This window comes from Enhydra lutris, unplaced genomic scaffold (assembly GCF_002288905.1).
Source record: "Enhydra lutris kenyoni isolate GAN:26980312 unplaced genomic scaffold, ASM228890v2 scaffoldscaffold46, whole genome shotgun sequence".
NCBI classification, from domain to species: domain Eukaryota; kingdom Metazoa; phylum Chordata; class Mammalia; order Carnivora; family Mustelidae; genus Enhydra; species Enhydra lutris.
The window spans coordinates 425,812-538,985 of NW_019154130.1; the positions used below are offsets into that span (position 1 = coordinate 425,812).

At 55.8% G+C, this 113,174-nt stretch overlaps 1 protein-coding gene across 4 annotated transcripts; it reads left to right on the top strand.

Annotated features, from left to right (window-relative positions):
* Positions 1–19,388: 19,388 nt before the first annotated feature.
* On the top strand, positions 19,389–108,138 carry LOC111156398 (RIMS binding protein 2). 4 transcript variants are annotated; one of them, XM_022517253.1, is made up of 22 exons: positions 19,389–19,478; positions 28,463–28,585; positions 43,485–43,589; positions 51,487–51,537; positions 52,695–52,715; positions 61,932–62,133; positions 65,791–65,936; positions 66,497–66,573; positions 70,090–70,199; positions 72,073–72,885; positions 81,231–81,382; positions 82,590–83,051; positions 84,881–85,024; positions 87,317–87,475; positions 89,976–90,632; positions 92,215–92,332; positions 95,535–95,719; positions 96,190–96,358; positions 99,850–99,950; positions 101,322–101,393; positions 104,664–104,798; positions 106,733–108,138. In XM_022517253.1, exons 3-22 carry the CDS (start codon positions 43,488–43,490, stop codon positions 106,919–106,921), a joined length of 4,065 nt encoding a protein of 1,354 aa, XP_022372961.1. In that variant the 5' UTR covers positions 19,389–19,478; positions 28,463–28,585; positions 43,485–43,487; the 3' UTR covers positions 106,922–108,138. The 4 variants fall into 4 exon arrangements, with proteins under 4 accessions (XP_022372961.1, XP_022372962.1, XP_022372963.1 ...); XM_022517254.1 differs by lacking the exons at positions 19,389–19,478; positions 52,695–52,715; positions 89,976–90,632 and having other exon boundaries at positions 28,528–28,585; XM_022517255.1 differs by lacking the exons at positions 19,389–19,478; positions 52,695–52,715; positions 89,976–90,632 and having other exon boundaries at positions 28,528–28,585; positions 105,262–106,792.
* The last annotated feature ends 5,036 nt before the right edge of the window (positions 108,139–113,174 follow it).

A 113,174-nucleotide genomic window follows, 5' to 3' on the forward strand; every position in this document is an offset into this window, starting at 1 on the left:
GGTTATAGGGAAATATGTTCATAATCCGAGAAACATGGCAACACAATGTGGTAGCAGTGGTGTCCTCAGTGTTGGGGGGACAGTGGGCACGTGCAGTGGACCCCAGGGGTGGGGCGGGGGTCCCATGCTGCAGTCTTGGTCCAGCAGGTATGATTGTGGGGGGATCGGACCGCTGTAGTCAGCACTTCCAGATTTTTAGCAGAAGTCAGTAACTCAGATTTTTTTTTAATGTGAATTATTTTGATTTTGAAATTTTGGCAAATAACTCCAATTAAAAAAACAAACAACCAATTACAAAAAGCACGATGTGGACTAAGATATCCACAGGCCACGTTCAGCTGATGGGTTGCCAGTCTTGGCAAATTAGTTTTGCCCAAAAAGGAGGTTGCCTGAGGAAATAATAAAAAAAATGTTCATGTTTTCTTAATCTTTGGCTGAAGAAAGACAGTTGACAGGAGGAAACAAGGAGTGATTGTCTGAGTGCTCAGCAAGATGTTTCCAGGAGGAGACTGTGTCCTGCCAAAGCCCGTTGCTTACATGCTTCTTATTTATTTCTCTACATAAGCTTTGTTCATTTTTTTTTCCTACCGTGATGCTGTGCTAAAGAATGAAACTAAGTCCTTTTTGATGAACCCTAAATCCTGCAGCTTTTTGTTTTTTTCACAATATCATAAACTAGGGAAGAAGGATGATGGCACGGTGTATTTTTAACACCTGTGGGGGAAAAATTAAGGCATCACATCCTCACCTGTCTACGCTGGTGATAGGGTGACATCGACTGCTAGTACGAGATGGGGGGGCATGTCTCGTAGAAGCAGGCTTGCTCACAGGGGCTGCAAAGTGGCACTTTCCTTTCCTCCCATTGATGTGAAATTGTACGACTGTTTTGAATCAGGCTGGCTCGGCTCCCACACCTTCCCAGCCTGGGTCTGGAGGAGCGCTGTCTGAGAGCAAAACAGCCACAGATAAAATTTTAAACGTACTTGTAGCTGCGTGACAGAATGTAAGGACAAACAGGTGAAATTAATTTGAATAATACATTTTTATTTAACTGAACCTAACTTGCATATTATCACTTCATTAATGAAATCAACATAAAATAGTTAATACTTTATTTCACTTTTTTTTTTTTTTTGCAGTAAATCTTGAAAATCTGGTGTGTCCTTTACACTTACAGCACATCTCAGTCAAGACTAGCCACAGTGCTCGTGCTCAGTGGTAGGGACAGTGCTAGTGCTCAGTAGTAGGGACTAATGCTCAGTAGGGACAGTGCTAGTGCTCAGTAGCCACAGTTCTTGGGCTCAGTAGGGACAGTGCTAGGGCTCAGTAGGGACAGGGCCCTAGCAACTGCCATGCTGGACAGCAGAGATTTGTGTGGGACTCAAAAAGGCGTGCTGGACCAAGCTTGACATTGTGCTGGATCCTAGAGAGTCTGTAAGAGAAAGTTTTGCTGTTAAGGACTTTGTAGTCTTATGGGTTGTTTTGGTTGTTTTCTTTTAATTACAAATGAAAGAGTCAGAAACAAAGCAAAGTACATACAGCTCAGTGCCAAGAATCCCTTCCTGCCAAACCTGCTTCTCCCAGTTGCTCCGGAGGCAAATGCACCTCCAGAAGCCTGAAAACATGCTCTGGGTGGCCGTGTGGTCACTGCCCCAAGTCACGGCTCTGAGGTTCGGGGCCTTTTGGGGGCCAGACGGTCACTCTGTCTCTGCTGTCACCAGGTAAACCAAGGACTTGACGGCAGAGTGAGCCTGGCACAGACTGCAGATCAGACGGATTTATTTTAGGACAATAGTTTATGACCAAAGGAAATGCTTCTGGTATTTTAAGTTTTAGAACAGTGACTTACAATATGATCTTAATTTTGTACAAAAAATGAGCATTACTATGTAGGCACCTGGAGAGAAAAAAGACGCGGCGATAAGTACAGCTTAATGTTAAGAATGATGTCACCAAGTGGGAGAAGTACAGCTGATGTTTCTTTTCTATTATTTTTCTAGACTTCATTATTGTTTTTAATGAAATTTATCATTTTTTAGGATTTATTTATTTATTTATTTGACAGAGATCACAAGTATGTAGAGAGGCAGGCAGAGAGAGAGGGGGAAGCAGGCTCCCTACTGAGCAGAGAGCCCGATGTGGGGCTCGATCCCAGGACCCTGAGATCATGACCTGAGCCGAAGGCAGAGGCTTAACCCACTGAACCATGCAGGCATTGCTGAAATTTATCATTTTCAAAAAGAAAATTGTTATATATACTTTAGTGCCCTTGCTCTGGCTTACTATCTACAGGTCTCCAAAGAAAAAAGAAGTAATTTCTTCATTTACAAGCACATGGAACTTTCTCTAAATCACTCTTTAGTGTGTATGTCAAATTTTCTAATTTTCAGAATGGCTTCATATACATTGTGTCATTGAGGACCCAAGACCAAGAAGGATTTCAAACACAGGAAATGGACTTGGCCGGCAGGCACTCTGTGGGGTTAGCAGGCAGGTCCTGGCCTGCTTCTAGGGGCTGGTTCCAAGGACAGTTTGTTGCATCAGAAACTTTGCCATGCTTCTGTGGGCTGCGTGGTTTATCTGATAGCCCTTGGGCCATGCTGTTGGTGCACTTGCTGGGTGGAAGGACCTTCCCTGGCTGGGCTGCCTGGTGTTGAATGGTGTTCTTGGCCAGGGGTGCTGGGCTGAATGGTGTCCTCCAAAAATTCATGTCCACCAGAACTGGTGAATGGGAACTTATTTGGAAATAGGGTCTTTGCAGATCCAATTAGTTATGATGGTCATGTTGGAGTGCGAATCCACCTGACACTTGAATCCCTGGTGTCCTTGTGAGAAGAGATGCAGGGACACGCAGGGGACGATGTCAGGTGAGGGCACAGCCAGAGGTCTGAGCGAATCAGCTGCAAGCCAAGGGTTGCTGAGAGCCACTAGGAAGAGACAAGGAGGGATTCTTGCGTAGAACCTTTGGAGGGAGCAGGACCCTGACACACTTTGACTTGTACTTGCAACCTCTGCAACTGATTGGATATGCTTCTGTTTGAGGCTGCCCAGCTGTTCCAGCTGTTGTGCCTTATGTTCGGAGATGCGGCACCTCCTGGGCTGGGCTGCGGACTGGGCTGCGTTCTCTGCTGGTGCTGCCAGACCACCCAGTGCCTCTAGGGGTCTAGCACAGGAGACTTAACCAGGATATTGATGATACAGTGTTGCAAAACTAGAAGAACCAAAAAGGAGAGTGGAGGGACCCCATACATTAGCGATCGCAGGAAGCAGCCACCACCCTGGGACCAGAGGGCAAAGGAAAGCTGGGCATCACTGGAACCGAGGAGCATGGAGAGTGGGCTGTCTCAGCATCTGGCCCCCCTAAGAAAATGGGGTTGTTCTATGGTGACCTCCAGGCTGTGAGTGTGGAGCCTGTGCACAGGCTTTCTGGGGAGTGTTGCTCCGGTGAGGCTCTGGGCTGCCTGAGCTGGAGGGCAAGAAGGAACCTGGAGAGTGGAGGCTCCACCTGCCACTTCCTGCCAGAGCCCACCACCCCCACAGCCAGGGGAGTCTGGGAAATGTAGTTCTTAGTCTTCCAGTCTGAGCCTTGCGGCCTGACGCCTGGCAGAGCCTTGAAGGATAAGCATGGGGTGCAGAGACTGGAGGCAGACAAGCCACGTTATATTCTCATGTCGTCATCCAAGCCCTGAGGGATGGAAAGGTGAACACATCAGCTCCATTCTGTGTCTGAAAAAACTGTGCACCTGTCTCCTGAGCCCTCCCCACAGACTGGTCACCGACCAAGGTCTGAAGACTAGATTGCTGGCTTCACGGGGATGTTGTTTCGGTGAATTAATGGACAACAACGACAGTGCAGACCATGATTTTCTCTCTCTCTCTGTGTGTGTGTGTGTGTGTGTGTGTGTGAGAGAGAGAGAGAGAGATAGAGAGCGAAGCATCCTTTTAAACCAGTTTTGCTCCTACTTAAAATAGAAAGGCTGTTTTCCCCTTTTGCAATTTAAAAAGTCCCCTTGGAGGCCTGGGGTCTCATCAGATGAAATTCATCATCTCTGACATGAAAGAGCATTCAAGTCCGGTCACGTTCTGGAGCCCCAGGGAAGCTGGAGGACGCATGCGCCTCACGCAGGCTGCGGCTTCGTGGTGCTCACCTCTGCATGTGGGTATTAGGATATTCTTGTCCTGCAGAGGAAATCCTTTTTGATAAGAACGGGATCATTCCTTTTGTAATTCTTTGAAACTGTGTAGTTCAGGGACCCCTCCTCATCCACCACCCTCTTTCCTCAAATTCAATTTGCCAGTTTCTTTTTCTGCAACAGGATTCTCTGTGTTTACAAAAACAAGGGATTAAGCAGATACTCTGCGATTAAAAATTCACGTGATAAAAAATTCACGTCGGGCCCAAAGAGCACCCAAGAATTGAGGGAGTTAGCTAGGAATTTAGCGGGGTCCTCAGGCTGGAGACCTGCTCTGGAGGGCATGTGCATATGCTGGAAGCCTCTTCCCTAGGTCCTAGTCCCCTCCCCTCTCTCCATCCCCTAATCCTGTCAACCGGTGAGGCTGCCCACACCGTCCCTGCTCTTCCACATCCATTTCCCCCTTCTCCTCTTCATCTCAGGGTCCTTTGTTAGGTCCCACCTTTCCCTTCTCTTAACCCTTCACTGCTTTCCACCTTTGGAATCTTTGACCTTTGAATAACACCCCAGCTCCGCCAGAGCGCACACCTGGCCCCCTTGCCTAGCGTGTGCTCTTCACTTTTTCTGTCCTGGTTTGCTCCGTTTTCAGCCTTTGCTGTGCTGTCCCTCCACCTGGCGTGCCTTCCATGAGATCTGCACATGGCTTGTTACTTCTCCTCGTTCAGTCTCTGCTTAGATGACCTCATTTTCTAGAAATCACCGTTTCTGGCTCTGCTGCTCCACATATACCATGCTATGTAGGAAAAAATAAAGAAACAAAAAATATGCAAATAATATATATCCAGAATATAGTAGAAATATAGTAGAATACATATGTTCTCCCAAAAGCTCTGTAATGATCAGGCTCTTTATACATGAATTCACATGGCTGTGTTCCAGTAAAACGTTATTTACAAAAACAGGAGGCAGGCTGCATTTGGCATGTGGGCCGTGGTGTGCCGGCACCTGCTGTCAAAAGCCAAAGAAGATCATTGATGTCCTTCCCCATAGGGGCTGCAGAGCCTCAGGCACGTCCTGGGATTATCACCCTCAGGTCTCAGCCCGCCCAGCACCCTGCCCCGATTTCCTCCCACTTCCCATGGTGCTACATCCACACAGCAGTGGCCACCCCCCTTCCCCCGTCAACAGATCCAAGAAGAATGGGAGGGAGAAGCGGCGTCAGAGAGCCTAGCCAGGATGGCACAGGGAGCCAGTGGGACACACGCCTTGCTGGGTGCTCAGGGCCCAGCCCTGCAGCGGATCTGCAAAGCTCGTGACTCACTGTATCAGTGCGAATCCTGCAACATCTATTTTGCTACTTCAGAAAACATGCTTGCTTATTATAGCTCAGACATCGGGGAGCTATAGGCTGGACGCTTGGACATGCAGGACAGCGCGGAGGGGTGTGGTGTGGCGTGCAGCAGCCTACCGATGAAGGGCCGGGGCCAGCCTTCTGCCCAGGGCTGGGGGCTGGGGGCAGTGTGTAGGAGGGAGAGCACTGAATGCGTGGGTGAAAGTCGGGGCTCTGAAAAGGGTCAGCTGTGTGAGTTTCCTTACCCAGAAATGGGGACGGACAGTTGGGGGTCAAAGACGAAGCCGTGTGTGTTTATTGTTTATTGTGACCAAATGGAAATGCAGATCCACGCTGCCACATTGTCCAACTTTTTTTCACCAGAAAGTATCAATTGTTGTTTTTATATAAAATTTCCTATTCTTAGGGGCGCCTGGGGGCTCACTTGGTTAAGTGTCCGACTGTTGGTCTCAGCCCAGGTCTTGGTCTCAGGGCTGTGAGTTCAAGCCCAGTATTGGTGCCATGCTGGGTGTGGAGCCTATGTAAAAAAATTTTTTTTTTTTTAAATCACAAGTAGGCAGAAAGGCAGGCAGAGAGAGAGGAGGAAGCAGGCTCCCTGCTGAGCAGAGAGCTGGATGTGGGGCTGGATCCCAGGACCCTGGGATCATGACCTGAGCTGAAGGCAGAGGCTTTAACCCGCGGAGCCACCCAGGCGCCCCATAGACTTTCCTATATTTAAATGTTGATAACCACTTAGATATTTTGGGGCCACATAAAACATTGTGGTTCCAGTCCTCTCCCAGGCCCCCATTCTGAGTTATCTCCCTCATACAAGACCGTGAGAGATAGAAAAGTCTAAACTTGTTTCACTTTGAGGGATGCTACAGGCATTGATTTTGCTTTTGTCAGCTTTTGGGCTGGAGACCTCCTGCATGAGTGAAAGCAGCAAATTTGTTGACAGTTCCATCCGGAGAGAGACAGAGCATTAACGAGCTCGCTTTTAACTAGCAAAGCTTTTGCCTTGAGTCCAACCTGAGCAAGAGGAGCAATTTTTAAAAAATGACCTGGGCTTAGTTCTAAGTCCTGGTGCAGCCCCTAATGACTTCTGTGTGCTAGACAGAAAGGCAATCTCCTTTTCTCCCATCAGAAAAGATCGGCATGCTTGCTCCAGTTCCCGTGGCTGATGAATTGAAGAGAGGGAAAGATTTTCTTTTGCAGTTTGAGATGCAGCCTGTGTCCAGCCTGGGTGGAGAATTCTGCACGGGGAGATTAGAAACTTACATTTATTTTCTCCCTAATATGTGCCAGGATCTTTTGTGTGGACTGGTTATTTCAATCTTCCCAACAACCCCGCAAGGGTATGGGTCACGGTGCTCATTTCTCCTGGTGAGATTAAGTAAGCTGCTGACAGCACACAGCTAGGCAGTGGGAGGGAGAGCCGAGGGCCTCCAAACTGAGTCTCAACCTGCATTTTCTAGAGCTTTGCTGACCTGGTACTTTGGGCCTGATCCAAGTGCCTTCTTCCCAGCCCCATGCCCTGTGTTGGGCACTGCCAGGGGCAGAATGGGACTCGGGCAATGTAAGTTCTGCTCAGAATGTCAGTGATAGAGGCAGGAAGGAAAACTTCTGGGGCAAATCATGGCCTGATCCCAACATTTGCAGACCCATAGCCCTGTTCACACTGCATGTAGCTACAGCCAGGACCAGGATGCCTGATGGCACTGGTGTCCATCTCAGGATCCCGTCAGGACACGACCCTGTACTCAGTCACCCTGCCAACTCAGTCCATCCGAATTTGCCAGACTTTTTCAGTGTCCCCTTGTTTATTGTAACCTGGACACTTCCAAACAGTGTTGGCCAAAGCTCTGATGATGTCTCCCCCAGTTTGGGGTTGTCTGACTCTTCTCATGATTAGACTGGGGTTATGGGTTCGGGGTGGGGGGAATCACAGAGAAGAGTGCCATGTCTCCTTGGGGAGGTTGGCCTTGCTCATGTGGTCGACCCAGTGTCTGCCGGGTTTCTCCACGACAGATATCCTCCTCCCCCGTTCTGGTCTTTGAAAGCAGCTCAGAGTCCAGCCCACTGCAAGAGGAGGGGAATTAAGCTCTGTGTCCTGCAATTTTATTTGATTTAAAGTAACTTAAATTGAAAACGCAACAGCCGATATGGCACCTGCCCGGCTCTTCGGCACAGACCTGATGCATCTTGTGAGTTAGGGCCCTGTCCTGGGGCTGACCTGGGGGCCACCACTGTGCAAGCCAGTCAGCCTAAGTGCCCCAAATAAAGTCCAGACACTGTCATGTCATTGTGGTGTGATGGAGACCTTTTTTTTTTTTTTTTTTTAATGGTTAACTAAGACTTCCAAGCCCTTCTGGAAACTGTTCCCAGGGGATTCATAAAACCAAGCAAGAGCTTGGTCCTCCTTCTGGAGCTTCTATTTTGGGATCTATTGAGCCAATCATTGTCACATATAGGCAGGAAAAGTGTCAGCTTGTTCTGGACTGCTCTGCATTTCAGAAAGCGGTAACCACAGGATGATACTGTTTTGACCCAAAATAATATGAAAGTAGGTGACAATGTCCCCTCCCCGCCACAGCCAGTCTGTCTTTATCTGTCCCATTCTCCCACACACCCCTGGTTCTGTCACATAACTGTCCCATGCCTCAGTTTCCCTATCTGCAAAATGGATACAAACATAATGACCCATCTATGGGCTTGCTGCAAGGAATCAATGGATTTGTCTGTGTGACGGTGGCTGGCTCAGTGCCTGGTGGGACGTTAGTCATGATTCCTGTCATCCCAGAGTCACTGTCACTGCTGGCCTCCCAAGATATGCTATTGATTAATACATTCAAACCATTTCACTTATACACTAAATGTCATTTTTAAAAGGATCTTTATATCACTATTATGACATGAACCCGTATTGCCTATTATATATTTAATCCAACTGGAGGGATGTAAAATAGAAGGCCGTCCCTGAAGTTCTGGGTGCGGGGCCTGCCCACGGCTCAGAGCCTGCGGCCCACTTTCTGTTTGCAGATGAGCTGACCCGGGAACTTGTCTCAGGACCTGCTGAGACACTCTGCAGGGGGACTTCCAGGGCTGAGGCCGGGGGCAAGTTTGTCAGGATATGAGACAGTTATTTCAAAGGCCAGGTCCAGGCACCACCTAAAATTATCAGAGAAACACAGTCCGTTTGGGAAAAGCTTAGCTAAGTGACTCTGCGGGTGGTTTGGCCAACTCGTTTGCAGCCTTTCCCTGAGTCAGAGACCGTGGGAGACACGGCCAGGCTCAGACACTTGCCGAGCAGAGACCCTCAGAGAGCCGTCTGGACTCCACGCTCTGCTTCCACGCTCCCGAGCCCCAGAGCGTGCGGAGTGACAGCTGTCTGTCTATATCCACAGGGGGTGTGTTGCTGGCAGTGGATCCTTGCTGGAGCGGGATGTGGTTCACTCAAGAGGGAGAAGCAGGGTGTCGCTTTACTCTTCTAAAAATAACCCTTGAGTTAAAGGAACTCGGGGACGCAAAGTTCAGAGAAGCAAAACGAGTAGCATCTACTCTTTGATCCAGAGACCATCTGCCCGCAGGTGGGACAGTCCCCTTTGAGAGCTGGGCACTGGCCGTCATGACGGAGGGGACTGGGAAGCTCAGAGTCCCCCGTGGAGGGGAGCCTGCCTGAGGTCTGCTCGACAGAGGGGTGAGCGTGACTTGGCCCAGCTGTGGAGCGGAGCCGGTGAGGGGTGGCCCATAACCCAAACGGGTCTCAGACAGGCTGTCTTTAGTTCCCAGCTTTCTAAATTGGGGAAGTTTCAGCTCAAACTCGTTTCTCTTAAAAAGTAGAAGAGGTGGTGATGCTTGCCCACGTTCACTGGGGCTGGGGCTGAGTAATGGGGCCTTTCCTCAGAGGGCAGACACCCTTCTCTTTGCCCCAGTCCCAACCACCTCTGACCATCAGCCCCGGAATGCTGCATGTGCCCATGTGACCCCAAGGCTTTTGGGGGCAGCTCTTTTTTTTTTTTTTTTGAAGAGTTTGAAGTCTTCTCTGTAGGGTCTTCTCTGCCAGAACTTCTGAAACCACCATCCCTTGACTTCTAGAAGAAGGGAGCTATGACATTGGTGAGGTTTGCTATCTTGGTACATCTGAAGGGCGCCACTATGTCCCACTGGCATGGCCAGCATGGCAGGTGGGGAACCGTGGGTGCCACAGGTCGCTGAGGACATGGGGATACCGGACTCCCAACACTTCTTGCTGCCCCAAACTCTCTGGCAATTTCTACAAAACCTAGATGCACGCATAGGTCATGGTCCAGCGGCTGCATCCCTAAACAAATCCTGGGCACCGAGAGGTATGTTCAGGAGTGTTCTTTGCAGCATTATTTTTAAAGGCTCCAGACTGGAGTCAGCCTTGGTGTCCAACAACAGCTGAAGAAGAATGAGCGGATTTTGGAATATTTATGCACGAGATGAAGGGGTGAAGTCGAGCAAGGCTGCTGTTTCACACCCATGGATGAGTCGTGGACAAAATACTGATGAAAATATCTAGAACCCAGAAAGATGTTTCCATTCCGTCCCCATCAAGCTAACGAAGGGGCATAACGACTTTGTGAAGCTAGACGTCTCAGTGGTGGTTACCTTTTGGGAGCGTCTTGACTGGGAGGAGACAGGAGAGAAATTCGGGGCAGCTATAAATGGTCTATTTCTCGATCTGGGCTGTTATTATGCTGATGTGAGCACTTTGTAAAAACCAGCAGAATTGTATGTCTAGGATTTGTGCCCTTTTGTGTATGATGCTCTGTTTTCATCAAAAAAGTTAATTTTAAAATATCCAAAAATGGTGCAAAAAGAATTTGGTCCATTTTCTGTGGCGTCGGATGTACCACATGGAAGACAGGTGTGGCTCTATAACTAAGGACATATTTTCTAACACCTGGGGGACCCCGAGTCATAAAGCAAAGTCTGTCGCTATTAATGGAAGTGGTCTGTCTTTGGGGAGAGGAAAGTCTGCCTTACCAAGTCAATGTCTGGGAAATGTGGAGAGCTCCTTGTCTGAATTTGCAGCCTAACCCTGCCTCATTGGGACAGATTGTAGAAGGACCATTTTCATTTGCTTGTATAGCTCAAGGGTTTTGTGGTAAAGAATCTGAGATTTAGTGGCTGGAGAGAGAGTATGGCTGGAGAGAAAGTATGGTTGGAGAGAGAGTATGGAGCTCAGAATCTCTCTAGGAAGTAGCACCATATTGTGACAATACTGATAAGTCATCCCTTTTAAAAGCAGAATGCTTTTTTTAAAAAAGGCACTTAAATATTTTACGTTGCTGTGTTACTTGTAGAAGGATCCTAGGAGGCCCATCCTTTACATTAACTAAGTTATAATTGATAGGTTTTCTTTCTCATATTGGCAGCTGGCAAGCTCAGTACTTAAATGTGATATTCAGTCCATGGGTAAAAATCTTCTTTATGTGACTTCCTGGGCATACATTTTTCTACATATTGTTCTTTTTATTAAAAAAAAATCACTATTCTTCACTGCCTTATTGCATATTTTTATTTATAAATATTATTTATTGATTTGAGATAGAGCAAGAGAGAGAGAGAGCATAAGCAGGGGAGCAGCAGGCAGATGGAAAAGTAGGCTCTCCACTGAGGAAGGAGCCCAACCAGAGGCTTGATCCCAGAACTCTGGGATCATGACCTGAGCTGAAGGCAGCTGCTTAACCGCCTGAGCCACTCAGGCGCCCCGGTATAAATATCTTTATTACAGGCATCTTTGAATCCTTTTTTTTTTCTTTTTTGAGATTAGGTAAAATGCAGTTTATAAAATAATTTGCATTGTATATGCTGAACAAGCATAGGGTAGAGACGTGTTCTATGCAGGGATTCAATTCTAAAGTCAGCATGTTATGTTGAAATCACATATAGGAAAAATGACCCTGAGAGTCCCCTTGGCAGGAGCTGTATTGGAGATAGATCTAGCAAGGGCTGGCCTTTCCCACTGGAATTGGAGAAGACTGCTCTCTGTTGGTTGAGGACAAGACGTGGTGGTGGTTTACTTCTGGGGACTGGTTGTCCCAAGAACCCTCAGGGAAGATGCTTGTGGACACATGGCTGGGGACATATTTGCCTCACTTCAGGCTCTGTCCCAGGAGGCATGGGGGACACCCTTTGCAACATAAAACTCACCGTGTTATGGTGAATGATTCAGTGGTGTTTAGTACCTTTATGATGTGGTACAATTACTACTTCTACCTCGTTCCAAAACCCTCTCATCACCCCAAAGCAGAACCCGTGCTCATTAACCACCACTGTGTACCCTCTCCTCACCCAGCCCCTGACCACCGTCAGGGGGCCTTTTCGGTCTCATTTACCTGTTTTTGACATTTCATATTAAATGTATACAATACAGGATATTTTATGACTGGCTTCTTTCATCCAGCGTGTCTTTGAGGTTCATTCATGTTGTAGCAGGTGTCTCAATTCATTCCTTTTTATGGCTGAATAGTATTCTGTTGAGTGCCTAAACTGCATTTTGCTTATCTGTCTATAGAGGGTGGATATCTCGGTTGTTTCCACCTTTTGGCTATTGAGAATAGTGTTGCTCTGAACATTCATATATGAGTATTTGTTTGAACACCCATTTTCAATTCTTTGGGGTGTATACCAGGAGTGGGATTACTCTGGTAATTCGGTTCCACTTTTCTGAGGAATCATCAAACTTTTCCATAACAGGTACAACATTTTACATCTGTACCAACAGTGTAGGAGAGTCCCAGCTTTTCTGCCTCCTGGGACAGGTGGCATGTTAACGGTTTACCCTTCCTCTCCCCTTGCTCCACAACCTCGAGAATCCTACGTGGACGAATTCTCATAGGTTCAACCGCATTGTTTTTGGTGGAGAAGAGCTGTCTTTGGGGGAGCCTGTGTTCTGATGAGAGTGACCAATGGGAAAAAAGCAAATTTTTGACTGTGACTTATTTTCATAAATAAGTGACTGTGTTTATTTTCCATTAGTAGGACGGAGCATAGGTTCCAAGTACATGCAAGTTGATGAAATACATTTATGGAGAGAAGCTTTATTTAAAATTCAGATGTTTCTCTGGTTCATAAGCTTACGTTAGAACCTGCTTAGCATGTTATATTTTTCCACTTGAGCTTGTCTCTAACCCATGTTAGAAAAATAGCTTTTAAATAGCACAGTGCTTCTCTGTAATTGCATTATTGGCATATGTAGTATGCCTGAATGTCACACAGGTCTGGAAGTGCGTATGTCTGTCGTAGTTAAGGCAAGTGCACGTTTATAGATCTTCCTGAATAAAGAAAAGAATTCAGAGGCTTGTCTCTCTCCTCCCTAGACCTGAGCATTATAGGAAACCAGACTGTTTCAGTAACAGTCTGTTTATTGGCATAACAATCTCTCACATTCAAATGGCCCTTCCCAGTTTTCAAAGTGCGGGTCTATGCATTCTGTCTTTCAAATTGACACTCAGTAGGTGTTAGAATTAGGCCTCAAACCCATGTCCTCCAGGTCCCAGTGATTTCTCCATATCACGTGATGATTAGCCAATAGTCCTGGCGTTGAGCTTAAGGGGCAAGAGTTGGGTCAGGACCCCAGACAGCGTCCTGGAGCGCCCCATGGACAGCACCATGGACAGCACCCTGGACAGGGGCAAAGGACTCCTTCCATTCTTCTCCTGCTTACTTTGTTTCAAACGCTGTCACCCCCAAAACCCCCTTACACATGCGTACACACATGTGCACACACACACACGCATGCACTCATACACACAAACACATGCAACACACATGCAATCCCTTCTTCTTCCAAACCTCCATCCTCCTAGCTGTGCCTCTAGGCAAGAACCACTTGTGAAGACTTTTCAGAAAGAAAAACACATCCCAGTGTTGACTTAAATTATTTTTAGTATCTGTTATTATAATTGATAGTCATTACAACCTGATTTTACTAGACTTGCATATTATAACTACATAGTTTCTATATTATACTCAAACTTATTACAGTGGTATATTTATAATTCGTAACATAATTACATGTGCCCAGTGATAAAACTGGTTTATAAAATTTTTACAGCTTCCCTAAACCATTAAAACCAAAATGAATGAACATATTTGAGAGAAACAAATGCATGAGGCTGATAAATTCCAAATTTAAACTTTCTGTAATTTAATATGTCAGGTATTATTTTTCTTAAATATTCCTTTATAGTAAAGATAGTGCCATTTGGCAGTTGGCTGAATGTTGATTCACTGTTCCTGCCACTGATCTTTCAGTGTCCTGCAAACTCTTTGATTCTTTTTTTCCCAAAGATTTATTTATTTGTTAGAGAGAGAGAGAGACAGAGAGAGAGCAGGGGGAAGAAGCAGACTCCCCACTGAATGTGGAGCCTGACGCAGGGCTCAGTCCCACAACCCTGATATCATGACCTGAGCCTATGGCAGATGCTTAACTGACTGAGCCATCCTGGTGTCCCTCAGGTCTTTGATTCTTAAGCACATACGAAATCTTTTGTCTCTGTCTGTGTGACCTTTGTTAACTTTTCATTATCTCAGGTCGGCAATTTTATTTCCCACCATGACAACCTGCCTTTCTGCTGTCATAGCATACATGACCCTGCACCATGGGGCCTGGGTCCCTGTTGGCCACACCTGTGAGGAGGGGCTGTCTCTCACTTGCTGTTTCCGGAGTGCCCAGGGAGCCCCGTGCTTGACACGTACACACTGAGGGATGTCACTGAAGTGAAGGGGACTGATAAGTCATGACAGAGTGCTTCCCACGTCTTGGTTTCCCTCCGGGGAAAGTGGTCATCTTACCATCGGAATGTGGCTTTAATTACAGCTCATGGTGCAGGGAGGCGGCCTTCTGAAGATCCGGTGCCCCTCGCCTAGCCCTAGAGCTGCTCTCGGGAACCTGGGGCACGCTCCAGCCGCACCTCCCCGTTTGAGGCAGGCGCCGCATCTTAGCTTGTGGCACTGTAAAAAGCCTCCACAGACTGGGCAGCAGAAGCTTTATCTTCTCCCGGTCCAGGCGCTGGGATTCAGGGTGCTGCCGTCTGGCGAGAGCTTTGCTCCTGGTTCCTGGGTGGCCCCCTTCGAGGTGTGTCCTCACGTGGCCTTTCCTCGACGCACGTGCAGAGAGCGCTCTCCTGCCTCTTCTCATGAGGGCATGGATTCTGCTGGATTAAAGCCCCACCTTGTGACCTCATTTAATTACTTACCTAAAGGCTCCGTCTCTGTAAGGTGAGATTAGGGCTTCAGTATCTGAATCTGGGGGCACAGAGTTCAGGCCTTAGTGGGTGGCCAAGGCAACAGAGGAGGTAAGCACAAGTGCGCAAACTTATCTTTGGTGACCCTGTATCTTCTTTCTCTTCTCACACACAGGGAATGCACCCCGCCCCATCCTGCCTACACCTAGCACCCCCCGACCTCACCCCACAGATCTTTTATTTTCATCAGGTCTGACTTTTTTTTTAACAAAATGCCCAATTTATAAGCTAACTCAACCTGTAGACATATCTATTATGGGAAGGAGTGCACAGTGTATGTTTTATCTGAATTAAGAGCCAACATTTAAAAACAGGGATGTTTCAGATAGAAACCCAGACTTCCGGCTCCCAAGAACCAGGACCAGCTGGGTTCCCTTCCCACTTGCTGGAGCCGGGTTGCCATTGACCTCTTTAGATGGGCATGAGCATCTCCAATCACTGCATTTCTTATCACTCTAGAATATCCTTCTTTTTGGGCCAGCCTACCCCGTTATGTTGCCTGCTCACTCCCTGGGGTGTTTGAATTCGTATGCTTGGGTCCTTCTCTTTCTCTCTTATCGTTATCAGAATTTATTCTTTTCTCCCATATTTTTGCTTAAGAGGAGATAAAAAATGAAATAAGCCTATTCCAGATTAATGCATTAATGGATATTAATAGATCAAAACACTCGGTGTAACTGGCTCTTCCTGCAGTTGCCATTTGAGGGAGGTTCTAGGGGTACAGGGTCCCTGTGGTCCTCAAATCAGATCCCAGAACTCTGATTGGGCCGGCTGGAGCTGGTCCTAACTTCTGTGTATTCCTCTAAGAAGTGGAGTGGAGACTTTTGCTCCTCTTCCCTTGTGTGCTTGAAGACAGTCGGATTCAACAAAGCACCCGTGCGTCGTGGTTCTTACAGGGCAGGCCCTGTCTCACCATGCACCTCCCGTTCGGTAAACCCGAAACCCTCTGACTCTGTTTGACTTCACACACTTTAAAGGGCTTAAGGCTCCCCCTGTTCCCATGGCGATGCTCAGACCCTCCCGCAGAAAGCAAATCCATGAAACCCTTGCAGAGCGAGCAAATACACTGGTGCTGGCCGTGCTCTCTTCACGCCGCTATTTCAGGTCAGGAGCACAGAGCTAGGGGGTGATTTCATGCAGTGGTGTTTGGAAAGTTCTTCATTATCTCCGTCCTGGTGATGTGTGAGTCACCAGATCCTCGTCTTCAGGCCGTGGGTGTGTGTCATCAAACTCAGATCCCGGCTCTCAGATGCGGTCCCAAGTCACCAGTGCTGCACCTGCACAGCCGGGGACGGCAATGGGGGCATGACTTACGCTGTGGCACAGAATGGTGCTTGTGCACCTGGCGTCCGAGGGGCCGATGTGGCTGGCCGCTCACCATGGGCTGTGGAAAGCCTTGCTACTCAGACAAGAGTGTCAGATTATATTAAATCCACCCTGTCCTCCTCCTCCTCCCTCTCCTGAGAATTGTCATAGCCAGTGCCACCCGCGCCTGCTGGGAGACTCATTTTGTCGTGTTGCGACCACAAGCCCACATCTTTTGGGGGCCTGCTGGTCTCAAGCATGCGACCAATACACAAGGTGATCTGTATTTTGCTTGGTGGCATTTCTTTGGTGGTGCTGATTAATTCAGAAAGGAGCCCTTTAATTGGAGCGGGAACAGCATCCCCGGGTGGGCAGCTCTGGTCCTGCACGGTGTCAATGATGAGAGCTTCCAGGGTAAGTCTTCTCACTTCTCAGCATCTTAATAGGATCAGAAGCATGAACAGCAGGCATTTTCTGAATCTTCCCCTAAGTTCTGCAAATACATGCATGTCAGGGTGGCCTCGGGCCCATTATGACAAGGGGTACCGTCTGCGGTGACTGTAGTACGCAGGACAAGACCACAGGAACACCCCCCCACACACAGCAACCGGCCCCATGGCCCCCCACCCCCAGCTATCTCTAGGCTTTCTCAGGGGGTAAACAGCAAGTGCGGATAAAGCGAGGTGTCCATAAAGTGGGCAGTGAGTCCCAGTCTTTGCAGGCTCACATTGGTATCTTCTCTCTCTTCCTCAGGCCTTTGCTGGGTGTTTCTGTCAGTGAACGGGCTTCTTTTGGCGTCATTACCCAAAGCGCTTTGGCACCTAGCTTGGGTCTTTTGTGATGATTTCAGTGTAGGTTGGAGGATTGTTTTGGGATGGTTTTGTTTATAGCAGCTGCCTCTGTGCGGTGGCTTCTTCCAGGGAGTGAGGGAGGGGCAGTAAACTAAGTGGTGCCCGAAGTGCCCGTTCATGCTTGGACCGGTGTGGAGAAATGCCGTCCTCCAGACAGGGGGGTGGGTCTTTCCCTTGGCGTGGGGACACCATGGATCGGTGCTTCCTGGACAGGATTTAGGTCCTGAGCTTGTTTTCTTGGGAAGATTGATTTCATCAGGTTAAGCTGCTGCCCACGAGTCACTGAGAAGGACTATAAACAAAACAAGTGGACGAACCATTTCTATAGCCCCCAGATAACTGGGTGAGAGGGCCAGTACCATTCCCCTTCCCGATGTCCCTTTCCTGCAGCCCACTCTCCTAGGTGTGATGCAGAGAGAGGAGATGTCGTTTGGTGGTGGAACGTGGGAGATGGGGAGATGTAGGCAAATGTGTTGTCTGCAGTAGGGAAGGGATACCCGTTTGAGCCAAGATCGTGTGCTCAGGGTTGTGTGAGAATTACTGCATGGCGTCTCCACGCCTCCCGGTCGGGTAGTAGGCACTTTTACATCCTTAGATCTCAGAAAGTGTGGAAGTGTCAGACAGCCTACTCGAGACCACGCAGGTTGCAAGGGGAAGACTAGAGGCTATAGTTCAGCTGTTTGACCTCAGAATCCATACTCCAACCCCTAGGACCCCTGAGTGTCTCCTCTGATCCTCTGAGATATGGCTGTGTTTGTTGATTACCGGGAATCAGAAGTCTCCAAGGTCAAGACTCTGGTGTTTCGATGAGTACACTGACCCCCTTTAGATCGCCAGTGTTACGGAGAATATCTCCCAAGGAAGCAGTGTGACGGCCACATGATCAAGCTCGTTCCTGTAGGTCGAGAAATCATGGTTCCTGGAGCAAAATACCACTAGTATGGTGTGTGGCCAAGGCAGGTGGCATTTGCTTCCTTGTGTTTTATCACCATGGAAATGAGGCAGGCACCAAAGAGTGGAGGAGCTCCTGCTGATGGTGGTGGAGTGGAAGGGATGTTGACCAAAATATGGGACCTGGGAATAGCCAGAAGGAGCCTCCTTCCTGGGGGAAAGTGTCTGAATCCACAGGACTCTGCCCCTCTCCTGTTGGGAGGGTGAATGGAACAAAAACCCAGAGCGCTCAAGGTATGATAAAAGAGAGTCGCCAGATGAGTTCAAGACCTGAGGGAGTGACCTGAAGGATGGGGTAACAGGGAAATAGCAGGCCTGACTGCTGGAGGCTGATGCGTTGCCAGACGCCTCCTGCTGTGGCTGTTCATTGTCTCTGTTGCCTCCTTCTTGTTCCTTTTGGATGGATGGCCTCCCTTCTTTCCCCTTTGGGAGAACCCTCAGTGTACTTACTGAAGTCATTTTCAGATTGCTTTATTATTTTTATTTCCTCTGGAGTAAATGCATCCTGATTATTGATTTTATTGGATCTGTTTAGTACTGTGAGGTGTTTTTTTATTCATTTTTTAAAATTGTTTTGGAATTTCTATTTTCAGACTTTTCTTTAATGGGGAGTTTTACCTCCAGCTTCTCTTTCTGTGCTCAGTCCCACCGACCCTATCTGACTGACCTCCTTGCAGTGACTACACCACACCCTGAATGTCCCCAGTCTTGAATTAGGTTTTATTACCGGTAGCTCACAGTTCCCACACTAGGTGATACTAGGGCATAACCCAGGGCAGACACCGAGCCAGGGGGCTGCTCCCTCTGCTTCCCCAGGTGCATTACCTCACATAAGCTAGAACTCTGGGCAGACGTCAGTTACTTTCAGCTCTCTTTGCTGGCTGGGGGCTGGGCCAGCCTCAGGTCAGGCACTGAGCTCTGCTCAGATCTCTTGCCTCATGTGGGAACTCTGCATCCCACATATACTAGAAAACCAACCCAACCAAACCTGGACTCCCAATTCTGTGCCTGTGTCTGGGTGGAGAATCTGGAAGGTCCCAGAGTCCTGTTTGCCACCGGGGCTCTAGCCATTCCTCATCCTCAGAGATTTTAACCTCATTTTTGAGCAGGACAAACCCTTCAAAATTTTCTCTAGCATTTGTTATGGGAATGTGTTTGGAGGAGTGTTTGTGAGGAAAGGGTCAGGTCAGAGCTTGACTTAACAAGATTGCCTCGTTGGGATACAGATATTTAAAGCAGGTAAGCTCACCACATGTTGGGGTTGATTTGTCTGCTGGGAACCTCACGATGTACTTAATACATATTATTTCACTGTATCCTTGTAGCATCATTGTGGAGCACGGTTACTCCCATCTTATAGACAGGACACTCACGGCTCGGACGGAACAAAGCAGCCGGCCCCACATCACACGCTTCCGCACAGCAGCATCACCCCCAACCCGGGGCTACCTCCCAAATCGGAGCTCTTAGCCACCAGGCCCTGCCACATCCCTGAATCCGGGGGGTCGTCTCACAAAGCTCTTTCCTTCCGTCCTAGGAAGATGCACTGAAGGATGCCGTCCAGCGGCAGCACCGCCTGAGACCGCACGATGCCGGCCTTCCCGCAAGGGCCTGGCAGCCTGACAAGGTAAGGGGGGAAGAGAGCGGGGGCGGGGTGGCAGGGAGGGGTCGGGGCCACAGGACATCACACAATGCCACCCAGTGTGTGGGTGGCCAGCTCCTCGGTCACACCTCTTCTGTTCCTTCACGTGACGCCTGCACAAAGTACTCAGTGGTGTCGCGGTCAGTGTCCACTGGTGATCTCCACCTGGAAGTCTGTTGGGATCGTATCCTGAACAACAAGGCCAAAGCAGACTCCTTGGTGTCCCCCAGACCTTCTCATTCCAGCCCTCCCCCAGCTTTTATCAGCCCCAGTCCGTGGCACTGCCTTCCACCCACCTGCGCCGGGCAAGGTGCTGGGAGCCATCTGGATTCTTTTCTGACCTCACACCTGCATCGGGCTCGTCCACTAACAAGCCACGTCAGACCTCCCCTCCCCATCGTCTCCATCTCTGTCATAGCCTCCAGGCCACCACTTTCTCCATTCCCGAGGCCGAAAACATCGCCTGTCCCACCTCCGTGGCGTCCTTAGTGATAGGACCAGCTGACAAAGCTCCTTGGAGCAGCCTTCCAACGCCCCCCATAAACGAGAGTGACGCGCCTCCCCATGGCGCCATCTTGTCCAACCTGACCTGCCCGTTTGCCATTGACTCGTGAGGTTCTGGCCACTCTGACGTTTTTGTCGCTCAGTCCACCAAGCTTGTCTCAGCACTCAGTAAGTTCCTCTGCTTAGAATCCTACCTTCTCACCGTCAAAGACCTGCTGCCTTCTTGGCATGCATTCCGAAGGGTTACCTTCTCAGCAAGGCTGTCCATGGCTGCATAATATGTGCCCATCCCTCGCTCCTCCTTTGGTCTCCGTGACCTCACTGGTTTTGTCTTCTTGTATCTCTGATCACGTAGTCTATCACGCATCTGCAATTATGTGTCTGTCTCCCCACTGTGAGAATGCAGGCTCCCAGGGAGCAGAAGCCTTTGCTGTCGTATGTGTCCCGGTGGCCATAACAGCCTGCGTCGTAGGTGCTCCGAGGGGACCAGTGGGTGGGGATGACTGACCGGCAGACTGTGGTTGCTCATTTCACAGCCAGCCGTGTGAACGCATACCTCAAAGAGTTCTAACACCGAGTTCTAACAGTTCCCCCTAAAATGGGAACTTTCTTGATTTGACACTTTTCTGCCTTCCGGTTGGCCAATTTTTTAAAAAATATGTGCTTTTCTGAAAATAACAAGGGTTAGTAAGGATGGGGAGAAATTAGAACCCTTGTGCACTGTTGATGGGAAGGGAAATATGGGGCAGCTGCCATAGAAAACAGTATGGCAGCTCCTTAAAAAATCAAAAGTAGAGCGACCGTATGATCCAGTCCTTCTGCTTCTGGGTGGATACCCAAAGGAATGGGAAGCAAGGCCTGGGAGAGAAATCAGTACACCAGCGTCCCGAGCAGCGTCGCTCACACTGGCCAGAAGGCAGAAGCCGCCCAAGTATCCTTCAGCGGCTAAACGGAAAAAGAGACCGTGGTCTTTATTTCCGATGAAATACTACCCAGCCTTCAAAAGATGGACATTCTGATACCTGCAATCACGTGGATGAACCTTGGGGACGTTATGCTTGGGGACACAAGCCAGTCCCAAAAGACAGATGCTGTGTGCTTCCACTCGGGTCCCTAGAGATCCAGGGACCTAGATCCTCAGAGACAGAGAGTAGAGCAGTGGGAGCCACGGGCTGGGAAGGGAGGGCTAGCCTTTCATGGAGACAGGCTCAGTTTGGGAAGGACGAAGGGAGCTCTGGAGATGGGTGGAGGCGATGGTTGCACAGCAGTGTGACTGTCTTGTGCCACCAAGCTGTATGTTTTAAACTGGCCTGGAGGGTTCGATTTTAGGTGATGTGTATTTACACGATTTTCTAAAGAACTGTGTGCTCAGCGTGTCTCAGCCCTCGGTGTAGTCCCTTTCCCCCCTCTCCCACCAGCCCCCGCTCTCTCTGTGTTCTTTCTTCCCAGATCTGCTCTTGGGAGAGGCTCTGATAAACTCAGTCCCACTGAAGCACGAATGCCTCAGGAGGCTTAGCGACTCCCTCTGCCCGGGACTATTTATACTTGAGCAGGAACAGAAACGTGAAGTCGCGCTGGTATTTCAGGCAGCAGGTGCAGGCTGAGAATAGGGCTGGTGGGAGGTGGCTGCAGGGCCCGTTGAACCTGGGATGGTTTTCTCTCTTCTGCTCGCCCCATGTGCACTTATATCTGCGCCCAGGCAGGCCTTCTGGGCCTGGAGTGGTGGTCGCAGCTTGGCGAAGGCACTGAGATGGAGGAGAAGCAAGGGAGATGGTCCTGCCCGGGGGCGTCCGGCGTGGCCGCTGCTGGTCAGCAAAGGGTTAGAGTCAGAGCCCTTGGGCATCACTGCCCAGGCGAGCTCTCCTCTCCTGCACGTGCTGCGTGGCTGTGCCCACGGGCAACCCGGCTCCCAGAGGACCCTCACAGAACCCAGCGTGTTTTCACTGAAGGTCCAAGACGTCTTCCTCTGCTGCCTGTCCGCCTTGGCCTTTTAAACAAGGCTGTGAGGCCCAGCCATGAGCTTGTATTCCTTTCTGCTCTGCAGAGGTGTGTGAGGGTGCCCGGTGACTCACCCGCACGGACGGGAAAAGCAGGGCTTTCAGAGAGAAGGCAGGGAGACTCAGCTGTGGGCTCTGCCCTGCCCCTCCTTGCACTCTGTGGGCTCAGGGTTTCTGCCCGGTGCCTGGGCTGGCTGCGTGAGAGAGAGAGATGGGGGCGGGGATGGGATGGGATGGGGTCGGGGGGTGGAGATAGGAATAGGGATGGGGACGGCGCGGGGAGAGGGAAGGCATCAGAAACAGCAGTTCTCACCAGACTGTCCCTGGGGTGGGTGTGTGTGTCCCAGGGGGCATTAGGGGAGGCGAAGAGGCCGGGATGGTTCGTGTCGCTGAATTAAGTATTGACCTGCGGAGCACTGGATTTTGGGGGGGGGGCGTCCCTACAGAAACACAGGGAGCCCTCCTGGTTCTCAGGGTGAGGTCTGGAAGTTCCCAGTGCCCTCATCTGAGTTTGGCTTGGGGTTGCGATCTGCTTCTTAGGGTCCCTGGCGAAGAAAGCGGCACCAATGACCCGGGCTCATAATTATGGAAGCAGACAGGCGTGTAGTCTCTGTCTTCCCTGAAGCTTGCCCGGAAACAATTGCCGCTTAAGGGTAAAGTCTGATGTGGGCTTCCGTGGAATACTGGGTCGAGCTCCCCCGGGGCAGGCCCCCCTGTGCAAGGAAATGAATGAGCTGGGGACCCAGGACACCATGCAGAGAAGCTGTTTGATGCCCTTCCAACGGGCAAACCCCACTGTTGACTGATCTCAAAAAAGTCATTCAGGTGTCCCATTTGCCTGGGTCCAAAGGGGCCTGCGAGGCTGTCCCTGAACAGGGCAGCTGTTCCTGTGGTAGCCGGGAGGTCGGGGCACCTTCTCGGGGAGCGACCGCTGCCAGATGGCTCGGGCTGCTTTTCCACCCGCTGCCCCTGTGGCCGCCACCAGCAGAAATGAGAGGAGCGGCTGGATGGGGAGCCCCAGGCTTCACATGCTGCTGGGTCTGCGTGTGGCCAGAGGGTCCCAGGACAGCAGGAAAACCCGGTGGTGCAGCCAGGTGGCAAAGTCCGTCACCTGTGACCCCGTCACCTGTGACCCCTGCCTGCCTTCTGGCCAGAAATGTGCACGTGGCTGGAACTGTGGGTCCGGTCCTGAGTCCCTGGTGTGGAAGGCGGTCGTCCTGCTCATCAGCTGAACTCCCTCTTCCTCCTCGGGGAGGAGATGACGGGCGTTCCTAGGGACAACGCGCTCGCAGGCATCTGGGGTCTGTCGGGCGAGGGCCCCTGGCTGGAAGGAGTGGACCCAGGCCCAGGGCTCACGCCTCTGTATCATCTGTCCTTCCTCAATACAAAATCTTCTCTGAGTGAACGCAGCTTTCCATCGGTTGGGAGCAAAGGAGGCATCGTCTGGGCCCCTGATTTTGACCATCTAGGAACTTCTCCTATTTCCTCTCTGTGTTTTTTGTGAGTCATAGTTTGTATGTCTTAGTGAAAACCTCTTTATGTCCTTTTTGCTCTCCTGAGTCTTCTTTCTCCATCCCTGGCTCGGTTCCCAGAAGATGTTCTAGTCCAGTGCTGGCTGGCAGGGGTAGGGCTGGTCCCCTCTTCCTGCCCACTCCCACCCCCCAGGAGCGCTTTCTGCTGGTGGAAGGGACCAGCTTTGAGCCCTGGGAGGGGCGGCAGGGCCCAGGGAACCGCTAAGCCCCTGGGCCTCTCCACGGAGTCTCCTGGCGCCCTCAAGGCTGGGACGGCCCCTGGGCAGTGAAGAAAGGCTGAGTGCCGGGTGAGGGGCCCCCCCGGGCTTCTTACTTGGAGCCGTCTGCTTCTAGGAGGGATTGGTTGCTACCAAACCAGAAAGAACACCTTCTCTGGTTTGGCTGTTTGCGATTCTTTCTAGTTGCACATAGCAGGGACCCGAGCTTGGTGGGCTGAACACTCGGGGGCGTTACTGTTCTCTTGCAGCAAGATGTCCTGAGCCCAGGATGAGGCCGTAGCTCCTGCCCGCACCCCCCACCAGGGCCATCCTGCTTGGGCCATGACTAGTGTGGGTTTTTTTTAGGATTTTATTTTATTAGAGAGAGAGAGTATAAGCAGGGGGAGGGGAGGCAGAAGGAGAAGCAGACTCCCCGCGGAGCAGGGAGTCCAACACAGGGCTCGATCCCAGGACCCCGGGATCCTGACCCGAACAGATGTGCCACTGAATGAGCCACCCAGGTGCCCTGCGCCGTGACTGTTGTGATCTCCAGGACAGCGTGACTGGTCCATCCCTGTGTCCTCACTGTTACTACAAGAAGAGAAAGACACAAGGCTTTCTCAGGAAGGGTTGTGTTTCGGAAGGGCGGCTGCCCTCAGAGATTTCGGCTCCATGTCACACTGAGTCTCCACCTGGGTCACCAGGCTGCCTGGCCTCAAGGGTCCTGAGGCGTAAGTGTGGGCAGGCTGCGTCCCTTGAGGAAAAGAAGTCATCTGTTCACCTTCTCCAGCTTCTGGAAACGCCCACAGACCTCGGCTAGTGGGCCTTCCTCCACCCAAAGCCAACAGAACCACATCTTCAAAAATTGGCCTTTTCTGACCCTGAGGCTCCTCTCTCCCTCCTGTAAGGACCCTCATGATCCCACTGGCTCCACTGGGACCGTCCAGGACAAGGCCCTTGACTCAGTCACCTTGGCAGAGTCCCTTTGCTGGTTCCGGGACATGGGCGTGGACATCTCCGCGGGGTCATAATTCAGCCCACCTCAATCCCCAGCCACCCCCTTCACTCACCTTCCCTCCCTGCCAACACACTTTCTGTCCATCCTCAGAAAGACCAGACGAATGACCTGACTCATTCTGATAAACATACAGGGGACACTACGGTGAATTTTCGGTCAGAGAAATCCTGAAATCCTGGGGGGAGATGAGGTCTGTTAAATGCCAAGAACTCCTAGACCATTCCTAGTTGTCCATACGTCCCTACCTTTTCTCCCTCACCGTCCTCCACTCCCCTTCAAAGCACTAACTTCAAGACCAATACAGCATGGGTTTCCCCCCAATATTATCCCTTTCTGTTACATTACTGCAGTGACCTGCAGTGTTTCTAGGTACCAAAACACAGCGTTTTTGGCTCCATGTGGGGTGTGCTGGGGTTTCGGGCACTCATGTCCATGCTAACCATCCTGTGCGACATTCCTGAGGGAGAGTGGGCCCAGCGCCTGCCAGGGGGCACCAGACACACACAGGCAGGTCGGGATGGTCCGTGCCGGACCCCAGCCTCATGCAGTGCCCCTGGGCATGTGATCTCTGGCTGTCCTGTGCTCTTGGAGAAGGTTGATACAGAAATGCTCATGTTGTCCTGCCCGGGGAGCCCGAATCCCATGTCGGATACTGGACAAAGCAAGAGTCTGACTCTGCTTCTTGGAAAAAACCTTACTTCTGTGGACTTTGCTTCTCTGCTGCTGGAGGATGGTTGTCTTTCTATATTGAACCCATCAGAGTCCCAGGAGGAAATAGTGGGCCCCTTCCAGCAGGGTGGCTGTGGCTGGCGGGGCTGCAGGGAGAGGGTGAGAGGGAGAGGCTGTCCAAGCGCACCTGTGGCTGGGGGGGAGGGGAGGACAATATGTTGGGGTCCCCAAGGCCAGCCAGGCGCCATGATTCGCTGGGAAGACTCTTGGGGCCCAGTGCCCAACCCCGCTCATGGCTACGATCCATCAGGGAAGGACACGAAGTAAAGGCAGCCAAGGGAAGGGAAGATCCCGGGGGCCGGCCTCCAGCCTCTGGAGCTTCCTGTCGGAGGGACGAGCTCAGTTCCGGCAGCACCAGGCATCACTACATGCATGAAGGGTTGTCCCAGGAAGCCCAGCAGAGCCCCAGTGCCTGGGGTGTGATGGCAGTCGTACTCTCCCGGGCACACCCCAAATCCCAAAGCCTCCCCGAAGGAGAGCAGGTGCTCGGCAGAAACCACCTGCTTTGCACAAAGAGTCTGGACACAGGTCGGCTCTCCCATCAGTTGGGGAACTGGGAAAAGGAATTGGACTGTGATCCAAAGTACCAGCCGCCCGCCGCCGGCCAGCTCTGCCAGCAGGCCGTTCCAAGGACGGCACCTTGGGACCTGCCGAGATAGTGCTTCTGTGCACAGACCACCCCTGCAGGCTGCTGGCGAGGGAGCCAACACCAACTTGCCTCTCCTCCCTCCCCTGCTTTCCTGCCGGTGCCTCCCGCCGGCCAAACCTCATCAAGAAGCACATGGTTTGGGACACTGGCCTCCTGAGGCCTGGAACCCCACAGGCAGGGGTGGACGGTAGACCAAGAGGGACCAGCAAAATCTATCTGGCCGGTAACACAGCTGCCTTGCATGTGCCAGTCCTCCCCCGGTGTCTTTCCATTCCTGGAGCAGTGACTGCACCGGGCTCTCTTCCAGGCTCCGGTGACAGAGAACTGGGTCACAAGGACAAGTCCTGTCCAACTGGGACTTCAACTCTAATGAGGAGCAACCACAGGGAAATGTAAACAGCTACACAGATAGTGAGATATTCCAGACAGTGAGAAAGGTCTGTGGGAAATAAAGCATGGCCAAGCAGCAAGGGCACTGGGGGCCAACAAGTGGAAAGTGTTTGTCACCTGGAGTGTGGCGGGACAGCCTGTTTGAGGAAGTGGCATAAATGATGAGAAGGAGCCAGACCTGCCAGGATTGGTGGCAGGGTTGGGGGTGGATAGGTATTTGGTGTGGTGCAGACAGCATGTGCAAAGGCCCTGTGGTAGAGATGAGTTTGGATTGTTTATGAGATAAAGGGAGGACCAGGGCAGCCTGAGTAAGAGGGGTACAGGGACAGCAAGTCAGATGGGACAACTGGAGGACCAGAGGCTACAGAGGTGTGCAGGAGTCTGGACCCAGTTCTAATTTCCGTGACAACCACAAGAGGTTTCCATCAGAGGGCGCCAAGCCCTCATTTACATTGGGGCGCATGCTGACTGCTGCGGGAGGCTGGCTGCGGAGCCCTGGATGTTCCTCTTGATGAGTTAGAACATGAGAAATGATGGCTTCCAGCGAGCCCATGCCCCTAGTGTTGGGGTTCAAGTGTGAGTTCCAATAGATCATGACTTTTTCACCTATAGCATTTGAATTTTTTTTCCACGCTTGCTGCCCAATGTTTCATGCTGGAGCAGAACAGCGTTTAAATACTCCCGTGAATCAGACCTCTCTCTGAGCTCTTAATGACAACCTCCCTGCAACCCCGTGCCATTCAGGAGCGCCAAGTGGGGGCCGTCCTTTCCTCCGGTGCCACAGAAGCTGTCAGGTTGAACTCGTACTCTGTACACAGAGTGCTGGGAACAGAAAGGGCCTCTTTTGGAGCTGACAAATATGACCTGTGGCAGTCTGTTATTGAAGCCATAATTCATGCTGTAACATCCGGGGAGGAGGGAAAGAAATTAAAAGCTTGTGGTTGGGCTCAAATATGCCGTACGGAGAAAACGAATGGGGAGGGAACAGAGGTATCGTCCCTCATCAGTCACATGTCCTCACTGCTTTCAAAGCAGCTGCAGGAGAGAGATGGAGAGTTAGTGGTGCCTCCCATCGGAGTTTAAAACCTGGTCCTGGGAGCTGTGGTCTGAGGTTATTAGAACATCCATCATCCTAAAGCACACGGAATCTTTTATTTATTTATTTATTTATTTATTTATTATAATAAATAAATTTATAATTTATTTATTAATCTTTATTTATTCCACGTTTAAGACAAAAGTGAAATTTTTAGGCAAAAGAATTAGTATCCTGGACAATTTGGGTATCACTCATATGTGTTAGGGTTCTCTGTTCAAAGACACAGGAAATGGTTCAGAGTGGTGTGAGCAAACAGAGAATTTATTGGCCTGCATGACTGGCCAATTACCTTCAGGCACAGCTTGATCTAGGTGCTCAAATTATGTCCCCAGGATCCTGCTTCTCCCTCTGTGTCTCTTGATTCTATGTCCATTGTGTTGGCTCTGTTCTCAGTCAGATGACCTCCTCATGATGGCTCCAGCTCCAGCCTTATGTCCTCAACTTTCCAAGTCCAGTGGACAAAAGAGGGAGAGAGTCTTCCCAGGCTTCTCTACCAGCCCAATGTCTCATTCTCCGTGGATGCAACTGGGGCTTGGGTCCCTCCCCACCAACCACTATATCCAGGGCATGGGATTGTGCTGATTGGCCGGGCCCGGGTCACGGTCCCCTTCCCAAGCCAGTCTGTTGCTGTGAGTGGGGAGGCAGGAGGAGGAAGGGATGCTGGGTGCTGACTGTCCACGTACATTCATCCGGGCAGGACTGGACCCACCATGGTGTCCACAATCCAGGACAAGGGAGGGAAGGAGTCCCCAAAACCCTGAGGAGGAAGTGGTCGATGCCAGCTGGGGCCAGACATGCGTGCTGCTCTATGCATGCCATCAACAGCCCCCTCTCTCTGCCCTTGCTTCCCGTAGGTGAGAGCGGAACATGCCTGCCTCTGCCACGCACTCGCTGTAGTGATCAGAGAACGCGACTTGGCCGTGAAGGAGAAGCATCAGCTCCAAGCCAAGCTGGAGAACCTAGAACAGGTCCTCAAGGTAGGATGCGGGCACTCCGGCTTCTTCAGGGCTGGCGCGGGACGAGGGGCTGCGGGACCACAGAGCGGAGAGGGCTTGAGGCTCTGATGCCATCGCCCAGATTTAGGGTCCTTGGGCCTGTCTGCACCATGAGGATGGTATCAAAATGATAAATACCAAAATCCAGTTGTTTCTGGGAGCCTTCCCATGGAGCTGTTCGTGCATTCCCATTTCTTAGGATGCAAAATGCAGCTGAGAGAGAGCTGGCGGGTGGGGCTTGGAGTGGGAACGGGGTGTCCTCCTGCTGAGGACGCGGGGCGTCTACGTGGGCTTCTCACACCTCGTGAATTTTAAGCTGTTCCTCACCTTTGTTAGAAAGAGAAGAGCTAAGTCAGAAGGTTGCTTCACCAGGGTGCAGGGAGGCCCTTACGGCATTTCTGAGGAGCTGGGCCCCCCACCGATATTTAATGGTGGTGGGGGGGAGTTGACTGGCTGCTGATGGCGTGGAGTCCGCTGAATGAATTCTCATTGAGGAAACATTGTTTTAGATGTGGGAGACTAAATTAATCATCACCTCTGGTCCCGTAGTGTGGTACCAACAGTGAGTGCAGCAGCCACTGCCCTCCCTCATCAGGGACCGTCCTCCCCTTGGGGAAACTGTGGGTTCTCGGAGGGAGGCAGACTTGTGGCTGGTGGGCACTGGAGTGAGATGGGAATGCGGAGTGACCGCTTTGCTTTGGAGCGATGGAATGTTCTGGAATTTGTGTGATGATTATATACCCTTGTAAATTACTGAAACCTGGGCTATGCCTATGCCTCCTGTGATCTCCTTGAAGCAGGGCCCAGGCTGGACCTGACCGCCCTGCTGTCCACAGTTTGCTCTGGATTTAGAATAGCACGGACAGGGATGAGGTCTGACCACGCAGTCCTGCGTTTCCGCAGCGCACAGACAACCGTCTGAGCTCCCTGGAGGCACGGAGTGTGGCCGTCCCACCCTGCTGTCGGAGCTTGGGACGACGTGGGTGTTGTGGTGCATGGGTGGTGGGACCAGCCCAGTCAAGGGAGGTGGCCACATCAGAAGCAAGCGTGGCTCTTCCTCAGGGGTTTTGACCAGGGAGGAAAGTGAGAGCAAGAAGAAATGGGAATTCAAACGGGTTTGTCCTTTTCACGGGGATGGTTCTATGGCCAAGAAAGTGAATGTCCAGCAGATTTGTGGAACCTGACGTGAACTGCACGTTTTGCACACGGGCGGGGAAGTGCGGCACGGAGGAGGACAGGCCAGGGCAGGGGCTGGGGGGGCTCCCTGTGTCTCGGACAGAATCGCCCTCCAGCATGGTGACTGTGTGAGGCACACACGTCGCCTCCACTGGTACCGACTGAAAAGCACCATGATTTTCATGCTGCTGCTATCATTTTTGTTGTGATAATAGAAAGGATATTCAGAATTAGCCTTTTTTGTTATCTGGGTGGCAGAGCTCATCGGTGGTGACTGCCATGTGGGAGGGGAGGGGCCCAGGTGCAGGGGAGGCAAAGACGCTGATCTGCCAGCCTGTTCGGGGTCGAGCCCAGCCATCTGCCCACAGAACCACGCCCATTGCTGGCTTTAACGGAATTGCAAACAGAATGTATTTGTTTCCTTTCAAGATCTAAAAGCTTTTAGTGAAACACCTAAGACTGAATTTGGGGCTGTTTTCTAAGACAATCCAGCTAGAAAAATACTGAAACGGGCTAGAATCCCTGCCCCCTGCCCCCCACCTAATCCAAACCAATACTGTTTAACCCCATTGACATCCCTCCTGATCTGCAGACTTTTAAAGCTAGTAACTGATGACTTCATTATGTGCCTTTGTGTTTTTGTCACCCTTCTTTGGGAGTCTGTGGTCAGACTCTGGATGCCGTGGCCCGCATGGGACGAGGAAGGGCAGCTGGGGAAGGAGGACCCGCGCGGGGCAGGCAGTGGGCGGCCGGGAGTGTTGACACGGGCACTGCATCTGAGGTGCCCACGGGGCCTGAGTTTCCTGGCAGCCCGGGTGTAAAGGGAGATCCAAGCGGTTACTTAACTCTGGGTCCCGGAGAGAGGGAGCTGGTTTTTCAGGAGAACACGACAGCTGCACGCACTTGTGTGCGTGCACTTGGTGTGGGAAGCCCCTCTAACTTAGAAAGACTAGAACTTTCCGTTGGAGAGACAGAAGATCCATATCACAGCGACTTCTGAGGACTCCCTCTCTCTGGGCTACTCTGTGCCTCCAACCTTCGGGGGCTTTTCTCCGGGAAGAAGGGCCAATGGCTTTTTGCCCTGCCAGCAAGGAAAACAGGAAAACTGCCGAAGCTGGATTGCACTGCAAGAACCCAAGAAAACTTCTGCATGGTGGGAATTAGAGAACCGGGAAAGTAATGCTCAGACCTGTTCCTGGTCTGTGGAATCTAAAATGACCAAGAGACGGCAGAACACACAGAACACTGGGATCTGTACACTGTGACATGGCACAGGCAGCCTTGTGCATGCTGGCCACAGCCCCAGTGTCCGCATCAGGGACATGGGCGTACTCGAGTGTGTCTCAGCAGCGTCTACGCTGACGAGACACACTGCTGTTCCCAAGTCCCCAGGTGGCTGGTTGTAGGACAGTTTGGCCCTCTGTCCAGCCACAGGTGTTGGTTGAGCACTGACCTCCTGCTACCGGTTCAGGCCCGGGGGACAGTGCAGTTGGCGGCATGGCGCCCACAGAGAAAGTCAGCAAAGATGAAAACTGACGTGCCTGAGACAGAATGTTAGGGACCCTGAAAGGACACGGATGGGGGGAAGGAACAGGAAGGGCTACAGTGTCTCTGTGGGGAGGGACTCTCCCAGACATGCCCACTGCACAGCGGGGGGGCTTGTCAGTGCTCAGGGGAGCAGTGCTCTAGGCAGCGGGGAGCACAGGTGGCTCGGCGCCTGAGGCAGGCCGTGTGCAAGGACCAGCAGGGGGGCCACCCGGCAGTGGGGGTGGGGTATCAGGTGGAAATGCCCTGGACTGGGGTTCGCTGGGGCAGAGTCTCACAGGACAAAGCAGAATGTGTTCTGCGGGTCCTTACTCACTGTATCTGTCAGGAATCATCACAGTACTGCTGCGTAACAACCACCCCAAACCCGGTGGCTTGAAGAGTAGCCCCGCATTGCTCAGGAGTCTGTGGGCCAGCTTAGCATAGCTTGTCATCTTGGCTGGACGTGGCTGAGCACCTGCTCTGGGCCCGGCCGGGGGTCCCGGAGCCGGCTGGCGGTGGGCTGGCATCTGATGGCTTTGTCAGGGGGACTGGCTTTGTTCCTCATTGCTCTGTCCTCCGGCGGGCTGCAGGAGCAGTGGGGTCCTCGCCAAGCTCCGGATCAACTCAGGCAGGGACTCAGAGTTGGGGCACACGGTGTGGTCAGCTTGTGGCCGGTGCTGCGGGAGTGTGGGCATGCTTCCTGTTTGTGAAGGTCACACCGGGGCACACCAAGACTGGTGTGAGGAGCAAGGGGACCCACGAGGGGCCACACTCCGGACACAGGTGAGGGTGGCTTCCATGGGGGCTGCAGGGGAGAGCGAGAGGTGGGCATTTTGGGGGGCTTCCAGGGGGGAGTCAACACAGTGTGCTGAGGCCTGGATGTGGGGCGTGGAACCAGTGACCACTGTGGTGATGAGGGTGACACCGAGGGCCAGGCTGTGCGTTCCACTGCGATTCAGAACATCGGCTCTGTGGGGTCAGGGGTCAGGATCACCTTGCTGGAGGTGGGGTGCACTGTGACCACGGGATCCTCTGTGCAAAAGGAGCCTCTGTTCTCGTTCTGGAGACCATCCCACTAATAATCATCAGGAAGGTGGCTCCGTTCCGTTATAGATGAGGCATGAGGTGGAAGGGATTCATTCAGGGTCAAGGGTGATGGTCAGATGCAATCACAACGTCTGGTCACTGGGCGGTCTGGCAGTCGCAGCTGACTAAATTAGATCACTGCGTAGCTGACGCCGTTGTCCGAGCTCCCGAGTGAAGGGGGGCCGAGGGGACATGACGCTCTGCAGATGCAGCACGCCCGTTTTATGCAAATGAGGGGTGACCACAGCCCCACACTGTGCCAGCGTGCATTTCAGGTCAGTCCCCACCGATAATGAGTCTACCGGTCACATTCATACGTTGGCTTTTGTTTCCAAATATCACTGAGAATTCAGTCTAGCTCAGGATGCCGTGCGGCTTGCCTTTGATGGCCTGTAACGCGTTATGTAAATCACGAGTCCACCGGCACATGGTTCCTGCGGAGGCCTTCCCGCCATATCAGGGGACTTGGCGCCTGAGCAGCCAGAAGAGTGGGGCCTGAAGGCTGATTGGAGGATGCGGGGTTTCCGGCATCTTGGACCCTTCCAGAGCTGCTGCCTTGGCCTGGAGAGAGACCAGCGAAGCCCACATCTAAGGGCACCCTGTACATCCAGTGTATTTAATGAGCACCTAACATGTGCCAAACTCTCCAGGCACCGGACAAAAGTGACCTAAGTCCACAGCCTTATTCACACCAAGTTAGCAAATTACCGCACATATCAGGTGGTGACAAGTATAAGGGGAAAAGGTGCAGGTTCTTCTCTGTGTGCAGTGCTTGGGGAAGGCCTCCCAGACGGTGGGACATCTGGGCGGGGACCCGGGTGCAGGGAAGGAGGGAGCGTGCAGAGCAGGCACAAAGGCTGAGACAGGGGTGGGTGCCTGGCATGTCTGAGGAACATGAGGGGCCGGAGTTACAGAAACAGGAAGCAGATGAAGTCAGGAGGACAGGAACCAGGAAAGGTCAGGTCTTGCAGGCTGAGCCCTGCTGGACACCTCCCAGCACTTCCCATGGGTGTGCTCCCTCCAGCCCAGGGCCTTTGCACTTGCTGTGCCTCTTGTCTGATTGCTTTTGTCCCAGTCACCCTCCAGGAGACAGTGCGTGCCATGGGGCAGGTCCCGTATCTTCTCTGCATGTCCATATATGCCCAGTGCCCACACAAGCATAGAGAAACCATGTAGTAAACGTGGCTGAATGATAGGCATAGGATACTCCTAAGTCTGCCCTTGGAACTAGTCACTTCCTAGCGACCTGCTCACTACAGCTGCTCAGCTTTACAGAGGCCTTCCAAAATGCCCTACCTGAGTCATCCCCCAGGCCCCGTTCGCTGCACTGTGGCCACAGCCACGTTGGTAAAAGAACACGAACTTGCTGCTTACCCCTAGCAATCACTGCTTATTACACAGAGATTAAAATCTGAACTCTTACCACAGGACCCCACACTCCATCCCCCACCGTTACACCCACTCCTACCCTGACCCCCTTCACCCTGTGCCCAGCCATGCTGGCCTTCTCTTTCTGGAACATACACCTGTTTCCACCCCAGGGCCTTTGCACTTACGGTTTGGAATGCTGTTTGTCTCTGTCTTGGTCTCATGTCACTTCCTTTGTACTACGTCTCCTGACCCTCTCATCTAGAGGAGCCACTGTCCTGCCCGTCCCCACCACCGTGCCCAATTCCATTCTCTTCAAAAACACCCATCCGGTTTGTTTTGTTCACTCATGTGTTGTTTTCCCTACCGAAGGTAACCTCCCAAAGACAGAATGTTCTGGTGTCTAGGACAAAATCTGGCATACAGTGGGCACTGGGCACATATGCGCCGATGGAGTAGGTTAGTAAACGAGTAAATGCAGGGCAAGCCAGCCAGAGGTCTGCCGTTGCCGACGCGCTCTGTGTCACGGGGAGCCACCGCGCAGGTGGGGGCCTGCAGTCAAGGATACTTGTCGGGGAGGATCGCCTGTCTGGGGTGTGCAGGTGCTTTGCAAACACGCAGGGGGGCGTCTCCCTCTGGCACAGACAGACGGAGTGTCTCCATGAGGGCAAAGTGCTGGTGCACTCATGGTTCCCACCATGTGCGTGGCCCGGCTGGGGTGCCCAGAGGTCCTGGCGCAGGTATCCGACCTGGAGCGATCTGGACAGTCTTGTCCTCCAGCATCTCAGACTCAAAGATTGTGCAAGAAGGCCTGAGTGCTTTCCACATGGACTGCCTGCTGCCCAGGACTTGTCCTGCCAGGCACAGCTGGCTCCCTCTTCTCTGCCTTCTTGCTCAGGGCCCGGAACACAGGGTTGTTTGTTAGATGGAACAGCGTCCGTCTGTAGTTGAGAACAGGACAAGAGGCCCGGCAGGGGAAAGTGGCCCGCCCCGAAGAGCTCAGCCTGGGCATGGCTGACGGAGGCCACGGAGCAGACAGGGCCCAGCAGGTGTGGCCACATCCCCTGGTGGTCTGGGGGCAGCTTCCAGGAATAGGGCCGCAGCCTAGGAGGGAAGCTGCTGGATGGCCGTGGTGGGGTGAGCAGTGTCCCCCCCACATTTGTGTCCACTCAGAGCCTGTGAGTGTGATGGTGCTTGGAAGGAGGGCCCTGCAGATGGGATGGAGTGAGGCCTGCACCTGGTTGCGGGCCTCTCTAGCAAGACTGCGGAGTGGGGCTGGGTGTGACATGGCTTCGTTAGGAACATGCTGTTACTTGAGATTCCTGAGTGCTCTTGGTCCGACATGAGCGAGGCCAGCTGCAGGTTACAAGGGAGGCTGTGTCAGTCTCCCTTCCAGCAACAGGACCAGAACCACAGCACCCTGTGCCAGGTCTGGAGGTCGGACCCAGGTACACAGAAACATTCTCAGTTAATTAAACTTAGTGCATTATATTTTCTGATTTAAAGGAAAAGGGGGAAAAATGTTCAGGACTAGGTTCTGTTCTCATTGTCAACAAATTAGTCCTTTTAAATGTAGATAATCTAAGGCTTATTTTCTGTTAATGAATCACTGCTTATCTGGGATTAATAAGTGACTCTCCCAGTAACAATTAATCTTCCTTTATTGGCAGCTCCTTCCCCACGCCCTCCTTTTCCTGGTACCTGCTCAGGGAGATTCAGCCCTGTGTCCCCGAGCCCAGACCCACCTGCAGACATCCTCCGCTGTAATTAATGTTTGTGGCTGGTTTTCTATGTTCTGATACTCAGGCTCCAGTAACACCCTCCAGGGGTTTCTGCAACATGAGAATAATGGGGAGGGCTCCGTCTCGGGCAAAACCTTGGATGGGGCTGATCCAGGCGGCGAGAGCGTGATCTCCGTGTTCAGATACCAGCCAGAAACAGGAAAGCGGCTGCTCTGAAGGCTTCCCTGGCTGCCTTCGGCTCCGCAGGGAGAGGCTTTGCAAGAGGCTGAGCACCCACAGTCACTGGTGGGCGCCGTGGGACACACACGTGTGTCCTGTTCTGCATTAGGGCAGGAGGTGGAACCGGGTCCCCTTCTGAGACTCAGCCCCTCAGCCCCTGCGCCCTGCGGTTGGCAACTGTCTCCCTGGGGCAGGGCTGCCGAGGCCCTGTTCTCTGCCAGGTCCTGAGCCAGCCCGTCAGAAACCCGACCTGCCTGGCGGGGTAGGTATTCAGCATCACGGTCGTCAGGAAAATGAAAATTGAAACAGCGGTGGGATGTGGAACCCTCCATCGGGTTAAGAAACACCCAGGAGGGAGGGCGTGGAGAGGGGAGCAGGTGCCCGTGCACGCTGCGCCCAGACGGCCTGTCTGGGTCCCAGCCCTGCATGTTCCCGTGTGGCGCCTGCGCACGCTCCTGCGGGGCCTCCCTTCCGGGAGTCCACGCGGACCCATGAAGCCCCAGGATGTGCCCTGCGCATCGCACACGGCGTTCTCCTTGACAGCAGACGTGGCCGCAGGTACACTGCAGATCACCCCGTGATCGTTGACAGAAGAGTCAGGGCCACACCTAGGGGCCAAAATGTGTACCTGAGGTAGGGCTTCAGCCTGTCGTTCTGGGGGTGCACGGGGCTGCGGGCATTGCAGCCACTGCTCCAGATCTACCCCTTCCCTGCACCTCTTACGACCCCCTCCTATGCACCCCTGCACCACAGATACCCGCCCCAAGTCGCCTCCTGCCTCACTGAGCTCTCCCCAAAACTGTCCTCCACCGACCCCTTTTCATCACAGGGGTCTCAGCCAAATGTCTTCTCCCTCACCAGCTCGAGTAGAGTCTCTACTACATCCTTCTCGCGTTGTACGCCACCCTGCCTCGCCATCATCCTTTATCGATCCCTGAAACTCTCATTCACTTGCCGGATAGCTGGCTTACTTCCTGCATTCCTGCCTCCCTGCCCCCGAAGAATGTAAGCTTCACGAGAGCAAACATAATCCTTTTTCTTGTTCATTATTCCATTGCAAGCATCCAAGCATCTGGCACAGAATAAGTGTTCCGTAATGATGTTTGGATACATGAAAGCACGTGTCCAGGAAGCAGACTGTGCTTCAGCCCAAGCCCACAGTCCCTGAAATAAGAAACCGAGTCTGTTGCTTCCCCATTTCCCTACCCACCCAGCTGTTGTATCCAGAGACATGCCATCCTTTTTCCCCTCGTTGTGGCCATCATGTTCATGTCCCCAGTCACACCAGCCTTCCTTCACCCTGGCACCTGCCTCGATCCTTACTACCACAGGACCTTTGCACACACGATCCCCTCTGCATAGAATCCCCTGTCCATCCCGCTTCGAAGCAACTCCTACTCATCCCCCAAACCTCTCATAGGTCACCTCCCCAGGGCTCATCTGTTTGTAAGTCAAGACTCTCATCACTGAGAGGATCTTCATGGTTTTCAGTGTATATAGAAGTAATCATACCCACAACAATCACTACACAAAGAGGGAAAGTAAAGATACCGAGCTGTGCTTGTGTTTCTACATTCTACTTGGAGAGGAAAATTACAATTCTGAGTAGATTATTTAAATGTGTATACTGAGATCCCTGGGGGCAACCGCTAAAAATTAGATAAGAATTAATAGCCCAACACTCAGTAGATACATGAAAAGGAAATGCTAAAAACCACTCAGGCAATCCAAAATCGGCAGGGAAGGAGAGCTAGAACAACGAAAAGGAAGAAAACATGGAAAACAGATAATAGGATGGCACACTTGGAGCTCACCAAGAATTTCATTAAACATGACTCTGGGCAGGTCACCTTGAATCTAATATTTCATCTGGTCCTTGCAACAACCTTGGGAAGGCAGGCTTCTTCCTCTGTTTGACAGATTAGCATGCTGGGGCCCAGGAAGGGCGGGACTGTCCTGTGAGCATGGTCTGGCTGATTCTACTGTCCGCCCCGCTGCCGGCGCGCCCCACCCGCTCCAGCAGGGTTCTGACTGACCGCACAAGCCGAGTGTCCCTGTCTCTGCATCTCTGCCTCCACTGGAGGCAATCGGGGATCAAGGGCCCATCCACTAAGGGCAAATGGGGAGTCAGGGAAGCTCCCAGTTTTGTCACAGAGGCTCCCCGCTAAGACACTCTGGCAAAGCTATGTTTCCTCTTCCAGAATGCACACGGCTCTGTTTGCATGCTAATTCCCGTTATGAATGAATCTGGCTTGCATAGATGGAACAGGAAGTCACAGGCCACAGAAGACAAACAAACAGCTTGTGTCTGAAGACGTGAGCTCAGTCAGTGCTGGGGTTCCTTCCACCAGATGTTTCGTGGAGGGAAATCATGCGCAGAGAGGCCTTGCCATTACCACGGTGCATACAAGAGCCCACGCATAAGGCATCAAACGTGTCACGGGTAACTCCTATTAAGGGAGATTATTTTCTCCTTCATTTCTTTGCTCACACAGGGCAGGATCCAAAGTGGAAGACACAGACCCCTTTGATCTAACATCGAGGAGACAGTGCAGTTTGCTCCCTGTGTGTGCCCTCTGTCTAGTGTCCGAGCATTCCACGGAAGTGGCATCTTGAGGCCACCAGAATGCCAGTGCTGATGTCAACAGCCGGCTATAAATGTCGCCACTTTAAAAATAACTCCTGCCGCGTGCTGAGCGTTTCAGACAAGCATCTCTTGCCGCGGTGCATAAACCTCACTACTTCCTGGACGTGAAAAGTTCCTGTGGAGCGGGGCACGTGCCCTTGGAACTGGGAAGCTATATATAAAGGGAAGCAAAGCCAAATATTAGGAATTTGTTGGGGTTTTGTGTTTTGTGAAAGCCGGGGGTTTCAGGCTCTCTGTGAGAACACGTGGGTCCTAGTGCTCCATGGGACAGCCAGAATCAGGACGACTGAAGGGAATCCTAGGAACCATTTCTCCTCCCAGGAGAAATGCAGGCTGTTCTCTGTTGCCCTGGCCACATGGCCCGCACCTCACCTTGTGGCCGAGGACGGAGTGTGTCTCACAGCCTGAGGGCTTCGAAGACACTGCATGAAAAGGTCTCACACTGATCCTGTCCTGGGAGGCCTGTGGCATATCAGCACGTGTCACGCGCATAGGAAGGATCCCTGGGGAAACATCCCACCAAGCAGGGAGATGACAGTGAAGAGATGTGTGCCCAGGTCAGGGAGCTGGGTTCCCTGAGTTCAAGTCCTTGTTTCATCATGTCCTGGCTGGGCAACCTTGGGCAGGTTACTTAACCTCTCTGGGCCTCAGTTTCCTTCTCTACAAACAGGAGTAAAAATATTGCGTGCCCCTGAGGTTGCTGCAAAGATTCAGTGGGTTGTGTGTATGAAGTACTTAGCACAACACTCCTTCCAGAACTTGTGCTTAGGTGACTGGGAGGCTGCTGATGTGTGGGTCTGGGAAGACCATGCCAGCAACCTGCTTACGGAGAGACAAGAAGGACATGGGGTACGATCTACACTAAGCACCGATGAGGGCTGAGTTGCTGCAGCCCCACATGTGGGATTGGGAACTCCTGTGCCGGAATGTGGTTTCCCACATCACTCCCCTTCCTTCCACCTGATCCCTGAGCTCATCTCCTGGCTCCTTCCTGGGGTGGAAGGTCTGTGTTCTTTGAACTGGCCATCTGCCTGGAGTTCCAGGGACACCCCCTTGCTGGTTCTGTTGCTGGACCCCTGGGTCTCCAGCTCCATACACGATGGGTACCCAGTGGCTAAGGTAATATCCTGCCAATGACTTTGAGCTTAGGACTCCTTCACCTGATCGGTGGAGAGACATGGCAGCTGGTTATCTACCAGGCCTGCTGAGGCCCACTGATGTGATGACTCTCGTGGTAAACCGAGCACCCTATCCCCACCCCACCCCTACCTTGCTGACCTCCAGTTTAAACTCTTTCTGCTGCTGAGAAGGTGTCAGTTACTTTTGGACAGCTCCTTTGGCTTTCTGGCTGTTTCTTACCCCAAACAAGGAATTGAAACAGTCCCAAAGCTGTCACGATCCACCAGCTGTCTCTTTATTTTGAGAAGCAAGAATAAAAAGTCATGAAATTTTAGTGCATAATATGAGACATTATGGAATTACATTTTGTGGCAGCCATAAATGCTGTTGAAAAATATTTTAGTTTAGACAATTTGGGATAAAGTTCATAGAAACCTATATCAAATAGTTTGAAGAAAAAAAAGAAGGAAGTCATCATGGTTGATAAATTGGGGTGTATGAGAGGTTGGACTTCAGGCATGGCTGAATCAAGGTGCTCAGATGATGCCATCAGGAGCAGTCTCTCTTCAGGGCACCTGGGTGGCTTGGTCGGTAAAATGTCCAACTCTTAATCTCAGTTAAGGTCTTGATCTGCTGTCCACAATTTTGTCCGAGTCTGGAGGACTGAGATTTGGGGGTTGATTGTAAGTCCTCACCTGAGTCTGAAAGCCTGAGAACCAGGAACACAAGCTTCTGAGGGCAGGAGAGGATGGATGTGTCTCAGTTTAGGCAGACAGAGTGAATAGGCCCTTTAGCCACCATTTTGTCCTTCAGGTCCTCAGTGGAGTGGATGAAACCCACCCATGTAGGGGACGGTGACTCCTGTCCTCTCCCACCCATTCAGATGCCATTGTCTTTTGGAAATGCCTCCCAGATGTACCCAGAAATAACACTTCCCCAGCTCCCTGGACATCCCTACACAGTTGGGCAGACACATAAAGCCATGGGGGTGACTTCTGCCCTGGAGAGTGCCTCGCGGCTCTGCTGGGGGGACCTGGTAGGGCCAGGAAGACCACCTGTGTGTGTGGTTATGGCCCAGGGCAGAGGGGTTGGTAGCTGGCCTGGTGGTGGCTGATATGGAAGTTGGCGGGGGACATGGAAGCACTTTGCAAACTTTGCACATTGAGCAGGAAGGGACAGCGTTACTGAGGTGGAACTACATGAATGATGGTGTCATTGCTGAGATGGGCAGACTGGGGAGGAAGTGGTTTGGGAGAGAAAGTCCAGAACTCCATTTTGGACAGGCTAAATTTAAGATTCCTCCTGTCCCTTCACGTGGAGAGGGTGAGTGGGCAGTTGGCTACAAGCGAAGAGACAAGGCTTTCATTCCCGAGCGCGAGTTTATAAATGGCAGCTACAGTCGCGATGTGGGATATCCGCCCAGGAAAGAGTACAAGCAAGCAGCAGCCATCCCCAGTCTAGAAGCCCTGCAGGAGGCAGGGAGCAGTGGGGGAAGGAGGGGAGCTGGGCCGGTGTCGGGCTCCTGGGCAGGAGCAGTGTACCTGTCAAGGGATGGGTCCCCAGATCAAGGGGTGGCCCTGGGCTGGATGGCCCCTTGCTCCCCCGTCCTCCTGGGGGGTGTCAGGCAGGGGGGTGTCAGCTGATCGATGGGGGAAGCCAGACAGCAGAGTGGGAAGCAAGGGTGTGGATGTGGCCAGTGGAGAGGACTCTGGAGCTGGGTCGCTGAGCAGGGCAGTAGGTGCAGGGGAAGCTGCTGGGATGGAGAGGGTGTTTGATGGGACCTGGGTCGTCAGAGCTCCTGTGTATCTGTCCTCCCTGCTGGGGCACCACAGCTGCGACCATCTCTCCGCACAAGGGGCATGTATTTGTACACACGTGGGCATTCTGGCAACCACTCCACAGTGACCCCGAAATTTCGAAGCCAGTGCTTCCCATCCGTCTGACCCGTCAGGAATCCATGGAGAGCCTGCTGCCTGGCGATGTCCCCGCGGCCGCGAAGCCTGTAGCGGCGCGCTTGGACCACCTCCGAGTTCCGTCCGTGTTGCTAATGAATCCTTGTAAGGAAAATGGTTTCCTCCTTCCACTAATAACTTCCTTCCCGAAGCTAAATAAAGAGTACCCGGGCTGCATTCGGCAGTGCCCGCTTCCAAAATAAACAGAAGCCCAGAAATTAGCCGGAACAATAGTGTAATTAGGCAGCTGCATAATTGTTCGTGCAAACCAGGCTGGCGCCCGGAGCCCGACACCGCGGATCGGCCCGCCGCGGAGTTTCACGGTGGAGAAGGCGCTTGGTAGGGGGCCTCAGGCCAGGAAGGGTCAGCGAGCAGGCGGACCCTGGCTTGGCCGATGGCTGCCCGGGGAGAGGTTTCTGTGCTGTGTGGCCTCGAGCAAGTGGTTCGGCTGCTCCTGGTCCCCTGCCCACGGCCAGCAGTGACCGCAGCATCCAGTTGCCAGCGTCAGACGAGGTGGTGCCCGCATTGGTGGGGGCCCTGTAGGGAGTGCAGCCTCTTCTTCGCCGTGGTCTTACCAGTGCCTCGGTGCCAGCCACTGGTGGTCCTGAAGGAAGCCTCTCTGCTGGCTCTGGGGGCTCCTCCTCCTGCGCAGGCTCCTCCTCCTCCCCCACACAAGCTCCTCCCCGTGCAAGCTCCGGCTCCTCCCCTACACAGGCTCCTCCCCCCCAGTGCAAGCTCCTCCTTCCACACAGACTTCTCCCCTGCACAGATTCCTCCTCCCCCACCGGCTCCTCCCCTGTGCAAGCTCCTGCCCCACAGGATCCTCCTCCCACAAGGCTCTTCCCCTGCACAGGCTCCTCCCCAGTGCAAGCTCCTCCTTCCGCACAGACTCCTCCTCTCCACAGGCTCCTCCTCCCCTGCACAGGCACCTCCTCCCAGGTACAGGCTCCTCCTTCCCTGCACAGGCTCCTCCTCCCCCACAGGCTCCTCTCCTACAGGCTCCTCCTCCCCTGTGCAGGCTCCTTCTCCCGTGCAGGCTCCTCCCCTGCACAGACTCCTCCCACCACTGGCTCCACCTGCAGGCTCCTTCTCCCACAAAGAGGCTTGTCTCCCGCAGGCTCCTCCTCCTCTGCGCATGCACTGAAGCAGCCTGAGGGCACCGTGAAGTGACAGGCATGGGGCTCCTTAGGCTCAGAGTGAAAGGGGACACCAGTCTTCCTAGATGCGAGATACCACCCCACATCATGAGACGTTCAGAACACCTGCACAGAGCAGGTGCCGATTCATAATTAGCAATCACCAACGGTTACTTAGCGTGCTGTTAATTAACCATTTATAAATGGCTAGTGATGCTAATGAATAATTGATCCGGTGGAGAGTGAAGCCCAGAGAGAGGTTAAGTCACCGGCCCAGGTTCAGCGCTGGGATTTGAACCGGTGCGGTGTGGCTCTTAAATGTCGCGCTCGGGCCCTGTATTGTCCCGAAACGCCAGAGGCACGTCTCCATTATCCATCCGTGCAGTATCTGTGCGGTCCCCGCCAGCACCTGCAGGGAATGGTTGCGAAGATCCGCAGCGGGGCGGCAGCAGATGGCACCGAAGCCTGAGGTTCAGAGGCTCCCTCTAGCCTGACTGGAATCTGGGGCGGCCCTTCACCAACTGTGTGATGAGCCAGGAGAACCTCCCTGTGCCTCAGTTTCCCCCATTAGTGTGCCTGCCTCCTAGATGAATGGGAGGGTGGCAGGATGTAAATCGTCCTAAAGGGCTTGGAGCACTCCCGGCTAGGTAGCCCAGGATCCGTAACCTATGGCCTTAGCTTGCACGAGGCTGAGGGAATGGGCAGGAGCGAGAGCTCGCCTTTGCATGTTGACCTCTCGTTCTACTCAATGCTCAGGGCATGGAAATGATGAGGTAGTTCGAGGTGGAAGGCGTGTTGGCACCGGTTCCCCAAGGGGTGGGTCCTGACCCCAGGGAAAGCCAGAGTAGCCCGCAGGCCCCCCTAGCAGGTCTTCTGGCTCCCGCGCTGACCCCGCCCTTTCCCCCGCAGCACATGCGAGAGGCCGCAGAACGGCGGCAGCAGCTGGAACTGGAGCATGAGCAGGCGCTGGCTGTCCTCCACGCCAAACAGCAGGAGATCGACCTTCTGCAGAAGGTGAGCCGTGGGCATGCCTGGGGCAGGGGTGTGGAGGGCGAGGGGGGCGGGAGCTGTGCACCTGCGTCTCCCCACCTTCCCCGCGTCTGTGCTACCCAGTGCTGCCCAGCTCCCCTGAGCCACCGTGTCCCAAGCTCCGCTGCAAACACCGGATGCTCCCCCGAGCGATGCCGGCGGGCTCGCGTGGAAAGCACACTCTGGGGGCCACTGCCCGCTGTGAGTGGCCTCAGCCCTACCAACATCGTTTACAATTAAGCACACATGTGTGTCTTATTCTGCAACCTTCCATTCCAGAAAAGATGCCCAGAAGAACCACAGGAACTGGTTTGACATGACTTGGGTTTTGTTTTCTTTGTTCTTTTCGTTTTTTTTGTTTGTTTGTTTGTTTTCAGTACTGGTGGAATGGGGGAGAGGAACGGGGTTGAATTGGACACCCACCCGAGGCTGGGGGTATAAACTTGGTCATTCAAAGGAATAACTTGGGTTTGTATCTGCTGAACTGGGGAGATTTCCATGATGTGCTGTTAGGCGAACAGATCAAGTCTCAGGGCAATATTTTCAGCATGAGGGAGAGGGAAGGAACACAAAAAAGAAAGAGAAGCAGAGATTAAGAAACAAGGAAGAAGGAGGGAAAATAGAGGGAAGGATTGAGAAGCTTAAGGGGCCCATCCTTGTGGCACCCGTGGTGGTGCTGGGGGGCTAAGAACATTGGCCCCTGGACCCATCTTTGTCATCAGCTGTGGTCCTCTCCTGTGTCTCTCCATGGGGAGACTTGGGGTCCCGGGTGTGGTTCTCCTTTCCTTCCGAAAGCCCTGATCCTACCCGGAGCCACTCCTCCCCACAGGGCAGCGGGCCCCACCAGCCAGAGACTTTCTGGCCTGGGCTGCAGGTGCATGGCTGCCCAAAGGGGGGTGCTCCTGAGACCGGCCAGCAGATGGGCAGCGGGCAGCTCCTCCCCAGTCTGGGTGGCCCTCCACCCACTCCACCGCCTCTCCAGGCCTCTGATCTCGTAATAAAGGACCCAGGGCCGTGTGCCACCTGACTGGTGATGGGAGTCTGCTGGGATGGTCCCTGTCCTTTGGAGTTTGGGAGCCAGTTTTGCAGCAGGTAGAGAATTTCCCAGGCTGCTTCTCTGATTGTTTATTGAGACCCCTGTCGAGGGTAGCTGTCACTGAGCCCATGCTGGTGGGGGTCATCCAGCCTGACTACCTGCTGGAACAGTGGGAAGCAGCCTTTCATTAGATGTTATCCAGAAAGGATATTGCTTGCTGGGGCCCAGGCAGAGAGATACGGCTCTTCTCTGCCTGCGGTGCCATGCCGAGACATGGCCGCCCGGCACCTGCACCCGCTCCCCGTGGCCCCAGAAGCCCTGGCTGGGCACCACCCAGATAGGAAGCCCATGGAAAACACAGATTCCGTGCCAAGGGGGCGACATATCGGGGACTGCCAGCAGCGTGTTCTCTGGGAGCCTGGAGTTTCATTTACAAAGCATCCCATGGCAGGAAGGTGCACCAGAGCCAGTGCTGTCGTTCAGCCTCCTCTGTGCCTCGTCCGGTTTCCTTTGTCCCTTCCCGGTGTTCATTGTGGCTATATCTTGGACACCCTGATGCTTCACCAGGGGCAGGAGCTGAGGAGGAGAAACCAGTGCAAAACCAGGGTGCCAAGGTGGTAATTTCTTAGCGCTCCAATTTTTGAACAAAGCCTTCCAAGAGGAAGGTGGACCCTTGAGCAGAACGAGATTGGTGATTTCTTCAGGATTCTTATTTTCCGTTTGATTTCCACCATGGAGGGCCAGCATGCTGCCCTTGCTGATGAGATCATTCATTCATTCCTCAAATGTTGGGTGTCCAATGTGTGTCAGTGTCTTTGGGTTGTTCTGGAAGGGGAGCCCAGTGGCGGGGGAGATGGCTTATGCCGGCACCGAGGGAGAGCAAGCCCCCTCCAGAGGTCATGCAGATGCCGTGTGCAGGAAAGAAGGGACAGAATGAAGTGACGGGTTCATGATTGCAGGACTCCAGATAGGGCAAACTTAGGTGAGTGGCAGGTCATGTAAGGGCTCAGGTCCCCAGTACTTGGGGAAGGAGGCCCTTGGAGGGACACAGGTCATGCCCAATGGGCAGGGGGTGCATCCCGAGGAGGGTGGTGCTGAGCCCCGGGCACTCTGCAGTCTGTGGGAAGGAGCTCCATCTTGTTCCAAGGGAACGGGAAGCCACTGGGGGCTGAAGCGGGTGTAACGGGGTCTGGTGAACATCCTTTGACCCTCGCGCTGGGGACTGATCTGTGGAGGGGCAGGAAGGCCCCTTACCCGCTGCCACAAAGCCTGGGGTCTCAGCCTGGGGCGGCAGCTGCAGAGGGGAGATGCGGACACACCCCAGGATGGATTAGGAGAGGGAGCTGTGTGCTCAGGGGCTGTGGTGAGAGGCACAGGGTTGGAGGCATGCGGGAAGGGGCACGTCCAGGCTGACCCACATCATGGCTGTGGATCTGGGCTGAATGGAAACATCGCCGAGCTGGTGTGGTCCTGGATGTGTGGACGCCCAGCGGCAGGTGTATGGGATGGGAGGAAAGTCTCCCGTCCTAGATGGAGGGACACTAGTGGACACGGTGATGCTCTCAGGAGACCCATCGTCCTGTGTTTCCATTTTCTGCAAAAAAGACAGGGGATGGGGGCATTTTCTTTGCACATAAACATATCAGGGCTGTGCAGACCCGTGGACGGGCTGGGGCAGCATGGGGGAGAGGGCATTAGGGCCCAGAGGTCTTGGGGTTACAGGCCGCAGGAGTCAGGAAGGGCAAAGGAGGAACAAATGGCATATTTACTAAACTTAAAAAGAAGCCAGGAACTTGCTGGGTGCCGGGAACTATTTTTGATGTGAACTCTCTCACTACAAGCCTGTTACAACCCTACGCAGTGGGTCCTACCGTCCTCCTGTTTCTGAATGGAGGAAGATAACTCCACAGCTGTTAAATAACTTGCCAAGTGCCTGTCAGCTGGTGAGCAGAACGACCTGGGTTTGCACGAAGCCCCTGGGCCAGGATGCTCCTATCTAAGGCTCCGGGTTGACCGAAGACTTGCCCTTGTCCCCCTACCACAATATAAGTACCAGAGCTCTCCAAGGTCCAGAGCTGGGCCCCATGAGACAGCAGCGTGGTTGTGTCTAAGACCTGCCCGTTCTCTCTGGCTTCAGCTCCCAGGCTTTCTTGACACCCCTCCACTGGGGACCCCTGCCCTCATCTTGCCAGTGAGGTGGTTCTTGCTGTCACCTGTGCATGGACATCGTGCCAAGGGCTGGTCCTCTGTCCTTGTCCTCTCTGACCCAGAGCGCAGTTTCGGGTGGTCTGCCTCTCTATGCCCGAGGCCTCCAGGAAACCTTGCTCTCCACTAATTTCCTTCCACGCAGATCGTCCCCCGTAAGCCTCATGGGTGTTCATTCACTAAGACTCGGTCCACAAGCCCCATCTCCGTGTCTCCGCTGGCTCCCGTGGTGACCTTGTCAGGTCCTGTGGGTCTAAACACCGTTTGGGTACGGCCTCGCCGCACTGGGCTCTCCAGACTGGATTGTGAACCCTCTTCTTTCCTCCAGCCTTCCACGTGACGCCTCAGCATGAGGTCCAAGTTGAACCCCGTCCTCGGCCACACCTGCTCCACACCTGTTCCCTGGAGTTACTGCCTCTTTCTGCTTGTCTCCTTTTTCTCTGTGTTCCCATCACTTCGTATTCCCAGACTCTGGCAGAGCAGCAAAACCCTCTCCGGATGGCCCCACCTGGGGAGGCTTGACCTTTGCTTTCCCGACACTCCCGCCCGGAGCCCCGGCCCTCTCCACCCACGCTGGTTGCCCCTGACGGTACAGAGCTGGGCCTTGGGTCCCCTTCACCCGCGTCTTGGGAAGTCCCTTTACACCTGTCTGTGCTTTGTTGGATCTCTGCCTTCCGGGGCCCGCCGTGTCCCTTTCTCTTGATGCACCACAGGTGTGAAGTAAGGCAGGGGTTTACTTTCCCTCAAGATACAGGCAGTGCCTGGTGGGTCCTGCAGGCTTCGGCCTCCCCTCTGGCCGCCCTGAGGGGGCGCGGGCCTCATGCATCTGCCGTCAGGACCCGGGACCCAAACCTTCTCTGAGGCTCATCCCTCTGGCCAGGACGGTGCTTGGAGAATCAAGTGCTGTTCTCATGGAAATCAAGGGAAAACGAGGCCATCCAGCCAACCAGTAGTTCCAGTAGCCAGTAGAGGCAGAGTCTAAAAATACAAAAAGCAACCAAGCCAGGCTCTGTCCCATGGACGGGCCACCAGCCCCCGGCGGTCCCGTGGGACACCTGCTCCATGCACACCAGGCAGGTGAGAGCTCAGTCCAGAATCCTTGCTTTCGTTCAACACTCAGGTCGGCACTGACGGAGCCTGTGTTGGTGACTTCCAGGGGCTCTTTGGGCAGCATGAGTGAGGCAGGTGGAGGAGGCTCCGGACACCGTGAACATTTATTCCAAGCATGGAGAGTCCTGGGGCCAGCGTCCGGGGGGCTGGCTCGCCGACTCGGGGCTTCAGCCTGCTGCCTCCCCCTCCCCTGCCACGCGGCCTCTATACCTTGACCACACCAGATCTGCCCCCTCTTGGATCTTTGCCTGGATGCCTGGTTCCCCAAAAAGGGCAGAGCTGGCATTCGGCGCTGAGCTCCCTGCCCTGCCTCCCGGCCTTGAATGGGCTCCTCTTCCTGCTCACGCGGCCTCTGGCACACCAGCCTGCAGGGGGTGCCGTTGGCTCATCCGTTTGCCTGCGGTCTTTCTCCAGAGAGTAGGGTCTACACTCCTGAGATCACGGTCCGACACGTAGCAGGTGCTCAGCAAATGCTGATGATGAGGGTCCGAGATCCCCAGACAAGGAAGGAGAGCTGCGGGGAGCGGCCACTGATGGACCCATGGCTGGTCGCAGTCCCTGGTGATGAATTCTAGGTGCTACTTGTAAATGCCCGTTGAACGAGTCACTGAGCCACGGCTCCGTCCTCCCCATGGCCTGTGGGCGCCCAGACCCCCAGGCCCCTCCTCTCTGGGCGACCGGCGGCCAGAGCCCGGCAGCTCCCCAGCTTCAGACTTTGTTTCTGAGCAAGCTCCGTCCTCGCCTAGTTACAGTCGCCGTGGTGATCATCTAAGCGTTTTTCCAAATTTAAAATTCATCTGCAGACCTGACCGATTTTGCTGTGGCTCAGAACTCCTCCCACGTGCGAGGGGGTGGCTTTCGGGGTTGGGGCTGTCACGGACGTGGGCAGTAAGAGGAGCCAAGCCTGCCACGTGAGTCGCGATCGGCGCTTTGCCTGCACTTCAAGGATGGCCGTTTGGGATCTCGCTGTCGTGTGTGGGTGGCAGGGGGTCACGGACTGACCCCCGTGCTCCTGCCGGGCACAGCTGCGGGACTAGTGTCCAGTCAACACTTCCTCTTAGTGCTGATGGGAGGCTCCTTGGGGCCCCAGCCCGGTTCCAGGACTGCCCACCCTTTTCTGCAGAGTGTCATGGTACCCTCACCCTGCTGCACCCTCACAGCATCCATGCCACCCCCTCCTCTGCCAGTCGCCAAGGAGACCGCGCATTAGGCACACAGGCCATCCCAGCCGAGTGTCCAGACCTTGAGGCTGAGCCCAGCGTGTCTGGACCTCTGTGCCTCCCCAGAAACCACCACCTGTGTCAGCCCACTGTCTTGGACCCTCAGTTCCCCAGACGACAGCCCCCTTCTTCTGACAGCTGGCCCTTGTGCCCCTGACAGCTGCGGGTCCTTCACGTGTCCCTGTGTCCTGTGGGCAGGTCAGAGCTTCCCCACAGGTTGGCTGTGGACGCCAGATGAGCCTCGCGTAAGCTGTTGCTTCGGTGTTGCGAGAATTTGGAGCTGCCGATTCCAACTGTTAGTTTTAACAGTCTATTCTGACTTCCCAAATGGCCTGGCTTGCAAGTAGCCTATGAAAACCAGCTCCCGATCGTCTCTGGAAGCCAGAAGCCAAGTCATTACCGCGAACTTGGCGGGGCTTTCACAGCTCACTTTGGGGTTTTTTTTGTTGTTGTTTTTTTATCCTGCCAGTTGGAAACTATCTTTGACTCAAGTGGCTCAGTGCTGAGGTTATTTATATAATCCCTGTGCGTCCTGCGGATGGCTGTCCGTCCCCCCCTCCCCATTTTGTTATTTATCATCGCTCTCGTTTCAGCTTTGAAAGGAACGATTTTAAGCACTTGAAGGTTGCGCTGAATTCAGGAACAGCGTGATGAATCCGGTGTTCCTTCGCTTTCCCGGGTCTTGAAGCGTTCTATGGAGATCCGTGTCCGAGGGACGCATGGGGGTGAGGCGAGCTGGGATCTCAGGCCGCCCCCAGCGCTCGCCGTGCTGGGGATGCCGGGCCCTCCCTCCTCCAGGGAGGCTGCAAGGATAACGATCGCTGGCTTCTTTGCCCATCCCTACTCACTGTCCCGGCTCCCAGAGACCATGTTCCTCTAGAACCAAGAATTCTACATGTAAATCTCAGTCGAATGTGGGGATCCTTCCCGAGTGCTCGAAATTGTCAGGCGCAGGTGGCCTGCAGTGTTGGAGATAAACCTCCCCCTGAACCCGCTCCTCGGCATCTCTGGGAACATCTGTGAGGCCACTGAAACCAGTGCAAGGGGACATCCGAGTGGCCATGCGGGCCAGCTTTCCTTCCCGGCTTAGGATTCAGGCTCAGGCTCTCACGGAAACTTTAGTGCCTCCGACTTGAAAACGGGAGGTGGCATGTTCTCCAGCAGCTGACGACTGCGTTCATTAGGACGCTTGGTTTCAAGGGACAGAGAACAGCAAAAGGGAATTTGAGTCGTGCGCCCAACTGAGAGGGGCTTCAGATGCGGCTGGATCCAGCGCTCTCCTGCCTTTGCACTCCTCTGCATTGGCTTCGTTTTTGGTTTCCAGGGGAGCCCTCTGGCTGCTCCAGCCTCCTCCCTCATGGTGGCAGAAAGGCTGCGGGGCTCCATACTGTCCTCTACTCGGGCTTGGGTCAAGTAGGCAAAGAGAATCTGTCCCATCTCCCCCAGCATCCATGGGCAGAGCTGTAGCCAGCCTGCACACCCGTGCGGAAGCCAACCACTGAGCGTCTAGAGCTGTTCTCATGCTCTCAGGACGGGGGCTGGGTCCCCAGCACAACTGGGGCTCTTCCTGGAAGAGGCAGCCACAAATGCCAGGCAGGCAGGCAGGCTGTGGTACTCGCTGGCATTGCGATGAGGGATGATACTGTTGCTTTTTGGTTTTGTGTGAACCCACCATGTGGCTCAGGCAGCAGCCCTTCTGAGAGACTGGTTTGGTAAAATGGGTGACATTTCTTATTCTGTGGAGCAGATGGCTTTGCTTCAAGGAATTGGAATAGGGCCGCCCCCCACCGCAGGCTGAGTGGCTGAGAGTCCACCAGATGCTCAGGGACCTCCATCTCGGGCTCGCCTTGGGGCCCAGAGAGATCGCCGCTGACCTTCAGCTGCTTGGAAGTCATGTCTGCATGGCGGTGTCTTGTTTCCCAAGCGGCTACGGGCACCTGGGGATATGATGCCCTCCCACCCCACCCTGAGGCTTCCAGAAGGATTGTCCTAACCTTCTGGGTCCAGCCCCCTTCTGTGTGTGACCACCTCTCTCTAGAGGAGTGGGACCTCCCACTGACCTGTCCCCTCACTGCCAGATCAGGGTGTCCTTTCCCATTTTGACAAAGAGCATCCCAGCGGGCCAGCATTCGTTCTGTGTTTGCCCAAAGGGCAGGGGGCAATGAGAACTGGTCTAGACCCTCGGAACAGGGTGCTTTTTGGGGAGATAAATGGCAGGAACCCACGCCCTGATAATTCAGACATTTGTCTGATTCTCTTCTCTTTCCTCTGCTTTAAACATTGACTATTTTCTCTTTCTATCATAAACAAGGCTCAGGTTGAAGCTAAGAAGGAACATGAAGGTGCCGTACGGCTGCTAGAAGTAAGTGCCGGAACCCTGACCCGCTGGCGTTGGGGGGCGGGCGAGGTCGGAGCTGTGAATGTGGGGGCCACTCCTGAGTGCCCGCGGGCACCAGCCACTAGCACTGCTCGCCCACCCCCTCCACAGGCAGCACAGCGACCACACAGAGAGGCGAAGTCACGTCCCCACAGTCACACAGCCTGCCGCGGGGCTGGGTGCCTCACACGTGACCCGCTGTCCCCTGCGGGCTGCTCTGGGATCACGCAAGGAGGAAGATGGGGATAAAGTGTGGGTATGGGTGGACCGCTCCCGTGGGCACCCTGCCAGCAGATGAACCGTGGATGGCACACTATCAGGGACATTTTCAGGGATGGCACTGACGGTGGGGAAGAGCTTGGCTGCTGGTACCTGGGGAGGCATTTGCGGAATGAGACAGGGGATGACACAGGGAGTCCGAGCGGGGGACACCAGTGAGCAGGGCCATGGCCCCTCCTGCCGTGAACCCCCCGGACAGAGGCCAGACAGCTCCTACCTTTTCATTAGAGACACACAAGTGGGGGTGGCCCTGGGTGGCCTCTGTGTGGGCCGCTGTCCCTGGATACAGGGGGAAGATGGCCCTGTCCTTTGTCCCCAGGGGCATGGTGGCCACGGAGAGCAGAGTGTGCCTCTCCTAGTTCCCTTATGTTGCCTCATAACATCTATTCCTCCCGCAGGGAAAGGTCCCGCCATTGCCATCCCATATATTAAAGTTGATTTTTTGAGCGCGTCCATTAGCTAATGAGTATCTGGAGGGGTGAGTGTGATGAATGGCAGGGGGAGCTCTAGCACCCGAGGGAATGGCAGCAGACCCCCGGAGGCCATGCTTGTCCCTGGAAAATCCACCCCCCACCCCCGCCTGAACCGCCCCCCACGTCCGTTCAGACCGCCTCCTGGCTGCAGGCGTGCGTCCTTGTCTCCACTGCCCGGGGCCCCCGGATGGGGTGCATCCTGCGTTCAGCCGCCCTCTGGGCCGCCCACGGGGGTCTCCTGGCCTGGGGCTGGGGCCGTGCATGTTCCGGCATGGGGTGGCATCGGAATGTGCTCTGGGGGGCAGGTGCAGCGCAGACGTGCTGAGGGTGCGTGTCTTTTCTTCTTTACAACGTCTTCCGTGGTTGTGCCTTGCTTTGCGCTTCCCGCAGAACACGCTGGACGGCATGCAGGTACCGGAGGGCTCGGGCCTCCCCGTGCCGCTGTGCTTGGCGGTGCTCTCCCTTGTGCTTGGGGCTGCCACGGCTCCCTGGGCCTGCTCAGCCCCCCGGGAAGCAGGCAGCCCGAGCTTCCTCCGGCTGTGGGGTGCGTGGGGACTCCTGGGGGCAGGGGGCACTGCCATTGGGCACCGGAACGGAAGCTCTGTCCCGGCAAGGCTTGAGCAGGCCCAGCGATCCTGGTCTCCTGTTCCCGCCATGGCCATAAGGGTCAGGCTGGGAGGACAGCCCAGAACCCCGATGACTGCGAGGGGTGCAGTGGGGTGGTGGCAGGTGTGGGGACTCTTTCTGCCCTTGGGCCAGCCACATGCCCAGCATGCAGCCCGTTTGTCTCTCAGTCATCGGGATTCAACCCTGGCCCCGGAATGTTCCCCCGCTGTGTTTGTGTCTGCCGTGTGCATGGCTGGGGCCCCTCCCGCAGGTGAGGGTGGCAGCCTTCCTTCCCACGGACAGGACACTGCCCTTCTCGCTACGCCCATGAGACAGGAGGAATGGTGCTGTCCCTCTGGATGGGGTTTTGAGTGTTTTCCAAAACTGAGTTTGATCGTGTAGTCACCGAGGGGAGGGTTCTCAAAGTGGTGTTCCCAGACCAGCAGCATCGGCATCGCTGGGAGCTTGCTGGAGATGCCGGTCCTTGGGTCCTGCCCACCCTGCAGAGTCACAAAGTCGGGGGGAACCCAGAAACCTGGAGGGACCCAGCCGCCCCTCCCTGGGCAGTTCTGAGAAAGCCATTGTCAGGGAAGCATTGCTTCGTGTCCATGAGGCTAGTGTGGGGACGGAGGGTGTGGGGGCTGAGCCCGTGCCCTGCCTCTTGGCCGAGCCGTGGCTCAGCGTCTTAGTGACCTGAACCTCCACCCTGCCCGTACCTCACCTTCACCGGACGTGTTGATGAGGGACACCTGCAGCACGCTGCGGGCTTTGTGGGAGCGTGTTCCTGTTCCTGGAGGGGGTGTGCGTCCCCCATGGCACGCTGGGGCTCCCCTCAGTCAGGGGCTCTGCTCGGAACAGCCGCCACCTTGCCCGGCGAGACGCACACACAGGACTAATGGGGTCGTCTCCACAAGCACGGGGCAGCAGAACCCCTCCCGGCATTGTCCTTGCCCAGCCAGTGCTGTGGGCACTCCCGAGCCCCGTTTTCTGATGAGTGCGAGGCCAGGATGTCTGGGGACGGGAGGAGGGGCGGTCTCCATCCCGTCAGGACGCGTGCCGAGAGTCCCAGCGCCCGCAGAATCATCTGGGCTCGCTCTGGGGCCTCACCAAGGTGGGCGTCAGGCGTTAGCTGAAAACAGAGCTTTTCCAGAATCATGACCGAGCCCTCTGCAAACTGCAAAGGAGGAACTGTTAGGGAACGAGTGTCCCCGGCACTCTGTGGAGGGGTAATTTGAAGACGAAGAAGCAAGAGAACATCTTAAAATTAATAATAGCAACGACACTCCAATGACAGTGACCTGGGGCTCCCGACCCTCCCTTTGTGCCAGGCGTTAGTTAGGGCACATGTAGGGACATCTAGGGCACAGCAAGCATAGCGTGTCACTTAATCTTCGCGATACCCAGGGGAAACCGAGGCACAGTTCAGTGACTTGCCCAAGGCAAGCTGGTGAGAAGCAAGGTCTGGACTCGGACGCCAGGAGCTCGGCACTGCACTGCAGCCGGCTGCCCTGGACCCCGGCCTCCCCGGGACGTGGGGTCAGCTCTCCCACCTGCAGACCCGCAGCTGTGAATGACTTCACACGGTGGCGGTGGCGAGACTCAGAAGCACTGCCCTCCCCAGCATGGGCGCAGGCCGCGTGATCACTGTCCACTGGGCACTGGACACGTGTGTCAGGGTTAATCCGTAGACACCCCCCCCAGCGAGGTCGCTAACGTCATCACCCTCTTCCCGGACTGGAAATCGGGCACAGACCCTGAGTCCCCTGCCCCGGGATGCACAGCTTGCCAGAGCAGAGCCAGGTCCCGAGGGCAGGAGGGCCAGTGGGCAGCACTGTCCGAGGCACAGAAACAAAGGTGTGCAGGGAAGCAGGGCCTGTGTGTGGGGCTCGGGGGCACGGGCTCCAGGGCCCGTCACAGGGGAAAACCTGGGATCAGCTCATTCCCGCCACTGCCCATGCTGTGTGCTTTGCGTGTATGTTCTGGTTGCTTTGTGCCGTCTTTGGGGCGCCTTCCCAGCACCTCCCCCTGTGGCCCCCAGCTTACTGGCCGTCAGCTCCAGATGAGGCTTCAAACTGCCCGCGATGCCAGATGCTTGTCACAGCCGGGAAGCGACCTGTGTAGGCTCCTTTCATCCTGGGTCTCCTTTGGGGAAAGCAGGAAGAGCAGACAGCGTGCCCCCTGACCCAGGAAGACACGGGGTCCTCTGGAGGGGGCCTAGCATCTGGGCAGCATTGGGACCTTCCTGGGCCCTGTGCCCATTTGTTTCATGAGTCCCATCCCTTTTTCCATAAAAGTATTAAAAATTATATTTTACCTCCACCTGCCTGGGAGTAAAGAGGAATATAGCCCATGCTGAGTCAATATTATACATTTGTTTCTGATTTTAGAGGAAACTGAAACGAAAACATTGGCATGGTCCCTAAAATGGTCCCCGTGTTGCTGGGCCTAAGGATGGGGGGTCGCCCTGTGGGGCTGGTGTTAGGGCACTGGATGACCACGCAGCAGGTGAGTGTGTGTGTGGGTGAAGATGCACATGCAGGAGGACACACGCCTGGTTCCATCAGAGATGAACCTGGTTGTCAGGTGCATTCGTAAGCTGAGGGTCAGGTCACAGCCTCATACTGGGCATATGAAGGTCACTTCTGGTAGGCGACATCTGCTGCTGCTCAGGGACGGCCCCAGAGAACTCCCCTCCGAGTGATGACTCGGGGAGGACATGGGGACAACATGGGGAGGACGGGGCAATGTGGGGAGATGACCCGGGGACGGCACAGGGACGTTGTGGGGTGCAGGCCCCCACACCTTGTGACTGTGCCAACTGGTGTGTGTGGCTTCCTGATGACCGCAGCAGGGTCAGCTCCTGCCTGCTCTGCTGGGTCACTCCACTGACCGGAGCCAGTGCCACCTCACGGCAGGAGAAGCAGGAAGCGCAGTCTCCCGGGGCCAGGGGAGTGAAGCCAAAAGGTGGTTGGCCCGGCATTGTCCCCACCCCTAGAATCCTCACAGGACAGCGCAACTTTGATACGAACTGTAGCAGAACAATAGTCAAGTTGAGAATCCAGGAAGTGGACCCATAACGTATGACTTAGAATTAATGTTTCACATCCGACTCGTCTTAGGAAGCCTCTCCCCTCCCTCTCCTCCTTCCCCTCAGGGAAGAGCCTTCGCAGCCCCGTGAGGCTTCGCTGAGAGCTGAGGTGGTTAGGGACAGGGAGGCCGTGCGCGCCCCGGTGTTTGGGAGCTTGGCTGCCCCAGGACCGACCTACACTCCAGCTGTGTGTCCCGGAGGCTGCCGTCCGCCCCCGCTCACCGCTGTTGGCACCCCAAGGTGATAGAGGTATCCTGAGGCCCCACAGATGACGAGTGCTTACTGCACACCTAACACTGAGTGACGAGCGCACGTCTGTCCAGAAGCAGGGAGGCCCCGACGATCCAACCCACCAGCTTAGAACTCACTGCCGCTTAAGTTGGAGAACTGGACGAGCTTCGAATCACACGAACCAAAGCAAACATTGAAGACACTGGGCTTTCGTGGTGTGGGATCCGTGCGCGGCGTGGAGTGCAGAACGTTCGCAGAGAAGTCCACACTGACCAGAGTCTCTCCTTTGCGACAGTGTTGTGCTCAAGCCCACGTTGTCCCGCCAAGAGTCTCCATTGGTGACAAAACGTAGGGAATTCTGGTAGACTCCCATGGACTCAAAGGAGCTCTCAGACTTTGCTGAAAATAGATGTCCAGGCAAGGGGGGCAGGCGTGTGAGGGAGCTTGGGTGGGGCTTACTAGGGTAGTCGCACCCCTCCCTGCGGTGTCAGGCCTGTGGTGTTGCCCTCAGAGGCCAGAAGACAATTGCTTCTGCTAATGGAGCCCTCCCATGCACCCCACAGTCTGATTTTGCAATTCCTTATTGCGTTCTGGAAGACATGGTTCACCTCACGTTCTAGGTGGAGGCAGTGAGGCCCACGGAGGCTGTGGGACATGCGTCCAGATCCGCATGAGTGAGTGGGGGACCCAGGATGTATAGCCAGCTTGGAACCCGGAGTCAGAGGCCTGGGTTAGTCCGGCCCCTGCTTGGCGTGTGACCCCCTGGCTTTCGTGTGACCCTTGGCTTTCATGCATGTTGGCCTTGTTTTCCTCCCCGTGTTGTGGGCTCATACCACCTGACCCTGTGGTTTCCCCGGCCATCAGAGATAATGCGTTATGAGTCCCCAATAGCACCCAGCACAGAGCAAGCAAACAGCCCCGCGTGAGCAGCCCCAAGGTCAGGACGTGACACGGAATGTTCCTCCCAGACGCTCCCATGCATGGGGTCCCAGCCTGCCCGGGATGCCCCCGGGTTCTCCCTGCTGCTCTGATGATTCACAGTGGGCAGCCGTGTACCCTCCACCTGCCCTGGCTGGACACAGGGCCCGGCCCTCCACGTGGCCGTCCTCTACGAGGCCCGGAAGGCGGATGTGGAATGCGGAGTGGCGGGCCCTGATAGCTAGCCATCGTGCTCCGGATGTATTTTCCTCCATCTTTATAAATACCCACGACCACGCTGGCCAGTCTCCGTGTTTCTTCCAGGGATAGTGTGCTTGCCTGATGACTGTGCCCTCTGTTCCCGCCGCGGTCTGCGTGGCCTGTCCTCCTGCCACTTGCAGGTGGCCAGCTACCCGGGGGGCTGCCCATCCAGGAGGCAACCAGGCTCTGGCTCCTGAAATAAACACTGATGTGGGGACAAGCCAGCCGGGCACATTGGTGGGGTTGCTGCTGCCTTCCTGCTCTCCGGGAAGCCATTCCTCCTACTGGTGCAAAGTGCGTCGAGGCCCATCCACGTCCGGGCTGACGCGGCCCGTCTGGAGACGGCATGGCTGCTTGGTGATCCCGGGCGTGAAAACCCGGTGGGGGGGGCGGCATTCCCAGCCGGCACCGGGTCAGAGGCTGGATGGCCTCGTGTCTCTGGGGATGGCCTCTAACCGTGCCCACATGAGCCCTGGACACACAGGAGGGCCCCCCACAGGGTCTGGAGCTCTGGGGTCTTGGATGGACAGTTGACAGTCTTATTGGATGGAGAGCTCGTGTCCCGGGAAGTCGCTGTCGCCGTGGAGAAGCCCATCCCAGGAGTGGGCAGTGCAGACCTTAGAGCGCAGCTGCCCCGAAGACGTCGGCCACCCGTGTCTCTAGCGCTGTCCCAGCCATGCTCACTCGTGGGGCCAGTATCAGGCGGAAGACACCGTGGTGAAGTGTCAGTTTTTTCCTGAGCACGACGACTGCGAGAAACAGCCGTTTGTTGGTGATGTTAAAGATTTTCAAGATATGTGAACGGGCTCAAGCGTCAGGTGTCATCCGTCTCCTGAGTGGACAGGGGACAGAACGGGACAGCAGACAGAAGACTGGAACGGAAGCCCCAAGCCTCTGAATGGTCCCATGTCCAGACGTGGATGCGGAGGGTTTCTGGTTCCCTGAGGCCTCCCGGACCAGGCTCGTCAGCTGGACTTGCTTCCCTTGGGGGCACCTTCTGTGGGCTGGGGTGGCGGGAGGTCCCCTGGGCACAGGCAGGACGGCGCGGAGCTGCGGACAAACGCCGAGGGGTGTGCTTGCTCGGTGCCTGTGCGCGCTTGAGCCTGGCTTTCATCACAGCCCGGGGCAAGGGAGCAGGGCGGCCAGGCCTCTCCCACCGCTGGCTACTGCCCGAGCGACACGGGGAGCTTTGCCTGCCACACCGAACCACACCTCCCCTGTGCCACTGCCTACCTGGCTCCCCTCAGGCGTCCAAGGAAGCTGCTGTGGGTTTTCACGCCTGGGGTCACCAAGCAGCCATGCCGTCTCCAGACCGGCCGTGTCAGTCCGGACGTGGATGGGCCTCTGATTCACGTGCCAACATTTAAACGTCGAGAGATTTTTGCATTAAATTAAAGACCCCCTGCTCCTTTTGGGAGACTTGAAGTTTTGCCTCCATGGTTCTGGACCAGGGCTGAGCAGAAGTCTCCTCCGGACAGAACACGCATGCTCCCGTATGCTCTGTTCCCCCAGCGTCCTCCGGCTCCCCCGGGCTCCCCCGGGCTCCCCCGCCCGGCATGCCCCAGCAGCCTCCCTGGACATCTGGGTACACCGAGGCTCTGAAGTCCGCCATGCGTCCCCTGCTCCCGGGACTCCCTCACCTGCACGTCACCAACCACTCCTCGGAGCATCACGTCCTGGGCAAGCCGCGGGGGGAGATGGCACGTCCCAGTCACTCGCTGTCAGTGAAGGGGACCCCTGAACAAGACAACAGTCCTGGAAGGAGGGGGTCACCGAGGGCAGTTCCCAGAGAGCTCAGGGGCTGTGCCCGCCAGCAGTGAATGCCAGGGACACCCGTTCGTAGTGGCCCGGGACAGCTGCTGTCAGGGGCCTGTGTGTGATGCTGTCCCTAGGGCGTGTCTGAGCCCCGCAGGGTGTGTCCGGGGCTGCCTGTTGCCCCTCCGCCTCGGGGCTCCATGCTCTCCCAGAGCGCAATGTCAGCCCCCGCAGCCGGCTGCTGGTGACAGGTGCATCTCGAACACTAGGTCCCAGAGGAGGCCCATGAGGACCTCGGCCGCACTCCGCGTGCACCACCAAGACTTCCACTGCGCGGGCCGGCTGCCCATGGCACCATCGCGGGTTAAATCTGTTGGCTCTTGGATTTCTCCTGTTTTTATGTTCCTTCAATGTATAGCTCCGCGGGGCTGCGTGCACATGGAGATTCCCGTCCCCCGTCCCATTGCTCCTTGCACGTCACAGCGTCCTGGGCCCCAGCTCGGACCACCACCGATCTGTTCTCTGTCACTCTGGCTTTGTCATTTCTAGCGTGGTACGGAAGTGAAGATTCTACAGGCTGTTTTCATTGGGTCATTTTCACAAACACGTAGTACTGAGGATTTCACCTGCCAGCCTTTCTCCTAACGAATGTGGAAATGAGTTCACGGCCACGTAAATGGTGCTCGTGTTCTCCCACCAGCCACTGAACCTGGATCGTCCTGGGACGTGCAGGGCCAGCTCTCCCCATCTGAGGACTCTGCCCGTCCCTCGGGGTTCACAGCTCTGCCCTGGAGCAAATGCTTTGGGAGAGTTAGGGCCCCAGACCTCAGGGCATCTGACAAGTTCCCCTTTTCTGGGGTCGGCCCCACTGGAGCGGGGTCCTGCATGGTCCCCCACCCGGGGCCCAGGAGTGCTGAGCTCACGTCTCTGCCTTGGGAAGCAGCGATCGCAGATAAGCTCATTCAGCTTTTTGAAAGAAGAATCCTGCTGATTTTTTTTTTAATGAATCGAAGAAATTAATTATAGGCTTGGGATTTGTTAGGTTTATTTTTAGAAATCCCTGATCACAGACATAAATAGCATTTCATTCTATACTAAGGAGCTGGAAAGCTTAATGCCAGAGAAGGGGGAGAGGAGCGGGGGAGGAGGATGAATAGAAGAGGAAGAGTGGAAGGACAGGGGCAGGAAGAAGGAGGGGGAGGAGAGGGAGAGGAGGTAAGGAAGAGGAGGATAAAGATGGGGAGGAAGGGGGGGAAGAGGAGGGGGAAAAGGAGGAGGGAGAGGAGGAAGTGGGAGGGGTTGTGAGGAAGAGGAAGATGAAGATGGGGAGGAAGGAGGAGGAGGAGAGTGGGAAGAAAGGAGGATGGTGGGGGGAGAAGAGGGGAAGAGGAGAGGAGGAGGAAGAGGGGAGGAGGAGAAGCGTGTCTGCTGCTGGCCCTCTGCAGGCCAAGGGCTGTTCCGGTTGTCCCTGCATTCCTGCACACACACCCATGTTAAAGCAAAGATCTATTGAGCACTGACTCAGTACCCAACCCTGTTCCAAGTGCTGGGGTCGTAGCAGGGAAGATGCAGACAGTTCTCCCCTTGTGGAGCCGACCTGTGAGCGGGGGGAAGACGCAGACGGTTCTCCCCTCGTGGAGCCGACCTGTGAGCGGGGGGAAGACGCAGACAGTTCTCCCCTCGTGGAGCCATGAGCGGGGGCTACCCAGGCAGCGCACGGAGTTAATGACGCAGCAGATGGGATTCTCCATTTATCACAGAGTAAGGACCAGAGACGAGGCAGGACTCCACACAGACGAAATAGGGCGCCACACTGCCAATCAGCAGTTCCCTCTTTTCACTGATTGGGCAAATGCTTACTGAGCACCTACTATGTGTCCGATTCTGTGAAAAGCACTGAGGATGTCTCCGGGAAGCAGAAAGAGTGAAGGCTTGGAGCTTCGCATCCCGTCTGGAGACAGACGAGAAGTAACTAGGGGCCCATGGACCAGGGTGCGTGGGGGGGAAGCAGCAGCAGAGGGTGCCGCGGGGGTGGGGATAGAGCTGACCCTCCATGCGACCCTCCGTGGCCTGGGCGCTCCGCTGCAGACAGCGCCCTGGTGAGACAGAGCCCTGCGTCTGCACCAGGATCGGAAGTGTGGTCCATGAGCGTCTGAGGATGTGAGCGTGTGTGTGAAGTCACCCACCCTGAGAGCCAGCGGGGAAGGAACGGGACAGGAGCAGAGGCAGGAGGGAGCTGCCCCTTCCCTGACGTGTGCCCGAGGGAGCCCCCCTCCCCAGGGCTCCGGAGACTTCTCTGCCTGTCTGCACGTGGCAGCCGTGTTGCTGACTGAATCCAGCAGAAAGAATCTCCTTTCACTGCCAGAGCAGTGTTCCTTGGGGCACTGCAGGCTAGGGGTGGGTGTCCCCATGAGAAAAACGCATCGGCGGGTTGGCCGCTGAGCTGCCCCACAAGTCTGGGCTGTGTCACCGCCTCATACTCCGAATCTCAAACGGCTGTGGCGAGGCATGCCAGCCACAAGTGCCCGGGTGGCACACACAGCCCAGAACCGTCCGAGGCTGGCTGGGATCTGAGTGCTGGTGGGCTGCGTGGCATGCACGGTTTCCCACGTCCGGCCGGGGAGGAGAACGCCTGGTTTTATCAGATGATGTTCTCCCGTGGAGGTAGGAGGCAGCTCCCCGTCACACCCCTGTGGGCACGCCCCAGCATGCACGAACCCCCCCCCCACTGCACACCCCTGACCGCGTGCCATGCCTCTGCCGTGCAGAGCAAGGTGCGGGAGCTGGAGGAGAAATGCCGGACGCAGAGTGAGCAGTTCAGCCTGCTGTCGCAGGACCTGGAGCGGCTCCGGCAGCACGCCGGGAAGATTGACCTGCTGGGGGGCAGCGCTGGGGCCTCCTTGGACGTCCCCAGGTCTGGCAAGCCTTTCCCACAGTTCATGAATGGACTCGCCCCCTCCATCAGCAAAGGTAAGTGCCCACCCCTCCCCCTGTGTCATGAGGTAGGGGAGGGTGCGGCCAGCGGCCCCGCAGTGGGGCGTGCACAGCATGTGTCTGACCCCCGCGCCGGACACCGGCGTCCTGGGGCTCCGGGTGATGGCAGGCACCCTGCAGCCCCTGCTGTAAGCACTTGTGGGTGTCAGCACATGTGCTCCTGGCACGGCTACGTGTGGCAGGGGCTGTCCTGGTCCCACTCTGCAGAGGGAAAGACCGAGGCCCTCACATGGGTCACACAGCTCCCGGGGTTAAGTGGGGAGCTCCGGCCCTGGGGTCTGTGAGGTGCACCCCTGGGCCGTGGCTGCCTCCCAGCTTTCATGCCCAGCGGCCTCCACATGGGGACAGATTCCTGTTCCCACGAAGGCCATGAGGGTCACAGTGGTGCATGTCCCACTCATGCTCAGGGAGCATGGCTGGAGCGGCATGGTCTGACCTTGGGAGCTGGAGGAGGGACTTTGTCTTTGTATCTGGCAGAAAGACCACTGAGTCTGCTTGGCGGCCTCACGGCTGGGCTCCTGCCTGGATGCAGAGTGCTGCCCTGGGCTGTCAGGGAGAGCTCTCCTCACCCAAGGGCCACCCGCACAGGTCATCCTGGTTGCAAGAACACCCACCTGTTTAAAAGTTGTTGTTTTAATTAAGGGGAAATGAGTGTCACAACGTCCCATTGGAATTCCTTAAAGGAGAGCATTTCCAGACTTCCCCCAGTTGTCATCAAAACATAGCATGGGGTTTCTTAGGGCTCCATAATGTTACGACAACGCGAGGCTGCCTGTTCCTTGGTAAATCACGCTTCCCTGCCTGGCTCCTGTCAGCACCGTCCCTCCTGTCCCGCTCAGCCGTTAGCTGGTGTGCCGTGTGGCAAGTCCTTCCACAGTGTCCCCAAAGCACAGGGCACCCAGGCCGGGTCGGGGGACTGCATCTGTGAGGTTGAACGGCCGGCCGGGCCCCACAGAGAGCCTCCTCTCGGTGGGTAGAGACAGACAAGAAGCAAGGGGACAGAGGAATGACTTGCACAGATGTGTGAGGACAGGGTGACAAGGTGGAAGGTCACCCAGGGTAGGAAGGGTGATGTGTTAGATCAGGCGGCCGCAGATGTTCACTTCCGGGAAGCGATGCTGGGGCCATGTCGTCTGAAGGGTAGGAAGAGACAGGAGGGTTTCAGCTCTTACCGGATGAAATGAACGTTCTCAGGGTGGGTGGCCGTGGAAGTCTGGCCAGGACGTGCTTTTCACAGCCCCAGCACGTTTGGTGACTCCCAGAGCTGCGCTCAGAGCTGTGATGGCAACCTGGGATGGGGACACAGTCAGATCCTAAGGGCAGAGACGGGATCCACGCGGGCCCCGCAGAGCACCACATGTGGTGAAGACCACGGCCCTGTGTATGCTGAGCTCCCGCCTGGGGGTGTGGGGTGTAGAGGGTCTGGTCCCGTGGTGCCTCTGCGCGGCTCGCACTAGAGGCCTAGGCCTCCAGGGAAGGCAGGTGCTCAGCCTGGTCACACGCCCGGCCTGTGCCTCTGCATGCCCGTCCCCGGCCAAGCTGCACGTGGCAGGCAGGCCCTTCTCACCTCGGCGTCTTGGTGCTGCTGTGTGAGCTCCTCCCGGAAAGTGTGTAAATGTGAGTGTGGTGGGCGTGGCTCGGTGCCGAGACGGCTCTGGGAAACTGGGTGTGATTCACAACGGTGGACGTGGGTGCTCAGCGGAAGCAAAGCCAGCAGGGGCACACGGTGCGGAGCCGGTTGCTGGGACCGTGGTAGATGAGTAGGTTTGTCCTACGGCTTCTGTCTTCCCGCCGTCCGGATGGACCAAGCTCATGGAACGATGTGCGACCTTGCCCCGGGGGGCCCCCATTGGCAGGGCCCACACGCACTTGGCTTCCCCCTCGCCGGGCCGACATTGCTGACAGAAGAAAACTCTCCCGCGGGGACCATCCTCCCCTGGGCATTTTCTGATGGGTGGGTGCCCCGGGAGACCCCGGGTCTTAGGTGAGCGTCAAGGGCCAGCATGAGGTGAAGAAGGCTCGTGGGCAGATGCGCGGCCCACCGCCCTCTGCATCCTCCTGCCTGAGTCAGCAGGGCCTCGGGTTTGAGGAGACCATCGTGGGTTGATTGGAAGCCACGAAGGGACCACGGGCTGCACTGTGGGCCACGTTGGACGTGAGCACAGGCCCTCGCCGTTACGTCCAGGTGGAGTCTCAGAGACGGCAGCACCCACCACGGAGGAGCACATGGGGGCCAGCGCGGCCGAGGGCACTGACAGTTTTGCCTCTCGTCTCACACTGGCTCTGAGTTGGATGGCAGGGGACACCCGCCTCCCAAGGACCGGGCTGTGTGACCCAAGTGTGAACACAAGGAGACTCCACAGTGTTCATCTCATAGGGCCGTGCTCCCCCGCGGTCACCGGTCAGGATGGGTGAGAGCAGACCATAAGCACCGGAATAGCCCCGCGATGCCTGGGCTTCACGTGCCCAGCTTTGGGGACTGGCTGCCCTGTCCTCACTCGGGAATGCTGGAAGTCACAGCCTCTCTGTCTGGAATATTCCACCGAAGGGAAAAGGAAGCAGTGACTCACACACCTGCTCCAAAAGCTTCTGCCCAAAAGTGGGCCCTTCAGCTCCACTCACAGGGCGCTGGCCGGACCGGCCGTGGGTCAGGGATCGCAGTCCCCCTCGGCCCCGGGCAATGAGAAGCACAGTGCTTTGTGCCGCTATGGGCCTAGCACCTGCTATGGATGGAGAGCGCAGTGGGCAGCCACCAGGCAATGCCCCTGCTCTTCGGGATCCGATGCCCTAGCAGAGCCCCGTGTCTGTTGTGGCACTGAATCCTTTTCAGGAGCGCTTTCTCACCGTTCCCTTAGTCAGGCCGAGCTGTGGGTCCCCTGGCAGGTGGGACATGGGACACTTCCCGCCTTACACTGAATCACAGGGTGTTTCCTAGCCGGGATGCAGCAGGTCACGTCTTCAGGGAGGCGATCCTGCGGTGGGACTGCCACAGACAGAGGGTGGACAGAGAGGTCAGGGCGGGGATTGTGCTCCTGTGTTTCATGTTGGAACCCTAAAAATGCCTGGCCCTTTCGCCAGCTTGTGTGTTAGGACTCTTTTTGTTGTAAATAACCACAAAGCTGACCTAAACCAGTGCAAGCCAAAAGGAACTTACTGATTGACAGGATGAGGAGCTGGTAGGCTCAGCTCCCAGAGCAGCTGGACTTGGGGGCTCCAACCGCGTGCCCAGGAGGCAGTCCCCCCATCTGGTGGCTCCCCCTCTATGAGCGCTCCGATGGGACCCAACTCTCCTCCTGGTGGCAACGTGGCTGCAACATCACCGAGCATCACAGCCTCCCACGTGGTAGCCAGGGAAAGGGAGAGCCGCCTCCTCCATGCCTCCCTTTACTTCCCTGTGATGGGACCTTCTCGTCGCGTGCAACACCACCATTGCCACCAAACCATCCTCAGGGGCGGGAGTGGCCTCCTCCGGGGATGGCCCAGCGTGGCAGGGGTCAGGCTGGTCATGGGCACCGAGGGCAGGAGGGGGCAGATCCCAACACGAAACCCCAAGGCTGATGGCAACGAGAGGACAGGCATGCCGGGGAACGCAAGGACCGTGTGCTTGTTCACACTGCCTCGTGTCGTGGGCAGGTCAGGAAAGCGCCATCGGAAGCCGCACGGTGATCGGGGACTACATCCGGCCCCTCCTGCTCCCTGGTGACAAGCCAGAGCCTCTGTCCGTCAAGCCTGCCTTTCTGTCGCGATCCGCCAGTCCAAGATGCAGATTTGAATCAGACGTGAGTTCTGGCCGCGTGCGTGCAGCTGGTGGGAACATGAAGGTCCTCCCGCCTTTCCTCCTCCTCCCTCCTCCTCCTCCTCCCTCCCACAACTTCCCATATCCAGTCTTTACCCACCCTCATGTCACCGCCTCCAGGCAGTCTTCCTGCATGTCTCGGCCTGTCCCAGGCGCCCTCTGACTGTTGAGCGCTATGGGCAGTGTCCGTCTCTGTCCTGGGGCTGAGCCCCCGTGAGCAGACGACACGGTCACTGCCCATCTCTGTGTCTCCACAGACGTGCGCCAGGGCCCGGCACACTTGCCCGGTCCGCCCGGCGAGTTCCACGCCGTGGGTCGGGGAAGGGCCCACCTCGGGTCCACTCGTGGGGTGGGGAGATGCGTTTTTATAAACACCCCCCCCGTGTGACTGGGGGGCCCACGCTGAAGGAGCCGCCTCGTCTCGGGGCTGGCGTCTCACAAGAGGGCTGCGGTCTGGGGCAGGAAGCCTGGCGGGGCCGGAGGGGATCCCCGTGTTCTCCTGGCACGAAGCGTTAACCAGAACGCTGTCTGCGTCTCGGACAGATGGATGACGCCCGGAATTCCAGCACCTCCAAGCAGAGATACTCGGGGAAGGTCCATTTGTGTGTCGCCCGCTACAGGTAAGTGCAAAACTCCGCTCTGCCCCTGAGCGTCCGTGGGCACGGGGGTGGGGGGCCGAGGAGGCCGTGGGTCCGGGAGCGCTCCCCCGGGGCCCTCGCCTGCAGGCACCCGCTCCACCAGCCCAGCGTGGGCGGACGAGGAAGGTCTGTTGTCCATTCTGACGTGAAGAGTGTTTCCCTGGACCTCGGCAGCTACGAGGGAGCCCATAGGGGGTGCGTTCTCTCTGGGGCCTGGAGACAGGAAGTGCGAGATCAGGGTGCTCGCGAGGCCGTGCTCACTGGGCGCTCGCGCGGCTTCCGGTGGCCCTGGGCGTCGCTTGGTGACGTGTGTCTCATGCAGGCTCTGCCTGTCTTCGCGTGGCTGGCGCCCTGTGTGTCCCTGCTTCCTCTCCTTCTCGGTAAGGACGCTGGTCACCCGATCGGGGCCCACCTGACTCCAGTGTGACCCCATCTTCACGTGATCACATCTGCCAAGATCCCGGACCTGGGGGCTGGGACGTGAGCACAGGTTTTGGGGGCACAGTTTAGCCCCGGCAGGCGGCAGGCTGAAACTCGGGGGATGCTCCTGTGCGGAGCCATGGGTCCCTGGCATCCTCGGCCCTGGCTTCCGTGCGGGCCGTGGTTCCCTAGCTCGTCTCTCATGGGGGGCCTGCAGTGTCCACGGTCAGCGAGAACGCACGCGCCACGGGTCCGCACGACTCAAGGATGGGCGCAGAGCAACCAGGTCCCCACCAGCTCTCGACCCGCCTCCACCGAAAGCGCGCTGGACTCCCGATTCTGCCGTGGGTGCCGACGCTTGGGAATCAGATGCTAACAAGCAGCACGGCACAGTCGCCTCTGCTGTTCTTCATGCTCGGCCAAGACCGGGGCTCTTGTCCTCGACGCCCCGAGTCTGCCTGCGGCCCGCAGACACCACCCCCAGCAGAGCCTGCAGCTTCCAGCAGGCGGGACAGACCTGGGTTTTAGCCAGGTTGAGCACCTTCCACACTCTTGTTTTCTCCAGCGAGAGCCGTTTCTGACGGCCATTATGCTGACGAGCAGATTATTTTCTGGTGAGGGATCCGCTCATTTTGCCCACGGAAACACACTTCTGCTGCTCAGATAACAGAGACATTTGGTGTAGCTCCCCGGGCCACAGCTTCTCCGTTAGGAAGCCTGTTGGTCCATACCTAGGAAAGGAATTGTTTGGCACCGGCTCTGAATGCTGGCTGCGCCCCACACATCCCACACACTGTCTGCAGGGACCCTAACCCCAGCTCTGGGAGGAGCCACAGGGCCCCAGGACGGCAGGGCCTGCCCTGCATCACAGAGAAGGTGGGGGCCCCCCCAGCCGGGATGCTGAGCTGAACCGAAGTGGCTTGCAGTTTCCCAAACCACGTACCCCTGCCTCCCCAGCCGTGTGCCCTGGGCTCACGCTTCCTCTACTGCAGGGAAAGGCAGAAGTTTGGGGGGTTTCCCGGGGCCCGAACACCAACATTGTTCAGGCAGGCCCCCGGAAAGAGGTTTCCCCAAACTGAAAACAGGAGAAGCCCCGATCTCGATGCCACTTCCCATGGCGGCTGGTGCCCTCACCTCACGCCGATGGCCGCCTGCATGTCCCCACTTCAGATGGAAGTCGCTCACGTGGGACACAAGTCACCGTGTAAAATGTACCGTGTCCCGGATGCTCGCCCACCGTCACTAGCGCCTCGCCCCGCAGCTGGCCACCCCCACTGCCTGCACTGGAAGCCCCCGGGCTCTCTGCATCCACAGATCTCATGTTGTAGACGGTCCCTTGCGCGTGGACGCCATGGCAGCACTGGGCCTTCCCTCCTTCTGTCTGCAGATGAGGGTGCACAGGGTGCTTTACCCTCATGACTTCAGCAAGACACCCCAGACTGACCCTGGCCCTCCCTTCTCCCCACGCCAGCCCCTGCCTGTGGACCTGACTCCGTGCGCGTGTCCCTCTCCACTCATCCTGACCTGCAAAGCCTTCAGCCCCCAGCCCCTCACTCTGTGTGTCCAGGCAAAGCCCAGTTTCCTCCCCTCCTGTGCCGCTCGCTGATCCAGCATCCTCACCGCCTCTCCACCTCCCTTTACCCCCCTCCTCCCCCTCCTCCGCCAGCCCCTATGCACAGGGCACCCTGAGGGTCTCCGCAAATTGCAGACCTGCTCAAGTCACACCCTACTTTCACACTCCTGAAACCTCCCTGCTCTGGAGACCAAATCCACAGCGAACGATGGGACCTGCCAATCCTCGTCCCTCGACACTCGTGCATTCACCTCCCACCAGGCTGGCTCTCAGCTCCCTGCCCCAGGGCCTTTGGTCCCCTTGCCAAACTGTTTCCCCACTTCCTCCACCCCTGGGCTTTCACAGTAAGCACATGTCTGCGTTTGCTCCTGGTGCAGAGGGCCCCGGGCCATTACTGACTTCTGAAACCCCTCAGGTGGTTGCACAGCATTCCTGGGCCCTGGGACATAGATAGGAAATCACAGACCGACTCAGGGCCATGAAATCCACATAGGACGGGGACTGGGGGGCCCGGACTCTGGTTCCACACCAGCCCCCACTTAGGGAGCTGGCGACTTTGGGCGGGCGCCGTACCTCGCCCTGTGATAACTCTGCTTTCCTCGCCGAGCACCTCAGATGCGTCTCCGACAGTGTCGGTGAGCCTCCCAGGGCTGCTGGCCTGTGAACCATCACGGTGTCATGTTTATACGTTTACAGGACGTGGCTGTCGTCTTCGACTACCGGGAATGCCATTTTACTTTCTTATCGGGGCCTTTTCTGTTATTTAAAATTTTAGAGAACCAAAGTCAGAAAATCCGAAATTCACCTACCTTAGATGTTCTTGGCAAATTGGGCATGACCATAAAATATATTCGTGCCAGTATTCTGGGGACTTGAGAGCGAGGGTGCCTTCATACCCTGAGGGGGAGGGGAGGGCACATGGTGCCTCCACGTTTGTGCAGGACTTTCTGGCTGTAGTCACCCGGACGTTAAAAATATCCGAGCCTTTGAGCAAACCGATTTGTTTCCTTGGGACTTACCTTTGGGAAGAACGTGTGGCAGTGTGCCAAGCAGTGCTTAGGAGGATATCACCGCAACGGTGATCCCGTTAACCAAAGGTTAGAAGCAACATCGATCCCCAGCGTTGGGACACTGGTTAATGGAACGGGTTGGTCTGTTCAGTGGAATAGTTCTCACCCATTAACAAGGACGTGAGGGAGTGTTTCCTGAGACGAGGGAGGGTCACACTCTTCTGGAAACTGTGAAAAACAAGCAGATTACTCAAAAGCCGAGGGAATACGGCTGTCTTTCTGCTAAATGACACGTACAGGAGGGTTGCAGGGCGAGCCGTCGTTTCCCTTATGGATCTGAGCACGTGTCACTGCCGGAGACGCGGCAGGTGTCTTCGGGCACGCAGACCCCCACGCACACCCTCTCCTTCCGTGTCGGTGCAGGGGGGAGGGGCGGGGGTGCCACCTCCGCCTCCACGCAGACCACCTGCTCCAGGCTGTCCTTCCTTTCTCCAGCTACAACCCCTTCGACGGGCCCAATGAGAACCCCGAGGCCGAGCTGCCCCTCACGGCAGGGAAGTACCTCTACGTTTACGGGGACATGGATGAGGACGGCTTCTATGAAGGTCAGTCGGGGTGCGGGCCGGTGAGCGTGCTGGGGCCGGGCCACCCACCTTGCTAGTCTGCTAGGGGCCCTGACAGCCGGGCCTGGCTCCTACGGCCCTCTACAGGAGGGTCTCCTCGCCCCGTGGCTGCTGCCCATACCATGTCCCAAAGGGGATCTCCTGCCTCTCCCATCTCACAGCCCCAGCGCCCTGGGCTCCCCCAGCTGACCCCTTCCCCAGCAGGATGGGTGGTGGCCTCTACGGGCTCAGGGTAACCCCACCGACCTCCGGCTCCTGCTGCTGTCTGGCCCACGTCCTGCTGGATCCCTCCCCCAGCTTGCGACGGGGAATGTGACAACCTCCCTCTGGGATGCCTCGCCATATCCCCCCTCACCCCCGCTCACCTGTTAGCCTGAGTACAGGCTCGGCTGGCCTGTACGAACGGAAGGGTCTTGGTCTCTTCCCATGGTCGCCCTTGAGCAGGACAAGTTCTTGCGAAGCCAGCACGTTTCTCTGTTGTGGCCCCGTGGAGCTTTCTCGGGGCTGAGAGATGCTTTCACGCCAGTGTTTGCTGGACCCGAGGTCTGGTGGCTTCTGCTGATCTGGTGGACGGCAGCTACACCGTGGGCAGGCAACCCCAGAAACTCCACGACAGGCAACAACAGAGCCTGAGCTCACAGCACACTCACTGGTTTTCAGACCGGTGTAGAAACACGTGCCCACGGCGGCCACCAGAAAACCCCGGCTCAAAATCTCTGGAATAGTCACACCGGGCATTGTGTCCACATTGGCTTTCTGGAGGCCTGATCACGCGGGGCCGCAGAGCTCAGGGGTCCGCTGTCTGTGCGGCAGGGGGAAGCTTCCCTCCGGGTAGAATAGAGAGCATACGTGCCCACCCCTGGGCCGGCCTAGGGGACTTGCGGTGCAGGGTGGCTGGAACAGGGCCTGCTGTGTGGCGGGCTTGCTTATCCCCGTCAGTGTCGTCTTCACCCCTCCCCTTGTGCGAGCGTGCTGGGGCGAGCCAGGCGGGCTATCTCCAGACCCACACCCTCCAGAGGACGGAGCACCAGGAGCAGAGTCGGCGTCCCCGTTCATTCCGGGAGAATCCAGGGCCCATTAAATGGTCACATGCCATCCTCGGGGTCCATCCCACGTCCCCCGAGGTGGGGGCCCCCAGCATCAGCACCCCCAGCCTCCCGCCAGGTACTGGGGGGAATCCCTGTCCTGCTGGTGCCAGAAGATTGTCCGGGCCGTGTCATCTCGGAGGTTCTTCCAAACCCATCTCGGTTTTTCCGGCCCCTGCTGCTAGTAGGCTTTGAGCCCAGCTATAAAGAGAACATTTCACAAAATAAGAACGGGTTCTCCCTGCGGCTGCCACAAGAGCTAATCTGATGACATTTTCTGACTCTCGACCTACACGTGGTGTGGCATCACGCGGGTGGTCTCTCTGTCACCGCAGGTGGCACGCTGGGGACCTCATTAGAACGTACACAGTGCTTTGCAAGGGGGGAAGGTCACCTTTTAGTTCCTGTTCATAGGATCATCCTGGCAAAGATAATAGGAAGATGGTATTTTTTTTTTTTTTAACTTCCAAAGCCCTCATGCCATGCATGTTTGTTGGTCTGTCTGAGACATTTACTGCGTCAACGTCAACACCGTGGTGTCAGCTCAGGATAAGCATGAAGGAGGAGGCCGTCCTGCCTGATGGACTCGGGGGTAGCAGGTGGCAAGGAGCAGGGTCCTTTGGGGCAGACTCCTGTAAAGACCTATGGAATCCACTGTAGTCCTCTTGCTCGACCGGATGGCCCCACTGAGGAGCCACACAGATGATGGGGCGGGACCTCGGGGGCCCTGATGGGACGGTCAGGTGATCTCACTGCCCTTGTGCCAACAGGTGAGCTCCTGGACGGGCAGAGGGGTCTGGTGCCCTCCAACTTTGTGGATTTTGTCCAGGACAATGAGTCGCGCCTGGCCAGCACGCTGGGGACTGAACAGGACCAGAATCTCATCAACCACGCCAGCATCGGCTTGGAGGGGGAGAACATTCTGGACCTCCATGCCCCCACTCACATAGACGCCGGCATCACGGACAACGGTGCAGGGACGCTGGGCGTGAACATCGATGAGATCGGAGAAGACATCGTGCCTTACCCTAGAAAAATCACCCTTATCAAGCAACTCGCCCGAAGTGTCATTGTGGCCTGGGAGCCCCCGGCCGTGCCGCCAGGCTGGGGGACCGTGAGCAGCTACAACGTGCTAGTGGACCAGGAGACCCGCTTGAGCCTCATGCTGGGGAGCAGAACCAAGGCCCTCATCGAGAAGCTCAACACGGCGGCCTGTACCTACCGCATCTCTGTGCAATGCATCACCAACAGGGGCAGCTCGGATGAGCTCCAGTGCACGCTGCTGGTGGGCAAGGACGTGGTGGTGGCCCCATCCCACCTCAGGGTGGACAACATCACCCAGATCTCCGCCCAGCTCTCCTGGCTGCCCACCAACAGCAACTACAGCCACGTCATCTTCCTCAACGAGGAGGAGCTCGACGTTGTCAAGGCCGCCAGGTACAAGTACCAGTTCCTCAACCTCAGGCCCAACATGGCGTACAAGGTGAAGGTCTTGGCCAAGCCCCACCAGATGCCGTGGCAGCTGCCCCTGGAGCAACGGGAGAAGAAGGAGGCCTTTGTGGAGTTCTCCACGCTGCCTGCAGGTGAGGCCCGTCCTCCCATGGGGACCCCAAGGGAGAGGGGAGGGCTAGGGCGAGGGAGCAGGCAGGGAAGACGGCACCCAGCCAGCACTGTTCTGGAAGGAGACACAGCAATGTGTGTGTGTGAGGGAGAGAGTGAGAGACGGGGGGATGTTATGTGGATTTTGTTTAGGGACCATGTTTTTGAAGATGCTGTTTCTCACACTGGCGTCGGCAAGAGGCCTGCCTGGAAAAGACAGGAGGTGGTGAGGCCTCCCTCGGGGGCGCGAGAGGACTTCTGCCCCATGGGGTCCCTCCCACATGTGTGCTCGTGGAGTGGGACAGCAAGCCAAGTGCCTACCCTCCTGCAAAACCGTTCTTTCTCTCTCATCTGAGATCACACATGTGGCTGAATTTATGGAGAAGGCGTGAAATTCTGTTGTCGATGCTCTTCTGGGTTCTGGGCGTGTCTGCTACGGAAAATCGTAGGAGATCGTAAAGAGCGGATCAGGTGCACAGGCCTGCCAGGTCTGCTTGTTTCCGGGTTCCCGGTGCTGCCACGGGGCAGTCCGCCCTCCAGAAATTTCCGTGGTGCTGGTCTTAGCTGTGGCGCCCCTTCCGAGCAGGCTTGCTATGCCAGGTGGAGACTCAGACACTTGGGGGAAGAGCAGCCTTCTCAGAGCACAGAAGGTGATTTTTGTAAGAATATTTGGGGGCATAATTTGTTTCCTCTAGAGCCTCTCTTCGTCCTGGGTTACTCACGAGATCCCCTGGAAACGCCTGTCTCAGCATCCTCTTTGTTGGACTTAGCCCTGTGATTAAGTAATCCGGCCCCGCCCAACCTCACTGGTCAGTGGGTTTTACAAACAATTCATTTCTTCTCCAGGAGCACTTGCAACGCTGCCCCAAGTCTCCCATTGAACACGGGATGGGCTTCTTGGTTCGTGATGGGTTCACTTCTATTTCATTGTGTTCTCCAGCATTTGCAAAACCCACCATCAACTAGACTCTGACCTACACAGCATCAAAGTCATAGGCAGGTGGGGCAGACGCTACCTTAAGGAGGGAGGGATGTCTGAGTAGGAAGGAATTCGTAAAGGGCCAGCACACTTGTCTTCCGTGATGCTTTGATTTCCTGACTGCCCATGGCGTCAACCAGGAATACTGGGAAAATGAAAACACTCTTTGCCTTGATGCTTACCGTGTGGTCACGTGGTCAGTGCTGGGGGTGCGGGGGTCAAGAAACAAGAAACACCAGGCACCGGGCTGGGGGCGGGGCTCGGGGGAGGGGAGGAACACAGGCACTGGGGCCACCAGGAGGGGCTTCTAGAGAAGCTCACAGTGAGACAGAGAGGATGGGGTCCAGATGTGAGCCCAGGATACGTCCCACAGGTGAGCTCCCCGTCCCTGACATCCTGGCCCTTGCCTGACCCCCAAACACAGCACATAGCCGCTCCTCACGGCCCCGGGGGCTGGAAGTCTGAGACCGGGGTGCTGCAGAGTCAGATCTGGAGAGGACCCGCGTCCTGGTTCATGGGCAGCATCTTCTCCCGTGTCTTCACAGGGGAGAGGAGACAAGGGACACCCGTGGGGCTTCCCTTGTAAGGGCTGTGATGGCCCTCTGAGAGCTCCGCGGTCATGACATCAGCTCCTCCCGGAGGCTTTGCTTCCTGACACCATCACCAAGGGGTTAGAGTTTCAGCATGAATTCTGGGGTGGGGGGACATAGTGGACGATGTTCTGACTGTGGTGAGTGCAGTGAATGGAAGTTCGGGGAGATCGCCACCTCCTGTCTTTTCCAGGCAGTCCTCTTGCCTCTTTTCTCCCTGTGTGGGGAGAACTCATGAACTCATGTCGGGTATGACTTATACTGAGCAGCCCCACATGATGGCGGAAGAGCCATCCCCATGCTGTCAGCATCCTTGGGCCCACGCAGGGACTGGGCTGGGGCTGGCGGTACAGCGGTTCTAAGTCTTCCTTCACCCATAGAACCCTGTCCCTCAGCTGTGATTTCACTTTATGTAGAAGCAAGTGCTGAGGAAAATCCTGGAGTGGTTTCAGCTCTGGACCATTGTCCTTAAGACTAATGAGGCCTGATAGCATAATCAGCGTCCCTTGTTGGGGCTGATCAAAGTGCCAGAGCCAGGTGATCAGGGGAACACGGGAGACCCTGAAAGAGTTCATGGGGCTCCTGAACTCTTACATCAGCTCCAGGATGCAGGGCCGGCCCTCAAAACTGGTCTGCATAGAGTGATGCACTCAGCCAGAAGGCTGGCACCATGCATTCCAGAGTCCCCCCCTTTATGAGAAGCCACACCCCCCACACAGGGAGACAGATCTGTGGGTCCTCAGCAAGCCGATACTAGAAACAGGACATCACGGGTGGGGTCACAAGGTCACAGAGCTCGTCCCAGGGACAGCTGTCAGCAGAGGGATGGGTGGTGTGTGTGCTCTAGGGTGACACTGGCCGTGTGAATTGTAGGGGGCAGGGAATGTAGTGTTTTCAGTGGGAGCCACTGTGGTACCTCAGTTCTAGATGTGGGTTTGTTTAAAGCTGGATTCAGAGGTAGATTTCAGATCAGAATTGAAGATGATCTTTAGGGTTTGCAACACTGCACACACCATCTTCTGAAAAAGACTCTCAAAAGGGCTTAGACAAACAAGGCATATCATTTCCAACTGGCAGCCTCAGGATCCTGTGGTCCCTGCAGAGGCCAGCCCTGCCCAGTGGAGGTGGCCAGACTTCTTCCCTTCAGCCTGGGCTAAGCACTGCCCTGTACATCCCCCACCCTCCCAGTGCCAAGTGTACCGGGTGCTTGAGTGAGGAGAGACGGGCTGTAACTTCTCCTGAGCTATACTGTCCCCCTGCCTGCTGGGCTGGCTTGATATTTGTGGCCCCCAGGATTCAAGGCAGATCACGACCAGAAGCTTGTGTGTAGAGTGCACAGTGGCTGCAGGAAGGGCAAGCCACTTCCCAGATGGGGCACGAGAGTCCTGTTAATAGAATTCTTCAAATCTTCATGCTCGTACTGGGTTTTGTCTGTTCAGTCTTTCCAGCTATTGAGAATTGTCTATAGGTCTATTTTTTCTCTTTAGTTTTCTCATTTCGCTTTATATATCGTGAAGCCCTGTTATTAGGTATGTACACATTTAAATTGTTAGTTCTTCTGGTTGAATTGACCCCTTTCTCATCATGAAATGCCCCTCGTTGTCTCTGGTATTACTTCTCGTCTTGAAGTCCACTTTGTCTGATATTCATATGACCACCAGCTTTTTCATGCTGAGTGTTTACATGTTATATCTTTTTCTAAACTTTCAAGTTCTTTGTATCTTTCTTTTTAGTATGCCTCCTATGAATAGTCTACAGTTGGGTCGTGGCGTTATAACAATATGACAATCTGTGCCTTTTAATTGGAATCTTTAGTTTCTTTACTTTTAGTACGATTACTGGTATGACTTGGTTTAAGTCTGCCATATGCTCTTTGCTTTTCATTTGTCTTGTTTTTCTCTTTATCTTTCCCTGCCTTTTTTGGGCGGGGGGAGGTACACTAAGTGTATTTTTCTATTCCATTTCCTCCTCTATTGACTTTTTTTTGGCTATAACTCTTTGTATTCTTGTTTTAGAGATTGCTATAAGGGAGTAACACATGCATATTTAACTTATTAAAACTTAGCTTACAGGGGTGTCTGGGTGGCCCAGTGGCTCTTTGGCTCAGGTCATGATCCCAGGCTCTTGGGATTGAGCCCTGTGTAGGGCTCCCTGCTCAGCAGAGACATTGCTTCTCCCTTTCCTTCCCACTCATGCTCACTCTCATTATCTCTGTCACTATCTTTGTCTCTCACATAACTAAACTTTTTTAAAAACTAGCTTACATTAATAACAATGTATTTACAAGGAAAGAATAGTACCAGGTATAATTACAGTTATGTTTCTTCATTTTTACTATTGTTTTTATATATTTTACTTCTACATATGTTGTAAACCCCTCAATACATTGTTATTATTTTGCTTTAATCGCCTTTGAAGAATTTGACAAAAACAGCCTTTTATATTTCCTAATATATCTACAATTTCTACCAGTTTGTATCCCTTTTTGTAGGTCTATATTTCCAGCTGGTATGATTTCCTTTAAGCTCTGAAGAACCACCTTTAGCTTCTCTTTCAGTATTCTTTTAGTCATCTTAAAAAATAAAATCTCATCATTTCACTTTTATTTAAAAATATCTTTTCTCTGGGGTCACCTGGTTGGCTCAGTTGGAAGAGTGTACAGCTCTTGATCTTGGGGTCATGAGTTTGAGTCCCATGTTGACTGTAGAGATTACTTAAATAAATAAAACTTAAAAATATATTTTTTTTCTCTGGATATAGAATTCTAGACTTTTTTTAATTGCAGGACTATACAAATATCATTCCTTTTCTCTTGGTTTTTCCTATTTGTGTAAGGAGTCAGCTCTCTTTCCTGTTGTCCCCTTCATTCTCTGGTCCTTTCAAGATTTTTCTGTTTGTCTTTGATGGTTAGTAATTTGACTCTAATGTGCCTAGGCTTACTTTTACTTCACTTATCTTTTCTGAAATTTACTGATATTCCTGGATCTAAGGGTGGTAGTGATGGTAGTTTATCTTCAAATTTCAGACTTTATATCTCCACAGATTTTTTCTACTTTATCTTTCCCTTCTGAGGATCTGATTATAGCTAAGTCAGATTGCTTGCTGTTGTCATACAAATTTATGAACTCCTATTTATTTTTTAAAATCATTTTCCTCATGTTTCAGTCAGGATAGTTTATATTATTCTGTCTTCAAGTTTATCTCTTCTTTCTTTTGCAGTGTTCAATCTGCTATAAAGAACATTAAATAAAAAAAAAAGAACATTGAATGAAATTTTTCTTTTGATCATTGTAATTTTCAATTCTAGGATGTTCACTTGGTTCTTTTTAAGATTTACTTATCACTCTTGGGATTCCCATCTCTTCATCTACCACATTTATCTTTGCTTATACATTCTTTTACTTACTTTTAATAAGTATTTTAAAGTCTTTGCTAATTCCAACACCTGGGTCATCTGTGGGCCTGCTCCTACTGACTGTTTTTGCTCTTGATTATGTGTCCTTATTTTCTCATTTCTTTCCACATCCGGTGATTTCCGTTGTGTACTGGACATTGTAGATTGTGCCCTGGAGAGGCTCTGGATTCTGTTCTCTTCCTCAGTAACAGCTGTAACAACACCTCTACAGAGTGTTGAAGTTTATTCTAACACTTATATTACTTGTGACATATCTAAATCCTGTAGATGCTTCTTTCAGCTTTCTTTCGGTGAGCATATTTCATTTTTGCCTTTAGAATGTGGCCCTTAGCCCTGAGGTATGATCCCAATTTCTGTGATATGGACCTTCTGTGTCTCCAACAGCAAGCTCAAGCTTCTCTAACCTAGAAGGACTTGAACTCCAAATTTTTCCTCGTCGCACTAGGCAGCTGCCAGAATCAGTACTAAATGCTACAGATTTCTGGCTGTTTACTTTCCTTTATGTTGTTTGTGTTCCTGCCGGCTCAGCACAGGCATGATTTAAGGGTCACCGAATAGTTTGAGGGGAATGGGCTCACAGAGGTTACGGATCCTCTTGCCTTGGATTGTCACTCTCTGAGACCACTCTCCTCGATTTCTACCATGTCCACCGTCACCGAACACCAACTTCTAACTCCACAATCCAGCAAGACCATCACTTCCTGCTTGGACTCCATCTCTCGTACAAGTGAGCCAGGCAGACTTCTAAGGGAGAATAAAGAGGAATTTGGTTAAGTGTAGGGTTTGCTATTGTGTTTCCCTCCTTTCAAGGTACAGATCACATGCTGTCCACTTTCTCTCTACCCTGTAGCATAGGTTGAATCACACAGGGCATACTCACGGGAGGCCTTATGAAGTGGTTTGAGGTGCCGATTTCCACCATGAGGCATGGCTCCTTTTCCCATTGCTGGGTGTTATTCATCAGCAAAGGAGAGCGGCCTGGCTCTGACAAGAACCACTGATTGCTTTCATGTTATGATGCTACCAGGTCAGGAGGGCAGTGTTGGGGAGATATGGGGAAGTGGTGCCCCACAATGTCTCCCAGAGCCCTGGCAGTGATATAGCTGAGTGGCTGAGGGCCTCCATGATCTTTCTCATGCTCGGTGGGGCGAGTCCGCCACAGTGACCGATCACAGGGAAGGGAGATGGACAGCACTCGGGTTGATGCAGTGAGTGCTTAGGAAAGAACAGTCCCCCTCAGAGACAGAGACCAGACTCATCATCACAAAATCCCCTGAGTCTGATCAGACCCACCCAACTACCAACGGCCATCAGAACAAGTGACCCTGACTAAAAGGATTGTGCCCTCCAGACACAAGGGGCACAATCCTCTGACGTAGAGGGTGGAGATTTCAAGATCTTTTATGGAAGGGTGAGGAGCCCAGTGCCTTTGGAGTCAAGTTGAAACAATAGCAGTGAGCATGTAGGTGGCACATACTCTGAGCCCGTGCACTGTTACGAGCACTGTACCCACACATCAGTTCCGTTTAATCTCGCAGCTTAATGGAGTTGGCTGTATTGATGATTTACTGTATGTTTTAAGCCGTGATGTCTCTGGAGTCGGCTTGTGATTGGCTCTGATGCAGATTTTCCTGACGGACTGCTTTCTTCCGGTGGTGATTTGGGGACCCAGGTATGTCCATGTCCTGGTTTCACCATTTCTACTCTGTGGCTCCTGAGGTTGCCCCCAGGGATCACCTCCTTCCCAGACAACCAGAGGGAGAAGGACCTTGCAGGTTCACCTGGGAAGCCTTCAGTGGGCTCGCCTGGGCATGGCACCCGTCGCTTCTGCCCGTGTTCCACCAGGAGTTGGCCACAGGGCCATGTCTTACTGAAACAGAAGTCTGGAAACTGAACACAGCTGTCTGAGCAGGAGTAAAGTAATAATCGTGATGATGTTTTAGTTCCTGGCCGTTGCTGCCAACAGGCACTGTATTATGTCTGTTTTAAGATAAACTAACTAAATAAAAGACCATTTTCCAAGGTTCCATGTCAGTAACTGGCAGATCCGGGACTTGAACCTGGGCGGGGAGGCTCTAGTGCCCACTTTCTTATCTCCATCCTATTCTGCCTCTGCCTTGTTTGCATTTTAGCATGATGCAACTGGCTGTCTTGGTTGTAAGGCCAAGACCTGGTATCCTGCCGTAGCCAAATCAGGGCAGAGTGGGAGAGTGGCTGGGGGAATAGGGAAGGATGGGACACCGGCTCTTTGGGTCAGACTCTGAACACACCTTTCTTCGGCAATACGTCATCTTTAAATTAACCGTCCTGGTAGAATTTCACTTCCGAGCCAGGCTGTGCAGATGTCTTGAAGCCATTTATCACAGCGTGTTACGAAGAGCGGACTCATCTCTGCCCTTGCACATGGTCTGCAGGGAAGTGTGGGCGTGAGCCCGCTCTCAGCACCTTGAACCTTAACTTCCTCACGTGCCGAGTGGGGGCATGCTAGCACCCCAGGCCCGCGTGAGGATCCCATGAGGGAAAGGACACAGTGAAGAGAAGTGCGTGGCATGCAGAGATTCCTCAGGGGACAGGCCCCCCCCCGCCCCTGGAAGTGCAAACTTTGGGGGAGCTACTGCGAGGTCGTGCAGTCTGTGGGCCTTGGAGACGTCCTCCTGGCAGTTAGAAATACGTTCCTTTCCCAGTGAAATGCTGTGTTCAAAGGAGGATGTGGGGAAGTGTGTACAGACGTGGAGGAAAGGGTGGCAGGCAGCACGGGCCATCCTGCTGTCCCTGGGAGCCTCCAGCGTGACCGGGGCCATGGCCACGGCCTCGGCATGGCTTGGACTAGCTGCTCACGCCACACAGCACATTCAGACTGGCCACGGCACAACAGCTGCTCAGCTCTGTTCCCCTCCACGGGGTGGGAAGATGGGTAACATGTGGTCCACACCTATCTTCTCTCAAGTCCATGAGCAGATGGAGGGAGGGGGGAGCAGCAAGGAGGGGAGAAAGGAGGGAGGGAGGGAGCTCTCTCCTCTGCCCAAGGCTGGACTCTCCTTGATGCGTCCTGAGCTAGTCCCATGACCCTGGGTAATTACGTCTATGCTGGCAGACTGGGAACAGGGCGTAGGTGGTCCCAGAGGGCGGACGGACGCCCAGGTGAGTCGCGGGGCTGCGGTGAATGCCAGGAGCCGCTGCCCTCCTGCTGCCCTGCCCTACCCTCCCGGGGTGGTGTGGCATGCCCTCTCGCCTCCCGTCCTGGAGACTTGACCCAGAGCGCTTTCCAGGTGAGAGCAGTGAGCTTCTCGGCCACTTACCTGCCAGAGGGCCGTGCCCTGACAGCACTGTCTTCTGTGCTCCCAGGCCCTCCGGCGCCCCCACAAGATGTCACCGTCCATGCTGGGGCCACCCCCGCTACCATCCAGGTCTCCTGGAAGCCACCCGCCCTGACGACCTCTGGGCTGTCCAATGGGGCCAACGTGTCTGGCTACGGCGTGTATGCAAAAGGGCAGAGGGTGAGTTCTGGTTGGGGGATCGCGTGGGGACTGCCAGGGACTGAACCGCACCTGCTCCTGGAGGGTTGAGCACGAGGTGGGGGCGCATCCCTCTCTCCCCCAGCAAGATCCACCAGTACATCCTGAATAGCACCTGCAGTGGCCCCCCGGGGCCCCCATGGATGGCCCCCTTCTCTCCTGTGGCTCCTCCTTCCCAGAATTCTCTCTGCCTTGCTCCCACGGCCACTGCCTGACCTTCCGTGGGCAGTGCCAATTCTTCTCCCCTCAGCGCTGATAACTCACCCCTCAGCCCCGCAAAATCAGGCCTCCCGTGATGACGGGCTCACAAACTCCACCAGCTGTTGCTGAAAAGTTGATAGTATCAGCCAGAGGGGCCGGGGGACATCTGCACATCCACGCACAGCTGGCCTGGCTCCCAGAGTGCCTGTGTCCTTAAAGCCCGCCGTAGGGACCCTGTATGGGCCCCAGCCTTGTCCTGGCACATGGTACACATGGGCTTGAGGAAGCTTTTGCTTATCTCCCACCTCCATCCTCTTCCCCCAGAGGACCCAGGGCTGATGCATCAGATGCAGGTGCCTCTCTGAGCTCCTCCTGCCTAGTCCTCCAGAAGGCCACCCTCAGGGGCGTTGTCCCTTCGCTCCCCCTCTTCCCCAGGACTCCCCTGTGCCCCCCTCCTCCCCAGGTCTCCCCTGTGCTCCCCCTCCTTCCCCAGGATTCCCCTCTGCTCCCCTCTCCCCCCCAGGATTCCCTTGTGCCCTCCTCCTCCCCCAGGATTCTCTTGTGCTCCCCCAACTCCCTTGTGCTCCTCTCCTTCCCCAGGACTCCCTTGTGCTCCTCTCCTTCCCCAGGACTCCCCTGTGCTCCCCTCTCCCCCCAGGATTCCCTTGTGCCCCCTCCTCCCCTAGGACTCCCCTGTGCTCCCCCTCTATGGGGAAGCCCGCAGGCAGGCTATGCTCTTGCAGAAGTGTCTCCTCTCTGACAGCAGGAAGCCCATTTTGGCCTCTGCCTGGCTCCCTCTCCCCTTATCCAACTGGCAGTTTATACCTGGTTTCTGATGCCTCTGAGGCCCCCGCACCTATATCTGGATTGGACCTGGACACGGAATGAAAGGCCTGGCCCCCACTGGGGCCCAAGAACCTCCACCAACTGCGAGGGGGTGGGGCTACGGGCAGGCGGGCTGCCTGTGATGGGCATTCTTTGTGCACAGGTGGCTGAGGTCATCTCCCCCGTGGCGGACAGCATAGCTGTGGAGATCATGCGGTTGCGGAGCCTGGAAGCCAAGGGCGTGACCGTGCGGACCCTCTCTGCCCAGGGCGAGTCCATGGACTCTGCCCCTGCTGCCATTCCCCCCGACCTCCTGGTGCCTCCGACCCCCCACCCGAGAACTGCTCCCACACCGAAGCCCTTAGCAAGTGCCGGAGCCCCTGATACCAAAGATGAACACCTGGGTCCCCACGTCGCCATGGACAGGGCCTGGGAGCAGGGTGGGGTCCCGGCCCCGGCCCACGGGCACATGCTGGAGCCGCCCAGCCTGCAGGGTTCAGGCCCAGGGAGGCGGTCCCCCTCACCCAGCCGGATCCTCCCGCAGCCACAGGGCACCCCGGTTTCCACGTCTGTCGCCAAGGCCATGGCCCGGGAAGCTGCGCAGAGAGTGGCCGAGAGCAGCAGGGTAAGGCCGGGCTTCTCCTTGCTGGTTCCACCACCCCTCACCCGTCCCCACCCTCCAGTCTGTGGAGGAGCAGCGCTGGCACGCGGGGGCTGGCTGGCCTGGGGTGGGGGGAATGTCACACGGCCTCTGCGTCCCCATGGACTACTTTCTCAGCCAGATCCGGATAGAATCAAAATCTGTTTTCAGTATGTGAAATCCAGTGATTTTCTACCAACCTGGTTTGGCTTGGACGCCAGGCCGTGAGAGCCCATGACCCAGGCTCTGGTCTGTAATGAGGGTCTGAAAGGCGCCTTCTGCAGTTGGCTCGGGGACCTTCTTCCTGAGCGAGGCTCACGTCCTGGTTCTGTGTGCTTCAGAGCCGCAGCTGTGTGTGCGTGCACGTCTGTACGTCATGTGCACATGTGTACGCATATGTGTGTGTGTGCGCACGCGTGTGCATGCATCTCTCCGTTTGTGCTGTCCTACACGCATGCAGATGGACGTGCTTGCACACACGCGTGCGCACATAGACGGCCATGTGCATATGCACACATTCTACATGCAGAAGTGCACCTATAAAAATACACTCGCGTGCCTATTACCCAGATCTGTCTGGGCCATGGGGCCAGAGCATTTGGGTTGTGGTGGGGCCGTCTTCCCGACGAGACTTGGGTGAGACCTGGTGTCGTAGGAAACACCTGGGAAGTGGTGCCCCATCCAGCCGCGGGAGAGTGGGGTCTGGAACTGGGCTGGATCGCATACCCCTGCCCCCACCCCAGGGCAAAGCCCTGTCTCGTCCTCGGGCATGTTGGCTTACCAGGGCGCCCAGCATGTCTCCTGCGGCCTGCGGTCAGGGCTGCGGCCGAGGTGACAGCGGTGGTCAGCGTCCTGCTTGGTTCCGCCCATCCAGCTGCAGGTTCCCTCCAGGACAGGGAGCACCGGGGCGTACACTCTGAGATGTCGACATCCGTGCTGATGCCTGGGGGTCCCATGGTCTGGGTCAGCCTGGTCCTGGGCTGGGGACCAGGTCGGGGGCCTCAGGAAGGGTGCAGAGCCTAAAGGTCAGAGCTGGGTGACCCAGGGGACATGCAGGACACACACAGGCCACATGGTGGGGCAGGGGGTATGTGAGAGGTAGTGACAGCTCTCAGTCCTCCCGGAACACCAGAAACCCAGGCTGTGTGTGAGCTCCCCCAGGTGGTTCAGTGTGGGCCGCAAATACTTAAAAAAACAATTTAACACTCATCGTGACCCTGGATGAGAAGAAGTGTTTCCAATACACACCTTTATTGTGGTCCCTCCCCTGCTGTGCTCTCATGAGGCAGAAGCCCGGCCCCGGATGGTGGTACTTAATGCTTTTGGTGAAGCTCTGTGGGCAGGAAGGGCCTGGTGGAGGGGGGCAGGTGTCCCTCTGCAACTTGGGATGCAGCTGCACATCCCGCAGCCCTAATAACCCCAGGCGGGGTCCCGAGAGCCGGCTGGAGCCAGGCCGGGGAACGCTGCCCCCATGCCAGCTCACCTTTCGGGAGGCAAGGAGAGAAAGCAAACCTCTGAATGTCGTTCTTCAAGAAAGCATTGATTGATCAGACCAATAGCTGGATAGAGAGAGAACTTTCCGTTGGTTTCCCTAGGTTTCCTCCAGCAAAGACAGGAAGTGGATCTGGTAAGGGACAGGGACAGTGCACTGAGGCCAATGCTTGGCCACTGGACACAGGTCCCTACCTGTGTTGGCTCCCAGAGGGCCCGGGGGGCTGGGTGAAGGAGAGGCCGAGCCTGGAAGACACAGGGACCTGGACGCCCCCTGCCGCTCGCTAGCCCCTCCTGACCGCTCCTTTCCTTCTCCTTCCAAGTTAGAGAAAAGGAGCATCTTCCTGGAGAGGGGTGGTGGGCAGTACACGAACTCTGATGAGGAGGACAGCTTTGAGTCCCCAGACATCAAGAGGAGAGGCGCGTCGGTGGATGACTTTCTGAAAGGCTCGGAGCTCGGCAAGCAGGTGAGTGTGAGAGTGGCGTCCCCGTGGGCCTGCCCTGGCCTCAGCCAGAGCTCCCGAGACTGACCTCCTCCAGGGGCAGTTCCAGAAGGGAGGCCCCCATATGAGAGGCCTCCATCCTCCCCAAACACCCTGTGCTGGCATCTGGCCGCGGGGACAATTGGGTGGGTCAGGTAAACCTACAGGTGACCACTTGGTCGATTGAGGAGAAACCCACCATTGGTTCACCAGCTTTCCTTAATCAGACCAGTGTTGTGGGGCATCTGGTTTGTGCCAGGCATCACGGGGGGCTGGAAACGTGAGGATCCACATCCTATGCCTACAGCACGAGCTGCCAGTGCTCCCCTCCCTGCCCAGGCCCCTATGCAGCAGCTGCGTCCCGCCTACGTTGTGGCTCCAGGCTCAGATCACATGCACCCTAATGGAAGCACCCTGATTGTCTGGGCAAGAGATGGGAAGGCCTGGAGAGTCGGGCAGTGTGGGCACATCAGGGCACGAAGACATGGCGGACAGTGGCACCCACGAGGCAGGGCAACATTGTGGCCTCGGGGGCCTCGGACTCCCACATGTGGGGTCATGTCCTGGCTCTGCTGCCGCCCAGCTGTAGCTCTGCATGCAGAATGCCCAGCTCGTCCAGCTAGCCGGCTCTTTGTCTACAAGATTAAAATCGTTCTACGTGCACTCATTTGAACGTAAGACACAGAATGCCTCCCTAATAATGACGAAGGTGATGAAGGCATTTCCCCACCCGTGATAGCGGGAAGCCTCAGGAGGATGGATGTTGCCAGGCTGATTCAGCTGTGCAGTGTGCCTGGGCTCTGGCTTCTGGATCATCCATACTTTTGGCCTTCCTCTCATGGCTACAAAGTGGCTGCCATAGCTCCAGTAATTGCATCCTTATGTGATAGCTCCCCAAGAAGGAAGGAAGGGACGGATGAAAAAAGTCTTGGGACTTTTTTGGGAGAAAAAGTCCTTTCCAGAAGTTCCATCAGACTGGCTCCTCCCTCTCACTGGGCATCCTGGGGCCATGCGCCCTGGATGCCTGGGGAAGACCACCTGAAACCAGCCTGCTCTTTGTGTATTTGAAGCCCTTCTTGGAATGTCTTCTACTTGGCCCCTGAGTAAAAGAATTGCCGCTGGAACCATGCCCTCCACAAGGCCGCAGAAGCTGAGATTGAGAATCCCCGGCCCCTTCTCCCCGCGAGGCACGCCGAGCCTCCTGCCTGCAGAAGGCCACCAACTTCACATGGCCAGAAATGCTTACATGTCTTTATCTGGGCTAGTAATTGAAAACTGGAGTTTGTTTTTTTTTCGTTGTTGTTTTTTAAGATTTTATTTATTCGAGAGTGAGAGACCACAAGCAGGGGGAGTAGCAGAAGGAACGACAGAGAGAGAGAAGCAGGCTTCCTGCTGAGTAGGGAGCCTGACAAGGGGCTCAGTCCCAGGACCTGGGGAACATGACCTGAGTCGAAGGCAGACACTTAACGACTGAGCGCCCCAAGCGCCCCTGGAGTATTTTTATTAAACGTGCCCGAGCTGCTATTAAATGCATTTGCCTCGTCGCCCACCTGGAAAATAAAGACACCGTTCTTAATCCGCATCATCCAGCAAGGACAGAACACAGTGGTCCGTCTGACCTGCCCGGCGTGCGGAAGGCTTCTTGCCCTCACATATCTCTCTGCAAACACTTGAGCTGATGAATGTGGGAGCAGCAGCCCCCTGGTGTCGCTGTGCACGGCCAGGGCTGGCCGTGTCCGTGCACACATGCACGTCACTGTCTCCATCAGGGGTCAGCGTGAGCCCAGCCTGCGTGGGGGGCCCGCCTCCTGCCCGGTCCGTCTCTTCTGTAGACAATGCAGGGTGCGTGAGCGTGTTGGGTGACGTGGTATTTGCAAAAAGCGTAAATACCTGTGCGTGGTGCACGTGCACGCACTTTCCCACCCCACGGCTCTCCGTTGCACACGTGCAGTGTGCCTGAGCCCTGCTGCCCCAGAGCCTGCCAGGGTCTCCGCCTGTCACCGCCGGCTCAGAGCTAGCCGACCTGGGCTGGCTATCCCTGCCCTCCTGGCTCCCTGAGCTTGACAGGATGGGGATGTTTGGGCCGTCCTCAGCACGCGCGCGCGCGCGCACACACACACGCGCGTGCACACACACACGTGCACATATGCACACACATACACATGCACATCATGAGTAGGGGGCTTGCAAGCCAGCGGAGCAGGGGGAGGGGGGCGAGGAGGGCCTGGGTGGCCCCCATGCTGCGGCCCCCACAGCGTCCCCTCTCTCGGCCCCCAGCCGCATTGCTGCCATGGGGACGAGTACCACACGGAGAGCAGCCGGGGCTCTGACCTCTCGGACATCATGGAGGAGGACGAGGAGGAGCTCTACTCCGAGATGCAGCTGGAGGACGGGGGCAGGAGGAGGCCCAGCAGTACCTCCCACAACGCCCTCAAGGTCAGTGGCCCCCGGTCCCCCGCTCCCACCCTGCGCCCTGGTGCTGCCCTTCCCTGTCCCTCTGCTGGGACTGCGAACGGCTCCGGGAGGCCTCGCCCGGCTGTGCAGAGCCTGTGGGTTTGGGTCTGCTTCCTCCTTGTTGTGGAGTTTGTGTTGGGAAATTCCTCCAACCTCCCGTCCTGCCCGTGCCCCACAAGCCCGGGAGGAAGGGCTCGGGACAGTCTGTTTGGGACCCTTGGGGTGCCCAGCTCAGTGCCAGGAACTGAGTGGGGAAGAACAGAACAGGGAGGACCACCCTCCCCCGCGGGCCCCAAGCTCTGATCTGGAGCCGCACTAGGGGCCCAGGATGGGCGTGGCCAGCAGGGGTTTGGGCAGGTTCGATGCGGGGAAGAAGCTGGGGTGATCCATGCGCCAGGGGGCATGGAAGCTAGAGGGGGTGGGGTGTTGCGGACAACACGGGGTCCACATGCAGGCCCCTCTGCAGACGCGTCCCCCAGAACCCCACATCCTCTGATGGGCTTGATGGGGGTCACCTTCATGGAACCGGAGCTTGAGGCCTCCAGAGACCCAAGCAGAAGAAGGCTTACCCGCCTATGTGTGTCCACGTGCTGCCCGCGTGCCCAGTCTTTCGCTCCCACAGCCGGAGCTCCCGCCTCTGCACCGGGCCCTGCCCCGGGCTGGCTGAGCCGTGTGGCCGCCATCCGCCAGCCTTTCCCACCCCAGGGGGAGACAGGCCAAGGGCTGGATGGCTGCTAGGACCCTTGTGGGCTTTGCACATGAAAAAGGCCACCAAGAGGAAAGTTCCTCTGGGGTTACAGCACCCCACCGTGGAATTTCTCTAGGACACACAAGCATGCATTTTGATGGTGGAGAGAAGGCAGCATCCAGCTCTGGGTGCCAACTCACTGGCAGGCACAGTCAGGACTGGCACAGACAGGACTCAGATGTTGTTCTGGCAAAGAGCCCCCGACAGGGTCTTGAAGACGCTCTGTCACCAAAGCAGCTGCTGGAGTCCTGTGCAAATTCTGCCTTTTGGCAGCTCCTGCCACTCCTGGGGGCTCCTCCCCAGCCTCCTGCCAGCTCCCAAGGCACCACTGGTCAGCTGGATTCACAGTAACCTTCCTTGAGGGTGGCAGAGCCAAGACCTCCCCCTGGTCCGGTCTGATGCCCCACACCCCTGGACTCAACACTTCATGATGCTTCTCCTTCTGATGGAGAAAGCTCCTGGGAAGGCACGTCCTGCAAAGAAGCAGAGTCTGCCTTCTCTCCCAGGCTGGAGGCCCGGAGAGCAGCAAGCTTGGTGAAAAAGCCAGCGCTGGGGGGCCTCCTGGGAGAGGCTGCCTGGGAGCTGACAGCCGGTAGAGTAATGCATGTGGCGCTGCTCACAGTGCTGTTCCTTTTTTTTTTTTTTTCTTTAAATCAGAAGCTTTTATGGGCCGGTCTGGATGTCTGAGTTCTTTAGAAAGTCCGACAGTTTGGGAATCTGGGATCACTGGGCTCAGCTTCTTGCCCACGACAATTCCGTAGGGCTGAGCCAGCTTCCCCCACACCAGCCTTGCCCTGGGAGCCCCCAGATTGGACCCCTTCTTCAAGCTCACAAACACACGGGGTGTCAGGTTAGCAAAGCGGAGGGGTTGGGTCAGCAGCTGCCACTGAGCTCCTGCCCCTGAGCCCCCAGCTCCCTAAACGCACCAGGGTCCCCAGCTGGCAGAAGCCCCACACAGCCACGCACCCCAGGGAGGAAGGGCCTTGTCTGGCGAGGCAGTAGGGGTGCGCTCCCTGCCCAGCGGGCATGAAGGATGGGCTCAGGGATGCCCCAGCGGAGAGAACCTGCGAGGCCACGGCCAGGGGGTGCACAGTGGCTAGGTCCCTCCAGCCTGGGGCAGCTCCGGGGAGGGCGCTGTCCCGGGTGGGCGCCATGCCGGGCGGGGCCAGGATGGTGGGACGCGGCTCCCTGCGCGCCCTGGGCCAGGATCCGGAGAGGCAGGCCGACTAGGTCCTCTGCAGATGCGCCTGAGGCGCCAAGGGCTAAGGCCCCTGGCTGTCATACGGGTGTAGCCCGGAGCAAAGCGCAGCTGGAGTCGGGGAGGACGTAGGGGGACGGTAGTGGGCGGGGCCTCCGTGGTGCCAGCCTCCGCCGCCCCGCCCCAGCCCCTCCCCAGCAGCCGTCTTCTGAGCTCCTGGGGTGCAGGCCTCCCAGGGCCGAGCGCCCCCTGCTGCCCGCTGTCCCCAGAGGCACCCCGCGGCCCGCCTGCCCTCCACTCTGCGCGCCACCCGCTCCAGGCTAGACCGCGGCGCGCACCTCCCCCTGCCCCGTGCCAGGCACCATCTGCTAACCTTGTGTTCTCATTTCAGAGCCCGGCCAGAGCATGCTTTTCGCCCCCACGAGTACACGCATGCTTGCTGCCCCTCATGGCCTCTGAGACTAATTCTGTCTGTTTTCTTTCCTCCCGCCATGTCACTTGGGTCCCACCCCGTTTTAACACAGCACCCCCTTCAGGAGTGCTCTCAGAGTAGCGGCTCTGAGGGGGCCTTCCTGGAGCGGCCCGAGCACCCCCACCCAACCCAGCATAGTTCCAGGCTGTTCAGTATCCCTGAAGTAGCCGAGGAGGGAGAGCACCTGGAGGTCTTGCACAAGCAGGGCTTAGGGTACTCGGCCAGGGCCCGGGCCCCACCGGCCTCCGGGCTCCCAGCCAAGCCCAGGGGCCCAGGGGGCGGCCCCCATGCGGAGGACTTCGCTCTGGAAGACAGAGGCTGCTGGTCCAGCCGCACGGCCAGCAGGAGCCCAGACAGTGGCCTGGACTGTGGGAGTGAGGAGGAGGAGCTACGTCTTAGCTTCAAGAGCTCGGCCAAGTGCACCCCGGGCCCTGGGCACTGCCCCCATAGGAGAAGCCCGAGGCCGCTGCTGGCCCAGCGGCGGACGCTGACCCGGCAGAGCAGCATCGAGGAGGACTTTGGGGAGCAAGTGGACCCCAGCGCCGTCCTCAGGAGCCATGATGCCCACCCGAGCCCAGAGAGATCCGCCCCCAGGAAGTATGGACGGGAGGAGCCCCTGGGGCACCAGGGCCTGCGGGATGTCTGGAAGAAAAGCATAAACATGCCTGACAGTAGGGCCACTGCCCCAGAGTCACCTCCCCGGGTGACAGCAGGCTCTGTGGTGTGTGAAGTCAACTTCCTTCTCAAATCTGCTTGCCAAACCAATCCATTTTCATTCTTTTCCCTGATTTTTTTTCTGTTGGTGTCCATCCCTGGGGAGCGTCTCTGCTGGCTGTCTTTCATTTCCATGCATTTTGATTTCAGTGCCATTGCTTCCCAATCTTTGATCATGCTGACGACCCCTTTCCTTTGCTTTAGAATACTGACCCCCACCCCACAGAATCAGCGACGATTATGGCTGCTTTAATTAAAGGACAACTGAATCTAAATTTTAATTAAGGGTTAGCTGAACTACGATGATCCAAAAGTTTGGCAACATGTGTTTTTTTCCAAACGAACCCTCGGGGACATTCACGACCGCCACCCGCACCGTCGAGGGTGTTTTCTGATTGTGGCCCTGGGTTTGGATCTTCATCCATAACTGGAAAAAAGAATGAGGAACAGTTATCAAAGGTCCATTTTTATATGTTGTTTCCAAAGTGGCTTTTGTTTTGTTTTCTTTTTCCTTCCCCTTTCTTTCCGGGGGAAGTTTCCAGAACGAGTTTTCCATCATCCGCTCTAGACGCATCCCCCGCCTTGTGTTCCAGGCTTGTTGGCAGGTCAAGAGTAGGGGGTCCATCAAGGCATCATTCATCTCTATATTGTGTGCCCTTCCCAAAACATTTGCTCCTGTCATGCTGAACTTTTCCATGAAAACACAGGTGAGCCGCTGCCGTGCACGCCAGGCGTGGGGTCTGAGCCTGCTCAGTCGTGTTCTGTGCACACAAGGGCGCCGATCTGAGCCCACTGAGTCGCCCACCATCCGTGCGTGGCCCACATCCTGTCCTCTGCCTGTGACAAGCCGTCTAACTACCGGGCCTCCCCCACCACTGTTCGTTCCCTGTGCCCCCAAGAGCTTCCCGACTCCAACTGCTTCCCAGTGAGCCGGAGGTTTCACTATGATTCTCTCGTATGATTCTGACCTCTAGTGCAAATTAGAAGCAAACCCGTCCAAAAAGGAGAACCATCCAAGGCAGCCCTGAAAAGTCATTGGTCTCTTCGGATTAGGGCCAAGATGTTGCCGTGAGTTTCAGAGCTGGGAACACACAGAAACTTCTCTCTGGGTTTCCGGTAACCTCACACACAGCCGTGTCCAGGCGGGGTGTTCGGAAGCGCAGCTAACCGCCCCCCCCCACCGGCCCACATCCGTGAACACTGCAGGGCAGGCTGTCCTGAGACTAGCTGAGGGCCGGATGCTGTCCGAGGGGCCGGAGCTGGGACGAGCTGGGTTGGAGCCACTCTCACTCTGGTTCCAAGACCTTGGCTTCGGCAGCGGGAGCCGCAGAGAAGAGTGCCTCCCGAGGAGTCCCTTCTCGCCCCCGCTCCCCTCCGTGTGTCGAGAAACGGCTCTGGTGCGGAAGACGGGCTGGCTGGGGAGAGCAGCCTTTTCTCTCCTCCAGGTTATTCAGCTAACCTTTCAGTTAAAAGCTAAGTTTAGTTGCCTTTAGAGCTTCTGCTTCTGAGTTGATTTGATTTGGCTGACTTAATTCTTTTGTTCCCCAAGGCTGGCAGGACTTATGACTGTGCTGTTGTCGTGTCTTCAGATTTTAGGAAACCCGATGTCTGCAGGACGGGCGGACAGGGTGGATCACGTGGGCCGAAGGTTCTCCCACGGCAGTGCTGGTCCTCAGCGGTCCCGGCCGATGATGGTCCCATCCATCGGTTAGTGGGCCTGACACCTTGCTCTCTCTTGGGACCCCAGAGCACGTGGCCGCTCCGTCCGTGATCAGGACACGTTTGCAAACTCAGTAGGAGTAGCATTTCTAACCATGTACAGAAAACTCTCTGTTACTTATGGCAAAAGGAGGCAGAAAGAGGCATAAGAGAAATGAAACCTATTTATAAGTGTTCTCAAATATCATATTGGCTTTTAACATCAGTCTTCTCCCTACCAATTTGTTTTCTTTCCTGGAGAGGCCAAACCACATGAGGCCTGGAGAGATTGCAGTGTGAGGCCTCTCACGTCCCAGCTTGTACTCTCCTGAGAGGTTCGCAGCCAAAGAAGCAGGAGTCGCAGCTCAACTCCAAATACCTAAATAAACCCAAGTAACGGAGAGTTCTCTGTGTGCATAAAGCGTCCCGGCAGCCGGGGCTCAAAGTGACGGGGAACCCCACGAGGCCTGATGTGGCCTCTAGAGTGTGAGCCGCCCTCGTGCACGTGCTCCCCTCCTCGCTCGGGAGCCCTCCTCCGGCCCCCTGAGCCCATTCCCTTCATTCCTTTTTGGGATTGAGCCACTCGTGCTGAAAGCTGTCCTTTTAGTCCCCATAACTGATCCCACGCAGAAGGGGGTGGTGGTTGGAGGTCGGAAGGGGCGGCTTCAACCGTTCGTTCCACTGGAATGAATCATGGCAAAAACGATTCCAAAAAGTATTTGCACAAGATAATGGAACGTGGGAAATCAGCGTAGAGAAACTGGTGTTTTGTGGGAGTGTGCGTGCCTGTGAACGCAGGCAGGGAGAGCTGTGAAGGGAGCAGGTGAAGGGAGCGGGCGCAGCGGAGCCTGACCCAGGGCCCGGGGTGGACAGGGTGGCTCAGGGGCCTCCGGACACCAGCACACAGCTGACGTTCAGGGGACAGTCGCCTCTTTTCAGGTCAACTAACAGGACAGACGGACGTGATGACGCAAAACAGATCCTCTAAAATACTTTACTTCTTCCAGACTTTTTTTCCCTTTTGAGTCCAAACAACAGGGGAAAAGTTTTCTCTTCCACCTCTATGGTTTTAGAATGTTTTTACTGATTAGTAAAAGTGTCATAGAATACTCAAGACCCTTAAAAAAAAAAAAGTTTTTTCAGTTCACTGAAAAATGACAAAGAATGCAGCAACAGTCCCACTGGTGGACGCCGGTCCCGCCTGTTCCACATCAGCGGGCAGCTTACGTCACACAGACTGGGTAGTCTCGGGGGCTCTGGACCCGGTGCCATGGTGCCCCCACATTCACGTGATCTGTGTGTCACCCCCCCGTGACAGCGACCGAGCCTGACGGGGTGATCCTGGTGTAGCAGGTGCACGGCTCGTGGGGGACTGGCCGTCTTCAGAAGCAAGGTGGAGCGGGGCTGGTGTGCGGGCCAGGACCCAGTCATCTCTGCTGCAGAAGGGGGTTTCTGGGGCTTCCCTGGACAGTAACTCATGCGGTGAGACCACAGCCTGGCGCATGGCGGGAACTGTGTCTGTGCTCACGGGGGAGCGCTGGGGGCAAGGGGCTGGGGCTCTGCAGAGGCTTCATTCCCGGGCTCCTGGGAATGGCTGCGGGAGGGACTGCAAATGGCCTGGTGGGTGTGGAGGCAAAGGGGAGACATGGGCGCCTTCTGGTCCTCCCTGCTGACCCAACCTCTGGAGCCCCTGATGGCCCTTTGAATGGGTGTGTCTTACCTTAAGAAATCGAAAGTTTGCACGCGTGTTTTCATCTTAGTAAAACAATAGCTAAATTAGCAGAAAGAGAATAATACTAATATTTTAACCAAAAAAAAAAAAAAAGGCTCTTAATATAACTCAAAAAAAGTGCCAAATAAATCCGTGATGGATTTGGTTTAATTGGACCCGATTTCTTACCATGTAGTGATGCAAGAAAGCACATATAAACATGATTATTATCAAAGGCTTTGATTCATACACACGCACCTGAGTTTCAAAGGACAGAAGTGAAGCGTGCTCAGCAGAGCCCAGTGACCCCCGGGAATGGCCAGGGGTGTGCCAGCAGACTTTGTGCCCCTCGTTCCGATTTAGTTCCATTTTTCTTGTGCAAATATCAATGATTGTTTTAGGAACCTGCTCCATTCCAGAAGCATTCCTTCCCCCCCCCCAGAGGAACCTAATTCTGTAGACAATAACTTCCTAAATATATTTTTATTTATCATTATTTGAGAGAGAGAGAGGGGGGCAGCGCATGAGCAGGAGGGGCAGAGGGAGAGGCAGAGAGAATCTTAAGCAGGCTCCACGCCCAGCACAGAGCTCAGCGGGGGTCTCGAGCTCACGACCCTGAGGTCACGATTGGCGCTAAAATCGAGAGTCAGATACTTAACCAACTGAACCACTCAGGCGCCCCCGGAATATATTTTTAAGAAGCAATGCATCGCAATTGAATAAAAATACTGTAACTTTTCATATTCTCTGGGTGTCCTAATTAAGGAAACAGATTTAAAAAGACTTAAAAATAGAAAAATTATGTGGGTCCAGATGTAGTGAATTCAGGACCCTATGGTCAGCACGAGGAGGGCCTCCCGATGCTGATCCGTGACTCACAGGAGGAAGGAGCTGGGCACGGTTTCTCGCTGGATCATGGCTGGTCTTTGCTCCACTCGGGAGGATCCCATTCTGACCAGGGTGCTGTGACCTCCCCAAAGGTACCTTCAGCTCAGGTCATGATCCTGGAGTCCTGGGATCGAGCCCCGCATCCTGCTCCCTGCTCAGCGGGGAGCCTGCTTCTCCCTCTGCCGCTCCCCCTGCTTGTGCTTCTCTGACAAATAAATAAAATCTTAAAAAAACAACAAAAAAAAACCCCACAATTTTTGGAAGCCGGATGGTAGGTGGAGTTTTGTGAAAAATGCATTTGTCGCCACTGAAGTGTTGAGGCTAAGTGAGCACCCCAGACTTCCACTCACATGCGAATGCCTTTCGGTGACTGGGGTGGGGGCCGTCCCGCTGGCTCCGCTCCGCAGCGGATGGCCTGTCCTGCACTGGGTTTCCTGACCGCGGCTGCTTTTCCCGCCCATCCATGTCGATCTGTATCGCACCCGAAGATGTACAGACAGAAGTTCCAGTGCTGCTATCGAGCCATCTTCTAAACCGCGTTTCCTACAGCAGCACAGGTCTCTATGTCTGGGAGTCACCTAGCCCTCTGCCTTTGTTCCCCCCCGCTCCCAGACGAGTACAGCGAGCGGGACCGCCTTTCTCCAGACTTCTACGAAGAGTCGGAGACCGACCCAGGTGCCGAAGAGCTCCCGGCCCGGATCTTTGTGGCGCTTTTTGACTATGACCCCCTCACCATGTCCCCGAATCCAGATGCTGCTGAAGAAGAGCTTCCCTTTAAGGAAGGACAGGTCATCAAGGTGGGCGCCAGGCGGCGTGGGGGGCAGGGAAGGACGGTGCGGTCACCGTGCTGCAGCCCCTGAGCTCATCCCCAGGGCGGGCCTGTTCTGTCGCATCAGACAGTCAGCCGTAGGACCAGCAGACAGAAGGCTCGTGAGTCAGAAGCAGGGACCCCGGAGAGAGCCTGGTGCTCGGCCTCCTGGAGGAAGCCCGTGGCTACGGACGGGAGCACCGCTAGGGGGAGACTCAAAGTCCTCTCCGTGGGGTGGGGTTTCCTCACACACGCAAGGTGGAGCCGAACCCCGACCTGTGCCCCCCGCTGGGTGATGGGACCAGGGGGTTGTCCAGACCCTGGGGCGGAAGCTGGTTCCCCGGTGTGGCCGTGGGTCTGCAGGGCACGTGTCGGTGACGACGGGCTCTTCCCGCACATTCTGACAACGCACGGGAGACCCGGCATTCACACTGCCTCGACCTCTCGCCCCGGCTCCAGGTCTATGGTGACAAAGACGCGGACGGCTTCTACCGCGGGGAGACCTGTGCCCGGCTTGGCCTTATCCCTTGTAACATGGTCTCAGAAATCCAAGCCGACGATGAGGAGATGATGGACCAGCTTCTGAGACAAGGCTTCCTGCCTCTGAACACGCCTGTGGAGAAAATAGGTAAGAGACCACCCCCGGGTCGCCCCCGCCCCTGCTGGCAGGGCCGCTCTGGCCTTCCCCGGCCTCCCTGGCCTCCCCCGCCTCCCCCAGCCACGCCACCAGCCGGGAGCAGGAGCCGGTGTGGACAGGGTCCAGTCTGTGCCATTGCAAGGGAATCTGAAAATGAACCCGCACTGCACACCGGGTTATAACAGTCTTGCCTGCTTTGGGGACATTTACACGCCCAAATAGTTACGAAAACTCAAGATGATTTTCTAATGAAAGAGGAAGTGCAGCGTTGCTTACTAAAGGTCTGTCCCACCAGAAAATAGACTGCTTGCTTTCTGGCTGTTTCTGCATGTTGTGTCCCCTAAAACCGGTGCATTTATACCGTGACCCCCACGGTGCTGGTGTCAGGAAGCGAAGCCTCTGGGAGAAGCTGACGTTGTGACTGTGGAGCTCTCAGAGCGGCGTCAGGGCCCTCGCAAAGGAGGCTCCACGGGCGTCCCTCACCCCCTCTACCCTGCAAGGACAGGTGGGAAGACACCACCCATGAACCAGGACGCGGATCCTCCCCAGACCCGACTCTGCGGTGTCCCAGTCTCAGACTTCCAGCCCCCGGGGCCGTGAGGAGCGGCTGTGGGCCGTGTTCGGGCGGAAGGCACAGACCAGGACATCAGGGTCAGGGGTCTCACTGTGGGACGCGCCCTGGGCTCACCACCTGGACCCCATCATCTCTGTGGGGGATGGGCCGTGAGCGTCCGCCTGTCCCCAGTGCGGGGCACAGGGTGAGGAAGTCACCGCATGCTTTCCATTCGGGTGGACGTTCCTCATCCAAAAGGAAGAAAAGACTGTCCCCCGTCGTGTGGATGGAGGACACTCTCCTCTGTTTACCTTGACCCAGTTTGCAAGCAGCAGTGAGTACACAGTGGAACTATTTTCAGTGAATTTTCGCAGCGTTACAGTTATGATGTCTAATTTTGCGCACATGAGGGGGAAAATCTACATATTTCAGAGGCCTTTGCTTTCTCTACAAAGCTGGAGACAGGAAGATCTGCTTTATGTCATTCATGTTTTAGGTTTTAATACTTCAGAACATTAGGTTAATGTAGTTGCAAATCAGATTTCACAGACAAAATGCAGTGGCTCAAAGAATATGCATAATTTTAAGGATAATCACAAACTCAAGCAGAATGTTTCGACTCTTTGATATGAATGAACTCACAGTGTGAAGTCAGAGCCGCGTCTGAGAGCAGAGGCTTCTGGGAATATTCTGCCCCGATCAAGTCCACGAGCCTGAAGCTCTCTGAGCCCGATACCCCCCGACTCCCCTTCCGACGCCACCGGGCCTGGCTCCGCTCCCCACAGACCCAGTGAGCCCGCCTGGGCTCCGCTAGAAAGCAGTAGCTTGATTCAAGTTACCAAGTAGGTTGAATGTTTGTCTTATCGTCTTTTTCTAATTGTGACTTTTGAGGGAACCGGACTGAGGCACCGTGGGCCCTTCTAGCACTAGGAAGTGTCGCTGTCACCGCAGGCTGAGCCCGTGACCCCCGTGGCTGGGGCAGGACCCGGTGTCCGCCTCACAGCCGTCTTCTGACACCACATGTGGTGAGACAGGAGGAAACGGGGTACGCGCTGGAAAAGAAGACAAACTTTTTTCCAAGTCACGTGTGACATGAAAATTTACTTAGAGAATCTAGAACACAAGTTTCTAGAACCATGGAGGGAACTTAGCAAGGTCAACGGATACAAAAGCAATTGTTTTTCCAAATGTTAGCATGGAAAATTTGGAGTTGACGTTTAAGACATGATGTTATTTATGATGATGTAACAAAGACATGAGAAGGGAGGGGTTGGATGCAGCGGGCTCTGTGTGGGGGAGGCCACCAAGCCTGAGGACAGAATCCGAGGATTCCCCGCGGAAACAGACGTCATGTTCTGCACTGTGGGCAGTGAAGACGTCCAGCACCCCCAAACTGACGGACACACCCACAGGCTCATCCGTACGGACAGGACGTGCCCCTCCCCCTGCCCCAGTCCATGTCTGTGCGGATGGGACCTGCCCCCCGGGTCCATGTCTGTGCAGGGATCCGTGTAGAATCCGTGCACTAAATCAAATGTGTATGAAAAGGCAAAGGGACTGCAGTTGCCCGAGTGATTTTCTGAAAGCGCCGTGGAGGACACCATGGTGTGAGCAGGTTCTACGACCGGACACACAGGGGAACTGATGGAGACCCGGTAGTGTGGGCGGCCCAGGGCACCGCCATCCGTGCAACAGGGCAAATCCAGAAACAGACCGACGCCTGCAGTGTCCACAGAGTTTCAACCCAGGTAGGGGGCTCAACGGGGAAAGGACGGTCTCTTCTGTTATGGGTGCTGGACTCGGGCAGAGAAAAATGAAGCTTGGGCCGCACCCCTGCCAGACTCACAAAATGGACTCAGACTCGAACAGTCTGAAGTACAAAAACTAAGACCGTGAAACTTCTAGGAGAGGAGCTCCGTGGCCGTGGAGCCCTGATGTCTTTGACGCGACACTGAAACCAGGACACAGTAAAGCAAGAGACTGACGTCAGGCTCTTGAGCATCGAGTCGTTTCTAAACTGGAGAAACACAGCATGAAGAGAAGGAAGGGCGAGGCTCCGGGCTGGCCGCGAGGGTCCGCAGGTGACCCGGCCGAGGGGGACCCGGACTGGGGCACCCCGCGCTCGACTGCTCCACGACAGGAAAGCCAACGACCAGCGCCAGTGCGGGCCAGAGGCCCAAGAGCTCCTTTACCACGGAGGACTCGTGGATGGCGGACGAGCAGACGGAGAGCCGCCTAAGGGGACCCATGGTGTGCGGAGAAGCACCATGAGAAGCCCTGACGCCCCGCTGGGACGACCGTAGCAAGCGTGGGTTGGGGTGCGGGACCGGAGCCGCGTCCGCTGGGGCCGACCCCGTGGGGCGGGACTGCTCTGTCCGACAGGCGGCGGGTCCGTGGACAGCTGGACGCACAGTGCAGGCCGGCCGCCCCTCCTGCGTCCTCGCCCGGAGGACTGGAGCTCCCGTGCGTGCCCACAGCGGCCCGTGTGCTCATAGGGCCCTCACCGCACGCCGCTGAGATGGGGAAACTCAGGCGTCTTGCCCCCGGGGAGCGGGTGGAGTTGCTGCCTCGTCCACCCGGGGGAGCTGCCCCCCAGCGGCGAAGGCTGCACCGCAGACACACAGTCCCACAAGGGGCTGTGATCTCTGATTTCAGAGGATCCCAGCTTCGTCTCGGCCTCCCTGTCGGACGGACGCATCGGGGGAGGGAAGCGTCCTCATTGCTGGGGTGGGGGGCGGGCAGAGCAAACCCACGAGAACGCGCAGCTCAGGGCGACCGGCCGCACAGCCAGGGCTTCGCGGGGCCTGGAGAGGGCGGTAGTCCGGTCCCGCTGGCCCCGTGGGCCCTGTGGCCCTGGGGACGAGGGAGCGGGGGCGGCACTCCTTGTGGAGTAACCATGACGGCTTTCTCCTCCTCACGATGTCAACAGAGAGAAGCAGAAGCAGCGGCAGGCACCCAGGGGCGACGCGGAGGGTGGTGGCGCTGTATGACTACGACCCCAGAGAGAGCTCGCCCAACATCGACGTGGAGGTACGTGCCCAGAGTGGCTTCCCCGCGGCTCACGGCCAGTCCCCGGGCCTCTCCCCGCATAGCAGCCTGTGGGCCATGGGACCCGGCCTCCCCGCTTCTCTGGAAGGGTCTATGTGTGCAGTAAATGGTGTGAGGGAGCTGGGCCGGAGGAGACAGGGAAGGGGCACCGCGGCTGACCAGCCTGGTCGCTGCCGCGGTCCAGGGTCCCGTGCGGGAGGCCGTGGGAGGAGCCATCTGCCGTCCTCGGCCCCGGGTGACAGCCCGGAGTGTCTTCTGGAAGAGAATTAACATCTGCGGTGTGGGGGCCTGGAGAGAGAGCAGAGCTATAAGCGGCCCCACCCTCCAGGCAGAAGCTGAGGGACAGGTCCCGTGTCCTCCACACACGTGGCCTGGGCCGGTGTGGCCCTCGGCACCCTGGGAGGCAGAAGGGACCCCCTCCAGAGCTGACAGGCTAGGTGCTCAGCCTGTGCACCTGCTTTCTCAGGCGACAAGCGGTGTCCGCATCTGTCACCCCCAGTTTCTCTTGTGCCCCATGTGCTCCCAGCGTGTGGTTCGGATTCAAAGCAGGCTCTGCAAACATTGCTACGCGGACCCGATTCATAAGGGACATGTGGTGGCCTGAGAGGTCATCGCCCTTCCCTTGTCCTCACATTCAGAGATAAGCCGGCACGTGATTTTGTCCGTGTGCCCGTCCGTGTGCCCGTGTCTAGGCAGGTGCCTGGCACGTCGCGTGCACTTTGTAGACAGAGAGTAATTGAGTAAAGGCTTTTCGCACTCAGTGCAGGGACATTTATGTGACGGTCCTGATGCTGCAGAGGACCCTTCCCTGACCTTCTGGTTTTTCAAGTTAACTCTTCGAGTCGTTTTATTTTTTTAAAGATTTTATTTGAGAGAGAGAGAGAGAGAGAGAGAGCACGGGCCGGGTGAGGGGCAAAGGGAGAAGCAGGCTCCCTGCTGAGCAGGGAGTCAGATGCGGGGCTCGATCCCACGACCCCGGGATCATGACCTGAGCCAAAGGCAGCCCCTCCACCACCTGAGTCCCCAGGCGTCCCCACTTTGACAAGTTTTAAACAAGAACTATGGTGGCGGGAGGACGTAGCCGTTGTTGTGAGCTCTGGCCGGGAATGGCGTGCGTGGTGCGTGGCTGGGAGGTGGCCGCAGCCTGAGCTGTTCTACCCCTGCGTCCCCGGGGCGCCGTGTACAGAAGCACTGGCCGGCTTCCTACCCTTCCTCCCTGGGTGAGCGGAAGAGCAGGTCAACCCCAAAATGATGAGAAAAAAGAAATCCTTAGAGCAATCGTGAGGACCTTTTCAAAGAAAACCAGCTGCTCTGTACCGAAGGTGTCGCTAGCCTGACGTTCTGTCCCCGCAGGCAGAGCTCACGTTTTGCACCGGAGACATCATTACCGTTTTCGGGGAGATCGATGAAGACGGCTTTTATTACGTAAGTGTCTGAAACGTCAGGGCTCTGCATCTTGCTCACTCTGTGTGTCTGCTTCTGCGTGTGTCCTTGCCCCTGAGATGAGGTACGAGCTTCCGACGGCTTTCAGGAAGGTCCCTGTCTCTGGGGCTCGTCTGGTGCAGGAAGGGGGCCTGTGAGCGTCTCCGGCCTCCTTCTCCGAGGGGGCACGTGCCGTGTCCACAGGCTGCAGACAGAGGACACGTACTCACGTTCTTCGTCTAAAGGTGTCTTCCGTCTACACGTGTCCCAGCTGAACTCTCTGGTTGTTTATAAGGTGGACGTTTGGGGCAGGAGAGGAAGGAATACAAACAGGCCACGTTGTTACTTAATCCTCCCCAGCAGAGTGTGCAAGTCCGCCCTGACCTTCCTCCCAGCTGACGGCCGTCGGCAGCCGGGACCGGGCTCTGGGCAAGGGCTCCTGGCTCAAGGCCCGGGGGGCGGGGGGCAGCCTCCTTCCTTTACGCTGCCGACAGTTCCTGAGGAAAAGAGAGAGAGAATGCTGACCGGCTCATCTTCGTGCTTCACGGCAGCCCCAGGCCCAAGCGCACGGGGCCGCCGAGGAGCTGGCTGGCCGGCCTGGGGGTGCCCGCTGCAGGGACGCTTGGGGACAGGGCCCCCACCGTGCACCAGGGGCCCCACCTTCCCCATGACCCCCATCTTCTTTAGTCAGAACAGCTGGAAACCGTCCAGTCCTGCTAAGGCAGGTTTTCCTTCGAGTCAGACGAGTTCACAGCCTGCGGGGAATCCGAGCTTGGGATCGTGGCAGGTCCGTGTCCGGCGGGGCTGCGCCGGCCCGTTTCTTTCCAGATGAGAGTACGGGCTCTGTGAGTGATCAGACGTCAGGCTTTCTGTCCTGCCGAGGGCCCGAGGGGGCGGGTGAGGGAGGTGGGAGCCCCCGAGGCTGAGACACAGGCTCGGGCTGGTCCAGGTGGCAGAGGGAGGTGGATGGAAGCTGCCTCGGTACCTCCCAGAGCGCAGGTCGTCAGTTGGGGTGAGGGCCTCATCCAAGAAGATGCCCAGATTCTGCCCCGGGTGATGGGTGCCGTGGGGGCCCTTGGAAACACGGGCACGAGTGAGGGAAGGATGCGCTTTGGAAAATACTGAGCTTAAGGCTGGGAGGAGGACCTCCGAGCTTCTCCACGATGGGTAGGGATCTGTGCCATTGAGTCTGGAAGATTCTGACGGCCACGTCGGACACAGCAGCATGTGGTGGAAGGGACGGCCGTGAGGCAGTCAGTGCACTTCTCACGAGGCGTTAGCAAGACGGCATGGGAAGCCCCGAAGAACCAGAGGGGGAGAGTAAACGTGCAGGCGGGTCTGCCCCCCGTGCCGCTCGGGGAGCCTGGAGAGGGGGTTGGTCTGCATGTGTGCGTGCGCGGGATGGTCCCGGGCTGCGTGCCCACGGGCCCCGTGAGCTGAACGTGGCGCCACTGGGGCTGTGAGGCTGAGGCTGGGCGTTTTCCCACCACATGGTCCCCAGCCCCAAACCCATGACGCCACGTGGCCTGATGTCTGGGCCCACGGACGTTAGTGTGTCTGCTTGTGGATGTGATTCTTGACCTTGGATGTGGCAGAAATCCCCAGGGACACTTGTGGTGGTGACCCAGTCACAGTATGTCATGTGGCCGCCACCGTCCGCCTCCAGGGCACCTTCCCTCCTGCCAGCCGGAAGTGCCACCCGCAGTGAACACCAGACACTCTTCACCCCTCGTGTCCCCAGCCCCCCGTCTCCTCCCCATCCCCATGAACCTGCTCCGTACCTGCTTTTGGGGCCTCACACACGAGGACTTTTCTCACGCCTGCCCGACCTCACGGAGCAGAACGTCGGAGCGCAGGTCCGCCTCCCCTTCCCTCTCAAGGCCCAAGACGACTCCCCGCTGGGTGCGCACGAGGGGGGCGTCCCCTGTGCACCCGTCAGTGGATGCTCGCACGCTCGGCCCCTGTGAATAACAGCGATAAATGTGGTCGGCTAACACGTCCCTCAGTCCTTCTGCCGAGGCTTTCGGGTCTCGGCCCCACAGAGTCGCTGGGGCCGCGGTAATTCTGTTTGACTTTCTGAGGGTCCGCCCCCAGCAGCGGCCCCGCTTCTCACCGCCCAGCAGGGGCACGAGGGCTCCGGATCCCCCCCCGTTCTCAGCAGCTCTCTTGTCTGTGGTTTTGTTTTTAAACTGTTGTTGGTTTGTGTCTGGAGTCGCCGTCCTAAGGGGTGTGAGGAGGTGTCTTGTGCTTCTGATCTCCGTTTCCCTAGGATGCTCGTGTTAGCTCACATGGAGCGTCTTTCCACGTGCTTTTGGCCGTTTGAGTGTCTTTTTGCGGGGAAACAGTGGTGCGGGTCGTTTGCCCATCATTTCCTCGGGGTCTTGTGCTGAGCTCCTGATGTGTTCTGGACACGAGCCCCTCGTAGATGAGCAGCTGGCGGACGTTCTCCCATCCATCCTGTGCATTCCCTCCCTACCCTGGTGGCTCTGTCCTAGTCATGACAGAGAAGCCTGCGTGTCTCATGCTGGCATTCCCTAGGCTTATAAGCGGAGCAACGGACTCCTGGGAAGTCCGGGGCTGGCCATTCTGGGACTTGGTTTTGGACACAGGCATTGGGGGGCACTGGGGAAGAAGTGACGTGACGGCTGTGACCCGCTGGGTCCGGATGTCTTGTGGATGGTGATCTTAACTATGTACCTGTGTAGAGACGTGAGAGAAGGTTCTGGAAGGGAGAAGACGAACCTGAAGCAGTATCACCTCTGAGGAGGTGTGAACACTTTCGTGTCCCCCATATTGTTTGGCTCTTTATAATGAGACTGTGAGCGTGCATAAGACGGACCCGTAGCCGTCCCCCAGTGCACACGCCAGACCACCCGCTGGCCTCGGGAGGGGGTCCGTCCGTGGTCAATGCATCTGCTCGAGTGAGGTCTCTTTAAAAGCTCCCTGGGGATGCTAAGGCCAGCCACGGCCGCCCCACGGGCTGGTCCTGAGGCCTGGTTCCTGGGAGCCACGTGAGCCCCGGGGCGAAAACCCATGTTGTCATCCAGCCAGGCCAGATGCAGAGCTCGGGGAAGGGACCCTGTCCCCCTGAGCGCGTCCCGAGCTCGCTGTTCTGGCCAGGGTAGTTTGGGGACACTGCCACCCCTGTGAGTCCTTCCACGTTTGAACAAGGGCAGACCCTCGCAGGCGACTGGCCCCAGTGCTCCGCTCCCACGGTGAGGGCAAGAAGGAGATGTTGGGAAAATTGAGTAATTCCTTCTGCTGTGTTTTTAGGGGGAACTTAACGGGCAGAAAGGCCTTGTACCTTCAAACTTTCTGGAAGAAGTGCCTGACGACGTGGAGGTCTATCTGTCTGACGCTCCGTGCCACTACTCCCGGGACACGCCGGTGCGCTCCAAGGCAAAACGGGTAAGCGGACGCCCCCGGCGCCTCTGACGCCTGCCCCCGGCCACACTCGCTCCCGCACCCCCTCGCGCGCACACGTCGGCCGCTGGGCCCGGAAGCCCACGCCCTCCCCCCGGGGTTGTGCCTCAACATCTCACTTTGACTTACCTGTTTCACAAAACCTGCCCCTCTCGACTCTAACCCGTCTGCCTTTCCTCACGAAGGGACTCCCCGTCCCGCCCCGTAGACGCACATCCCGGCTGGGGTGAGAGTGGAGGGGACGGCCAGTCCCTCTGTCCCTCGGCCCCGCTAGGGTTTCCGTGCTCGTAGCAGAGACCAGAGGTTGCCTCCGGCGTAGTTAACTAGTGGACGACACCCACGTGTAGTCTCGCATTTTTTTTTTTAATCTCATCACTGCCAGTTTTTCTATATTCTATTTTTATATATATATATATTTTTATTTCTTTGCTCATCTGCTTGGAAACAGAAGAAGAGTGTTCATTTCACACCTTAATCAGGCCCCGTAGCCTTCACGTAAGTGAGCAACTGAAGATACCACAGGTAGCGCCCGCCCGCGGCCCCGGCGGACTCGCGCGGAGGCCTCCCTGTGGGCGCGCACACAAAAGAAATATGTCTCAGAACACGACAAAACAGAACAGAGCCCCTGGGCCTCGGACAGCAGGCTGTTCCTCGGCCTCGGCTGTAAAGGCACCGATTTTGTAGCCCAGTCCTCCTCATTTCTCATTTCCCACTGCCCGCATCATTTCAGACGGTTTCGAAGGCCAACCTTGGGAACATATTTCTTGCGAGGCTCATTGTCTGTTCCCGTAGAGAATGCTGCAGCGTCTCCTCGTGACGAACGCTGTGCATTGCATTGTTAGCCGCTCGTGGGGAAAACAAAAGCACAACTAGACACCATGTTTACTCCGGGACACGCTCCTGTGAAAACACAGAGCCCGAGCCGAGGAGGGGGAGCGCTGGGCGCGCGGAGTCGGCTCTGACACGCCCGCCCCCCCCCCAGCCGCGGGCGTGACCCCCGCGGCCGGGCTGCGGCGAGTCCGAGTCCGTGCGTGTGCCGGGCGGCTCCTCGGGGGCGGCAATGCAATGCTCTGCTTGCTCGGCCGAGAGCCGCAGCGGCCGCGGGGCCTTAGACGGGGCGGACGGTATCTTCAGGTGTGCGTGGGATGCTTTCCTAGCTGTTTTCCATCGGAACTAGACCTTGATTCTAAATCCAAGCAAGCTTGAAGCCCTTGGCTCCCCTCGTGTGCCTGACGCAGGGCTTGGCGTGGAGAGGCGTGGAGGGGCGAGGGGGTGAGGGCCGAGCCCTGGGGCCAGCGAGCCCGCCCCGCCGTCCGGAGGTGCCCGGTGCGCTCTCTGGACACAAGCCCATCTCCGGCCACCGGGGAGTCTCGCGAGCACGCAATAAGGGCCTTTAAGCTTCCTTCGATTGTGATAGAGGTTCATTTTAGTTTTTTTTCCTTTCAACCGGTGTGTGCCGTCTGCTATGGCGTGACTCACGTCCCCAGGAATGCCCCCGACCAGACCACCCTCCCTGTACCCCGGTCGCTCTCAGACCCACAAGCCCCCTTTCAGAACCTTGGCTTTCAAGATTACTGATGGGTCCTCAGCCAGTTTCACTGTAACCTAATTTAAGGGAACTTCTGCTCCCCACCCCCCCACCCCGCCCCCACACCTCCGCTTTGGGTCTTAATTTACGAAGTAAATTACTACCTAGCTTTGTTTTGCCAAAGCTGCGGCCTTCCCCCTCCCCCGAAGACAAAGCAGCCGCAGCCCCCCCCTCGCAGGGAGGCTGCGGGGAGGGTGCGCGTGCTCGTGGCATCCTTGACCCCTGAGGGAAGCCACGAGCCCCCCTTCCCTTCCCTGGCGGGGGACGGGGCCGTGTGGTATAAGCGATGTGGTCGGTGCTCGCGACTCAACTGTCCCACTGTGCCTACTAGGTTCCTCCTGAGGGTTCAGGTACAACAAGGAGAGCGCCATCCCCCACAGCCCATCTCCATTCGGGGTCACCTCCGCCATCCATGGGTACTGGTAGTCCTGGGAGAGGCAGGGAAATGTCCTCGAAAAAGAAAAAGGGGCTGCTTTCCAAAGGCAAGAAACTGCTGAAAAAGCTGGGTGCGGTGAAATGACCATGCGCTTCCGGACGACCCCCCAGTCCGTGTCGTTCTCTTTAATCCCAAACTAGGGCTTTCAGTGACTCAAGTACTTCCTAAAAACACACTCTTCTCCCCTGACACCAGTAGAGAAATGCTCTTTGCACTACCGTCCACTGTAAGCCTCCCTCGAGGACAAAGAGCTGCTGGGGCCCCTCCCTGCCCGCGAGCCCAGCGCCCGCGCCCTTGCCGGCGGCCTGCCGGGTGGCGGCGTCTCCGAGCGCACGGGGGCCAGTAGCTCTTTGTGGCTCGCTCCCCGCCCCGTGCTGCCGGCCTCTGTGCCCTTGTCATCCGCCCTCAGAGGAATGGTTTCCACCTCGACCCCGTTTCCGAACGCTTGCCTCGCGACGCATTAACTCACTTTAACTCTGGTCTTGAACTTCTAGTTTAACTGCCTTGATGTTCGGCCTTAGAAATGCCCCGTGTTCTGTACTGTCTAATAAAATCTACCGTGTCTGCTTTGTACGTGTCGTGCTTTCAGTGCTCCTCCCCCCCAGACACAGGGCTCTGAGGTCAGGGGTGCAGGCCGTGCACTTGCACACCCCGGCGTCCCGCCTCTCCCAGAGCGAGCCGGGCAACACCCAGAACACGTTTCCTTAACTCAGATCATTCAAGATTAGAAAGGGAGCGAGAGGGTCGCCCCGTTTGGAGAAGTTCCCGCTCCTCCAGCCCTGCCAGCAAGTGAGGAAGCGCTCCTGGCTCCCAGTGTCACACCCCGTGGCCCGTGTCCCACACCACACGCCACACGCCACACGCACACACCCCGCCGCGAGCAGAGCACGGGGAGCGGCCCCCACAAGGCACACGCCACGCCCACAGCCCCTCAAGTTCAGTCCGTCCCCCATGGCTCTACCCCAGGCAGACTACACCGCGGGCACTTGACCGAGACTGACAAGGTCACCGGCAGGCGTATGGGATTGGTTACTCTTTTGTAATTCTTGTCCACTTGTAAAGTGTTTTTACTCTTTATACATACTTTTCAGACTGCCTTTCTTTTGTAATTTATGGAAGGTTTATAAATGAATGACCAAGCTTTTCCCATTGTGTCTTCAAAACTCTGTTGTAAACTGTAAGCTTTCAGTCTGTGGTTCTTTTATTAAAAGGAAATCAGTCCGCGTGTGGCCCAGTACCGTGTGCGCGTGCATGTGTGCACTTAGTGTAAGATTTTTTCTAGAAATAAAATTTGTTATTTTATACAATGCCATGTTCTCTGTGTCTGTTTGAAACCGTTTTTATCGGTGCAGCCTTGCGGGATTCCTTTCTCCTTTCTCCCATGCGCGAAAGACAAACTCAATATCCGTGCCTTTTCTGGCCCTCCCTTTTCCCCCTAAAAATGGTTGTGACCAGCACTCAGGGAGTCACTCACAAACTGCGTCCCCCTCACATGGCTGGTGACAGCTGCTCAGGCGAACGGAGCTGCAATGAGGCCTCAAGGGTGAGGTCGAGCCGTGTTTGTCCTGTTTTCCTCTGACACTTTTACGGTTCAGGCGGCGCGAACAGAGCAGACTGCGCGGTCTCATCCCCCTGTGAGATCTGCCACGGCCAATCCCACGCGGCCAGGGCGGGAAGGTCAGAGGGTCCATCACGCAAGATGAATCAACTTTGAAGAACTAAGGTAAAAAAAAAAAAAAAAAGATGCTAGATCAAATGGAAGGTCTTAAAAAAAAAAATTCCACTTTAAGTAATACTGACATAAGAAATGAAGGTCCCCACGATGGCGTGAATGCACTTTATGCCGCTAATATGTTCAAAGATGGTCGGAATAGTAAATTTCCTTACATAAACTTTACCACAGTAAAAAAAAAAAAAAAAAAAAAAAATAATAATAATAATAATAATAATTTCCCAAAAATAAAAAAAGAGCAAAGGTGGCCCGGACTCATGTTTCTCTAAATCCTTAAAAATATTTAGAAATTTCCCAGAACATGGAGGCAGACCCAAATGTAGGCAGACCCAAAGCGATAAGGAGGGCACTTCGCTTCGGTGACTACTACTGAACACTTGTGCATTCCAGGATGCCAACTGTATACAACTTCTAGAGAGACGACGACTACCGCCGCTCCTGAGGCCAGCAGTGTCCCCGGCAAAGCCAGACGAAGACGTGACCAGGAATCCACAGACCAGGAGCACCAGGAATTCTTTAAAAACCCTTAATTAAATAGTAGCAGACGAAATCCAGCAATGTAGAAAAAGGCTGAGTGGTGCACTGGACCCGGCTGTGGCTCATCCCAGGAATGAAGGCGCCTTAACTTTCTGAGTAAAAGGCCAACACCCCTTACGGTACCAGTGGAACAGAAGACACCGTCTGTCCTTTGATGCAGGGAAAAGCGCTGGACAAAGTTCGATCTCTGTTCAGGAAACAAGGCAAAGAAAGGAATTCGTCTCAACTTGATGGAGTTAGCAGCCAAGACCGTGCTTAACGGTGGACGTCCGGCCGCATCCCGCTTCCCGTCCGGGCCAGCGCAAGGCCGTCCGCTTGGCCGCTTGGCGCAACGCGGCACGTGCCGCACCTGAGAGCATCAGCGTGGTAAGGAGAGAGAAGGGCTACGCTTTGGGAAGGAAGAAGCGAAACGGTCTTTGCAGAGGACGCGGTTGTGTATTTGGAAAGTGCTGAGACAGCTACAAGGTGCTGCTGGGACCCAGAAGTGGATTTGGCAAGGTGACAGCCCCCGAGGTCGACACACGCAGCTCGCTGCTATTTCTGTGAGCTAGCAGGGAAAAATGAGAACAGAAATTAAAACACAAATGGAAGCGGTAGAATAATCAAAAATACAGGTAATTCGTTATATTAGCATCAAAACCACAATGTACTTAAGAGATAAGTTTAACAAAATACGAGCCAGACCTGTGTGCTGAAAACCAGAGAGCCCTGCCTAGAAATGAAAGGCTCTTAAGCAGAGATACACAGAACACGTTTGTGGTTTAGAAGATGTAATATTCTTAAATTCCTGATTTCCCCCCCAAGTAGATCTGTCGATTCAGTGAGATGCCAGTCAAAATCCCAATGGGCTTTGCTAGAAATTGATGAGCTGATTTTAAAAATGATGCAGAAATGCAAATGACCTGTGATCACCGGGGTGGTTTTGAAAAAGACGAACGAAAAGTCAGAAGACTCCCATGGCCTGATTTTGAGACTTTAAGGCCACGGCTATCAAGACAGTGTTGTCGTTGTGTAAAATGTGGACATTGAAGTCACTGGAACAAACCAGACGGTCCAGAAGTGCACACAGAGACATGTGGCACGTTCCTCCGTAGCAAAGGTGCCAAGGTAGGTCAGCCGGGGAAAGAAACACGGTGTTTTCTGGAAATGTGGCAGAAAGAGCTAATTATTGATGGGAGGAAACCGGCCCTTATCTCACGCGGCACACAAAAATTAATTCCAAACACGATCACAGTTCTAAATGAAAAAGTTGAAACACTAAAGCTTCTAGAAGAAAATGGAAAAATTTGGCCAGAGAGATGTCTTATATAGGACACAAAAAGCACAAACAAAAAAACCCATAAAACAAAAAACAAACAAAAAAACCCCTGATAATTGGATTTCATCAAATTTAAAAACGTCTTGGGGTGCCTGGGTGGTTCGGGTTAAGTGTCTGCCTTCGGCTCAGGTCATGATCTCAGGGTCCTGGGATCGAGCCCCGTATCGGGCTCCTTGCGCACCGGGGAGCCTGCTTTTCCCTCTGCCTCTGCCTCCTTCTCTGCCTGCTTGTGATCTCTCTGTCAAATAAATAAATAAAATATTTTTAAAAATAAAATAAAATTCTATTAAAGCAAGAGAGAGCGTCCCACGCAGGCGTAGCCGTGGAGGTGCTGAGCTCAGACGCCTTACAGGGCAGAGCAGGAGGGCGCGCCCCGCGGAAACCGCCGTCAGCTTCTCACACGGTCAGAGACGCTCCGCGTACAGATCTAACGTCTCCGCACGCTCCCAAGAGAAACAAAAACACGTGTCCCCATCAAGGCTCCAAAAGAATTTATTTTATAGTCCATGACAACAGGCTCAAAGCGAAACACCCAAGTGTCGGTCTGCTGAGGACTGAACACGAAAGGCACCCGGAGGGGCCAGCCTTGCAGATCCGCCGCCTGCCCAGACGGACACGGTCCGTCCGGAGCAAAGACACCAGACACAAAGGAGCCCACGCTAGACGATCCTCACTCTCACAGGGCGCAGGGTGGCGGAAGGCACATCCGCGGTTGCTTGGGGACAAGGTGGGAAGGAGGACTGTTTGCAACTTGTGGGAGGGAGGAAATCGGTATTATTCTAAGTCAGAGGGAGGCAGAGACAGGAGTGGATGCGCTGGTCAAAACTCTTGCAGCTGGATTTGCTGATAATATAAATTACAGCTCAATAAAATTATGTAGAAAAGTAAAAGTTGGGGCACCCGGGTGGCCCCGTCGGTGAGGTGTCCGACTCTAGATTTCGGCTCAGGTCGCGATCTCAGGGTGTTGGGATGAGCCCTGCATCGGGCCACCAGGCTCAGCGCCGAGTCTGCTTCTCCCTGACCCTTGGCTCCTCCCCCAGCTCACATGTCCTCTCTCTCCAGTAAATAAAATCGTAAAAAAACGAACAACAAAGTTGGGTGAGAGAGAATGCAAGGAAAGTGCTCTCCAGAAAGACACACACACATGCACGCTCGCGCGCTCTCTCTCTCTCTCTCTCTCCCCCAGCCCCGAGCTTGGAGGCCTGGCCGCTCCCTGGGCACGTGCAGGCTCCAGGAGCCCAGAGGCTGCCTGTGCCAAAGGCGTCTGTGGCCATGCACAGCCGGGACCACCAAGTCCCGGTCCAAGGGGCTCCTTCCTGCCCCGGGCCTGGCCACCCCCGGCCACCCCTGGCACTGCACAGGCAATGGGGGAGCACGGGCAAGGATGTGTGGGGCCGGGCCTACCTTCCCGGGTCCCCAGGAAGAAAACAATCCAGTGGCAGCAGAGCCCCTGTCTTGACTTCTCGGGGGCCTGACCGGCTGTTGGCCGCATGGGAGACGTCCAGCTCTCTGCCTGGGGTCCCTCATTCCAGGGTCGCCGCCCTGGGAAGACGGGCGTGCACCCATGTCCAGGTCCCAAGCCGAGATGCTCACTGGGGGGGAGTGGGTGGGGCGCGGGCCCTAGTTCTTAGAGCCCCCAGTGGGCGCGCGGACAGCAGGTTGCAGAGTCAAGGGTTTCTGGACTGGAACGCGCGTAAGGAACACGGGTGCCGGGTGACTAAGGGCTGATTAACGATTTACCGACTCGATACGGATCTGAGAACCTGCTGTGCCCCGGGCACTAATCTAGAGGCTGGGAAGACAGCAGTGAACGACACAGTCACGGCCCTCCCGGGGCCACACTCGGGAGAAAGAGGGGATGAAAGGTCAGTCCAGGAAACGCTTCCACAGAAAAGAGCCCTGGGACCGGACAGAATCACAAAGGGGGTTCGAGCAAAAATCAGGGAGGCCCTGGAGGCGCTCCCGCGTGGAAGCCGGAGGCACGGAGAAGGCAGGGTGGGGCGGAAGGGCCGCGGAGGACAGCCGCCGCGCGTCCAGGAGAGAGATGGGACGTGGCGCTGGGTGTGCAGCTGGCGCCGGCGGGGCTGGAACTGATGGGGGAGGCGGGTCAGAGGGAACCGGCGGGGCAGCCCTCGGGGCAGCACAGGTGTCCTGCTCTGAGCCGCAACTGACTCCACCTGCGGCCTCGGCGTGGCTCGTGCCGCGCGCAGGTGCCGCCGCTCGCGATTCCAGGTGACCTCCCGGCCCGGCGCTGCGGAGGCTCTGGTCACGGCCGCGCCGCGCAGAGAGCGGCGGAGGGTCCTGGCTCGCCCCGCGCCTGTAAGTCGCCGGGAACGGAACCAGGCGGGAGGCTGGCGGCTTGGTTTCACGGCTACAATGTCCTCTTGCCCTGGCGGTACGTGACTGACCCTCCGCCTTGTCCCAGCTGCAGAGTCGGGGGAGGGGGGTGGAGTCGCCAAACCAAAGGAGCCCGGGGAGGAAGGCGGCACCTGTCCCTGCGGGAGCCCCGTCTGGTGGGGGGGCTCTTGTCCATGGCGGAGGAGCCTAGTCCGTGGGGGGAGCCCATTGTCCTGGAATTGCTGGGGCCAACTGTGTGGCGGGGGGGTCTGCGGGGGGACTGGAGGAGCTCATCCGTGGAGGGACCCTGCTGTCTGCGCGGGGAGACCCCTTCCGTTGGAGAAACCTGCTGTCTTGGCGTTGGTAGAGCCCTCAGTCGTGGGGGGAGCGCTTTGTTTGTGGGGACAGACCTC

Coding starts and splice junctions, on each gene's coding strand:
- LOC111156398 (XM_022517253.1), top strand. CDS start 43,488: ATGCGAGAGGCCGCAGAACGGCGGCAGCAGCTGGAACTGGAGCATGAG. Junction 90,633..92,214: donor GGGTGACAGCAGGCTCTGTG/GTGTGTGAAGTC, acceptor TCGTGTCTTCAG/ATTTTAGGAAACCCGATGTC. Junction 99,951..101,321: donor CGCCCAACATCGACGTGGAG/GTACGTGCCCAG, acceptor CTGTCCCCGCAG/GCAGAGCTCACGTTTTGCAC.